General features: G+C 47.3%; 2 long non-coding RNA genes and 1 other non-coding gene across 3 annotated transcripts; 1 reads left to right on the forward strand and 2 right to left on the reverse strand.

The window, feature by feature from the left end:
- Positions 1-17,414: 17,414 nt before the first annotated feature.
- Positions 17,415-17,518, reverse strand: LOC137217746 (U6 spliceosomal RNA). The gene has a single exon (XR_010940247.1). It is a non-coding gene; the product is annotated as a U6 spliceosomal RNA (small nuclear RNA).
- Positions 17,519-31,160: 13,642 nt separating this feature from the next.
- On the reverse strand, positions 31,161-104,146 carry LOC137217408 (uncharacterized). The gene is made up of 5 exons (XR_010940089.1): positions 103,993-104,146; positions 101,653-101,733; positions 87,717-87,799; positions 87,350-87,470; positions 31,161-31,416 (listed from the first exon to the last, which is right to left on the reverse strand). It is a non-coding gene; the product is annotated as an uncharacterized lncRNA (long non-coding RNA).
- Positions 104,147-117,237: 13,091 nt separating this feature from the next.
- Positions 117,238-118,556, forward strand: LOC137216902 (uncharacterized). Its single transcript, XR_010939884.1, has 3 exons — positions 117,238-117,385; positions 117,500-117,576; positions 118,432-118,556. It is a non-coding gene; the product is annotated as an uncharacterized lncRNA (long non-coding RNA).
- The last annotated feature ends 25,623 nt before the right edge of the window (positions 118,557-144,179 follow it).

The raw sequence follows: 144,179 nt of genomic DNA on the forward strand, positions 1-144,179 counted from the left end.
GAGGGGAGCGTGGGAGCCTGGCTTTGCACCGTCACTGCCCTCAGGCATGCACCCCCCATCCCCCCCACCCCACACACACATTTTGAGCGTCCTGAGTTCCAGTGCGCGCTGGATGGTGTGCCCAGGGCTGGGGAGAGAAGGGCAGGTCAGACTCAGCCTCGTGTTCCTAACCCACCCGGTGTTCAGACTCCTGCTCTGGCCTTTGCTTCCGCTTTTGTTCACTGTCAGACTGTCTCTTGGTGCCCGGTTCGGCCTTCTAGTTCCAGATGGTTTGCTCGTTTGAGTACATTTTAAATTTGAGAATAGTTTGAGGTGTACAGAAAAGTTGCAAAGATAGCACAGAGAGTTCCCACATACCCCACACCCAGTTTCCCCTATTGTTAACCTCTTATGTTAGTTTGGTGTATATTTGTCACAACTACTGAACCAATATTAACACATTATGATGAACTAAAGCCCATACTTTAATCAGATTCCCTCAGTTTTAACCTAATCCAACTGGAGTTTTGATTCATTTCCTTCCATCGTCTTCTAAATTTGCCTTGGCCTGAGCATGGATGGTCTCGGTCTGCAGCCCCACCCTGACTTCACTCCTGCACAGCCGCAGTGCTCTGCATCTCAACCAGCAGCTGAATCTCAAGCCTGGAAGCCCCAGTGACCTGCAGTTCTGACCTGCACCTGTATCTGGAGCTATCGCGTTGTCTCCTGCAACCACTGCATCCTTCCCTCTGGACTCCTGTTAAGTCTATTTGTATCAAGTTTTACCAAACTGGAACACTTCCATACATATTTGGCTTGATCAGAAGTGATTTGTTTGCAAGTGACCTTAACAAAAACAAGGAGTCTTTATTGGTAGGATGTAAGGGTATATAACAACAGTGTTGGATAAAGAGTTCCTGTTATCCAACTGACTGTGATCTTGGACGAGTGACTTGACCTTTCAGGGCTCAGTTTCCTCATCTGTAAATGTGGATAATTGTGGTGTCAACCCCATAGGTCATGCGACGATTGAAGTTAATATGCATAGGGCTTCCCTGGTGGTGCAGTGGTTAAGAATCCGCCTGCCAATGCAGGGGACATGGGTTCAATCCCTGGTCCGGGAAGATCCCACATGCCACGGAGCAACTAAGCCCGTGCGCCACAACTACTGAGCCTGCGTGCCACAACTACTGAAGCCCGCGCGCCTACAGCCTGTGCTCTGCAACAAGAGAAGCCACCGCAATGAGAAGCCCGTGCACCGCAACGAAGAGTAGCCCCGGCTCATTGCAACCACAGAAAGCCCTGCGCAGCAACGAAGACCCAATGCAGCCAAAAATAAATAAATAATAAATATATAATTTTTAAAAATTAAAAAAAAAGTTAATATGCATATAGCACTTAGAACTTGGCATGTGAGCATTCAGTCATCCTTAGCCATAATAATAAAGGTGACGATGACGATGGTTATAAAGGTGTCTCAAGGAAGAACCAAGGAAAAGCATCAGAAGTAAGACAGAAAAACAGGAAAGGAGGTTCCTTTTTTAAGGCTACGAGGTCTCTCTCTTTCCTGCTTTTCTCTAAGTGTTTGATTCCTTCTTCTGTCCTCTGAAGATTGGGACACAGGCTACAAACTGAAGCTGAAGTTCCTAGTGCCTTCAAGCTAGGAGGCTCAATGTTGGTGTTCACGTTGCAAATTTCCGGAAGAGAAAAACAGAGAAGGCCCGCCGGGGTAAGGCAGCCTCCAGGGGTCCTGTCACCGGTGGTATGTGTAGGGCCATATGGAGCCAATGGATTCCTAGGGCTTCCCCTCCCAGACTGAGGAAGTGGCAGGTTCTCTCAGGGGGTGTCATAGTTATCTACTGCTGCATCACAAATAGCCCCCAAATTTAGTGGCTTCAAATCATTAGCTTTTATAATCTCTTAGGGTTTCTCTGCGTCGGGAATTTGGGAGCAGCTCAGCTAGGTGGTGTCCTGGCTTGGGGATCTCTCATGCCACTGCCGTCAGATGGTGGCTGGAGGTGTGGTCATTTTGAAGGCTTCTGCACTCATGTGTCTGACACCTGAACTGGGAAGACTCAGACAGCTGGGAGTTGGCACAGATGGGCATACTGGATATCTTCCTCTCTCTATTTCTATTGATACGTGATCTTTCCACATGAAAAGATGTCTATATGATCATTCCACATGAAAAGATGTCTACATGATCATTCCAGCATGGTGGCTTCAGGGTAACCAGATGTCTTACATGATGGCTCAGGACACCAAAGGCTCAAGCGTGTGTCCCAAGCGGGAGAGAAAGCCAGGTGGCAGCCATTTTGCATTTTATGACCGGGCCTTGGAAGGTCAGTGAGCACCAATCACTTCCTTGCTCACTTGCTCATCACATCACTTGCTTGGTCAAGGAAGACAGAAAGATCTGCCCAGATGGCCAAAAAGCACATGAAAAGATGCTCGACATCACTATTTATTAGAGAAATGCAAATCAAAACTACAATGAGATATCACCTCACACTGGTCAGAATGGCCATCATCAAAATGTCTACACGCAATAAATGCTGGAGAGGGTGTGGAGAAAAGGGGACCCTCCTACACTGTTGGTGGGAATGTGAATTGGTACAACCACTATGGAGAATAGTATGGAGGTTCCTTAAAAAACTAAAAATAGAACTACCATATGATCCAGCAATCCCTCTCCTGGGCATATATATATTTAGAAAAGATACATGCACCCCAGTGTTCACTGCAGCACTATTTACAATAGCCAGGACATGGAAGCAACCTAAATGTCCATTAACAGAGGAACGGATAAACAAGATGTGGTACATATATACAATGGAATATTACTCAGCCATGAAAAAGAATGAAATAATGCCACTTGCAGCAACATGGGTGGACCTAGAGATTATCATACTAAGTGAAGTAAGTCAGACAGAGAAAAACAAATATCATATGATATGACTTATATGTGGAATCTAAAAAAATGGTACAAATGAACTTATTTACAAAACAGAAACAGACTCACAGACTCTGAAAACAAATTTATGGTTACCAAAGGGGAAAGGTGGGGGGGAGGGATAAATTAGGAATTTGGGATTAACATATACACACTACTATATGTAAAATAGTTAATCAACAAGGACCTACTGTATAGCACAGGGAACTCTACTGAATATTCTGTAGTAACCTATATGGGAAAAGAATCTGAAAAAGAACAGACATATGTATATGTGTAACTGAATCACTTTGCTGTACACCTAAAACTAACACAACATTGTAAATCAACTATAATATAAAATAAAAATTAAAAAAAAAAGAGAGACTTCCCTGGTGGCACAGTGGTTACAAGTTCACCTGCCAATGCAGGGGTCGTGGGTTCAAGCCCTGGTCCGGGAGGATCCCACACGGGTGCCCAAATAAGCCTGTGCGTCACAACTACCGAGCCAGCACTCTAGAGCCCACGAGCCACAACTACTGAAGCCCACGCGCCTAGAGCCCATGCTCTGCAACGAGAAGCCACCGCAATGAGAAGCCCGCGCACCGCAACGAAGAGTAGCCCCCGCTCGCCACAACTAGAGAAAGCCCGCGCGCAGCAATGAAGACCCAACGCAGCCATAAATAAATAAACAAACAAATAAATAAATAAAACAGTAAGAAAAACTAAAAAATTGTTAACGCTTTAATAAAAAAAAAGCAAGAAAGGTGTGCCCAGGTTCAAGGGGAGGGAACGCAGCACCCCCACCCCCACCCCCACCTGTCAACGGAGGCCTGTCAAAGTCACACCGGAAGAAGGGCTTGTGCGTTGGCATGTTTATTGGTGTGACCATCTTTGGAAAACACAATCCCCAACAGGGGGGTTGCACACAGATGAGGAGACAGTGGCTGCCATATCTAATATAACACTATCTAATGTATTTTAGCCAAGAATATATTACAAACATTTCTCCACATAATTATTCTTCCCCAACATCCTTTTCTAACAAGCTTTAAGTTTTAAAATTCATGTTATCAAAGTAATACATACTCATAAAAAATTCAAAACGCAGAAATGCATAAAGAAACAATGGAAGGTCCCCCCTTCTCTTCCTGCTAATTATTCTCTAGGGGTAACAATAAATTTTATATCTGTTTAGACTTTCCTTTATACCTATTTAATCATATATATGATTTTATTTTTTTATAAAAATAAAAATCAGGGCTTCCCTGGTGGCGCAGTGGTTGAGAGTCCGCCTGCCGATGCAGGGGACGCGGGTTCGTGCCCCGGTCCGGGAAGATCCCACATGCCGCGGAGCGGCTGGGCCCGTGAGCCATGGCCGCTGAGCCTGCGCGTCCGGAGCCTGTGCTCCGCAAAGGGAGAGGCCACAACAGTGAGAGGCCAGCGTACCGCAAAAATAAATAAATAAATAAATTTAAAAAATAAAAATCATGTTATATATTCTTGCTTATTTTACTTTAAAATGGTTTAGCTATCTTGCTGTAGCAGGAAGCAATGTGTCATACTCTTTTTAATTGGTGCATAGTATTCTGTTGTCTGTGTTATGATGTCTCTAATTTACTTTAAGGACGGGCAGTGTGTTATAAAGTGTGTGTTATTTAGTTTAAGCTATGCTTTCAGGGCCAGTGAGCTGCTCTTTACAGGAATTCCCACTCCAGGAGCCGCGGCCAACTTTAATCAGAAAAGTCACCCTCCACGAGCTTCATCTATTTTTACCTCCCATCAACACTAGATTTTGCTAATTAGCAGAGTGATTGTTCAAGTGAATCTGCACAACGGATATTCCCAATGGGCTCTTATTGTTGAACTGAGAAGTAGTCAAGGTATATGGCTTGCCTGAACTATTTTAGAGACACTCTCCGAACTTGCACAGATAGGGCAGTTGAATCTAGGCAGGCATGTAGCTTGTGCTCAGGGGCACGTCTGGCTAGATCTCTAAGGGGGCCTTTGTCCAACCATGAATCTGGATATTCTGGTCGCCTGATGCTGCCTTCAAGGCTAATAGAATCCTGCTTCTAGAGTGCTGTAGCCTCCGCCTTAAATGAATTTTGCATGCAAGGACCGAGCTGGGACTCCTTTGGGTACACAGAAGAGGTTGTACCACTGTTGCTTAGGCCTGCTTGTTAATTTCTACCTGGCTGATCTGGGCCTGAGACCTGCTCTTGTTACAACCTGGTGGCTAGGTGGGGAATAGGTAGGCCTCACCTACCTTGGACTAATGGCGGTTACAAGAGAGCCTCGTAAGACTACCTGACCAAATTGACCTTGGTCAGTTCACAACATTATGGATCATAATTTATTTTTCCAAACCCATTTCAACAGACATTTACAATGCTTCTAATGTTTTGCCTTTACATTAAACATTGCAGTGCCATCCATTTCACAAAATGTTTGCATACACTTTTTAACATCATAATTGCATACTGTTTCATTGAGGGGATGCACCCATATTTATTGATCTAACCCCCTATTTTTGTATCTTCGGTTTTGGCAGAATCCAAATCAGAACCTGGGTCTGGTTGATGGAAGCCCAGGTCTTTTCTAATGCTTTGAAACAGAATTTTCTGGAAGATGGAACCTGGGAGTAAAGTGCCAAGGAGCTAATAATGGACGTTGTTCTTTTCCCAGTTCCTGTTTGGGGATTCCATCCAGGACCTCAATTGACTTTTCACCTCTCTGGGTCTGCTTAAAGTGACTCCCCACCCTTGTTACAGGTATGATTTTCTGAACAAACATAAGAAATCCTGTTGTTACAGAATCTAATTTTCAAACCCAGGAAGGTGCAAAGCTCAGATCGGCAGTATATGGAGTTAAATATAACCTCATGCACTGAGCTATATATTTAACGTCCTAATTAATAATTCAGAGCATCAAGTGCAGTGTGGAAAGATATTATGTCTGCACTGCCTGTTTGTGGGAAAATCTGCTACCTTAACTGCATTCCACTCACCTTTCACCCACCAACCAAAAAGCAAACCAGAGACATTTGCCAAGAAGTGGCAAGCATATATTAATGACAAAGGGCAGGAAGATAATTATTCTCATTTACTGGTGATAACACGAATGAATAGGGAAGGGCTTCTTTAAATTCTGTTTTCTGAGACAATGGAGATTCGCTATGGATTTTGGCCTTTGTTATAGTGTTTTATAGTCTGTGTTCCTAAGAACTGGGTCAGATTTTGCATTATGTCTGTAATTTATTTTGGAGTACCTGATATTTACATTCCTATAATGCCATGCTAATACAGGAGTTTTTAAGTTAGAGGAGTTTTTTTTTAATTGAAATAACAACTCTCCCCCCTCTATACCATACATTCTATGCACAGTTCAATGTGACTTAGTTCTTTCAAAATGAATTCATCTGTAATCTCCCCTCCTGCAGAGTTCGTCCTCCCACTCCACATACCTTTTCTCCCCTGGCCCAAGGCAGCCAAAAGTACGTTCTATCTTTTCTGATCCTCCAGGGTAGTTTATCATTCTTTACCTTATACAGCAAGGCGTTTCCTTAGTTGGCATTTTAATTTGTTTCCAGGTAAGAGAAGTTGCTTGTTAAAAGCTGTCTGGGTCCTGTTTATAAGTTTATCCAGTAAGGCTTTATTTGTAATTTTAAAAGATTGCAAATAGCCTGAAAGTCTACCAATTAGAAGACTTTCGGTTAAATAACTTACAGTACATTCATGCTTTGGAATACTCTGCAGCTGTAATAAGACCAGAAAGCCCTATGGATTGATTGTAAAGATATCCTGTTAGGTGAAAAGAAAAAAAAAAAAAGGAAAAGATATCCTGTTAAGTGAAAAAAAAATCAAGGAGCAGAACACTGTGTATTGTATGCTACCATTTATGTAAAAAGGAGGGGAATATATATATATATATATATATATATATATATACACACACACACACACACACACACACAGAGAGATTGGCTTGTATGGACATACAAATATTTCTGAAGGAAACACAAGAAACTGATAAAATTGGTTGCTTTTGGGCAGAGGATCTGGGTGGCTGAGAACAGGGGTGGAATGAAGACTTTCTCTTATATATCCTTTGATAGCTTTTGAATTTTGAACCATGCAAATGTATGAGCTGTTTGAAAAATAAATGAACAAGACGAAAAGTAAAAAGCAAACAAAAGGAAGGTGAAACAACACGGGCTGCGTAGGGGGAGGCAGCAGGTCACTTTGGTGTTGACTTTCGTTCCAAGGGGTCCTCAAGCCACCTCTCCTAGCTATGTAGATGCGTGGTGACAGGTAGCTCAGGGGAGGGGTATAACAAGACCTTTCTTTGTGGCTGGATATGGCCTCTCCCAGGAGGCCTTGGTATGCAGAGACCATCCCAGAGCAAATCTGTGTGGCACTCAAGAGATTCCTGAGATTATAGGGAACTGGCTCGAGTCCTTCACTTTTGAGCAATCTCCCTTCTCTGATGGGTTCAGAGGGTCCGGGCGGGGGGCTGCTGGCTGGGGAGGGGACATGGGAACTCTTGGGGAAGTGCACCAAGAAGGAAGAAGCTTGACTAGGTTCAACACCTTGGCATTGACCATTGCTGGGGAAGGTAGATTCTGGTCAGGGGTGGGGCTGGGCCTGCAGGCCCCCAGGTCTGTTGTGGAAACAAGGGCCGAGTGTGTCAGGGGCAAGTGAAGAGCCATACGATGGGATCCAGTTCTTGGCATCTTATCCCAGGGTCCCCCCAAGGGAGGGGGTTGGCCTTCCTTGGAGAGCCACTGGGGCCTGGACAAGAGCTGGATCCGCAGTGAATTAGGGTGGTTGGACTGAACCAGACCACTGGTTTTCATCAGCAAAACTCAGGGGCAGCCATGGCAGTAAAGATGGTGCCTGCTGGGGGACTTCAGATTTCTCTAGTTCTTTCTCCTCCAGGTGTTGAAGCATGGCTAGAATGGCACCAGACTGGCATCTTGGATAATTTATCAGGAGAGGGGCCCCAAGAGAGAAACTGGGCTTTTTATTAATCTGGGTATGTGAACACTCAAGCAGTGAATTTGAATATATCAGTGACTTGAAGGGGAGCAGAATTTGTCACCCCAAAATATGTCTCTTCGGCATAAAAATTATTTTAGACTGATTATTTTTAAGAAAGAGCAGTCACAGGAAAAACTCTGAAAACAGAGTAGAAGTTACCTTTTTGTAAGAGATATTTATAAGGGAAATGCCCATGTATAAGGGTGTCTCCCTCTCTGTACCAGCAAGAGAAGGATGGCCTAAATCTTTACAAACTCTTATCAAAGGAGAAGGTAAGGACCTAAATCCGGGTAACAACCTTCCCCTTGTTTTCTTTTCTTTTCTTTTTTTTTTTGGCTGTGCTAGGTCTTCGTTGCGGCGCACGGGTCTCTTCTTTGCAGGTTTCTCTCTAGTTTTAGAAAGAAATTTTCTCACGTGGGTTTAGTTGCCCCACTGCATGTGGGATCTTAGTTCCCCAACCAGGGATGGAACCTGCTTCCCTGCATTGAAAGGCGGATTCTTAACCACTGGACCACCAGGGAAGTTCCCTTCCCCTTGCTGACTGTGCTTTTCCTGATAATCTCCCATAACTGACTCCCCCCAGCATCTGCCTTTGTCTTTAGCTGGAGATGGGATTTAAGGTGGTGTCTTGGGCCATTTTGGGGAGTTACTCAGTTTTCCTGGGGCTCTCCTATGTACACAGGAGGTATGCATATTACTAAACTTCTCTGTGTTTTTCTCCTGTTAATCTGCCTTTTATTACAGGGGGGTTCCTCAGCCGAGAACCCAGAAGGGTAGAGGGAAAATGATTTTCCTCCCCTACAGACTGAATGATCATAAGGTATCATTGTTAGTTATTTTGGGAGTGATATTGGTATTGCGGTTATGTTCACAAGGATTCTTTCTCTTTAAAAGATAGATATTTGTGGATTTGAAGTATTTGTGGATAAAAGAATATGATGGCTGGGATTTGCTTCAAAAAATTCAGTAGGATCCTATAAGGGAAAAGAATCTGAAAAAGTATATATATATATATATATATATATATATATCTGAATCACTTTGCTGTACACCTGACATTGTAAATCAACTATACTTCAATTTTTTAAAAAGTAAAATGGGTTAGGGAACTCCCTGGCAGTCCAGTGGTTAGGATTCCGCACTTTCACTGCCGAGGACCCCGGTTCAATCCCTGGTCGGGGAACCAAGATTCCACAAGCCACACAGCATGACCAAAAATAATAATAATAAACTTAAAAAAATAAATACAATAGCTTATATATAAAGCCAAAAAAAATTCAGTAGGGAGGAGGTGGGGGAAGGAAAAAGTGGGTGGGGTATAGATGAAGCAAGATTGGCCGTAAATGGATACTAATCACGCTGGGTGATGGGTACTTGGGGGTTCATTGTGCTTGCTAATCTCTCTCCTTTTGTGTAAGTTTGAAAATGTTAAATGTTAAAAAAAAATGTTAAAAAAACAAAGGCCATGTGAACTTATTTAACCCCAAACTGGTAAAACCTGTCCTACCAAGTTTGCATCTATACTGTTTGTTCCTGGGCTAGGTTGAACTTTTTGATCTCCTCAGCTCCCTGAAGTGAAGAGCTTGTTTAAACAGCTCTCCAGCTCAGCGCCTGAGTTTCTCGCTGGGCACATGGAGGCAGCAGAGGATAGAGGTTTAAAGGAAGAGTCCTGGGCACACGGCCAGAGCTCCCATCTGGGCCCAACCATTTAGTAACTGGGCAAGTTACCTAGCTTCTCTCTGCCTCAGTTTCCTCATCTGTGCAACAGGAATAAAAATAATCTACCCCACGGGCTGTTAAAAGGATTAGAACAAGATGCTATACAGAGTTTTAGTATAATGCCTGATATATAAAAAGGCTCAAAAATGTTGATTATTGGGTTTCCCTGGTGGCGCAGTGGTTGAGAGTCCGCCTGCCGATGCAGGGGACACGGGTTCGTGCCCCGGTCCAGGAAGATCCCACATGCCGCGGAGCGGCTGGGCCGGTGAGCCATGGCCGCTGAGCCTGCGCGTCCAGAGCCTGTGTTCCGCAACGGGAGAGGCCACAACAGTGAGCGGCCCGCGTACCGCCAAAAAAAAAAATGTTGATTATTATTAATATTAGGCACTCAAAGAGTATGTATTAAATATGAATGCCTGGGTGAATAAAGGCAAGTGAGAGACAGGATTATTACCAAATCTATCATCTTGTAATTTGTCTTATTTTTAAAGATGTATTCGAATAGCACAGGGAATTATCTACAATACTTGTAATAACTTATAATGGATAAAAATCTGAAAAAGAATACATATGTATATATATGTACAATTGAATCGCTTTGCAGTACACCTGAAACACAACATTGTAAATCAACTATACTTCAATTAAAAAAATTTAAAAAACATATTCGATATTTTCTAATGTCTTCAGTCTTCAAAGAAAGCTTTGAAATTAGTTAAAATTTGCCATCCTTTTTTGTGGTTTAACTTACATTTATTTTGGGCTCTTATTGGCAAGAATAGTGGGCATCCGGAAGAATTCATTGTGAAAATGTATTATTTAGCATATACTTTTTGGTCTTCTATAGTCTCAAACTTCAAGAATTTCTTAATGAGAAATGTGAAGTTTATACATTTGGCTACTTTACTGTTGAGATTAGATACTTGTTAAACATAAAATGGGGATATATTTTTCCTATGCTTTATTAATTTAAAAAATTAATTCAATTAAGACTCAGTTCTGGGAGGAGGGGGAGGTAGAGAGTTGTCCATCAATGGATATAAAGTTTCAGTCACACAAGATGAACAAGTTTTAGGGAATTCACTGGCAGTCCAGTGGTTAGGACTCGGCGTTTTTACTGCCGAGGGCCCGGGTTCGATCCCTGGTTGGGGAACTAAGATCCCGTAAGCCACGCAGCACAGCTTAAAAAAAAAAAAGAAAAAAAGATGAAGTTCTAGAACTCTGCTGTACAGCATTGTGCCTGTAGCTAACAATACTGTATTGTGCACTTAAAAATTTAAGAGGGTATATCTCATGTTAAGTGTTCCTACCACAATTTAAAAAAAGAGACTCAACTTCAAAGCTTCCAGGCAGAAGTCTGTTCATTCTTAAGTTTTACAGTAAGCATCAAGAAAGGTGTTGGGCTCATGAAAATACTTTCACAAACATAAGCTTTCTTAGTCTTGGCCAAAATGTTGCAGCTGAAGGAATGAATGTACAGCCTCACAGGGGGTGGAGTCACTTGGGACCTCATCCCTTCCAAATGACCAGGATAGCGTCCCTCCTCTAACCTTTGTGCTAGGAAACCAGCCTTCAAAATAAGACAGTGGTTTTCTGTGACCTACTGCTGCCTATCAAATCATCTCAAAACTTAGTGACTTAAAATAACAATTGGGACTTCCCTGTGGCGCACTGGTTAAGGCTCCGTGCTCCCAATGCAGGGGGCCTGGGTTCGATCCCTGGTCAGAGAACTAGGTCCCACGTGCATGCCGCAACTAAGGAGCTGGCGAGCCGCAACTAAGGAGCCCGCCTGCTGCAACTAAGACTTGGCGTAACCAAATAAGTAAATTTTTAAAAAAAGAAAAGAATGCTCAGCTCTCTGAGCCTCAGTTAAAAAAAAAAAAAACAATCATTTTAATATTATTCCTCATGGTTCTGGGGGTTAACAGGGCTCAGCAAAAGGGGGGTAAGTAGGAAGGTTACACAGTACAAGCATGACAATAGAGAGGCAACAGTTTGGAATGAGGGCAGAGTTGGCTACAGAAGTGACATGGGGACTTCCCTGGTGGCGCAGTGGTTAAGAATCCACCTGCCAATGCAGGGGACACAGGTTCGAGCCCTGGTCTGGGAAGATCCCACATGCCGCAGAGCAACTAAGCCCGTGCGCCACAACTACTGAGTCTGCGCTCTAGAGCCCGCAAGCCACAACTACTGAGCCCTCGTGCCACAACTACTGAGCCCTCGTGCCACAACTACTGAAGCTCGCGCTCCTAGAGCCCATGCTCTGCAACAAGAGAAGACACTGCAGTGAGAAGCCCGCACACTGCAACGAAGAGTAGCCCCTGCTCACCGCAACGAGAGAAAGCCCACGCGCAGCAACGAAGACCCAAAGCAGCCAAATATAAATAAATAAACTAAAAAAAAAAAGAAGTGACACGGAAGCCTGGGAGATGCTGGCAAGTCGAGATTACAAACAAAAGCCGAGGGGCTGGAGATGGGGCCAGAAACACACGTCCACGTCTTTTCTGCTCTTTAGACATGTTAGGCTGGTGTGGTGTGGTTTTAAAATAGGTTTACAAATCCTTGGACACATTAAGAGATGGAATCTAATTCCCCTCTCTTTTAACATGGGCTGGCCTTAGAGATTCGATTCTAATGAATAGAATTTGGCAGAAGTGATGCTGCGTGACTTTTGAGGCTAGATCACGAAAGCCTGTAAGACTTCTGCCTAATTCTATCCCTTTTGGAACACATGTCTTTAGAGTCCTGAGCCCCCATATAAGAAGTCGGTTACCCTGAAACCACCAGGCAGAGAGACCATATAGGGATAGAGGGATGCCCGAGGATCATAGCCGTACCAGCTGCCAGGTGTGCTAAGTCTTCCCAGTTCAGGTATTGGACATATAAGCAAAGAAGCCTTGAAGATGTCCCCAGCCTCAACAATTAATAGACATAGATAAAGCATTGTGCCCAACAGAGAATACATATTCTATTGAAACAACTGTGGAAAATTTATAAAAATTAACCGAGACTTAGCTTTCAAAGAAAATCTGAATATATTTCCCAAAAGATATCATATAAGCCATATTATCTGACCATAAAATACAATAAAATTAGAAAGTAATAAGAACAAATAGGTCCTAACACAACATTGTAAATCAACTATACTTCAATTTAAAAAAAAAAAGAACAGCCCAAATACTCTTTTGGAGATTTGAAAATATCCTTTCCCTCACCTAAATCAGCAAGAATAAGCAAATGTTTATGTAGGAAGGGGAAGATGCAAGATTAATGGTAACTGAAGGGGAATCCTTAAAACAGGAAGAGGAGTTACTAAAACATGGACCGAATGAAAACTTTAAAAAACAAGTAAGGAGAAGTATTTTTTAAATACTCTATGATGGTTGGTTAATTTGGAGGCTCAGCGACCAAGCCTCTTTCCACATTTCCACTCTGTCATCCTCAGTTGTCAGTGCCTCCCCTCATGCTCACAAAATGGTTGTATCAGCTCCAGGCATCACATCCTCACACAACATTCCAAGGCCAGAAGGGAGGAGTCTTATCTCTTTCTTTGTGCTCCTCTTTGAAAGGAAAGCCTCCCAGCAGACTTCTCCATCTTAATCTTTGGTCAAAATTGCATCACACTTCCTTTCCTGAACCAATGCCAGGCAAGGGGAATGGAATTACTGCAATTAGCCAGGATTCACCCCCAGCTCCACTCCTGGGATGGGGAGGGGCCCAGCTTTTCCTGAGTCGAAAAGCCTTCCATAAATGAAAAAATCTGGATTTTGTAAGAGAATGGCTCTGGGGTAAGAGACCAATAATGATAGTCATAACCTGCTCCTTGAGACTTGCATCAAAACTTAATATATTCTTTTTCCTTTTAAAGTACTTCACCTGTATGAATGAACAGAACATTCTCAAATATTAATAGATTTTTTAAACATTTTTACTGGCATAATTGCTTTACAATATTGTGTTAGTTTCTGCTGTATAGCAAAGTGAATCAGCTGTATGTATACATATACCCTCGCTCTTGCGTCTCCCTCCCACCCTCCCTATCCCACCCCTCTAGGTGGTCACACAGCACCGAGCTGATCTCCCTGTGCTGTGCGGCTGCTTCCCACTAGCTATCTACTTTACGTTTGGTAGTGTATATATGTCAATGCTACTCTCACTTCGTCCCAGCTTACCCTTCCCCCCCACCAGGTCCTCAAGTCCATTCTCTACATCTGCATTTTTATTCCTGTCCTGCCCCTAGGTTCTTCAGAACCACATACTTTTTTTAGATTCCATATATATGTGTTAGCATACGGTATTTGTTTTTCTCTTTCTGACTTACTTCACTCTGTATGACAGAGTCTAGGTCCATCCACCTCACTACAAATAACTCAATTTCATTTCTTTTTATGGCTGAGTAATATTCCATTGTATACATGTGCCACATCTTCTTTATCCATTCATCTATCAATAGACACTTAGGTTGCTTCCATGTCCTGGCTATTGTAAATAGTGCTGCAATGAACACTGTGGTACATGACTCTTTTAGATGTATTAAATAACATAAATCAAACAAATTAAACTTTCAAAGCCAATGAACTTAAAAATTTCCTGGATATTCTGGTACCATACAAAGACTGTACAATTTCAACTTAAAATTCTAAGTCTACCTCAGTTACATGTTTTAAGTTAGAATCACATGGCTTTTACTTGAATAGGTTAAATCTTCTTAAACATTACAAGTACATAAAATGCCTGATTTGCCAAGATTCTTTATAAGAAAATATGGGCTACTTTTAAACATTTCTAAAGTTAATTAGAAATCTTTGCTGGGTCAAAAGATGTTATCCGCTAAGGAACAAGGTTATCATCCCAGTGAAATTAAGTTACTTTTGGCCAGAAATTTTGGCCACACATGAGCTCTGGAAAGGCAGAGAGCAGGGCAATCCCTCTCACATCCACTAAGGAAACCATTATATCATCTTCTCAGCATGTTTGAGGTTGCAGAAAGAATCTGCATTGACATTTAGAGCTGCTATGTCAATGATTCTATAACTCCAAGGGGTGGTCATGGGTCCCTGACATTACCTAATTCTTCAGTTTTCTCACCTAATTCAGCAAGCACCCCCCTAGGCTGTACCCCACTAGAGTCTTTGTTTCTTGAACTCTTAAAAGGTAGGTTCATATTTTCCTGCCTAGGTGTAAAGACCTTTGAACTTCACAGGAATTCTGCATTCTTTCATGGTATCAGGACCACTCAATACTTCCGGATATTAAAATGATATTCAACTGAATTCTGGAAATCTCACATGGTTGTCTGATTTGTGATTACAGCACAGAAGGTCCGTTCTACTGGTATTAAATACCATTGGATTGTGTAGGAAATATTTTAGAAAGGTGACTCAGTCTGTGATCAGAGTAGATCTAGTGTTGTATTATAAACGAGGAAGAAAACAGTAAGGTGGGAGGAAGGGACGGGAGGAGAGGGAGTGACAGACACAGGGTTTGTGCCTGATTAGGGCTTTACCACCTAGAAGTGGAAACGGGGCTTGATTCCAAGCATCCCAGGGCAGCTTGGAGAAGGGAGAGATGCCATCTCCTTACAACTCACAGGGCTCACAGGGTGTGCTCTCACAGATGGACAGACCACCCACCACTCATCTCTGATCGTGGGTTCTGATTGATCTGTTTCTCTCGCCTCCCTGGAGATAAGCAATTTGCTAGCTGGGCTTTGGCAGGCTTCCTCTGCAAGCCACCCTCCTTGTGATCCCTTAGTGTGCTAGCCAGGGGTCATTCGAGTTTTCTGTTATTACCCAGGAATACGTGCAGCACAAAAAGAGAGCCTGAATCTTGCCACAGAGAACCTGGCTCTGGGGGTGACTGTCTGGTGGGTTTCAGGATGCCGTGGCTGCGGATGTGGGTTGCTCTTCTAGCATGACAGATGCTGCTGCTAAAATATTCCTTCTTGAGTCTCAGACCTTCCTTCCTTCCTGCAGAAGTACATCCCTTAAGTGAAGGTCAGTTGCTGGTAAAACGTCTCCGTTTTTGTTTTCTAAAAATATCATTTTTTCACCTTTCTTCTGGAATTATAATTTATCTTGGCATAAAATTCCAAGTTGATGGTTATTTTCTCTCAGCACTTTAAAGACAGCATTCGGTACAAAGAAAATTCAATGGGGAAAGAAGCATCTTTTCAACAAATGGTGCTGGAACAACTGTATATCCACACGCAAAAGAATGAAGTTGGACCGCTACCTCACACCATATACAAAAATTCTCTCAAAATGAATCAAAAGACTAACTGGAAGAACTAAAGCTATAAAGCTCTTAGAAAAAAAATATAGTGGTAATTCTGCATGACCTTGGACTTGGTGATGGATTCTTTGATATGACAGCAAAAGCATGAGTAGCAAAAGAAAAAATAGGTAAATTGGACTTCACTAAAGTTAGAAACTTTTGTGCTTCAAAGAACACCATCAGTGAAGTGAAAAATCCTGTAGAATGGGATAAAATATTTGAAAAACATATACCTCACATGGGTCTAGTATCAAGAATATATAAAGAACTCTTACAACTCAATAAAAAGACAACCTGATTAAAAACAGGCAAAGTGCATAGCACAGGGATATCAGCTAGGTGCTTTGTGACCGCCTGGAGGGGTGGGATAGGGAGGGTGGGAGAGAGGGAGACGCAAGAGGGAAGAGATATGGGAACATATGTATATGTATAACTGATTCACTTTGTTATAAAGCAGAAACTAACACACCATTGTAAAGCAATTATACCCCAATAAAGATGTTAAAAAAAAAACCTAACACATATATATGGAATAAAAAAAATGGTCATGAAGAACCTAGGGGCAAGACAGGAATAAAGACACAGACCTACTAGAGAATGGACTTGAGGACACGGAGAGGGGTAAGGGTAAGCTGGGACAAAGTGAGAGAGTGGTAGTGTATATATGTCCATATATACACTACCAAAGGTAAAACAGATAGCTATTGGGAAGCAGTCACATAGCACAGGGAGATCAGCTCGGTGCTTTGTGACCAGATAGAAGGGTAGGATAGGGAGGGTGGGAGGGAGGGACACGCAAGAGGGAGGAGATATGGGGATATATGTGTATGTATAACTGATTTCACTTTGTTATAAAGCAGAAACTAACACACATTGTAAAGCAATTATACTCCAATAAAAACGTTAAAAAAAAAAACAGGCAAAGTATTTAGAGAGACACAACTCCAAAGAATATATATAAATGATCAATAAACACATGAAAAGGTGCTCAACATCATTAGCCATGAGGGAAATGCAAGTCAAAGCCACAATGAAATATTACTTCACACCCACAAGCATGGCTAAAATTAAAAAAGATAATAATAAGTGTTGGATTTCCCTGTGGGTCCAGTGGGCAAGACTCCATGCTCCCAATGCAGGGGGCCCGGATTCAATCCCTGGTTGGGGAACTAGCTCCTGCATGCCACAGCTAAGAGTCCGCATGCCGCAACTGAAGATTCTGCATGCTGCAACAAAGATCCCGCGTGCCGCAAATGACCCAGTGCAGCCAAAATAAATAAGTGAATAAATAAATATTAAAAAAAACAAGTGTTGACAAGGATATGGAGAAATTGGAACTCTTTTTTAAAAATATAGAATAGGGAATTCCCTGGTGGTCCAGTGGTTAGGACTCTGCACTTTCTTGCCAAGGGCCTGGGCTCAGTCCCTGGTTGGGGAACTAAGATTCCACAAGCCGTGTGGTCAAAAAAAAAAAGGAATATTTCATGAATTTTCATGTCGTCCTTGCACAGGGGTCATGCTAATCTCTGAATCATTCCAATTTCAGTATGTGTGCTGCTGAAGTGAACACAAATTAGAACTCTTATACATTGCTAGTGGGAATGTAAAATGGTGTAGCTGCTTTGGAAAACAGTTTGGCAGCTCCCCAAAATGTTAAACAAGAGTTACTCTATGACCCAGCAATTCCACTCCTGGGTAGATTCCCAAGAGAAATGAAAACATATGTCCACACAAAAACTTGCACATGAATGTTTATAGCAGCATTATTCCTAACAGCCAAAAGGTAGAAACAATTCAAATGTCCACCAACGGACAAGTGGATAAATAAAACGTAGAATATCCGTGCAATGGAATATTATTTGGCCATAAAAAGGAATGAGGCACTGATACATGTTACAATGTGGATGAACCTTTAAAATATTATGCTAAGTTAAAGAAGCCAGTCACCAAGGACCACATACTGTATGATTCCATACATATGAAACGTTCAGAATAGGCAAATATATAGAGATAGAAAGTACGTTAGTGCTTGTCAGGAGCTGTGGGGAGAGGGGAATAGGGAGTGACTACCAATGGGCAGTGAGCTTTTTTTGTTTTTTTAAAAAATTTTTTGGCTGGACAGTGCAGCATATGGGATCTTAGTTCCCCAACCAGCGATTGAACCCCCACCCCTTGCATTGGAAGCATGGAGTCTTAACCACTGGACCACCAGGGAATTCCCAATGGGTTTCTTTTTCTTTTTTTTTGCGGTACACGGGCCTCTCACTGTTGTGGCCTCTCCCGTTTTGGAGCACAGGCTCCGGACGCGCAGGCTCAGCGGCCATGGCTCACGGGCCCAGCCGCTCCGCGGCATGTGGGATCTTCCCGGACCAGGGCACGAACCCGTGTCCCCTGCATTAACAGGCGGACTCTCAACCACTGCGCCACCAGGGAAGCCCCCAGTGCGTTTCTTTTTAAGGTGATGAAAATGTTCTGGAATTAGTGGTGATGGTTGCACAATTTTATGAATATACAAAAACCATTTAATTGCACACTTTGAAAGAATGAATTACATGGTATGTGATATATATATATAAAATTTTAATTTTTAAAATATTTTTAAAAATTTATTTATTTTATTTATTCATTTTTTTTGGCTGCTTTGGGTCTTTGTTGCTGCATGTGGGCTTTCTCTAGTTGAGGCGAGCAGGGGCTACTCTTCATTGTAGTGCACGGGCTTCTCACTGCGGTGGCTTCTCTTGTTGCAGAGCACGGGTTCTAGGCATGCGGGCTTCAGTAGTTGCGGCACATGGGCTCTGTAGTTGTGGCTCGCAGGCTCTAGAGTGCAGGCTCAGTAGTTGTGGTGCACGGGCTTAGTTGTTCCACGGCATGTGGGATCTTCCCGGACCAGGGCTCGAACCCGTGTCCCCTGCATTGGCAGGTGGATTCTTAACCACTGTGCCATCAGGGAAGCCCCTATATACATTTTTTTTTAAAGGAGCATTTTACAGTCTTCTGGTTTCTACTATTGCTGTTGGAAACTATGCTGATATTCCAATTGTCGTTTTTTTTATAGGTAATTGTCCTCCCCTCCACCCAGGCCACTTTTAGAATCTTTTTGGTTTTTTTTTTTTTTTTTTTTTTGGTTCTACAGTTTCACTGTAATGTGTCTCAATGTGGATTTCTTTTTATCCTATTTGAATTTGTTGGGCCCTCTGGATCTGAAGATTCATATCTTTCATTAATTTTGGAAAACCGTCAACTGTCATCCCCTCAAATATTGCCTTTCTTCTATGTTTCTTCCTTCTGAGACTCCAATCAAACATTTATGAGACTGCCTCATTCTGTCCTCCATATCTAGTAACCCCTCTTTCATATTTTTCTTCTTTCTTTGCTGCATTCTGGGTAATGTCTTGCAAGTTTGTATGAATAACTTCAACTGCTTTCTCACTTGCATGCCTAATAGCACCTCAACTATAGCACATCCAAAACTAAATTCCTACCTTCCCCAATCTGCTCCTCCCTCAGGCTTCCCCATCTCGATAAATGGCAATTCCATTTTTCTAGTTGCTCAAACCCAAAGCCTGGTGTTACCTTCCCCTTTGCTCTTTCCCTCACACCCCATATGCAATCCTATATGTAGAGGAGAAAATGCACCCATCTGTTTCAGAAGGAAGAGCATCAGCCAGAAAGTGAAATTGAGACCTAATTTCTTAGCAGCAGAACTGGAGGTAAGAGAAAGCTCTGTTTTTGACTAGATATTCCTCTCTGGGTCCTGAACACAAACCTTTGATCTGCATAGGACATTCTTCTGGGGTTGCAGGAGGGGTCTATCTCCTCAGTAGACCAAACTACAGACCAGAGAACTGTTTGGGAAGCAGAGAATTAGAATAAACAAATTCCCATCAAGCTACGGAGGCCCGATAGACTGGTATTCTTCACACCAGACCTCTGTCTAAAGAACTCAGACCAATCATCCAGAATTAGTCATCTCAATATCTAATATCTAATATCTAATATTTCCCATCTCAATATCTAATTTCTTATATCCCAGAATTCTGCTTGAATCTGGTCTCTTCCCTCAATCCTCACACCCATACCTTGGTTTGAGCCTCATCATCCCTTTCCAGGACTCATGCAGTGGCCTTCTCCTTGGCCTGCCTCCAATCTTTCCCCTGCTGCTTCATCTTCCACCCTCCCACCAGAGTCATTCTCCTAGAAAGACTTTGTCTCATGCTGCTTCTCTGTTGGAAAACCTCCTTTGGTTCCCCAGGCTTTGGCATCAAATCAAAACGCCTCAGACTGGCACTCACATTGCACACACCCTATGCTCCAGCCACTCTGAACCTCTCTCCACAACCTCTACAACCTTTGGTGTCCTTGGAGATGTGGCTTCCTCTGCCTGAAAAACTCTTCAGCACCCTGTCTGCCTGGTAATCACTTACTTGCCTTTTAAGAGCTAGCTCATATGTCACTTCTTCCAGGAAGCCCTCTCTGGCCTCCTCCAGACAGTGCTCCCCTCTCTTAAAGGAATGAACACACTATATTGCAATTATTTGCTTGCACCTACCTCCCCTTTGACATCTGGAGCAAGCACCTTGAGGATAATGACCCTGCTTATTTGTCTTTTCATCCCCAGGGCCTAGCACAGTGCTGGGCTCAAGAAAGGTGCTCAAAAAGGATTTGATGAACGAATGAATGAATGCATGAGTGCATGAATGACTGTTTGACCATTGTGGTAGACTGCCATTTGGTGATGCCTAATGAACCTCACCCCACTGTATTCATGCCCTTGTGTAGTCTCTCACACATGGACTCTGGGCTGGGAAGTGACACCTGTCAATTTCAGCTCACAACTCAGTGGGCCCTGCCCAACTGCAAGACCGAGGGGAGAGGGGTGGCAGGCAAGTGTGATGCCAGCGCTCTAAGTCAGGACTGATTAAACACTAACAAATTCTTATTCTTTGGCTCTCCTAGTCCTAGATTTCTACCTTTCTAACAATGACAAACATTTGTATAGAAATTTGCTTCATGCAAAATATTCTCACATATGTGATCTTTGCCAGAATATTCTGAGATAGATAGCATTGTTGTCACCATGTTTTATACATGAGGAAACTGAGACATGGAAAACTCCTCAGTCCCCCAGCTAGCTAATGAGGAGGTTGGGGTTCAAGCTTCAAAGCCAGACTGTTTCCTTAGCCACAGCAGCCTTAGATTTGTCACAGTTCAGGCATGTTATCAGGAGGACTTCTCTGAAAGAGCAAATACAATGAACAGGCTGAGCCTGGGTTAATTTTTAGGAACATCCCCAATTTCTCTTTCTTTCTCTTTCTCTTTCTCTCTCCCTCTCTCTCTCTCCTAACTCACTTAAATAATTACAAAACAGGGAATTCCCTGGAGGTCCAGTAGTTAGGACTCCATGCTTCCACTGCAGGGGGCATGGGTTCGATCCCTGGTCAGGGAAATAAGATCCCACATGCCACATGGTGTGGCAAAAACAAAAAAAATTACAAAACATAGAAAGACAGAGAAGGAGAGAGAGATTCTGCTGATTGGCCAGCTTGGGTCATATGTCCATCCCTGTAATGAGAGGACAAAGTCACATCATTGGCAGCCTCATGGAAAGGAAGGGTTCACTCATAAGGAAGAGGAATGCTGTTACCAGAAGAAGATGGCCAGGCATGCTGTGCAGACAAAACCCAGAGATGCCCAGTCTAAGTTTGGAATTATTTTTTTAAGATTTATTTACCATTTATTTATTTATTTTACTTATTTTTGGCTGTGTTGGGTGTTAGTTGCAGCACGTGGGATCTTTTATTGCGGTGCGCGGGCTCTTCATTGTGGTGTGCGGGCTTCTCGCTAGTTGTGGCATGCGGGTTTTTTCTTCTTTAGTTGTGGTGCACCGGCTCCAGGGTGCGTGGGCTCTGTAGTTGTGGCGCATGTGTTCCAGAGCGTGAGGGCTCTGTAGTTTGCGGCACGCGGGCTCTAGTTGTGGCACGCGGGCTCTAGCTGAGGCACGCGAGCTCAGTAGCTGTGGCACGTGGGCTTTAGTTGCCCTGCAGCATGTGGGATCTTAGTTCCCTGACCAGGGATCAAACCTGCGTCCCCTGCATTGTAAAGCGGACTCCTTACCACTGGACCACCAAGGAAGTCCCTAAGTTTGGAATTAGGAAGTATTGTGGGGACTTCCCTGGTGGTCCAGTGGTTAAGAGTCCATGCTCCCAATACAGGGGGCCCAGGTTCGAACCCTAGTCAAGGAACTAGTTCCTGAATGCCTCAAGTAAAGATTCCACATGCCATAACGAAGATCCCCCGTGCCGCAACTAAGACCTGGCACAGCCAAATATATATATATAAACAAACAAACAAATAAATAAATGAAAGTGTTATGGTTTGAATTGTGTCCCCCTCACCCCAAAAGATATATTGGTGTCCTAACCTCCAGAACCTCAGAATGTGACCTTATTTGGAGATAGAATCTTTATAGAAGTAATCAGGTTAAAATGAGGTCACTAGGGTGGGCCTTAATCAAATATGACTGGTGGGGACTTCCCTAGTGGCGCAGTGGTTAAGAATCTGCCTGTCAATGCAGGGGACACAGGTTTGATCCCTGGTCCGGGAAGATCCCACGTGCCGTGGAGCAACTAAGCCCGTGTGCCACAACTACTGAGCCTGCGCTCTAGAGCCCTTGTGCCACAACTACTGAAGCCTGTGTGCTCTAGGGCCCAGCGTGCCACAACAACTGAGCCCATGTGCTGCAACTACTGAAGCCCACACACCTGGAGCCCGTGTTCCACAAGAGAAGCCACCGCAATGAGAAGCCCACGTATCGCAACGAAGAGTAGCCCCCGCTCGCCGCAACTAGAGAAGGCCCAGGCGTAACAGCGAAGACCTAAAACAACCAAAGTAAATTTAAAAAGAAAAGAAACTTATTAAAAAAAAAGAATATGACTGGTGTCCTTAAAGAAAGGGGAAATTTGGACATGGAAACATGCATATAGGCAGCTGGCCATGTGAAAATGAAGGCAGAGATGGAGGTGATGTTTCTACAAACCAAGGAACGTCAAAGACCGTCAGCAAAGCACCAGAAGCTAGGGGAGAGGCCTGGAACAGATTCTCCCTCTCACCCTCAGAAGGAACCAGCCCTGCCAACACCTTGATCTTGGACTTCTGGCCTCCAGAATGGTGAGACAATACATTTCTGCTGTTCAAGTCACTCAGCATGTAGTCCTTTGTTACAGCAGCCCTAGCAAACGAAAACACCAGGCTGGACAGAGTGGGATTCTGACAATGGCTGTTAGCATCACTCTCCACCTGGGATCCATTTCTGCCTCTTCTCCTGTGCCCTTTGCCCATCAGCTCCTACATCAGTGTTCTTCCCCAGCCACTCCTCTCTGTCCAGCCTCTAGCCAGCAAGACCACTGTTCCCAAAACACTGCTGTGTGTGTGTCTGGATCCCAGAATCCTGCTCTCTCCAAAGCAAAGAGCAGCCCTTCCCCAAGGAGGGGCGGGAGAGAGTGTGGTTGTCTGGGCCTTACCTATGTGGGCTGTCCTCTGTGTCACTCACCTCCAGATGGGCTACAGGACTGAGTAGCTTAGTAGCCTCTGCCCTAGTGTGGCTGGGGGTTTAGGGGGAAGGGGGGGAAGGGGGGTGAGTAGAAATCTGAGATGGGAAAAGGGAAGACGGTGAAGCAGGACTTTGATTTGGCTTCCTGATGCCTGGTAAGCTATCACAAGATGAGGAAACCACACTTTCTAGGGTCACTATGCACTTCAAACGCTCTTCGTTTCCCTTGAGAATCTCCTTAGGTTTTGATAGAATTCCTTTGGATAATTACAGCCCATCTGAAAACTGCTAAAGAATGTAGCGGGGCTGCAGGTGGTGATGGGGACGGCAGAGGGCAGAATGGCCCCAAATGGATAGGACCTTGTACTGTCTGACTTAGCTGGGGAAAAAATGCAAAGATCCCATGGCCTTAGTAACGGAGTGGTTGGAAGGGGTGGAGGCGGGGGAGGCAGGAGCTGCTAGAACAGCCTTGTTACCTAAATTCCAGAAGGGGCTCACTCTTTTCTAGAAGGTCTAAGAGAAGACCCAGTCCAGGCAGAGGACCAGGGCTGTGTGAGCCCAGAGGAGGCCATTTAGCTCAGTAGCCGGGCAGAAACGGCAGATATCGGATCGCTTGCTTTCAGTGGCAGCTCTGTCCCCCATTAGCTGGGTGGCCTTGGTGTGGTGGGCACGGTGATGTGAAGGGGTCCAGGTCCCCCTTCAAGGAAGGATGTGTCACCCCAGCTGTATCTGCAGCGCTATTGGCAGACAGCCCTCAGCCTTTCACGGCCTGCTGGGGCGGTCCCCATCCACTGACTGACGGCTGCTGGAGTAGAAAAGTCCGGCCATCTTGGGGCAACTCTGAAGGGCCATTCTCGCTCCAGAGCTTCCCATGGGGGTGGCTGAGGCTGCCACGGGGCCTGCATCACAGCTGACTTCGGCCTCTGGCCTCCCTCCCCGGCTTCCTTCTCCTCCTTTTCCAGGAGACTTAACAAACATCCCATGTGCTCACCTCTGTCTCAGCGTCTCCTTCCTGGGAACCCAATACCCAACACTTAGGTGAGTTAATTCACCCCCCCTCGCCTGGCTTCCTTCATCTTCCATGTAGCTGTGGCACTGCCTGCTTGGAGGTTGATTACGCAGATTAGATGAGACACTGCCTCACCGTCCTGGTCCTGTTCGGGGCGGGGCGGGGCAGGGCGAGGAGCCGCCAGGACCTGGGAGTGACTCTCATTACCATGTTTCGAGGCTGGAGCCCGCTGGCGGGAAATGACAGCCAGCTCCTGCAAGGGGATCGTCTCATGCTTTAAACCTGTACCTAAGTGAGGGTTGCCAGGCTACGCGTGTTCTTCCGGTAACATGCCCTGTGGTTGCCTGAGTCCCTCCTGCTGTGCTAAGGCTGCTGGTTCAGCTGCGCGAGCTCACTTGGGGGTGTGACATTCCACAGTGGCTGACAAGCTACAAGGTGGCCGCCAAAGCGCCACCACAGCCTGAAGGGAGGGGACAGGGAAGCTGGGTCCCCAGGGTGGGGAGCCATCTCTGCAAGAGACATTTCTAATTTCTTGTGAGCCCCAGGCAGTAGTGGTCTGGAGTTAGGGTAGGGGAGCTGTGTTCCTCAGGGGGCCCAGCAGGACCGGGGGCATCTGTAAGCACCAACGCCGGCTCTAAGCCGCCCCAATCCCTTTGAATGTGGCAGCCACAAGAATGTCACCTTGCGCTTCAAGCAGAGCACATCACGGCCTCCTCTTAGGAGGTCCTAGAGGGCAGGGGACTCCAGAGGGGCCTGCGACTCTTCTGGCCTGGGTGATCACCCCGTGGTGGGCTAGCACTGGCTTACAAAATTATTATTTTTCTATTACGAACTCATACGAAATTCACCTTCAGTCTGGCCATCGGAGAAAAAGGTAAAAATACAGATAAGTGTATTACGCACATGCGTGCACACGCACGCATGAAAAAAAAAAGACAAAAGAAAAAAAGTAATTTGCTATCCTGACACCTAGAGATAAAAACATGACATTTGGGGGCATCCCCTTACATACTTCATTCTTTATATTTTCACGTCAATATGCAACAGAGTCACCTATACCCCTTTAAAGTATGTCAGCTGAACGCTATACCTTCCCAGAGCAAGAGAAAACAGTTCCAATAACAGAGGCGAAGATTAACAGAAAATTACCAGCACCCCAGAAGTCTCCTCCCCTAATGCTTCTGGGAGTAACCAATCTCCTGATTTCTAATGCCATTGATATAGTTTTGCCTATTTTCAAAGTTTATATAAATAGAATCATATAGTATAAAAAAAAATAGAGACGATTTGGTCCACGAGTTCACTCAAAGAATGAACTTCACATGGAAGCCACAAATCTATTTCCTCAGTTGCTTTCAATTCAAATGTGCCTCTCCAATCTTGTTAAGTGATACTAGTGTCGAGGGTACCTCTTTTTCACACTGTATGGCCCCCACACGCTAGCGAACTACTATAGCAGGAACTCACCACGAGAAACAGGGACCTCGCTGTGGAGGATTTAGCGTTGAGATTCCAGTATGTTGCCGTCCAAGTTATTTTCAAGGGCGATTTTGTCTACTGGTGATTTTCTCTCATTGCCTGTCTTTAGAAGTCACCTCCTCCAGAGGGTGCAATTTCACTGCACATCTGTTTACAACATTCAGGATGTTTTCAATGTTCCAGTGAGAACTCAGACGCTGAGATGTACATCCTGGTCCGTAATAGAGGGGCCCTCTTGGCCAGTCATTTCTTTAGGATAAATTTCTAGAAGTAGATGTGACGGTTCATCTCATGTGTCAACTTGACTGGGCCCTGGAAGGGCCTGGATATTTGGTTAAACAATGTTTCTGGGTGTTTCTGTGACGGTGTTTCCAAATAAGACTGGCATTTGAATTGGTAGACTGAGTAAAGCAGGACCCACCTCTCCCTGCAACGTGGGTGGGCCTCATCCAATCCATTGAGGGCCTGAGTAGAACAAAAAAAAAAAAGAGAGAGGAAGGGAGAGCCTGGCTCTCTGCCTGATGTGAGCTGAAACATCGGTTTTCTACCGTGGGATTGGGGCTTACACGATGGGACTTCTCGGCCTCAGAATCATGTGAGCCAGTTCCTTATAGTAAATCTCTTTTACTGGCCCCTGTGTGTTCATTCTCCCTATCTTTGTCCACTACCTTTGAAGTCAGAGAGAATCAGTTCCAACTCAAGTCCCACCTCTTACTAGCCCCCAGTTTCTGAACCTCTCAGAGCCTTAGCTAGTTTCCATGTTGTAAAACGGAATCCCCAACACTTTCTACCCTGAGGTTTCTGTGAAGATTAAAAGCAATTAGCACAGTGCTGATATAATAAAAACACATTTAAATGTAATTTCAATGACTATCGAATGAATATATATATATATATATATATATATATATATATATATATATATATATATATTCTCCTCCTATTGGTTTTGTTTCTCTGGAAACCCTAACACTGACCCTAACCGTTCCCCCCAAGAACAGTGGTATGGGCTTACAGTCCCACCAACTGTGTAGGAATGTGTCTTTTTTTCCTTTTGCTTGCCGACACTGAGTTATCAATCAAAAAAATATCAGGGCATGCTGTCTTTTTAAAAAAATATGTGGTCCACATACTTGGCACGTCATTCAAGCAGTGCAAAAGGGTTTACGGGTGAAAGTAAGGTGGCCGTCTCTATCCCCCGGTCCCTTAATTCTCTTCCTGAGAATTAACTGTTAACCTGCACTGCCCAATATGGTGGCCACCAGCCACATGTGGCTACTGAGCATGTGAAATATAGCTATTTCGAATTGAGATGTGCTATCAGTGTAACATACACCCTAGATTTCGAAGACTTAAAACACAACATAGAATGTAAAATGTCTCATAAACAACTGTTCCTACAGATTAGATGTTGAAATGATACTTTGATATATTGGGCTAAATAAATCTTATTAAAATTCATTTTACCTGTTTCTTATTTCTTTTCAATGTGTCTACTAGAACAGGGCTCCCCAACCCCTGGGCCGCAGACCGGTAATGGCCTGTTAGGAATCAGGCCACACAGCAGGAGGTGAGCGGCAGGTGAGCGAGCGAAGCTTCATCTGTATCTACAGCCGCTCCCCATCGCTCGCATTATCGCCTGAAACACCCCACCACCCTGTCCCTTCCGTGGAAAAATTGTCTTCCACTAAACTGGTACCAAAAAGGTTGGGGATCGCTGTACTGGAAGATTTTGAGTTATCTCTGTGGCTTGCACTCTACTTCTATTGACTACAGCTGTTCCATGCATATTGAAGCGTTTGCTTATAAGGCCTTCCGCCCCCTTTTATTTAACCCAAATGGTGGCATCTCAGGCATGTGGCAGGAGAAGCACCCGACCACGGCTGTGATTTGTACATTGCTGGGTGTGGCTGGGCAGCTCCACTGGCTAAGGCTAAACGTCTGCGGGCTGGGTTGCAGGCGAGATCAGAAGGCCAAAGCACTGGGGGAAGTTCCCTGCTGCCCTTGGGCCAGGTCACCAGGGGCAAGTGTCCCCTCCCAGGGCCTCCCTAGAGCCTCAGGGCCAAGGTGCAATCTTGCCTTTGGAAGATCTGTAATATTTAGCTGCCCTAACTCACGCCTTTCCTTTAAAAACAAAATAAAATTTAAATCTCTTGTTGTCCTTGGGCCACTAAATTGTCAGCCTGAGGGTGTGGCGGGTATGCGCCTGCATATTTTCTGCCTCATGTCAAAAGGTTTTGTCAGGCCAAGCCTCTGACATCCAGGGACGCCAAAGTCAGTTCGGCCTAGGAATACGAGGTGAGCTGTCTATGTCAAGATCAGTGAAATGGAAAAACAAATGAGTTTTTTATAATTGTCGGTGCTTTGCTGCGAGGTTACATTTTGTCCCAGAAAATACAGGTTATTGATTTTCCCCTCTGTATATACAAATCCATTTATAATCCTACTATTGCAGAAAAGTAAAAACTAAAGAAAAAAAAAAGAGATTGAAAAAAAGAAAAACAATTTGGCTCCCAGGGAAACGATACAGGAAACTAGAGCATGTGAGGATCCCATTAAGTTCCAGGATAAAGCAGGGCACGTTTGGAGTGTTCATGCAGGAAAGACTGGCAAGGAAAGATCAATTGAAACCATCTGTTTCTAGAAGAGGGCCAGGTGCCACCCTGACAGATGGGCATGAACGCTAGCCTGGCACGGGGCCAGCTGACGCCCCGCCTAATGGCAGAGAGCAGGGTCTCTCCTCAGCATGTGTGGCGACCACCCAAACCTGGTCAACGCGGGGCCGCAGGGGCCTGTAACTCCTGTTCTCTTGCGTTCTGACGTGGAATTCTGCACAGTGCTTGGGGCCGGAAGTGCAAGTAACCATAAGGAAACAGGCACGGGGTGCTGAGGGCTACTCACCTATGTGTCCTCTAGGAAGAAGTACACTTGAAAAGCAAGTTACCCGTTAGAGCTTAGTCAAAAATTTCCCATGGCCTCTGGCCTAGGACTGTTCCAAGAGGTGGGGATGGGGGGTAGGTTGGCATAGCTTGGTATTGCCAGTTGAAAACCTTTCCTCTCAAAATGGAGGTATACATTGACGGCATTTACTGTTTTGGCCTTCTCTTTCCAAGAAAACGATTCGAATCCATTCTCACCTGTGGTAGCTCACGCGGCCACAATCCTCACCCCTCCTTTCCTCCAGGCCCTTGGCCATGTGACTTTGCCGTGCCTTCCCACAGTGGGTGGCTGGATCTACCCCATCTCTGGGTGCTGGGCTCAGCCATGTGACTGGCTTAGGCCAATGGGCTGTTAGCAGGCATGTCACAGAGGCTCAAAATGGCCCATCCATTGGAGCTTGCTCTCTCGGGTATGTGTCATCTCCATGACAATATGCCCGAGCTAGCCTGCTGGACCATGAGAAACATGTGGAGTGGAGAGGAACTGAGGCCAGCCAGCCGCGATCAGCCTCCAGCTAGCCATGAGTGAGTCCGGCTGAGATCAGCAGAGCTACCTAGCCAGCCATCTGGTCGCATTAAGTACTGAGCTTTGAGTTGTTAGGTGGCGTTGCTGTAGAAGAAGCTCACTGATATAGTCAAAAGTCTAGAGGGCCTGAATTTGCCTTCGGTACACACAGGACGGGGAGATCCATTTTTCACATACTTTCCAGCCCAGGCTGCCCCACTGATAATGTTTATAGAGGAATTGGTGCAAATTTGTCTCCAATTGCAGCAGCCTCAACAGTGGAATCCTGGGAGATTTTGGTGACTTAGAGCAGTCATAAATTAGGCCATATTGGAACTATGTACGATTTTATAATATAATCACCCATAAAACCTTAAGAGCTCCTTTAGAAAAATGTTCAAAAATCACGCGTGGGCAAAAAACTCCCTATGTGTAACTAGAGCCAGCTAATGTTTGTTCTAGAAACATCTCTATTTCCTGACTTGCAAAAGTTCACCCTTGCAGACTCAGCAGGGTAATAACACTGGTATCTGCATTAATGTCCTGTACCTCTAACGAGAATCTCTTGCACCCACGTAGAAGTAATTTCAGGAGTTCTCATAGCAGGGTCGTAATTCTTAAATACTTAAGATATTATGTATGTTGTCTCTCCTGATGAATAGAACGTTTTTTTCATCTCACTGTTAACAAACTTAGATTCTCTCAAGTGGTTGAAAAGCTCTCTGCAAGCCTATAGTTCTATAAAACCTCTAAGTAATAGCAACAATAAAACCTTATTAGCCATTTCGGGCTCTGAATCAAGAGTTTCAATCCTTGGCAGCTAATTAAACGTTTTACATTTTACCTCTCTCCAAATGCTTCTTTTCCTGATTGGGATTAGAAAACTGGTCAAAACTTTGTATGAGGTGCACAAATGAAACTCAAAATAAAGATGTCTTACGTATTATTGCTTTCAAACACGAGTGTCCGTCCTGGCTGGTATTGCTAATTGCAGGTGGAGGTTGAGGGGGCCATAAGAAGCCCATTGTTTCTGAATAATGTACAGGCATGCCAGGTGCTTTAGGGATGCTAGCTTGTTAAATAAAGTCTCACCCCTACATTAGGAGGCAGATATAGCATGATCCCTAATTTATGGAGCAATAAGAAGTGAAGGCCGGTAAGAACCTTCGAGTTCAGAAACTCATCAGCCTTAGAAGCAGAAGCGCTCAGTTTCGAAATCCCAGATCCTCATCCGCCTTCTTCTGCAACCCCCGTCACTTATAATCTGTGACCAATACTGTCACCACCGTGGCTACCGGATGCTTACAATGTGACCGGTCCAAACTGAGAGCTGCTATGTCACACAGGCACCAAAGTTCAAAGACTTCAGTATGAACAAGAAGGACCGAAAATACCTCAATAATTATTTTTGGATTGATTATATGTTGAAATGATCTTTTGGATATATTGGCTTAAGTAAAGTATATGACTGCAATCAGTTTTGTCTGTTTCTTTTTCCTTTTGTGTGTGTGGCTCCTAGAAAATGGAAGATTCCCGATGTAACTTGAATTTGATTTCTATTGGGCAGGGCGCCCTAGAGGAAGAAAGAGAGCAAAGGTCAACATGGACAACCTCCAATGAGAGTGGAGAACCTCCCAGGCCTGTCTCCAGGTTGGAGGGACTGAATGGGGAAATTATCCCTTAGTTATATCATATAGCAGCGCTTTTTTTTTTTTTTTTTTTTTTTGCGGTACGCGGGCCTCTCACCGCCGTGGCCTCTCCCGCTGCGGAGCACAGGCTCCGGACGCGCAGGCTCAGCGGCCATGGCTCACGGGCCCAGCCGCTCCGCGGCATGTGGGATCTTCCCGGACCGGGGCACGAACCCGTGTCCCCCGCATCGGCAGGCGGGCTCTCAACCACTGCGCCACCAGGGGAGCCCTGTAGTACTTTTTATCTGACAGTTTGGGGCTGCATACTTGTTGATCGATTTGGGGTTTGATCAATAATTCTGAAAAAATACATAAAGTTAATCTGAAATTTAGGACACACAAGAACAATTCAAATGCCTTCTTAAATTGCCACTACATTGTATTGGGCTCCATAATTATGTAATCGAATTACTCTTCTGGGATAAAAATTGACTCATTGATAAATACGTTTCTTTAGGGTATTTTGCTGTGTCAGCGGCAATTTTGCCTGACGTTTCATCTGGAATTGCCAGGCTTCATCAGAACAAGAGGCATGAGATACTCTAAGATGTGGGCCAAATCACTGGGGTGGATAAAACATGCGACTTCACACAAAGACCTACTCGCTGCTTGTTGTACTGCTATAGGGTTGTCCCCTGCAAGAATTCTGATAAATTCTCTTCCGCATATATTCCATGAGACAGGAAAAAGGAATATATGGTACATTCGTCATTGTATCCATTGCCTTGCTGAATATTTTCCCGACAGGAGAGAATTTCTTTTATCTAGGGATAAGTAAGAACTTGCCCCTGCTTAGAATTTTTCGTCTGATGATTGGAAGAGTTTTCCACAGAGTAGCTTCTGATTCCATGCCTTTTGAACCTTGTTTCTCCGCCACTACCTGTATGCTTCTGGTTCTGCGTACCATAGGACACGTTTACATTGAGGTACAACCTCTGGGCCTGAGTCTTCATGTTACATCACCTGGGGAGTCAATCCAGCGAGTGGTGAGACTGTCTCTGGAAGCTATTCTTACACTGGGATGGCTAGTGATATCTTAAAAATACAGCCGGCCCAAGGCATTCTCTGAGGATTGGTTCCAGGGCCAGCAGAGGATATTAAAATCCATGTATGCTCTAGTCCCAGAGTCGGCCCTCCCTATCTGTGGATTCCACATGTGCAGATTCAACCAACCTCAGATAGCAAATGTAGGAGCATGAAAAGAATCTGTGCATAAGTGGATCCTTGCAGTTCAAACTCATGTTGTTCAAAGATCGACTGTACACACAAAATATCCCACTGAACCCAAATTAAATACATCCCCCCACTCAACTTCCTCTTAGCTGGATATAAGAATAAATTCCCCTAGCTGCTCCAACGCTACCAGATATGAGGGGAAGTGTGGCTGACAGGAAGTAGGAGGAGAGGGAAATTGGTCATAGACAGATAGATAGATGAATAAGATATAGCGCTGCCCCCAAGAATCTCGCAAACCGATAGGGTATTTCAAGATGGCATGTAAGTGGCTACAGTACAAGATGAAAACTGATGAGGCCTTTAGAAGGATAAACAAAAACAATAATAAAAAGCTAACACTCATCGAGTATTTACTATGTGCCACATACTTTTCTAAGCATTTTGTACGTGCAATACCTTTTAAACCTCGCAGCAACTCTAAAAGAATAGGTACTAGTATCAATAGCCCATTTTACAGATGTAGAAACTGAGGCTAAGAGAGATTTGATAAGTTATTCGAGGTCACATGCTAATGGAGGGCAGAGCCTGGGAATGGGGAGACTGACTGAAGGTGGGAGGTTGGTTGGCACCAGGACAAGTGCTAATGGGGCAGTGGGAAGATGGGTAGGAGGTTGGGTGACTCCCAGATAGCTGGCTTTGGGGACAAAAAAACAGTGATGTTTTTTGATGAAAAGGGGAATGTAAGGAGGGGAAGCTGGCTTTTAAAAAGGTGATGAATTTACTTCTGCCATGTTGATTTGAAGCACTTGTGGGACAGCCACGTGGAGATGGCCTGGAGGCAGTTGGATATCTGAGTCCAGAGTTCAAGAGAGAGATCTGGGCAGGAGACAGACAGGGTGGGTCATCCCTGTGTAGTGATGGTCGACTTCAGGGGACTGTCTGAATTCTCTTGGGATGTGTTGGGTGTTAGGAGGAAGCCAAGCTGTAATTCTGGGGTGGCCAGAGGAAGAAGGGTGCGCAAAGCAGTGGGCGGCAAGGGGGCAAGAAACCCAGCAAGCTGAGGGAGAAAAGCACTTCAAGAAGAGCTCATGGTCACGGTGATACATGCTGCAGATAAAGGCTGGGATTCTTGTGTTTAGCGAAAACTTCACAATAATCCTGGTGTCTGAGTGTGGGTTGCCCCTGAGACAAGGACTCGAGAGCAAGTAGATTTTAGGAGATTTAGAGACTATGGGCAGTGGGGAAGTGGGATGGGGAAGGGAAGGTGGCCAATAAAGGGAACGCCACCAAGCTGGTTCCCACTGTGGGCAACTGGTGCTCAATCCCACAAGGGCCCCTGGGAGATGGTGTGGGACGCATAGCTCAGGGGTATCTATCACAGGTTAGGTTCTCTGGAGGCAGAAACCGAAATGGAGTTTGGCATGTGAGATAGTTCCTAGGACCGCCATCGGTGAAAGGAGGGGGAGAAAGCGGGACTGGGACGGGGGAGGGCTTGAACTGCAAAGCTGGTCTGGCAAACCTGGACAGACCCTATGGGAGATGCGGAAGCGTGTGTAGAGCCTGTCAGAGTTGTCCCACGGTGGATGAAATAACCAATCATTGGATGCCGGCTACCCCAGGAAGTGCCTTTGGGGAGAGGTGGTTTTCTGCTGACAACGGGGCCACAAGTCCCTCCCTGAAGGGGACCTGGGGGCACATCTCTATGGCCCCCACATTTGCCCTCTCGAGGAAGCTGGGCTGGTTCTACACCCGAGGGTCATGGTTGAGCCAGCCAGAGGTACCATAATCTCTCAGCATTGCTGACCTGTTTCATATACGGGCAGAGCAGAGCTCATGGCTTCAGGCGTGAAGCGGGATGTCAGCAGTGGGATGAAGACGTAAGGCCTGTACCACGTGGGTGGGGCACCAAGAGGTGCATGAGAGGAGTTTCAAGCAAATGCTGCTGGTAAGGGAGAAGCCAGCTGAGAAGCTAGCTCACAATCCCCCTCCTCTGAGGTTTTGTCTCAGCTATGGGACTCTGCCTCCTGGGGCCACGGCTGATTGATCCATGGGAAGATACCTGACTCAGGTTGGACCAATCAGAATCCTTCCCTGAGATTTTCAAACTGGAGTTAAAGGGAGCCGTGGGGTAGAAGGGTCTGGAGCAGTTGGGCATAACGTGGAGGAAAGAATGACATCATTCCAAAAGAAGCTGGGAGGAGAGAGAGTGTGAGGGCCACAGAAAAATGTCCCAGGGGATCTGGTGGCCCAGCTGCATCCCTTTCCTTCTTTTCTTCCCACAGTCGTGCAAGATTCCTAGCATCCTGCCAATAAAACCCCCATTGTGCTAAGCAAGGCTGGGCTGAGTTTCCTGTCTTGGAGATGAGAGTTAAGGATTGAGTGGGATGTGAAGAAACACCGTGCGTGCAGAGGATTCCCAAAGAGCTCACGACGAAGAGAACGGGGCGGGGGGAGAGAGAGAGAGAGAGAGGACGCTGAAACTCGATGAGAATGCGGGGTCAAGGAAGGGTTTTTTATTTTATTTTTTTAAGCTGTGGAAAACTTAAACATGTTTATGTGCTGAGGGTAAAGAGCCAGTAAAAGTAGCATAAATCATAACAACAGAGGCAAAAATACAAAGCTGTAAAAGCCTTAAAGATAAAGAAAATATGCTCTCAATAAACATCAGGAGAAAAGGCAGAAGGAAAAAAAGCGCCTTGCAGTAGAAAGCAGGCATTGGCCTGAGCACCCCACAGACCATCCCCAGAGCTGGGCAGCCGCTCACTCTGGGGTCAGAGAACAGTTCCAAGCCCACCTCCGGGGCCTCACCCAGGGGACCAGGAAGGGGCCCTTGAGAAGCAGTTACCTGGTGGTTAGGATGAGACGTGTCCACCCAGTCCGGTACACACAGCCTTGGGTACTTACTCAAGTCCACAGTTGGAAAGGGGCCACGGGAGAGCAGGAGATGGAAGATGCAGGAGAGAAAGATGACTGCCCAGGTGCCTGCAGAGGAGCTGGTGTCCGGAACACAAGGGAGAGATTAGCCTCAGATCAGATAAGAGGCCCTTGGCTATGAGACAAGAGCAGGGGAAGAAATCTTGTATGTCAGGGGGTGGGGGTGGGCCGGAAGGGGACTTCATTTTCTCTGTAAACTCAAAGGCAAGGGCATCTGCTGAGAGTTATCAGGAATGGGCTGGAGGTATCAGTTAGGAAGGATTTTGGCTTCAAGTACCCCCAAATCCAACTAATAGTGGCTTATATCCCAAAGGCCTTTACTGCTTAGCAAGCAGAAGTCTGGAGGTGGGCAGTTTCAAGGTGTGTCCATGGTTCATTGATTGCATGGAGGTACCGGTTCTATCAGCCACTCTGCCCTGCCATCCTCAGTTATTGACTTTTTCTCCCCATGCTTGCTACCTTGTAGTGTCAACATGTCTGCCGTAGCTCCAGGCATCAAGTGTTTATTTTAGGAGAGAGAGTCACAGACAGTCAGGCAATGAGAAAACTCTTTCACTCTCGTCTCTTGTCAGGAAGAAACATTCTCTTCAGAAGCTTCCCAGGAGACTTCCCCTTATTAGCCAAGACCGTGTCACAAACCCATCATAAAACATATTACCTAAAATTAAGAGATCTTTGCCTAATGCCCAAACAAAATTGGATTCTGTTAGCAGGGAACAGGTGGGGGGAAATGCCTTGGGTGGAGAGCCTTAGAGTCTGCTGCAATCAGGTAGGCGGATGGACAAGAGAAAAAAGTTTTCCAGTAGCTACAAAAGGGAAAGGACAGAAATAAAGCATTGCCCAGCAGCAGCAGAGGTCCAGCTGGGTTTGAGGCCCAGCGTAAGGGAGCAGGGCGAAAGCGGGGCAGATGGGAATAACCGCCAAAGCCCCATTTACATAGAAGGCCTCCATCAGGTACCACCAAACCTTCACATGATGGCATGATCAAATTCCAAAACATCCACTGGCCTGATCGTCACGTATCACGAACACTTACGGTTCAGTTGCAGGAAAAGAAATCACTCCAGCCATTTTAAGCAGAAAGGGATTTAATTCAGGGTATTGGGTATTCGCAAAATTGTTGTAAGAATGGGAGGATCGGGACTTCCCTGGTGGTCCAGTGGTTAAGATTCTGCACTCCCAATGCAGGCGGCCCGGGTTCGATCCCTGGTCAGGGAACTAGATGCCCCATGCTGCAACTAAGAGCCCGTGTGCCGCAACTAAGACTTGGCCCAGCAAAAAAAAAAAAAAAAAAAAGAATGGGAGGTTCAGGCTTTGGGCTGGCCCTCCAGGACTGACTCTCAGAATGATACCACAGAACGACTGGCCTGCCAGGGGAGCTACTCTACCTTGACCTCAGCCAGAAAGGTTGAAGGCTGTATAGGGACTGGTGGTTTCAAGAGCATGATGCTTTAGCTGTGATCCAGGGGTCAGGAAGACTCGTATGCTGTTGCCACAACTGCCAACTGACACGCATGGGGTTAGTGTTGGGCACTGGAAAACTACTGCAGGAACTTACTTGCCCTACGACCATGCTTGTCAATGGAACGTCGTCTCAGCCTCACTCCCACCCTCCAAGTAACCCACAAGAGTATCAAACGGCTAGAATCCAATTCACACTCGGCACACTAGCTTCCCACACCCTGCAGAACAGGAAGGCACAGAAAAGGAGGGTAGGATGAATGTCGAGAACACAAATCCTCCATAAGCACTATGACATTCTAGTAACTTTTCCTGATCCCAAGGCTGCTTTTAAGAGCTCTTTCAGGGCTTCCCTGGTGGCGCAGTGGTTGAGAGTCCGCCTGCCGATGCAGGGGACACGGGTTCGTGCCCCGGTCTGGGAAGATCCCACATGCCGCGAAGCAGCTAGGCCCGTGAGCCATGGCCGCTGAGCCTGCGTGTCCGGAGCCTGTGCTCCACAACGGGAGAGGCCACAACAGTGAGAGGCCCGCGTACCGCAAAAAAAAAAAAAAAAATCTCTTTCATACTTCAGATCACAAAAAGCTTTGGTGAATGATTTTTTTTAAATTTATTTTTATTTGTAACCATGGTTAAAAAAAACCCTCCACATAACGTAAAGTTTACTATCATAACCATTTATAAGTGTACAGTTCAGTAGTGTCAAATATATTCACATTGTTATGTAACAGAGCTCCAGAATGTTTTCATCTTGTAAAATTGGAACTACAGGGGCTTCCCTGGTGGCGCAGTGGTTGAGAGTCCGCCTGCTGATGCAGGGGACATGGGTTCGTGCCCCGGTCCGGGAAGATCCCACATGCTGTGGAGCAGATAAGCCCGTGAGCCATGGCCACTGAGCCTGCGCGTCCGGAGCCTGTGCTCCGCAACGGGAGAGGCCGCAACAGTGAGAGGCCCGCGTACCGCAAAAAAAAACAAAAAACAAAAAAAAAAAAAACTGGAACTACATACTCACCAAACAATAACTCCTCATTCCCCCTCCCCCCAGGCCCTGGCAACCACCATTCTACTTTCTGCTTCTATGAATTTGACTACTCTAGATACCTCAAAAAAGTAAAGTCATACAGAATTTGTCATTTTGTGACTGGTTTATTTCTGGTGAATGATTCTTTTAAGAAACTCAGGCTATCAAAATCTGCAATGAACAAACAGGACCCCCAGTTATATTACAAATCTTTGCTATAATGAGCAAACACATTCTACAATCGCAATAGGAGAGCAATAATGTCTCAGCCCAAAAGCATCCCTTTAGGCAGATTTTATAGTGGTATATGTCTTTTTCTCCAAAACCCTGGATGGGCATAGAACTCTCAAAATGAGTGGTCAAGAAAAACCTCACTACAGTGGGGAGAATGCTATTCCAGTATACTTCCTGCAATAGGCAGAATTCTGGGATGGCCCCCAGGGTTCCTCAGTCAGTAGAATCCCCTCTCCTTGAGTGTGGGAGGGACTTATGAATATGGTGACATATCATTGTAATGATTAGGCTGTACCACATTGCATGGTTGACTCTAAGAAAGGGAGATTAGGAGGGGGCTCAAGATGGAGTAGGAGGACGTGGAGCTCACCTCCTCCCACAAAAACATCAAAAATACATCTACATGTGGAATAGCTCTCACAGAAAACTAACTGGAAACTGGCAGAAGAACTCCTATACAACCAAACTGTAAGAAAAATCTCCACGTAACTGGGTAGGATGGAAAAAAGGTACTGGTTTGGGACCTGCACTCCTAGGAGGGATCAGAAAGGAAGAGAAGGTCTACATGGGTGGACCGTCACCCTGGAGAGCAAGCAGGTCGAGCCACAATCTGGGCATCCCACGCCTGGGGTCCTGCATGGAGGAGACACACCCCCTTGGCTGCTGGGAGGACCAATGGGACAGACAGAAGGGCTGGAGAAGCCCAGACTCCACTTGAGAGGAGTGCGCACATGATGGCTTTCCAACAATCAGGGCAGAAAAAGCCTTGCGCTGGTGCCTGCCGCCTGGCCACACTCCCCGATCTGATGGGGCAAACACCCCAGCCCTGCTCACTCTACACCACAGCTTGAAGATCTGGGCCAACCAGGCCCTGGGAAATGAGTGGATCTAGCTACGCATAGACAGCCTGGGGGGTCTAGGGTGCGGTCCGGGTGGCTAGGCGACAGCTATCGTCAGCAAGCTCAGGAGCAAGCAGAGTTAGTGTCCCAGCCAGAGCACCCTGCCTCCACCCACTCCACACTGCAGTTTCGCACTGGATCTGGAACAGACAGGTCCTGGGAGAAGACTGCCACAGAGGCAGCCCAGATCTCAGGCTGAAGCACAGCCACCTCAGTTCCTGCAGCCACAATGCCCCGACCCTGCGGCCCCAGCCTACTCAACACCACAGCCTTGCACTAGATCTGGGACGAACAAAACAGGGGACAGGATGTGACCTTGGGCTGCTTCTGAGCAGAGCTGCAGATGCCTACACAGGTGGCGCACAGGTCTACTGTGAGCACATGGGCCTCACTTGCCTCAGCAATTACCTTATTTGGGCCAGGGCATGCACTCAAGGACAACAGAGCCTGATTGAACCTGACCCTCAGGTTCTCTACTCCAACAACTGGGGAGTAGACCCTGCCCCTGACAGGGCAGCAACAGCTACAGAGCAGAGAAGTCCTGCCGGACACCCTGCATAGGCTTTAATTCCCCCCACACCAACCACACCCCCTATCAAGGGGATAACAGCCAGCACACCCTGAAGAAAGACGTGGTTGGCGTCCATATCAAAACCAGCCCTCCCACCAAAGACATGAGACACACACAGTCTATGCAGGAATGCTCCCACATAAAAACACCCATTCAAGACCACAGTAGGTAACTGTTCCTCCTAAATTCTTCGAGACAGAGAACACTAAGTAAAATGAAAAGGCAAAGGAACTACTCCCAATTAAAAGAGCAAGAGAAATCCCCTGAAAGAACAAATAATGAAACAGAGCTCACCAGTCTATCAGACCCAAGTTAAAAAAGGTGGTAATAAAAATGCTAACAGAATTTAAAAAGATTATCGATAGAAACACAGATCATTGTAATAAGGAACTAGAAACCACAAAGATGAACCAATAAAAAATAGGTAATTCAATTGCCAAGGTAAAAAGCAATCTAGAAGCAATGAATAGCAGACTAAATGACATAGAACAACAAGTAAGTGATCTGGAAGATAGAAAAATGGAAATCACCCAGTCAGAACAGCAGACAGAAAGACAAATGAAAAAACAATGAAAGCAACATACAAGATCTATGGGATAATATAAAACATGCCAACATACACATAATAAGGGTTCCAGAATGAGAAGAGAGAGAAAAGGGGATTGAAAATGTATTTGAAGAAATTATGGCTGAAAACTTCCCAAACCTAAAGAAGGAAACAGATATCCAGGAACAGGAAGCACAGAGGATCCCCCCAAAAAATGAACCCAAATAGACCCACACTAAAACATAGCATAATTAAAACGGCAAAAGTTAAAGAGAGAATTCTAAAAGCAGCAAGAGAGGGAATTCCCTGGTGGTCCAGTGGTTAGGACTTGGCACCTTCACTGCTGTGGCCTGGGTTCAATTCCCAGTCTGGGAACTAAGATCCCACAAGCCGTGCAGCATGGCAAATAAATAAATAAATAAAAGCAGCAAGAGGAAAACAAAGAGACAGTTACAAGGGAACCCCTATAAGGCTATCAGTTGATTTCTCTCCAGAAACTCTGTAGGCCAGAAGGGAGTGATATGACATATTCAAAGTCTGGAAAGGGAAAAACCTGCAACTCAGGATACTCTACCCAGCACGATTATCATTTAGAATAGAAGGAAAGAAAATGAATTTCTCAGCCAAGCAAAAACTAGAAGAACTCAACAATACTAAAGCTACTCTAAAAGAAACATTGAAGGGTCTTCTCTAAATAGAAAAGAAGCAAGAATCTATAGGAAAGGGAAAACCACAATAAGAAAGGCAAATATATAGGAAGAATTGAAGATCACTTAAATAAGACAGCACATAGATTTAAAAACAATTAAAAATTTGTAAAAGTGTTTATAACTACAATAAACAGTAAAAGGATAAGCATGAAGTTGTAAAATAGGATGTCAAAATCACAAAATGTGGGGAGAAGAGTATAAAAATGTAGATCTTTTAGAATGTGTTTGAATTTGAATGACTATCAGTTTAAAGCAAGTAGATACAGTTATGGGTCAATATACTTGAACTCCATGGTAACCACAGATCAGAAACATACAAGAGAATCACAAAAACCAAAAAGAAAGGAACTCAAGCATACTACAAAAGAATATCATCAAACCACAAAAGGAAAAACAAAAAGAAGAAGAAATGAACAAAGAAGAACTACAAAAACAACTGGAACACAAAGAGTTAAATGGCAATAAGTATATACCTATCAATAAGTATTTTAAATGTCAATGGACTAAATGCTCAGATCAAAAGACACAGAGTGGCAGACTGGATGAAAAAACAAGAATCTGCAATATGCTGCCTACAAGAGACTCAATTCAGGGTGAAAGGCACACACAGACTGAAAGTGAGGGGATGGAAAAACACATTTCATGGAAATAGAAATGACAAAAAAGCGAGGGTAACGATACTCATATCAGACAAAGTAGACTTAAAACAAAGGCCATAAAGAAAGACAAAGAACGGCATTATGTAATGATAAAGGAATCAATACAAGAAGATGATATTACACACATCAACATATATGTACCCCATACAGGAGCACCTAAATATACACAGCAAACACTAAGAGACATAAAGGGAGAAACTGACAATAACACAATAATCGTAGGAGATTTTAACACTGCACTGACATCAATGGACAGATCATCCAGACAGAAAATCAGTAAGGCAACTGTGGTCCTAAATGACTGGTTGGACTTAACTGATATCTACAGAACACTACAACCAAAAAGAAAAACCCCCCAGAATACACATTCTTTTCAAGCATGCATGGAACATTCTCTAGGATAGATCACATGCTAGGTCACAAAACAAATCTCAACAAATTTAAGAGAATAGAAAATTTCAAGCATCTTTTCTGACCACAATGGTATGAAACTAGAAATCAAACACAGGAAGTAAAACGGGAAAAGAACAAACACATGGAGACTAAACAACATGCTACTAAAAAACCAATGGGACAATGATGAAATCAAAGAAGAAATCAGAAAATACTTCAAGACAAACAAAAATGAAAACATAACTTTACAAAAGCTATGGGCTGTAGCAAAAGCATTTCTAAGTGGGAAGTTCATAGTGCCACAGACCTTCTTTAAGAAACAAGAAAAATCTCAAATAAACAACCTAACCTACCACCTAAAAGAATTAGAAAAAGAAAAACAAACAAAACCCAAAGTCAGCAGAAGGAAGGAAATAATAAAGACCAGAGAGGAAATAAATAAAATAGAGATTAAAAAATCAATAAAACCAAGAGCTGTTTTTTTTTTTGAAAAGATAAGCAAAATTGACAAACCTCTAGCCAGGCTCACCAAGAAGAAACGAGAAAGGACCCAAATAAACAAAATAAGAAATGAAAGAGGAGAAATAACAACTGATACCACAGAAATTTTAAAAATTATAAGGGAATACTATGAACAGTTAGGTATATGCCAACAAATTGGACAATCTAGAAGAAATGGACAAGTTTATAGAAACATACGGCTTGCCAAAATTGACTGAAGAAGAAATAGATAATTTGAACAGACTGATCAATAGAAGTGAAACAGAATCTGTAAAAAAACCCAATCAAACAAACAAACAACAACAAAAACTCCCTGTAAACGAAAGTCCAGGACCAGATGACTTCACTGGGGAATTCTACCAAACATACCAAGAATAATTTATACTATCCTTCTCAAACTATTCCAAAAATTGAAGAGGAAGAAAGACTCCCAAATTCATTCTATGAGGCCACAATCACCCTGACACCAAAACCAGACAAAAACACTACAAAAAAAGAGAAAATTACAGGCCAATATCTTTGATGAATATAGATGCAAAAATCCTAAAAAGAATATTAGCAAATTGAACCCAACAATACATAAAAAGAACATACACTATGATCAAGTTGGATTCATTCCAGGGTCACAAGAATGGTTCAACATATGCAAATCAATCAGTGTGATATGCCACATTAGCAAGAGGAAAGACAAAAACCACATGATCATCTCAACAGACAAAGAAAAAGCATTTGACAAAATTCAACATCCATTCATGATAAAAACTCTCACCAAAGTGGGTACAGAGGGAACATATCTCAACATAATAAAGGCCATTTATGACAAACCCACAGCCAACATAATACTCAATGATGAAAAGCCGAAAGCTTTCCTGCTAAATTCTGGAACAAGACAAAGATGCCCACTCTCATCACTCCTATTCAACATAGTATTGGAATCCTTAGCTGCAGCAATCAGACAAGAAAAAGAAATAAAAGGTATCCAAATTAGAAGGGAATAGGTAAAACCGTCATTATCTGCAAATGACATGATACTCTATATGGAGAACCCTAAAGTCTCCACACAAAAATTATTAAAATAAATTAATTCAGTAAGGTAGCAGGATACAAGATCAATATACACAAATCTGTTGCATTTCTTTACACTAATAATGAATATCAGAGTGTAAAAAAAAAAATCCAGTTGCAAATCACGTAAATAAAGTACCTAGGAATAAACTTAACCAAGGAGGTGAAAGACCTATATGCCAAAAACTATAAAACATTGATAAAGGAAATTGAAAATGATTGAAAGAAATGGAAAGAGAACCTGTGCTCTTAGAGTGGAAGAATTAATATTGTCAAAATGGCCATACCCAAAGCAACCTACAGATTTAATGCAATCCCTATCAAAATACCCAGGACATTTTTCACAAAACTAGAACAAACAATCCTAAAATTTATATGGAATTACAAAAGACCCAGAATTGCTGAAACAATCCTGAGAAAAAAGAACAAAGATGGAGGCATAACCCTTCCAGACTTCAGACAATACTACACAAAGCTACAGTAATCAAAACAGTATGGTGTTGGCACAAAAACAGACATATAGATCAATGGTACAGAATAGAGAGCCCAGAAATAAACCCATACACCTACAGTCACTTAATCTATGACAAAGGAGGCAAGAATATACAATGGAGAAAAGACAGTCTCTTCAGCAAGTGGTGTTGGGAAAGCTGGACAGCTACATGTAAATCAATGAAATGAGAACACTCCCTCAAACCATATACAAAAATAAACTCGAAATGGTTTAAAGACCTAAGTATAAGACATGACCCCATAAAACTCCCAGACTAGAACATAGGCAAAACATTCTCTGACATAAATCATAGCAATATTTTCTTAGATCAGTCTCCCATGGCAAAAAAAATAAAAGCAAAAATAAACAAATGGGACCTAATTAAATTTAAAAGCTTTTGCACAGAAAAGGGAACCATCAACAAAATGAAAAGACAATCTATGGAATGGGAGAAAATATTTGCAAATGATGCAACTGACAAATATATACAAACAGCTCATACAACTCAATATCAAAAAAACAAACAACCCAATTAATAAATGGGCAGAAAACCTAAATACACGTTTCTCCAAAGATGACACACAGATGGCCAACAAGCACATGAAAAGATGCTCAACATCACTAATTATTAGAGAAATGCAAATCAAAACCACAATGAGGTATCACCTCACACCTGTCAGGATGGCCATCATCAAAAACTCTACAAATAACATTGATAACTGCTGGAGAGGGTGTGGAGAAAAGGGAACCCTCCTACACTGTTGATGGGAATATAAATTGGCACAGTCACTGTGGAGAACAGTATGGAGGTTCCTTGAAAAACTAAAAATAAAGCTACCATGTGATCCAGCAATCCCATTCTTGGGTATATATCCAGAAAAGATGAAAACTCTAATTCGAAAAGATACATTCAATCCAATGTTCATAGCAGCACTATTTACAACAGCCAAGACGTGGAAACAACCCAAGTGCCCATCAACAGACGACTGGCTTAAGAAGATGTGGTATAAATGTAAAATGGAATATTACTCAGTCATAAAAAAGAATGAAATATTGCCATTTGTAGCAATGTGGATGGACCTAGAGAATATTATGCACATTGAAATAAGTCAGACAGAGAAAGGCAAATACCATATGGTATCACTTATATGTGGAATCTAAAAAATAATACAGGGCTTCCCTGGTGGCACAGTGGTTAAGATTCCTCCTGCCAATGCAGGGGACACGGGTTTGAGCCCTGATCCGGGAAGATCCCACATGCTGCGGAGCAACTAAGCCCGTGCGCCACAACTACTGAGCCCACGTGCCACAACTACTGAAGCCCATGCGCCTAGAGCCTGTGCTCTGCAACAAGAGAAGCCACTGCAATGAGAAGCCCGCGCACTGCAGCAAAGTTTCCCCCACTCGCCACAACTACAGAAAGCCCACACGCAGCAACGAAGACCCAACGCAGCCAAAAATAAATAATTTATTTTAAAAACAAAGTAACGAAGAAGGTAAGGATTTGAGAGAATATGGCAGAATTTCGGATTGGCAAAAAGATACAAAATAAAGGTAATGGGAGTCCTGAAGAAGAAAACCAAAGCAAGGAAACAAAATAAATACTAAACACTATAAGTTAAGAAAATTTGCTTAAATTGCAAAAAAAAAAAAGTGTGTGTTTGGGGGGAGATTATCCCAGGTGGGCCTGACCTAAACAGGTGAGTCCTTAAAAAGGAACTGGGCTCCTGGTACTGAGAAGGATACAACACCTGAGAGACACTTGGTATCAGGGAGATTTTCCATTCCATTGCCAGGAGCTGAAAGCAGTCTCTAGGAGCTGAGAGTAACCCCTGGCCAACAGCCAGCAAAAACACAGGTACCTCAGTCCTACAACTGCAAGGAACTGAGTCCTGCCAGCAACCTGAATGAACCTGAAAGGCAACCCTGAGCTTCAGGCAAGATTCCAGCTCTGGCCGACACCTTGATTTTAGCCTTGTGAGAACCTGAGCTGGAATCCAGCCGTGCCAGGCCCCGACTTCTAACCTATAGAACTATGAGCTAATAAATGGCTGTTGTTTCAGGCTGCTAAATTTGCGGTCATCTGTCATAGAGCCATAGAAAACTAATACACCTCGGTTCTAACATTGGCCCTGCTTCCAGTTTACTGGGTGACCAAGGGTATGTCACTTACCCTCTCTGAGCTTCAGCTTCCACAGTTACTGACAACAATAACTCATCTCCTGTCTGCAGGATTCAAATGAAAATCAAATTACTTAACGTCCGTGAAAGCATTTGCAAAGTTATAAAGTGGCTTATAAATGGAAAGTTTATTATTGTCATGTTCAAAATAAACCCCCAACTTTGACCGCAGGAAATGATCTAGAATCAACCAACCTAGGGTTGTGGAGTTAAAGAATCATGGGGCTAAAATCCAGGTTCTTCCACTTATTAGCCCATCTTTTAATGGGGTTATTTAACCTCTTTAAGACCTTATTATGTGCCTGGCACATAATAAGCGCTCAGTAAAACACTAAAAATAACACTAAAAATCATTTATGTACCGGGCCTGGAGGGCAGCCCATCTAGAGCGGGGCAGATCAGAAGGCTCCAGGAGAGAGATTTGCCAATGAAATCGATCGAATCCTAGATGTGTTTGAATATCTTCAGAGCCGATTCAGACATCCGGCAAAGTTTACAGTTGCATTACTGATAAATAAGTAGAAAACTAAGAAACCCAAAAGCCAGATGACTATTAACTCCAGGGGAAGGATTGTGCAAGAAAAAAAGTAATAACCATAATTCACTACATGGATCAGCTGTATAAAATATTTACCAAACATTGAGACATTTAATAAGATAAACACTGAATCGTGATCCAATCAGAAGTACACTGTAACTCTATTGGGAGCACGCGGGGAGGGTGAGGCACACGTGTGGAAAAGGCAGGAGGAGAAATGAAAAAAATTTAAAGAAAAAAGAACGGATTCATGGATGAAGTATTATGCTCTAATTCGATCATTGTAAGTGAAAGATATTTTAGTCCATTAAAGATTTTAACTTGTAAACAAAGATACAGTGATGATAATAATATTTTAAGAAGGCCACAGCCGCAGGATTTGGGGCTAACTCAGAGTCATATGACAGGGCAATATTTTCCTGTCAGAGGGAGAGCTGCAGGGTTTCAGAAGTTCTAGAAGTTTCTAGCAAGTGAAAATTAAATCCCTATGTATTTTACTTTGGGAAGGTAAAGAAACTAGTAAATAAACATGAAGGCATCTGCCTAAATCAAATCCGAGCAGAGACAAAATGACATCCGGGTGGCAGCGTTCGGGAGTGAATTTGACATCATTTATTCTCCAAGCTCACCAGATCCAACACTGAACAGGCCCATGTCCAGCTGACATGACGGCCGAGGGCCTGTCACAAAATAGGGGCTTATCAGCCCTGGGTTGGTTGATTCTAAACCATTTCCTGTGGTCAAAGTTGGGGGTTTATTTTGAACGTGACAATAATAAACTTTCCATTTATAAGCCGCTTAATAACTTTGCAAATGTTTTCACGTACATTAAGTAATTTGGTTTTCACATGAATCCTGCAGGCAGGCGATGAGTTATTGTTGTCAGTAACTGTGGAAGCTGAAGCTCAGAGAGGGTAAGTGACATACCCTTGGTCACCCAGTAAACTGGAAGCAGGGCCAATGTTAGAACCGAGGTGTATTAGTTTTCTATGGCTCTATGACAGATGACCGCAAATTTAGCAGCCTAAAACAGCCATTTATTAGCTCATAGTTATGTAGGTTAGAAATTGGGGCTTTTTCCCCAGTAGTATCCTGATGTATAATTTACATGCAGGAAAGAGCACAGATCTTAAGTGCTCAATTTCTTTTTTATATGTGTATATACCTATGTGACCAGCACTCAGACCAAGGTCTGGAACACTTTTATCACCCCCCAGAGAGCTCTCCTATGTCCCTTTCCAGTTAATTCCACCCCCCTTTGCCTCCCAGAGGTAACTGCTATTGCGACTTTTACTACCGTAGATTAAGCTTTGCCTCTCTTTAAGCGTCATGTAAATAGAAACGTGTAGTATTTACTCATATGTCTGGCTTTTTTCACTCTGCAGGATGTCTGTGATTCATCCACGTAGCTGTGTATATTCATGCTTTGTTCTTTTCTTAAAAATGTATTTTGATTTTTTAAATTGAGGTATAATTGCTATATAACATTATGTTAGTTTCAGGGGTACAGCATAATGATTTGATATTTGGATATGTTGCAAAGTGATCACCTCAATAAAATCTAGACAACATCTGTCACTACACAGTTACAAAAATTTGTTTTCTCGTGATGAGAACTTTTAAGAACTACTCTCACGCTTTATTCTTGTATATCCCACTGTACGAATATCCATTCCACTGCGAATGGACATTTGGGTTGTTTGAAGCCCTGTGCTCTTAACCGCTAAGCTATGTATGAGGTCAATGTCATCCCCCAGCTGATTGGCTTTTCTTGGACTTCACTTACCAAGGCTGGTGGGATTGCTGGAGTGGATTCATCGTCAGGGAGCAGGTGACGGCCTTGGGGCTTCCAAGGAATCGGGCCTTGGACCATGCTGGCGAGGGTAAGAGGCGAAATACCTTTGCCCACCGGAGACAGGAGAGCCCAGCTGCATCCGAAGGCTGCCTCATCCTTCACGGGCAGCCCCAGTTTCTCCCTGAGGGTAATTGTTTTGAAATCTCCATGGAGACTCGAGAGCCCCGACAGTTCCCTGGGACGTCCCTGGGCTTCCATCTCTCATGTCATCAGGGTGAGGAGGGGTTGTCTGGCCTCAAAAGCCATTTGTAAAGCTAACAAACAAATCACAAGGTAAATTGAGTCCCGTGTGTCTCCGGGTGAAGCCAGCAGCAGTTTCATTGTGGGCTTAAGGGTGGGATTGCTAAGGCGCAGGCACGTGGGGTCACCTGCACAAAGCCTGGGGAAGTTTTATGGGCCCTCAGTGGACTTGCACGCCAGCTACAATGAACATGCCCAACAAAGGGGCCCTTTAAAGAAAAGTTTTATGGCCTTCAACAGCAAGCTGGGGCTTGTTCTCTGGCTTTGGGGAGGAGGTGAGGGAGAAGGTGATTTACAGCAGCTGGGGTACCTCCCCTCCTGTGAACTTCTCCAGGTTAAAACACGCATCTGGTGGTCTCCAGAAGCCTGCAGGCTGGTCTATGGTGAGCAGCTGGGGGTGACAGCTTACAGCTGCAAAGATGATTAAAAGCCTGGCAAACGGGACCGATGGGCACTCTTTCAAAGAACTTGGATTATTAAGCCTGGAGAAGCAAAGACGAATACCCACACTCAAGTATATAAGGGGCTTTCACACCAAAGTCGGTGGTCAGCTATTCTCCATCTCTCAGAAAAAGAGAAAAAAAAATCAGAAGATGATGAAGTGGTTTTAAATTCTAGCGGGAGGGATTGAGGGTTGAGAAGAAAAAGCAAGGGCTGACAATGAGAACTGAAAATTAAACTGGGTTACTATAGAAGCTGATGGAACCTTTTCTGCAGAACTGGGCAAACAGACCGGAAGTACCTAAAGGTCAAGAGGAGATGGGTGACCTCTCAGGTTGCTTTATTTCTGCACTGTTGTCTTAGTGTGGGTCCCGGACGAGCAGATCCCGAGACAAGGATGCAGGTGCAAGCTGTTCCCTTGGGAGGAGGTCCCAAGAAGCAGAGTGACGGCCTGGAGAAGTGAGACAGGGCAGGAAGGCAGGCCAACCAAGGGTGAGCTCCACAGCGGGTGACCTCTGTGAGCAACTGGGTGCGAGGGCACTGGGGACTCTTTGTGAGATGAGGTGGAGCAGAACTGTTGTCCCCCGTGAGCAAAGAAGCTGGGGGACTTCTCCAGCAATTTCCACCTCTCACTGGTTGAGGCGCATTCCTTTTCTGAAGAGTCCTGTGGCCGTTTACTTGGGTAACAGAGCCTTAGAAAAATGAGACTACACAGACTTTTTAAGGATTCGGGGTATAAACGTTGATACCAGGGACATAAGACACCACCACGGGCCCCCTGTTAGCATGGGAAGAACATGGGGGCCAGGGAATAAATGGAGCTCCGGCCCAGGTCTGCCCGATGGTGGTTCCACTGGGTCCATGAACCTACCCAGTGGTCATTTCTCTGGTCGCTGAGTGTCTAATTGGAATGGATATACTCAGTGGTTAGCAGGACCCCCATCCATATTGGTTTCTTGGCCTGTGGAGTAAGGGCTACCGCAGTAAGAAGATGGAAGACTCTGAAATGCCCCCTCACACACCAAGCCAAATAGTAAATCACAAGCAATAGCGCATCCTAGGGGGATGGCAGAGATTAGGGCCACCGTCAATGATTTAAAGAATGCAGGGTGGGGAGTCCGCAACTCGCCCCATTTAATTCACCAGTCTGGCCCCTAAAAGAACTGGATGCATCGTGGCGAATGAGAGTAGATCGCGCGATCAAGCCGCAGCCCCAATTGCAGCTGCTTTGCTCAGTCTCTATTTCTGGCACATGTGTGTGGCCGTGGATCTCGCAAATATATTCTTTTCCATCTCTAATAGCTTGCATTTGTGTGCGATGGACAACAGTAGACATGGATGGTCTTGCTTCAGGGCTATGTTAACTTTCCCAACATCTCTCATAACGTGAAGGGCCCTGGACCATCTGGACATTCTGCAAAACATCACACGGGTGCACCATGTTGCTGGCGTCATGTTAATCTCACCAGATGGGCAAGAAGTGGTATGCTGGAGGTCTTGATAAGACACATGAGCTCCAGAAAGTGAAAGATAAACTCTATGAAAATTAGGGCCCTACCACACCAGTGAACGTTTGAGGGACCCAGTGAGCTGGGGCATGCTGGGACATCCCCTGCAAAGTCAAAGACAAACTTATGGCATTTCACATGTCCCCCCACTAAGAAAGGAGTGCCAGGTTTGTTAAGCCTCCTCAGGAGATATCCATCAACTGAGTGATAGAGAAGGCTGCCAGCTTTGTGTGGGACCCAGAGCAGGAAGGAACTCTGCAGTAAGTTCAGGCTGAGGTACCAGCAGCCCTCTTTCTTAGACTATAAGGCCTGATACTTGAGATAAGTATAGTGGGAAAAGATGCTGGATAGAGTTTATGGCCAGCCCCGACAGAAGATCACCAATGCAGATGCCTAGAGCCAGCTTCTGGAGCAAGGCCATGCCACGCCACTCAGAGAGCAGCTCCCTGCATGCTACTGGGCCCTGATGAGCTGGAGCATCTAAATATGGGATATCAAGTGAACATGTGACCATAACCACCCATTATGAGCCGAGGCTGGGTTGGATACAAGTAGGAGCAGAGAGCACAAGTAAGGTGCACGAACAGGTGATCTAGAGGCCAGGTCATGCACCACTGTTGCACCAGCATCTTCCCTTCAGCTGACCTCACGGGGCGACACGTAGGGGTCCCTTATGACCAGCTGATGGATAATGGACAGGGCTGAGGTTGGGTCACACATGGATCAACTTGGTAGGTTGTTGTAAGCCCCAAATGGGGGGCTGCCACGTTATAGCCTCAGTCAGGGGTGGCCCTGAAGACAGAAGTGAGGAGAAATCCTCTCAATGGGCAGAGATCTAGCTGAGGCACCTGCTAATTCACCTTGGGCAGAAAGAGACGTAGCCTGAAGTAAGAAAATATATAGACTCATGGGCAGTGGCAAATGGCTGGGCTGGTTGGTCAGGGTCCAGAAAGGAGAAAGATTAGAGGATCAGGGACAAACGAATCTGGGGAAGAGCCATGTGGAGGGAGGGACCTATGGGGGTATGCACAAAATATGAAGATATCTGTGTCACACATAAATATGCACCAGAGAGCACCAACCACAGAAGAGGCGCTAAACAACCAGGTAGAAAGAATGATTCTGCCAGTTGACATCAGCCGTCCTCTGTCACTGGCCACCCCAATGCCGGCACGATGGCATAACAGGTGTGTGAATGAAGTAGTTACGGCAACAGGGACGGAGGTTATTTATGGACCCAATCGCTCTCTCTCATTAAGGCTGACTTAGCTACTGGTACTGTTGAACGTCCAACCTGTCATTTAACAGAGAGCAATGCTGAACTCCCAATATGCCGCCATTCCTCAAAGAGGCCCGCTGACCACTCGGTAGCAAGTTGACTTCCACCCTGGAAAGGGCAATGATTCAACTTGACTGGGATCAGCAGGTATTTGTGGGATGAGCTTACCTTTCCTGACTATAGGGGCTCAGCAAGCACCTCACCTGTGGGCTTCCGGAGCCCTGGATTCACTAACATGCCACCTCACACACCATCACCTCAGACAGGGGGACCCTCTTTACGGCACATGAGGCATGACAGTGGGCACATAACCCACGTTAACCACAGGATGCTCTGGTTCTATCATACACTGCACCACTCAGAAGCTGTCGGTACCATAAGGCAGAGGAATGGCCTGTGAATGGTGGAGCTGATGCCCCAGTTTGGAGAAAATATTCTGTATGGGTGGGATGCCATCCTTCGGGACATTGTCCATACTCTAAATCCACAATGATTATCGCTTTGCTGCTGTAGCCCCAATAGTTAGGATACATAGATCCAGGAACCAAGAGACAGAAGGAGCAGTGTCCCGATTCCTATCAATCCCATTGACCCACGTGGGGAACTTGTGCAGTCCCCATAATAGATCTACAGGTCTGGTTCTCAGAAGAGAAATGCTTCCCTCGGGGCACAGTATGGTTTTCATTATACTTCAAGATTCAATGGTCTCCCAATCTCTGGGCTCCTTACGCCAAGTGACTAGTAGGCAAAGAAAGGCATCGCCATCCTGGCAGTGGTAATGGACCCCTGATCATTAGGAGGAGATAGAGCTGCTGCTACACAACGAGGACAGTGAGGAATCTGGCTCCCAAGTCATCCCCTGAGGAATCTCTTGGTGCCCTTAATGTCCAGGGTTAATGGTACATGGACAAGTACAGCAGTCACAGCCTAAGAAGGCCATGGTAACCCAGGGTTCAGACCTTCTAGTGATGAGGGTCTTGATCACCCGACCAGGAAAGGCAACTAGACGACAGGGGTGTTAGCTGAGGGGAATCTCTAAAAGCTGGTGGTGGAGGAGAAGTATCATTAACTATGGCTTCAAAATCAACTGCAGCAGCAGCAGGGCCTATAGTTCTCCTACTAACCCTTTTCTTTTAAGTTTCCCAGAAAGTAAGACCCCAGAATGCTGGACAAGCTCTTCTCAAGGGGAGTCAACTCATTATAAGAAGCAAGTGAATGAAACGCAAGGGGCGGACTGAGGGGAATACTGTCCTGTTCTACCCAGATCCCCCTTTAGGACCAACCTACCCAGCCCCCATGACTGATGGCTCACAGCCACGTCCTTTAGTGGGCATTATCCTCAGGTACAGTGAACTTCCTTGCCCAAGGTTATGCTCCTTTCCAAGGGAAGCCTGCAGCCAAAGACTGAATGACAAAGACCTAGTTTGTGAAACAGAGGTTCAGGAAGGTCTCAGGTCCAAGAACTCCTTTCTCTGCAGTCCTTACCGTTTACCTCTTGTTATGACTAATGCCAACCTCATGACGCAGCTGGATTAAGAAGAGAGAAAGTCAGGATGTGGAGAAAAGGGAGCCCTCGTACACTGTTGGTGGGAATGTAAATTGGTGCAGCCACTGTAGAAAACAGTATGGAGGATCCTCAAAAAACTAAAAATAGAGTTACCATGTGATCCAGCAATCCCACTCCTGGGCATATATCTGGAGAAAACCATAATTCAAAAAGATACATGCACCCCAATGTTCACTGTAGCACTATTTACAATAGCCAAGACATGGAAGCAACCTAAATGTCCATCGACAGACGAATGGTACGTATATACAATGAATACTACTCATCTGTAAAAAAGAATGAAATACTACCATTTGCGGCAACATGGGTGGACTTGGAGGGCATTATACAAAGTGAAATAAGTCAGACGGAGAAAGACAAATACTGTACGATATCACTCATATGTGGAATCTAAAAAATACAACAAACTAGTGAATATAACAAAAAAGAGACTCACAGATATAGAGAACAAACTACTGGTTACCAATGGGGAGAGAGAAGTGGGGAGGGGCAAGATAGGGGGTAGGGGATTAAGAGGAACAAACTATTATGTATAAAATAAGCTATAAGGATATACTGTACAACACAGGGAATAGCGCCAATATTTTATAATAGCTATAAATGGAATAGAACCTTTAAAAATTGCAAATCACTGTATTGTACACCTGTAGCTTATATAATATTGTACATAAACTATACTTCAATTTAAAAGAAATTTTTTTAAAATTTCAGAACAGGAGAAAAAAAAGAGAGAAGGTCAGTGTCAGGGATTTCCCTGGTGGCACAGTGGTTAAGACTCTGCGCTCCCAATGCAGGGGGCCCAGGTTCGATCCCTGGTCAGGGAACTAGATCCCACATGCACGCCACAACTAAGAGTTCGCATGCCACAACTAAGGAGCCTGTGTACTGCAACTAAGGAGCCCGCGAGCCGCAACTAAGGAGCCCGCCTGCCGCAACTAAGACCCGGCGCAACCAAAAAAACAAAAAAGTCAGTGTCAGGCCTGGAGGCCTAAACAAACTAGGCAGGCAGGGCTGCCTACGTAACCCGTGAGGCTCCACGCAAAACGAAAACGCAGGGCCCTTGTTCCAAAGGCAGGGAAAAAGTACTGTTAAAGTTACAAAAATATACAGCTTTTTCCTTTAGAAATGTTTTATGATTTATAAAACACAATAGGAGTAACAGTGATACACGAATAACAATATAAACGTATAAACTGCAAACAGTAACATTTTCGGTGTCATAACATTATGTGGTACAATAAATAATACTTTACTAATGTGATATCTTGACTGATCATATTTTTCTGACTCACTTTTCTGAAAATTCATTTATTAGGTCATCAAAATTTATACTTTTAGCAACTTCATTTTCAGTCAATACAAATTGAAAGCAACACCAGTCACTCTTGGCAAACGCGAAATTGCAGGTAACTTTGGTAATTTTGAATTTTGAAAAGGATCTTTCTGCTGATGCAACTGTTACAAGAACTGTTAAGAGTATTTTATAGGCTGTGACAATATTGGGATACATATCTAATCAATTGTTTCAAAATATATTTTGAAATTTAAAAATGTCAGTATATTTGGAGCCGATGATTCTGATGGAACTTTTTTTTACTAAAAGAGTTTCTAAAAAAATTTCTATACAAATCAGTTTCACGTAAGTCTGAATTTAATTTTAAATGGAAATTTATACAAGGCACTTTAATATTTTGTCTGACATTTCCTGTAACTTGTACAGGTTACAGAAGAAACTGACAGTGGCTTCATGATTTATATATAATTCAAAATGCCTCTTTATGTATTCTATTACTGTATCTTCAATTACAAGGAAAACAATTTAAAAATTGTCCTTTTTGTTAATAATTGGTTCATCCAAAGTTTCCTATGAAAATCGTGTTCTTTTGTGTTGAATTTGATGATCTTTAAATTTAGTTTCTGTTTCTGAGCCTGTGGGTATTTGTCATGCAATGTTGCAGTGGTTTTCAAACCTTGGGATTCTAAACTCTTTGAAAAACTCTAACAGCTCACTGATATGCTTTATTGCAACATCCATGTGTATACTTTTATTTTTTAATAATTTACTGACAGGACTTCCCTGGTGGTGCAGTGGTTAAGAATCCGTCTGCCAATGCAGGGGTCACGGGTTTGATCCCTGGTCCGGGAAGATCCCACATGCCGCGGAGCAACTGAGCCCGTGCGCCACAACTACTGAGCCTGCGCTCTAGAGCCTGTGAGCCACAACTACTGAGCTCGCGTGCCGCAACTACTGAAGCCCGTATGCCTAGAGCCCGTGCTCCGCAACAAAAGAAGCCACTGCAATGAGAAGCCCTCGCACTGCAAAGAAGAGCAGCCCCCACTCGCAGCAACTAGAGAAACCCACGTGCAGCAACAAAGACCCAACGTAGTCCAAAATAAATAAATTTATTTTTAAAAATTTATTTTAAAAAAAATTACTCACAAAGTGTACTGTCTGAGCTTGGGCAGCTCCTGTCCAGGGGCTCAGACTGGAGAGTTAATGTTTGTACAGATGCCGCAGGGATGGGGTCCAGGCATTGACAGGCAAGCTGCCCTCCCACCGCAGGTCCCAGGGCTAACCCCACACAGAGCCCCTCCTCTCTGCTCTGCCACAGCTGCTGCTTCTGCTGCAGCCACCACCAGCAGCACCATCAATCTGGACCCTGGGGCTCTGCAGTGACCTGGACTGCCCGGAGGTGTGCATGAGCACCCCGGGTCACGAGGGAATCGCTTGGGTTGGGCTGTCTGCAGACCCAGAGCTGCCAGCCAGTGTTATCTGTGCTGCTCGCATGCATGCTCCAGTGTCCCATCAGATGTCACTTATGAAACACAGGTTTTTTTTTTTAATAAATTTATTTATTTTTGGCTGCGTTGGGTCTTCGTTGCTGCGTGCAGGCTTTCTCTAGTTGCGGAGAGCGGGGGCTACTCTTTGTTGTGGTGCGGTGGCTTCTCTTGTTGCGGAGCACGGGCTCTAGGTGCGCGGGCTTCAGTAGTTGTGGCTCGTGGGCTCTAGAGCGCAGGCTCAGTAGTTGTGGCACGGGCTTAGTTGCTCCGCGGCATGTGGGATCTTCCCAGACCAGGGCTCGAACCCCTGTCCCCTGTATTGGCAGGCGGACTCTCAACCATTGCGCCTCCAGGGAAGCCCGAAACACAGGTTTAAAGATAAAATGATCAAGAATTTCAAGACGGCATCAGCTGAGCATGGGGTCTTTCTGAGAGCGGGCCCCGCGCCATTGCTGACGCTGTGTGCGAGCGTCAGGTTGGACTTCTGACCAGTTCACTGGTCAGCTGGTGCCGAACCTTCTGTCTTGATTTGAGTTGTCCTCAAAGCAGATGGGGCCCTGAGACAAGGTGCGAGTTGGGAGTTGGGAGGTGATCACGGGAAGCACAGTGACTGGGTGAGAAAGTGAGAAAGGAAGTGGGGAAAGCCAATTGAGGTCTGTTAATGGGTGGACTGTCCTGTGCGCAACTGGGATGCAATGCTGCCGGGGTGCCCCTTGCGGGGGAGGAGGGGGGAACTACACGGAAGACACCCAGAATCAGCCTTCCACTGAGAGGCCAGGAAGCTGGGGGTATTTGTTCTTCAATTCCCATTTCTCATTGGTTGAGGGTCACTCCTGTACCCCGGGGCCATTCACCCAGGCTGCTCCCACTTCCCAGCCCAAGCCATGCATGCCCGCTGAGCTAGAGAATGTCTTTTGGTAGAGTCGCAGGAAGTGGAGGTGATGTCGGAACTGACTGCAGATGACCTTGGGGTGCAGCTCGGGGCCAAGGTTGGGTAGCCGCAACCTCTGCCACCCCTGCCCCCTCCACGTACATCCTTTTCATTTATCCTTAATGCTGTAATTAGCACTTAATTTCCTCCTTACATTAGTATTGCAAGCGCCTCCAGCCACTTTATTTTCTTGCTTTTTTTATACCAGTAAGAAGGCACTTAGAAGCAAATTATGCTTGCCTCCATCTCTCTCTACCTGTTTATCTCTGTGTTTATGGGGTGCCTATCACCACGCTAGCTGGACATTCAGACAGTCCCATTCGATCAAATTCATTACCCGAGAGGAAGGAAAACTCTTCCTCCAGCCCCGTGCAGAAGGCGCTCGCTCGGCAACTCACCGAGGGCTCACAGGCTCAGGGAGACCTGCCAGCCCGGAGCCTCTTGTCTTCCAACTCAAGGAGAGGAACATTTTTGGCAAGGAAGTGAATCCCCTCCTGGAACTGGGCATGGAGAGCTTGCAAACTCATTTGGAAGATCTATCAGAGGGTGGGTCTCAATATGTTGGGCATTTAAAATTTGAAATGATTTCAATTTCATTGCTCTCCAAATATGAAATTGAGCCCATTTTTCACAAATGTGGCTTCGTGCGCTCTGAGAGCGGCTTCCATCGGAAGATTCCAGATGTTAACTCCTTCTTTCTCACCGTGGCGCGAAGGACGGTGCCAAGCTCAAAGAGTACCGAGCAGCTCTTTGTTCGGGGCCTGTGTGGCTGCTTTAAGGCCCCAGCGCCCCAGCGTGACCTGGGCACGATGGAGTTCTCTGGCCCTCACGACTGGCCACAGCCCTGAGCCCCCTGCCCTGCCCTTCCTTCCAGACTCTGCCTTCTGCCCTTGGGCCTCTCTCTGAGTTTATGGCCTGGTCCTGCCTCTCAGACAACAGTGACCACCATGACCCTCCTTCACGAGAGCTGGGATTCTGTCTCACAGCTCTGTGGGCCGTCCTGACCACACACCCCATCAATCCAGGACTCTCAGTGTCCCCCGTTGTGGACGCTTCTCCCTGGGGAGCTCACGCGGCCTAGATAGGAGGTGCAAGATACCGCTACAAGTGAGGAAGTACAGGTAAAGAAACCCTTGCCCTTTAAAATCACAGAAGTTGTAAAAGATACATGCACCCCAACATTCATTGCAGCATTATTCACAATAGCCAAGATGTGGAAGTAACCTAAATGCCCATCAACATACGAATGGATAAAGAAGATGTGGTACACATACACAATGGAATACTACTCAGCCATAAAAAAGAATGAAATGCCACTTTCAGCAACGTGGATGGACCTAGAGATTATCATACTGAGTGAAGGAAGTCATACAGAGAAAGACAAATATCATATGATATTGTTGATATGTGGAATCTAAAAAATAATACAAACGAACTTATTTACAAAACAGAAGCAGACTCACAGACATAGAAAACAAATTTATGGTTACCAAAGGGGAAAGGGAGGGGGAGGGATAAATTAGGAGGTTGGGATTAAAATATACACACTAGTATATATAAAATAGATAACTAACAAAGACCTACTATACAGCACAGGGAACTATAGTCCATATCTTGTAATAACATATAATGGAAAAGAATCTAAAAACGAATATATATAGATATATAGATATAATGGAATCACTTAGCTGTACACCTGAATCAAACACAACATCGTAGGACTTCCCTGGTAGCGCAGTGGTTAAGAATCCACCTGCCAATGCAGGGGACATGGGCTCGAGCCCCGGTCTGGGAAGATTACACATGCCACGGAGCAACTAAGCCCGTGTGCCACAACTACTGAGCCTGCACTCTAGAGCCCGTGAGCCACAACTACAGAAGCCCACGAACCACAACTACTGAGCCCACGTGCTGCAAGTACTGAAGCCTGCATGCCTAGAGCCCGTGCTCCGCAACAAGAGAAGCCACCACAATGAGAAGCCCGTGCACCGCAACGAAGAGTAGCCCCTGCTCACCGCTGCAACTAGAGAAAGCCCGCGCACAGCAATGAAGACCCAATGCAGCCAAAAAAAAACCCAAAAAAATCCACAACACTGTAAATCAACTATATTTCAATAAAAAGTATTTAAAACTTTAAAAAATAAATAAAATGATGTAAGTGGCATTGTGCTAACTATATTTTAAAAAAACCCCACAAACCAACAACATAGATGAGCAACATAATGAAAACTAAAATCATCCAAAGTCCTACCCACCCAGAGATTGCCATCGTTAACACAGGGTAGTGTACATCTCATCAAATTTCACCTCTGCAAATGTCTACATATAAACAGATATCTTTAAACAAAATCAGGATGTGCTATATGAATTAATTCAAAAACTGCTTTATTCACTTAACAACAGATCGTATTTTCCAAAATAAAAATAGATCAACATTGAGTTTTTAAATGGCCACCCAGTGTTCTGTTGTATGAAAACACTATCATTTATTAAATATACCTCCTAAGGTTCATTTAGGTCATTTGCAATTTTTCGTTATTATAAACTACACTGTAATGAGCTCACCTGTGTCAGGCATTCCATGGTGACAACTTGCAACAATTGCTGGGTCAACTGGAAAGCTTTTGACTCATGGCTGACTTTCCATCCCACCAGGGAAGGGGAGGGGAAAGGAAGCAAGTACGGACAGCAAGCACACTTCCGGTCCTATAGTCACTGTATTGAGTATCTCCTTCCTGCAGACTTCCATGGCATCCCCCATCCCCCCCACCCCAAAAGAAAGACCAGCCCCAGGCAAAATGGGGATGGCTGCCTGGGGTGCTCCCCTCCTCCTGGCCCCCAGCCCCACCACTCGCCTGTCTGGGCAGCTGGCTTTCAAACGGTTCCTGCTGCCATGGTGGAGCGTGGCCAGGGCTTTGAGTGTGCAAGGCTAGGATTGGAGATGGGCTCAGAGGGCTCCCTCTGTGACCAGACACAGAGGAGGTCACCTGGGACAGCTCCTTCCTGGGGCTCTGCAAATCCCTTCCCCACTCCACCTCTGTTCCTGCTATTAGCTCCCAGAACTCCCTGCCCCTGTCCCTGTGTGTCTTCAGTGCGAATGCTACTTCCTCTACGTTGCTGTGACTGATTCCAGACAGAAGGGATCCCTCTGGCTCGTGCCTTGGGGACCCTTTTTCACAGACACTGGTGCCATTGTTTTGTTGTTACTGAACTAAACTTGGGTCCGCTCGCCTACCTTGCAGCAAAACCAATCTACTCGTACTGGGTTGTGGTGAAGGAAAGTGCAGCATTTATTGCAGGGCACCAAGCAAGGAGAATGGGCAGCTCATGCTCAAAAGACCAGAACTCCCCAATGGCTTCCAGGGAAGGGTTTTTAAAGGTAACGTTTGGGGTGAGGGTTGCAGCTTGTGGAGTTTCTTCTGATTGGTTGGTGGTGAGGTAACAGGGTGGTGTTTCAGGAATCTTAATCATCAACCTTCTGGTTCCAACCAGTCTGGGATCTACGTGCTTGTGGTCAGCATGCAGTCACCCTCCTCCATCTGGGTGGGGTCTTAGTTTCTGCAGAACAACTCAGAGATATGTGTCAGACTGTTATGTATATCCCTAGAGGAGGAACTAGGACTCTGTTTTACTGCTGAACTGTTGTCATTACTTTTCTTGCTTAACTGCTTTTCCTTTGTTTCTGAGTTCTCCCACTTCCCTAATTAGTAACTGCTTGAGTCTGCCCTTTGGAACTCAGGGAAGGCCTAGGAGACTAAACTCTTTTCTCTACAAACAAGAAACAGGGGACACAGAAGGGCTTCTGTACCCAGGAAGGCCCCACAGGATTCTGCTCGGTTTCATTATCCCTGCTTCAAGATTGCGCTGTCTCTTAAGGTGACAACTTCATTTCATTTACCAAGGGCAAGCGTCACTGTGTACCAGGTAGTTTCCAAGCCCCAGCTCTCCAAGGGGCCACATCGAAGACTCACTGGGCAGGGAAGAGGTGGGTGTCTGACCAGAGAAAACAAGAGGAGAGAGAAGCAGGAGTTCTAAATTCCATATGGAACTTTCTATGTTCCCCCCCCACCACACACAAGGCATGCCTCAGCTGAGGCAGAGTTTCTAGGGCACTAGGGAGCCCAGACTTTGCAGTGAGCATGGCTGCTATGATACTGTGATTTATAATAAGAAATAGATATTCGTTCTCCGAAGGGTTCCTGGCACAGAGTTCCTAAAACCCTTGGAATTTCCTGTGATAAGGGCAATAAAGCTGTCTTTTGTGATGTTCCTGAGGTGACTTTCAGAAAACCCTTAGGTAACCCAAGGATGGGGACTGGTTGTCAAAGGAACTAACTGTGCGATTAGAGGGTAGGAACTTTCAGTCTCATCCCCCTCAACCCCAGGGGAAGGGAGGGGACTGGAGTTTGGATCAATCACCAATGGCCCATGATTTAATCCATCGTGCCTATGTAATGAAGCCTCCATAAACACCCAAAAGGACGGGGTTCGGAGAGCTTCCAGGTTGGTGAACATGTGGGGTTGTGGGGACAGTGGTGAGCCCAGAGAGGGCATGGAAGCTCCACGTCCTTTCCCCACACCTTGCCTTATGCATCTCTACCATCTGGCTCTTTCTGAGTTGTAGCCTTTTAGAGTAAACTGGTGATCTAGTAAATAAAATGTTTCTCTGAGTTCTGTGAGCCACATTAGCAAATTAATCCAACCCAAGGAAGGAGAGGGTCATGGCAACTTCCATTCTGTAGCCAGTTGGTCAGAAATACAGGTGACAACCTGGACTCGGGACTGGCACCTGAATTCCAAGGAGGGGGGACATTGGAACCTCCAATTTGTAGCCAGTTATTCAGAAGCACAGGTGATAACCTGAGCTTGTGACAGGTGTCTGAAGTTGGGGGAGGGCAGTCTTATAGGACTGAGCCCTTAACCTGTGGGATCTGACGCTATTTCTGGGTAGATGGTGTCAGAATTTAGTTGAATTATAGGACACCCAGCTGGTGTCGCAGAGAATTGCTTGTTGGTGGTGTGGGGGAACCCCTCCCCCCCACACACACACATTGGAATTGGGTTCAGGAACCCCAAACAGCTGCCATTCTGAGCGACTCTGGGACGATGAGGAGGGTTTCTGAAATGGGAGGTCAAGCATCCACCAGCACATTGGAGCCTAAGGGCTGGCACTGGTGCTGTCAGAGCTGTGGCGATAGTGTTAGGGAACCGACCGAAACCGCCCACCTTGGCCAGGCACGATAATAACCGCTTGCATGTGCTGTCTCACAACAGGAGGTCCCGATAAGGAACATGGCGTTGCCACCAAAAACTAAACAGGAGAATTCGGGAGAGGCCAAAAGGAGGGAGGAGATGCCAGCCCATAATATGTCCTGCCAACCTCCCAGAAACCCTCACTCTAGAATCCATCTTGGCTGAGAGATGCGCATGCCACCTGGAAGGACCCTGAGTCAGACCAAATGTGGGCATGAGCAAGATGATTGGCCAGAGACAACCCGGAAAGCTAACGTCACCACCATAAAACCTAAGACTGTGAGCCACGTGGCAGAGCAGTTCTCCTGGGTTCCCTTACCCTCCTGCTCTCCCCTAAAGCGCCCCTTTCCAATAAAGCCTTTTGGCTTGTCAGTACATTTGTCTCCTCGGATAATTCATTTCCGAGTGTTAGACAAGAGCCCACTCTTGGGCCCTAGAAGGGGTCCCCCTTCCGGTAACAATAGTAATTATTACTACCATTACCACTGCTCTTACGACTATGACTTCTAGTACCACTGAGCCTTTGAAGCCAGGCGGGGATGTCGAGGCGCTGCAGCTCCGAGGCCCTATCTGCTGTGACCCAAGATGCCAAGGAACACCTTTGTTCCATTCTGGGCTATGGCTTAGAAATCCCCTTTTCCCAGACGTTCGTTGTCTCATCCATGCTTCTAGGCTGTGATCCCTTTAACGACCAGAATTGCATTTTGTTTACCAAAGGCAAGGACCGTGTCCTATTTGACCTTGTATTCCGACAGGTGGAGCACAGTGAGTGACTAACAGTAAACGTTCAGTGAACTATCAGCACTGCCGTGACTCGACCACTCACCCTCTGTGGTCCACACAACAGCAGCATCAGGAACGACTATCCTCATTTGACCTCTAAGGAAACTGGGGCTCGGAGAGGGTGAGTAACTTGCCCAAGGTCCACAGCCATGAGTGGCAAGACTTCAACCTGGTTACGCCCGATCCCGATACTTGTATTCTTAACCACTGTACGAGTGTTCTACTGCTGATGTAACAAATGACCACACAATTAGTGGCTTAAAACAACACACATTTATCACCTTACAGTTCTGGAGGTCAAAAGTCTGAAATGAGTGTCATGGGGCTATAATCAAGGTGGTGACAGAGCTGGTCCCTTCCGGAGGCTCAGAGGGAGAATCTATTCTTTGCTCCTTCTGGCTTCTAGTGGCTGCGTCACTCCAACTTCTGCTTTCACGGTCACATGACTTTCTCCTCCTACTATTCTGGCCTCCTGCCTCCCTCTTAGGAGGACTCTTATGATTATATGGGGCCTATTTGGGTAAGTCTGGATGATCTTTGCATCTCAAGATCCTTAACTTCATCACATCTGCAAAGTCCCTTTTGCCATATAAGGTACCACTTGCAAGTTCTGGGAATTAGGATGTGGATTTCTTTGGGGACCCGTTATTTGGTCTATCACAGCCACTCTCTGCACTGTCTCCTTTATAAATGGTGATGGGATGAATTAAGGAAGGAATAAGTGGTATGGGACTGTGTGCCCTGAGTTTGGGTTCTCCCCAAAGCAGACAGGGACTTGGGTGCAGGCAACGATCCCAGGAAACCCCAACAGGGCAATGGGGAAGTGAGACAGGGACGGATTAAAAAGCTGATAAGGGAGTATCGATGAGTGCTATCCCACTGGGGACCCTCTTAGGAACTGTTTTGAACACATCTCAGAACCACCCCACTGAGGGCATCTGTATTAGTGTCCTAGGGCTGCTGTAACAAAGCACCACAAACTGGGTGGCTTACAACAACAGAAACGTATCGCCTCACACTTATGAAGCCTGGAAGTCTGAAATAAAGGTGTCGGCAGGGTCACTTCCTCCTGGAGACTTTGAGGGAGAATCCATCCCAGGCCTCTTTTCAAGCTTCTGGTGACTATTGACACTCCCTGGTTTTCCTTGGCTTGTGGGCGCATCACTTCAATCTCTGCCTCTGTTTTCACGTCACCTCCTCCTCTGTGTGTCTTCTCCCTGTCACTTCTCTTCTAAGGACATTTGTCATTGAATTTAGGGTCCACGTGGATAATCTCATCTCGGGATCCTTAACTTGATTACGTCTACAAGACCCTTTTCCCAAAGAAGCTCACGTTCAGAGGTTCCGGGTGGACATACCTTTTGGGAGCCACCATTCAGCCCACTACAGCTGTGAAGCTGGAGTACTTATCCACAGACTCTCCTTCCCCACTGGCTGGGGTTGCCTCTGGTGGTGTCAAACCCCAGCACTGAGGCTTGCCCTCTACCAAGCTCCCGAGCCTCCACAGGAAGCCCCAGTCAGGGAGGCAGAGAGGGAGAGGTAGGTACTTGAGGTGGGAAGCAGTCGGCAGGCTCAGGCACTGTCCACCATGGCGGCGGGCGAACCCAGAGGTGGCCCAGGGGACACGGCAGGAGGCATCATACAGGGATGTGTAGAATCTGCCTCGGAGAGATGGATGACAGAGAGCCTTTCTGCTCTGCTCTCAGTATCCCCCCCCTCCATCCCTCCCCTCACTCCTTAGGCGTCCTGGCCTTGCTTCTGGAATAGATGAATCAGCAGGGAAAACTCTTGTCTGCCCAGAAAGCCGGAGAAAGATTGAGGCTAGGGTTTTTCACTGTCCCTCCCACACAAGCAGGCCCGGGAGTTTGGCTTCGAAGCAGCCCAGCCGATGAGGTTGTACATCTTTCTGAGCAGGCCAAGCGGAAACAGGGGCGGGGTGGGGGTGGGGCGGGGGGAGAGGTAATTAGTTTGATGAATCTTCTTTTTAAGTCGTTCCCTACATGGAGCTCTCACGGCATTATAGGCTCAGTGATGCATTCTCTAAGTTTTATGAATCCTTAAACATGGGCCATTTTTCACAAGAGAGAGGTGGAAGTAATCATCTGTCGGCACGAGCCCTAGCTGTCCCTGGTCTGGAACAAGGACACCCAATGAGGACCCCAGGCCACAGAGGGCTTTGGAGAGGTGGGATGCGGCTGAAGTGTTCTTGCTGGCCCCCTGGCCGCCAGAAGCAACGTGCATTCAATATCCGACCACGCACTCGACAAGCCTCTTCTACACTCTGGCCCGGTGCTCTGATCTGGGGCTGGGGATATAAGTCCGACACAGCTCCGGCCGCCATAAATGCACAGCAAGCTAAGGGGCCGTGGCCCGGGGAAGACTGTGCCAGTAGACCCTCCTCGCTAGGCTGGGTGGCGCCCCCTGCCTGTGATGGGCAGATTGCAAGATTGGCCCCAAATTCTTCCCTGCCCTTTGGTAGTGCCCTCCCACACCGACCTTGAACTTGGATATTGACTTGGTGTGGCAAGTCACAGACAGTACGGTAAGCCAAGGCTTAAAAAGCACTTGCACGGCGGTGCCTGTCCACTTGCTGCTCTTGGAATTTTGGCCGCCACGTGATCGAGCCCAAGCCAGCCTGCTGGAGGACCAGAGCCATGGTGCAGGTAGCCCTTTGCTCCAGCCAACAGCCAGTCCCCGGAAGCAGAGCTTCCTGGCTGACCACGGGCCATGGGCCGGGGAAGGGGCACAGCCAATAAAGGAAACGCCATTGGGCAGGTCCCCGCTGGGGCAGCTGGGGTGCAATTCTACCAGGGACCACTGGGGGACCGTGTGGACCTCACGTCTCAGGTGGCCACTCGTGGTTTACTGTCGGGCTGATTCCCAGCCTAGAACAATGCCTCGCCAGCAAAACTAAGTTTTCTTTCCATTCCGTTGGCGGGCTTTTTGATGATGGGAGTTACGAGCAGAACTGAGAAAGCTTTGAGCTTGTTTCTAACTAGAGGTTAGTCCCCAGATTGTAAGTTCGTTTTAATGGATGGGGAGGCTTCTCTGGGGGTTGAGATTAATGCAAGCAAATAGAGCAGACCCCTTGCCCTGGGAGGTAGCTGGTTATTGGGCCAGCGCCCAGGCTGGGTGGCTTCCCCTCCTGCCGGGCTGATGAACATTACCCCCGACGTGGACCAATCTGGCATGTTCTAGACTCCATCTCTGCTTCACCCGCTGCCAGCCTGAAAAACACAGGGAGCTCCCACTGCAGCCACTCAAGGAGAGGAAACCTAAAATAGTCGGATCTAGAAAAAGGTGGCCCCCTCCCTGCTCACTTAGGATGAGACACCAGTGTCCGTGGTTCGAAAAGCAACAGCTCCTTTGCCCCGCGCCCTTTCTCTCAATGACCACAATCTCTCTCCCTTTGACCTTCGGCCGTCCACAGAACCGCCAGCCCCCAGAAATGCCCTTTTCTTGGCTAAAGCCAAACTGGCCATGAGGGCCAGAGGGCCTTTCTGTGCCAGGCTGACCTACCCATTGGATAAGGTGGGAGTGTGCCTAGCACGGTTTGCCTGTGCTGAAGCCACGGCCCCTGTCCAGTAGCAGGGACAGGCAGTGGCCCTGGTCTGGTGGACAGACACGTTGGCCTCCGAGTGTGCTCTGCAGACATGCAGGGCTGGTGGGTGAGCACTGGCCTGGAGCCCAGAACACCAGTCCCGCCCAGCAAAGGCCTGGCCCTGAGCCTTGCTCTCACTTTTCCCTCAAATGGGGGAGCCCCTGACCTGGGAGAGGGGGCCCCAACACAGCGGCTGGGCCACCAGGTCATGCTCCAGAGAAGAGGCCCTCACTTTGGACACCTCCGGATCTGCGAGTTTGTGGGAGAAATGGCTGAAGCCAGCACCGGGCCCTCCTCCTGACTAGTTCTTGGGGGCTGGGAGGGAGAAGGGAGGGTACAGACGGTCACAACGACCGAGGCCGATTCCTGTTGAAGAGGTCACGTCCCCAGGGCTGCCCTTTAAGACCTTTCCTGCCCGATGGGATCACAGAAACCAGCAGAAAAAGTATGTGCGGGTGAATGAATATGCGTGCGTGCGTGCGTGTGTGTGTGTGTGTGTGTGTGTGTGTGTGTGTGTTGCCTACATTGTATATATGAGAACACGTGTATTTGTGAATGTGGATAATTTGTGCGTGTGTTGAGTGTGCACGCATGTGTATGCGCGTATATGTTTGTACGTGTCTGTATTCATGTATACCTGTGTGTGCACGTGTGTGCCCATCTTCGCTGTGGCGTCTCTGGCACTAAGGGAAGAGCAGTTTGGGGTCACAGAAGTCCAGACCTAGGAACTAGAGGGAAGATCATGGAGCACGGAGTCCTTGAGAATCATTTAGTAATCGTATTTCCCCCTCGAGTCACAGGCAGGGGCTGCGGCTCCCTGCCAGTGGCCCCACCTTTGTCCTTTCCACCCTCATCTTTGCCCTGTCACTGTTGGTCAGGGGCAGGGGAGTCCAGGTGCTCCCATCTCCATGGCCATTAATATCCCCTGTCCCCGCCCCACCTCCCCAAGCAGCAGGATGGTGAGGCAGCCAGACTGCCACATCCTAGGGTCACCCGTTCCTGCCTGCAGCATGAGGGAGGAACAGAATGATCATTTCCTGAGAACGTAGCACACGCCAGGCTCTGTGACTCTTGGCCCGTGGCCACATGCCCTCCCCATTTTCCCTGGCGGCCCCTTCCAAATACCCCCCATGCACTCACATCCTCATCTCAGGGGCTACCTTCGGGGGACCCCAACAAAGCGAGTGACTTACTTGATGAGTTGGAGCAAAGAATCCAGGCCCCGGGGGTCTCAGCACCTTGTGGGTCCCGTCTGGACCACAGCCCACCCAGAGAAGTACATCATCTCTGCTCCCTGTGGGCCTTAGCCCTTCCCGTGGCTGAGCGGGTCAGATCAATGCTGGGGCCAGTGTCAGCAAGACAACTGGGACAGATCTCAAGCCCCAAGTGCCAATACAGCCTTCTCTGTAATAAAGAACATTCTGAACTCCGCCTTTTGGACTTCTATGTCTATTTCTCAACTGGCCGGGACGAGAAGAAAGGAGTGTTATTAATTGACCCTCCTGAAACCCCAACATTTATCAATGTATTCCCAGAACCCCAAAGTGCCAGGAACATAACAGGGGCTCATTAATATTTGTTGAATGGAAAACAGTGACAGAGCAAAGATTCACACCCAGGTCTGCCTTCCTCCAAGGCCATGCCGCTTTTTCTAGACCCTGTCCAAGAGGGGAGGGGTGGAGAAAGACTGAGGGGCCGGGCCCCAGTGAAATGGTCTTGACGCCTGGCTCTCCTGCCCTTCTGTGAAGATGACATTCTCTGTGGGCCACAGCCCAGGGGCGAGGTCGCCAGCTGCCAGGTGGGGGAAGCCGGGGCTGGGCCGGGGAGGTGCAAATCTCTGCGCATTACCCTGCCAGCCACGTCTAATCACAACCCTGTGTGTTTTGACTGAGAAGCTCTACCTGCCTCTCGGGATTGATGTGAAGATTAATGCCTGTTTAGCAAATTACAGCTTCCCCAGCACCTCCTGCTCCTGGGAGAGAAGGAGCCTTGGAAACGGAAAATAAAAACAAACCTCAGCGCTCCGCTCCGTGTCAAGGCTTGGCCACAGAAGCGACAGCTGGGCCCGACTCGACAGAGCGTGGAGGCTTAGCAAAGCGAGGTGAGGCCCGGGGCGCGCCAGCACGAAGGCAGAGGCCGTGCCAGGCCCACCCTCGGGCGCTGGGGCGCCCAGGGGCTGAGGGAGAGCATGGGTACGGCCAGGGCCTCCTGCGTCCTCTAAGGGCCAGAACAGAACGGGGAGTGGGGCGGGAAGGGGAGTCCTGCCCCCAACACCGGAGGGTGGATCAGTCTGCCCCTCCCTGAAGCTGTTTCTGTAGTCTCCAAGGCAGGGAGGTTGATTCCTTTCCTCTCAGGAACTCAGAGGGAGAATCTCGGGATTATGGCGACTTTTGCTCCATCTGAGGTTCTTGAGAGATGGATGTTGCAACTGCGCCAAGTAAATCCTCAGCTGATCACGTGCGAGTAAAGAGCCCCCAGGGAAGGCCGAGGACAGGTCTGAAGGGACAGAGCCTGCAGCAGGCGCAGCGGCGGCCCCCAACGGCGCTGGCACTCCCAGTTTCTGTGCGCACCAGCAGGGTCCTCTGTGCGCACGGGGACCTCCGCCGGAGCGCCAAGCTCTCAGCAGGCGCCCGCAGGAGTTAGAAGATAATTACTCAGCTCCTGGCCCTGAGATGCGGGACTCCGAGGCAAGCGTGTTGAACCCCGTGGCCCGTGGTGGTTAGCGGGCTGGGGACACAGAGCCTTCTCTATGGCTCAGGCCCCTTGCTCCCTCCATCCCTTCACCCTCTTCTAGATGAAGTCAGGGATCTGGAATCCCTGGACGCCTTATTCAAGAGGCCCGCCCCGGATGCATGGTCCTTGGGCATCTGGAGGACAGATCCTAAGGGGCCGCCACCAGGATTGGCTGTGGTTGGTTTGCAGGACTTTCGATGGCTTTACTTTAGTTCCTGTCCTAGCCCTAGCCCACAGCTCTGTTCCAGAGGTCGCCCAGGTCAGAAATGGAAAACCCTGGGGCTGGAAACCCAACCTGCTGATTTTGCAAATAAGAGGCCTGACTCCTGTGTGTGCCAAGAGGTGAAGAAGCCAGGTCTCGAACCCAGGCCTTTCTGGCTTCTGAGCCCACGCCTATGCTCTTCCCACCAAACCTCACACTGTTCCTCTAGGGGTCTAAGGAGCCAGACACCAGGTCCCGTCACGGACCCCAGGGGAGCTGCAGGTTGCCTCTAATCTTGGAAGGTCCATGTCCTTGTCTGTAAAGGAGGGCGAGAAGGACTCCCCGAAGTCTTCTGCTCCCAAGCCTGGATCTGCAGAGGGTTCTGTGCTCCAGCAGATAATGGCCTGTTGTGGGCCAGAAGGTTCAGGCCTCAAGTGTGGGCTCGGCATTATTTTCAGGGACTTGAGGTAGTTGATTTCTGATGGAGCAGGCTGTTCTATGGGTGAGTCCAGCTCCACCCCTACCGGCGCCAATTCCCAGAAGCATCTATATCAGCCGTCTGTGACACTGACTCTTGTCAGGCCAGTTCCTGGAACATGGCTGCCCTGTTAGCTCCTTCTGCAGAAGAAACTACTGCAGTCCCGAGTGGCTAAAAACAACCGATTCCTTATACTGTACAATTTCATAGGTCAGGAATTTGGGTGGGGTCTGATTGCACAACTCTTCTGCTTCTGGAGGCCCTGAGGGAGGTCTCTCGGTGGCGTTCAGCTGGCAAGATGGATGGTTCTAGAAGTTTCCCTCACATATCTAGAACCTTGGCAGGGCTGGTTGGCAGGTCGGTCTCAGAGTGAGCTTTCCAGCATCAAGTCTCAGAGTAGTCGGACTTCTCACCTGAGGATCCCGGGTTCCAAAAGCGAATGTTCCAGAGAACCAGGAGAAAGTTATGTGGCCTTTTATGACCAAAAGCCTCAGAGGTGACATCGGGTGCTTCAGCAGTCACAAATCCACCCAGGTTCAAGGGGAGAGGCCATAAACCCCACCTCTCACTGGAAGGAGTGTCAAAGACTTTAAGGTCGCGTTTTTAAAGTGTTACAATGGCCCAGTGGTCCAAGTTGGCCCTCAGTGCTCCATGACCCACCCCTTCTTCCATACTCCTTCTGCCCTGCCCCCAGCCACTCCCCCACCAGCAAGATGGCCAATGTTCACCTCCTCTCTCAGGAAGGATCTGAAACACTCTTTCATCTAAGTGTCGGGATCTTCACGTGTTACTCCCCCGAGGGGCATTTTTACGTGAAAATTGTGGCCCGAGAATGGTGTGGCATACCCAAAGGAATGCATTGCTAATGGTGGAATTTCAGGCATCTACCGCAGGACAGTAGGGGATATATTTTTCGGCCAAGGGACTTTCTTGCTGCAGACAGCTGGCTGCTCAATCTGCCCTGAGCCCATAAACACCAAACTGTGGCCACTGGGGCTCTCAGAGCAGCCTGGACAGCAGCTTCTGCACAGCGGTTCCCCAGCCATCCCTGGGAATCAATACCCAGCCTGCAGAAGGGGAAGAGGTGATGTTTCTGGGCCACGCTGGTGGCCAGCTCAGAGCTACCCAGATGTAGTGCCGCACAGTCTAAGGGGTGAGAATGAAGGCAGTGTGTGCACAGAATTCAAGTTCCTTTGAAAGTTAAAACATTTATGTAGCATTGGCTCCCCCAGGGCGTTATGCCTCCTTTTCCTCATTATTTGGTTTCTCAGCACTAACCTGTGCATTAGAAACAAAGACCATGTCAAACAAAACAAAACAAACAATTATGGAACAATGACCTGATGTAGAATAATGCTAATTTCAAGGGGGGCAGGGCAGGGGAGAACCCTGCACTCCACCTGCTTCTGCTCTCCCTTTCCCTCCCTCTCTCCGTGTCTCTCCCTCTCTCCGTGTCTCTCTCTCTCTCTGTGTCTGTGTCTGTCTCTCTCCCTCTCTCTCTCTCTCTCTCTCTCTCTCTCTCTCCATATCACAGCAGGACTTGTTCATCTTATTAATTTTCTTGGTTTGGCCTAGCCCGATGTCAAGATGAAATGAGTATGGCCAGTACATTTCAATTTTTCAGATAAATCTCAGAAATTTCCACACAGGTTCCTTTTAACGTACCCCCCAACCCCTTTAAACCAAAGCTCGGAGTGCTTAGTTTCGGGGGAGAGACATCTGGGAGGTTCTGAGGGGAGGCACCAAAGACATTATGGGTCGCTTTAAATGAGCACTTACTATGTGCAGGCACCATTCTAAGCGTTTAAATTCTAAGTGTTTTCCATGCCAGAACGTCAATGACAAAGGAGGATTCTGAGGCACAGCGAGTCTAAGCAAACAGCCCAAAGGCACAGAGCTGGGAGGTGGCAGAGGGGAGATCTGAACTCAGGTTGCCTGTTGCCAGTGTCTGCTAATCCACTAGACCACATACTGATTCTGGTCCTCTGCCTTTGGCCTGTACTTCTGAGATCAATTCCAAGCAAATTTAGGCCAAGGCTGATCTCAAATAGATGAGGGGGCCTTGTGCTGGCTGGTGAGGAGGAAGTAACTAAGAAGGCCGGCCTGGTGGGTACAGCCAACGGTGGCTCTGTTTTGGAAGCATGAAGGGCTCTGGGCTGCTTGGAAAACAAAGCTAAAGCCCTCTGTTGTAAAATTGAGGCGAAGTGTTTGTCTGGACGGTGGAAACAGTGAGCTCTGCTCGACCCTGCAGCCATAAGGAGAGCTCCCTGGGCCTCCTCTTCTAGACCGAATTCCTCTAGGAACATTCCTCCCAAGCCACACAAAGGCTGCCTGTGTCATTAACCCTGGAAGGGCCAGACCCCTGGTACATGCTCTGTGGTTCAGCAAAGCAGACAGCTTCTGCCTGGACTTCACTGTGCAAAGAGCACCAGCGTCTGGCTGAGTTATTTCTGGGTCTTGGTACAAAGGACATTGCTAGGAGCCAGGGAATCCGGGGTCTGGTCCCGGCTTTGCTATAACTTGCTGCGGGATCTCGGGCATCTCACTTCTCCCTCAGCCTGAGTTTCTGTTTCTTCATCTACAGACTTGCATGATTTGACCTCCAAGTTCCCACCAGACCTGAAATCTTACGGTTCTTACACGAATCACAAAGGTGAGTCAACAAAACCTCTCAAACCCCAGGATCAATTTAAGCTGGGAGAGAGTAAGAGAGCATGGAGGGAAGAAGTCGACATAAGCTAGACAGTTTGGAAACAGGACAGGGGGACGAAGTTGTAGGATTCTCAGTCTGCAGAAGCATCATGCCCCGCCCCCTCACCCATGCCTCTCTCTCTGCCTTATGAGATTATGAATCAAAAATCCCTTTAATGGGGACAAATCTCTCATTGCAGAATGATTTCCATCCAGAAAGATTCAAATGCAAATCCTCCTGAGAGAGAATTACTTCACTGTTAACTTCATACTAAGGTATAAATGACTGACACAAAATGTATTCGTAAGAGCAGCTTTTGAAAGTTGGGAGCCTGGGTCTAGGAGCTTGAAGACAGAGAGGAGAAAGAGCAACCCAGAGAGCAGAGGCTATAAAAAGAGTCCAATAGGGCTTCCCTGGTGGCGCAGTGGTTGACAGCCCGCCTGCCGATGCAGGGGGCACGGGTTCTTCGTGCCCCGGTCCGGGAGGATCCCACATGCCGCGGAGCGGCTGGGCCCGTGAGCCATGGCCGCTGAGCCTGCGCGTCCGGAGCCTGTGCTCCGCAACGGGAGAGGCCACAACGGTGAGAGGCCCGCGTACCGCAAAAAAATAAAAAAAAAAAGGGTCCAATAGCACGATTAGTCTACAGCCCAACACTGCTTTATACACCACTGTCCCCCTACTTCCCAGCTCTGATGCAGGAGCCATGTTGGGGAGATTTCTGGTTTCAAGAACCAGAGAGGAGAAGCCAATCAAGCCGAGATACTGGGGAGGCACCTGGAGGGGCTGGGTAACCAACCAGAAAGATGACCTTGTTTCCTCAAGGGCTGAGGAGGGAGACATGGTGCCCAGCTGGCTTGGAGCCCAAGGTAGAGGGGCGTGGGGAGGGAAGCCAGGAAATGCTGAGCTGGCAGGCGGGCACTGCCCGTGCGTGGCCCTGCTTACGTTTTGTGTCTTCAGGGTCCTCACCTTGTAGGAAAGTAGTAGCTTGTGTTCTAACCAGCTGTCCCCATGTGTGATGTTTCGCGTGATTTACTAAAGGGGGAAAACATTTGTTTCTCAACGCAGACTTCCAAGAGAGCCCTGTGTGATGAATGACAGAGGAATCAGCACAGAGGCTGCTCGAGCCCTGGCCCTGATGGTAACCATCATGCTCTGAGTCTCAAGGAGGGAGGGGAACAGGGGCCGGAGCCCAGGCGCCCCCGAGCGGAGACAGAGCCGGATGGGGAGGAGGGACGGAACCAGTTGTGTCTGTCCCCAAGCTCCAGACTCATCCAGACTCGGCCAGAGGACCTTGGCCAGCAACAGGTCTGAGAAATCCATAGCAGAGCATCCGTCGTGGTGGCCTTAACGGGCAGGAATAATTCATGTTGTGAGGTTTGGTGCGAATATGCACATCCAGCACTTAGTACACAGTGAGCGCTCAAAAACTAATAGCACTGCCGCTGATTATCCTCTCCTGCAAGAGTTAGGTTCTTGAGGGTGTCCCCCTCCCACCTTCCTCAGCCCCCGGCCCTCCCCTCGGCTTCTGTTCCTTGCCTTTCGCTCCTCTGAACCCACTTGGAAAGGCTGGCTTTGCTGCATCGGCTGGCTGAGCCCCAGGGTCACGGCGCTCACTTAGCCCTGGGCGATGCTTGGCACGGTGGCGATGGTTTCCGGGTAACACTGCCCTCTCGGGAGCACCCCGGCTAGTGGGCGGGGATTTGAAGAGATCTGAAGGCTGAAGTTTGATATGGGCCTTTTGCCAAAGCAGCTGTCAGAACCAGGGCTGGGGACTATACAGATGGGATGGCGAGCGTGGCCAGGCCCCAAGCTCTAGGCGCTTCAGTCTCGGCGGCAGCAGCAGCAGTGACAAATACTGGGATAGCCAGCTGGGCAGGGGCCCGGCGTGGCCTGGCCGACGGACTGTGCCACTGGGGATGCAGAAGGGTGGGGGGCAGCCGGGCCCCAGACCCCATGAGGGGCGTTCAGAGTCAGGATTCTGAAGTCATGCGGAAATCACAGGGCCCCTCCGATAGCAGACAGAGGACGAAGCAGGCAGCATGGAAGCCGAATTCCGTGCGGGAGCCCACGTCCAAGGTGGGGGCTTGGTCGGGAAGCCCCATTTCCAAAGACCTGGGCTCAAGGCAGGAGGGACAGAGCTGCTTGAGTCACCGGCATCTTCCCTGTCCCCTGCCTCACCCAGTGTCGATGGTACCACATCACGTCAAGAGCTTCCTAGAGGCCCGGATGGGGATGGACTTCTCTCAGTCCAGCCAGTGGCTAGAACAGCTCCAGGTGCAAAATGTGAACTTAATAACCAGCAACACAGGCGCCACAGAGAATGTACCGAGAAGCATCGTGGTGATGTCACTTTTACCGGCAGAGAATTCCATGGTTTTTATTTTGATCCCCAACACAATGGCCACGAGGGGCTGCAGCGCTCTGGCTTAGGAGCTCCATGGATGAAGCAGATGCCATGAGTTCCCATGGAGCAGAATTCGCCCATCCTGGTTTTCGCGGTTACGCTTGCAGAACGAAAGGATTTTTCCACAGCAATGTCATTTTAACAGCACCGTGGCAAGGAGCAGCAAGAGACCACCTCCGGCCTCCCAAGTGTACGGTGTTAACAGTTACCACGGGCACTACTTCTCCCGGCTCCCCCCTCCACACACATAAATACACACACACATACAATACACACGCATACCTATATATATGCACACACAAATACATGCACACATCCAAACACCAAACACAAAAAGCTCACAGAAATGCATACACGTGTACACACAGAAACACAGACACAGATTCAGAGTCACCCACATCTTCTTGCTGAAACGTAGAGCTGCGGTATGGAGAAAGAGAGCAGACCAAGACCGCCTGTTCTTTAGGAAGTGACTGTGGATGGAGCCTCTTATCGACATTCGGGTAGAGACTCTCCGTCCTGCTGTGGTGGCTTCCAGCTCTTTTTGGACTCCGTGGGATAAAGGAAAGAGAGGCGGGCATCCCTGGGTCCCGCCTGGTTCCGTATTCCCAGACTGCGAAGGTTCTGGGCTCCTGGCAGAGGTGAACTCTGCCCCAAAACTATACCTGCCTGTGAGGTTGCCGGCAGAACCACGGATGGTACCATGTTATAAGCCTCAAACCTAAGTATGTCCCTGGGTCCTATTCACCATATGCATTCTGGCTTGCTTGGTCTTCCATTGACAGGATGGGAAAGGAGTTGTACCACTCAGGGTTCAGTGCAAGGAACAGAAACTGCTCGAGGTATTTTATGCACAAAGGGATTTAATACAGGGAAGCCGGTGCTTACAAAATCATTGGAAGGTGTATTCGTTCCCTGAAGCCATCATAACAAACGACCACAACCTGGGTGGCTTAAAACAACAGAAGTGGGTCCTCTCACTATTCTGGAAGCCAGACGTCTGAAATCAAGGTCAGGTCACGCTCCCTCTGGAGGCTCTAGGGAAGAATCCTTTGCCTCTTTCAGTTTCTGGTGGCTGTCAGCATTCTTTGTAGCTGTATCACTCCCGCCTCTGTCTTCGCACGGCCCTCTTCTCCTCTGTGTTTTCTCCTCCTCTCTCTGTTATAAGGACGTGTATCATTGGGTTTAGGGCCCACCTAGGTAATCCAGGATGATATCATCTCAAGATCTTTAACTTAATTACATCTATAAAGCCTCTTTTGCCAAATCAGGTCCCATGTACAGGTTCTAGGCATTAGGACGTGGACAGAGCTTCTGCGAGGCCACCATCCAACCCATTACAGAAGGGCTGTTGTGAAAACTCTAGGCTGGGTCTCCAGAAATGACTCCCAGAATCCTGCAATCCTGACCTGCCAGGGGAGCCACCAATGGAGCAGCTGTATTTAAAAATCCATTGCTGCTGGGCTTCCCTGGTGGCGCAGTGGTTGAGAGTCCGCCTGCCGATGCGGGGGACACGGGTTCGTGCCCCGGTCCGGGAAGATCCCACATGCCGGGGAGCGGCTGGGCCCGTGAGCCATGGCCGCTGAGCCTGCGCGTCCGGAGCCTGTGCTCCGCAATGGGAGAGGCCACAACAGTGAGAGGCCCGCGTACCGCAAAAAAAAAAAAAAAAAATCCACCGCTGGAGCTGTGAGCTTGCAATCAGGAAGCTTCCCCAGCTGCTGCAGCAACTGCCTCTGGACACTGACAAAACTGGTGAGCAGACACTGGAACGCTGCTACGGAAAATTCCGTGTTTTCTTCAGTCCATCAAGGGCCAGGCAGAGCTGACTACACAGAGTAGATGGTTGTGGTGGACTCCTGTTCGTTGTCCATCTAGTATTCGCTCACTTAATTTCCAGGAAAACCTTCTGATTTTCAACTGGGGGGCCACTCTGTATCAGCTGTCAATGGCTGTGTAACAAACTCTTCCCAAACTTCATGACTTCAAACAATAACCATTATTTCTCATGGTTCTGTGAGTGGACTAGGCTCAGCTGGGTGGTTCTTCTGCTCCTTGTGGTGTCTGGAGGCCCAGCTGGTCTGGACCGTCCAAGATGGCTCCACCCACACAGCTGGCAGGTAGTGCTGGGTGCTGGCAGGGAGATCAGCTGGGGATACTGGCCAGGGCTCCAAGATTCTCCCCCACGTGGGCCTCTCCACATGGCTGCCTGGGCTTCCTCACAGCATTCTGTGAGGGTGTGTTCCAAGCAAGCAAAAGCAGAATCCACAGATCTCGTAAGGCCCAGCCTTGAAATTTACACAGTGTCACGTCTACCATATGTTTGGGGTCAAAACAAGGCATAAGGCTGGTCTAGATTCAAGGGGAGGGGAAATGGACTCTACCTCTCAATGAGAGGAGTGGCAAAGAAGTTGTGGGCAGCTTTTCATCCACCACTCACCCCTAACTACTCTCAAGCCATGGGGTTCTGGGGGAGCTGACACCCCTGCCTGGAGTGGCATGTGACTCATGCCCAGCCTATCAGAACATCTTTTCCCCAGCATCAGTGATTGGATCAGGCAGGGATGGTTACCTGATGCAAGTCAGGTCAAAATGGTAATCAGACTCACTTTGGGGACTTTCATTAGAGCTCTCAGGAAAATATCCTCGTTACTTTCCATGCCAAACTTGAACCAGAGTACATATGAGGAGATGCTGCCACCATCTTGCCATCAGTAGGGAATCTAAGCATGAAGCCAGGGCCAGGAGGAGAGAGAGGGAGAAACTGAGTCCCAATGGCACGGTTTAATTCCTGAATACAGCAAAGTCTCATCCAACTTGGACAGCTGGTGGGCGTCCCCGAGCTGATCCTGCTGCCAGGAAAGGTGCCAGGGAAATCGGTTGGGGCCCTACCTGTCCTTCCTCACCACCCACTGCCAGGTGGCATGTTAGAATGAAAGCAAACCTCAGGTGGAATTTGACCAGCTAGATGATGATTATTAGGAAGCAGGTACAAGGACAGTGCTACAACCTGTTCTTGCAGGCTTGGTAACACCCACTCCATCTGCAGGTGCTCCAATATGCACTCTGCACACAGCGTCCTTCTGACGGAGATGCAGTGATACTCTCTTGGTGGCGTCAGCCGAACTTCTGGGGGAACCAGGCACCACAGTCCTCTGGACGTGGGAAGACGGTAGGAGGCCAAATGGAACTCCAGATTAGAGCACCGTGCTGAGGGTGTCAGGAGCCCGTAATCTTTTTAATTCATTCATTCATTCATTCATTCATTCATTTTTGGCCACGTTGGGTCTTCATTGCTGCACGTGGGTTTTCTCTAGTTGCGGCGAGCGGGGGCTACTCTTCATTGCGGTGCACGGGCTTCTCATCGTGGTGGCTTCTCTGGCTGCGGAGCACAGGCTCTAGGCACGTGGGCTTCAGTAGTTGTGGCACGCGGGCTCAGTAATTGTGGCTCGCGGGCTCTAGAGCACAGGCTCAGTAGTTGTGGTGCACAGGCTTAGTTTCTCCGGACCAGGGCTTGAACCCGTGTCACCTGCATTGGCAGGCAGATTCTTAAGCATTGCGCCTCCCGGGAAGTCCCCCCATAATCTTTTTTTATTATTGAAGTATAGTTGATTTACAATGTTGTGTTAGTTTCAGATGTCCAGCTAGGTGACTCAGTTATACGTATACATAGATCCATTCTTTTTCAGATTCTTTTCCATTATAGTTGATTATAAGATACTGAATATAGTTTCCTGTGTTATACAGTAGGACCTTGTTCTTAAACCATGTTTCTTGATATTTCTAAGATACCTGTGCTAATTAAAGGTCTTTCTGGTGTCAATTTATTTCTTTTTCTTTTCTTTTTTTTTTGGCGGTACGCGGGCCTCTCACTGTTGTGGCCTCTCCCGTTGCGGAGCACAGGCTCCGGACGTGCAGGCTCAGCGGCCATGGCTCACGGGCCCAGCGGCTCCACGGCATGTGGGATCTTCCCGGACCGGGGCACGAACCCGTGTCCCCCGCATCGGCAGGCGGACTCTCAACCACTGCGCCACCAGGGAAGCCCTTTTTCTTTTTTTTTTTTGGTGTAGATTTAGATCTGGAGATGTGAAGTACTTCAGTAGCCACTTCTGGAGTCTGGGTTCCTGATTAGTTTCTTCCAAATGCTAATTAACTGCCCCTAGAGTAGCTATACTTACATACACACACACACACACACACACACACACACACACACACACACACACACACACACACACACACACACCTCTGTACACATAGAGATGTCTTACGGTGACTTATCACACAGATAATATAACACCGTTCTGGTAGAATGAGATGCCACATGCAACCTTTTTATAAGAAGCTCTCCCTTTCTCTGATTTCACCGAGAGGGAAGGCAGATGACTAACAATGAAATCTTTGAACCCATCAGGGGAGGTGCTGTGATGTGAGCGAGACACAGGGAATCTCATTCTGGGGTCCTTCAAAGACCATGGAGAGGACCCAGGGTAGCAAGGAATCCTCTGAATCATGAGGAAAATGATTGGTGTCAATGCATGTGTGCATTCAGGGTGTGGAGGTGGGGAGAGGGTGGCAACTTCTATCAGATTCTAAGAGGGTCTTGACACCCGCAACGTGTTAAGATTCTCCGAACTCGGCACAGTTGGGCAGAGCAGGTGTAAAGAAACATCTTGCCTGGAGATGGCCTGGGCAAGCTTTAGCAATTTCCCAGTAGAGTCAGATCTATCGGTCCAGGACTTGTGCTCTTAAAGGAGATTTCAAAAGAATCACGCAGGGTCAGAGGGTGGGTTAAACGTCGAGCATTTGAGAAGCAACCATGTTTAAAATTTTCTTTTTAGTTTTTCAGAGTTTTCAATTGTAGTAAAAACCACATCGTATAAAATTGACCAAGCATTTTTTAAGGGGACAGTGCAGATTCACATCGTTGTGCAACAGATCTCCAGAACTTTTGCATCTTGCAAAACTGAAACTGTTCTCACTGAACAATAACTCCTCTTCTCCTCCTCCCCCGTGCCTGGCAACCACCCTTCTATTTTCTGTCTCTACGGATTTGACCATTCAAGCTACGTCATACAAGTGGAATCATACAGTCTGTTTTTATGGGATTGGCTTCTTTTATTTAGCATACCGTTCTCAGGGTTTATCTACGTAGCGGCACATGGCAGAATTTCCTTCCTTTCTAAGGCTGAATAATATTCCATTGTGTGGACAGACCACATTTTGTTTATCCACTCATCCTTTGTTGGACACTTGGGTTGCATCCACCTCTTGGCTACCGTGAATAATGCTGCTATGAACATGGGTGTGAAAAATCTCTCTTCTCTGCTTTCAACTCTTCTGCATAAATACCCAGAAGTGGAATTGCTGGATCAGCCGGTAGTTGTATTTTTAATTTTTGAGAAACCGCCATACTGTTTTGCATAGTGGTAGGAGCAATAGTGTTTTTAGCGGAACCTAGGGTCACTCAGAGAGTAAGGCACAGAAATTCTGGTCTCCTTTAAAATCGTTTTTTTGGGGGATGGGAAGGCAATACGGGGTCCTTATATGGTTAGGAGCAGGCAGACAGAGCTGGGTTTGAACCTTAGCTCCATGACCAAGTGGTTCTGTGACAATCTCTTTAGGTCATTATCTACTCAGCTATAAAATGGGTAACCGCAGAACTCAGCATCATTAAGATTAACTAAGATCACGTATAGGTCACTAAGGATGGAGACCCAGGGTGGATGGGGCTTCCGCTCAGGAAAACACATCAACGTTTTCACGAAGAAGGACCACAGCAGGCCAGCACCCAGAATGGAGAAGTTGGAACACAGGGAGATAACTTGCTCTGGGACCAGAGACATGAGAAATTTGAGTTTTCCACAGGCAGGCGGAGACTCCTCCAGGCTTGGGCAAGAGAGTTGGAGGGAGAAAGGTCTCAAAAGGGAGAGGAAGTAAACTGCAAAACTGCAGCCCTCGGAGGCTTAGGTGACAGAGGCCAGAGATGGATGCCTAATGAGGGCAGTCAGCCAGGATATTGTGGGACATTCGCTTTGAAGTTCCTTCTGCACATGGGCCCTTTGAGAGCTCTTTCTCGGTTTGCTATGGACCTTTGGGTCTCGTGGATGCGCGCCCCATAGACATTCAAAGCCAGGTGTTGCGCGGACTCATAGCTCCGGTGCAGGTCTTAAAAGTTGGGGTTCCCGATGTGGGGTTTAAACCCTTCACTCCTCAGGGAGAAGCTCCGGGCTTGTGGGTTCCCTCCTGATGGTGGGTCGCCATGCCAGCGTGGGGTTTATGGTGACAGTGTGTCTCAGCCTTTCCTTCCCTCCTTTTTTCTGGCTGTGCAGCACGGCTTGCAGGATCCTAGTTCCCGAACCAGGGATTAAACCCAGGCCTCCGGCACTGCAAGCACAGTCCTAAGCACTGGACCGCCGGGGAAGTCCCGTCCTTCCCTCCTCGATGTGGCTCTTTTCTGGTTTGCTGACGTGAAGGAGCTGCTCAGCTAGTTTTCTGAGGAAACGGTTCCACGTGTAGCTATAGATTTGGTGTGTCCGTCCTTAGGTGGCTTCTCGTCCTTCACTGTCCTGTGACCGCCCACCATCACCTCCAAACCTTCAGTACAAGGCTGCTACATCTCACAGGCCAGGGGGCCACACCACCACTTTAATTTAACAAACACTTCTTATACTCAGTGCCGGGCATGCGTCAGGCACTGTTAGAATCAGTTCTCAAACACTGACCCTCACAGCAACCAGAGGGGGAAACAGGCACGGGCAGTTACGTAACTCGTCCAAGGTCTCAGAGCTGGTCAGTGGCAGTGCTGGGATTCTAGCCTAGACCGTGCGGCTCCGGAGTCCCCGTTCCCAGCTACTCTACTGCTTCTCAACGGGGGAGTCAGGAGCGCGCAAGACGGGCAGCAGGAGCTGGGGAAGGGGCGGGATTTGCAGCCACCTGGAGACTGTGCACGTCTGAGATTCCTCAGCCACGCTTCAGCCACAGTGGCTTCCCTTGGATATGAAGGAAGAGAACTGTGGGCTGTCTGATGACACGGGACTGGCAGGGGGTCAGCGCTCAATAAATAAGGTCGCCGCTCAGCATCACCACCTCTCCCAATCACTTCTGACCACATCCCTCCTTTGAATTGCACACCTTCCGCAACAGGGTCAGAAATCAACTTCCCACTTCTGCCGGGGTGCCAGGAAGGACCAGCTCCCTTTGCCACCTCTCTCTCCAGACCCCATGACTCACAGCTCCAGGAGTGGGATGGTCCCCATGCAGCTGAGAGAACATCCCCTAAGGCCACATGAGTCCTGGCTGCGTGGTGTGTGTCGTCTCTGCCCCTGCTCCCCGCCTCCAATGACAAAGGGAAACAAAGAGGATGAAAAGGAAACACCAGAGAAAGAAGAAAAAGGAAAAGACAGGGAAAGAGTACTCCTTTCCCTCCTCTCTGCCCTTAACCTTGACCTGCTGAGCAGTGGTTGCCATTGCCGCTTCCAGCCTTGGTCGTCTCATCTCTCTGATAGTTCAAGTCCCCAGAGCAAGGTCTGGGGCACCTTTCTCTGCATCTTAAGGTGAGATCAAGTAGGCAGCCAGCAGCCAGAAAATAACTCGAGAGGAGAACAAAGAAGTATTCTGATGCTTTTAAAATTTGTTTTCTGCACAGGCTTATGAGCAGGCAAACGCTGTAAGTGTACACGAGTGGAAAGCGTCGCCAAATTATAGAAAACACTCCCTGCGTGTGCTATGGACTCGTTCCTGGCCTCCTCCCCGATTCCTCCTACCTTCAAAATTAATTTCATCAGCCGGAAGGAAGATCTCAGAAGTGCGTTCTCTCAAAACAAGTCGTTCTTCATCTGAATAGTGGAGACTTTGGCTCGAAAAACAACTATACGGCATGAACGTGGCAGCGGGGTGTGGGCAGGTGAAACGGACGGTGGGATTCTTCTTGGAAACACTGACTCCAGGGGAAGCAGAAGGGAAGCCCCTTCTGCCGCAGTGGGCCCACCACCCAGCATAAAGAGCACACAGAAGCCCCCTGCAAATGCACAGAGACCCTTGGGTACAATCTCCTGGGGGGCAGGCCCTCTTCAGGCATGCTGGTTCCCTACTGCAAGCAGTGTCCCCAGGCTTGAGCCGCTCTACTGCTGTCACCTCCAATCTTGAACTCCAGCTCCACCCTCGGGTCCTGAGCTAAACTGTTCCCTTAGCTTTTGACCTAGCAATTGGACTTCTAGAAAGTAATCCTTCAGATCGATTTGCCCATTTGCAGAAAGATACGTGCACGGAGCTGCTCATTGCTGCATTGTTCATAACAGGCCAAACCTGGAAGCAACCTAAATGGCCATCGGAAGGGGACTGGCTAAATTAAATATGGCGCACCCAGACTTTCGAATGATAAACAGACCTTCAGTATGTGCTGATGGGAAAAGGTCTGGGAGCCATACTGCTGGCTGAAGAATGTTCCGTGCAGACAGTGTGCGACAGTATTGTCCCAGTCTTCGTTGGATTTCCCCCAAAGCACACCTTGAGACAAGAATCTGGGTGCATGTCATTATTTGGGAGGTGATCCAGGAAGCACAGTGAGGAAGAGGGAAGCGAGACAGGGCAGGGGGGATGCCAATAAAGGCTGTATCAGTGAGTGGGTTCCTGCTGTAGGCATCTGGGGCTCAGTCCTGTGGGGACCCTCTAAGGGTCTGTGTGGAACGCGCCTCAGGACCATGCCACCAAGGGGCTAGGAAGCTGGGGTATTTATCCACCAACTCCACTCCTTCATTGGTCGAGGGGCATTCATTCCTGGACACTTACTTCCAGCCAACCCCAAGTTCCAGCAGATATCTCCTTGGCCAGCGATCACCCTGACGCAGAGAGATACAGGAAGAGGTAAACTTTGATAGAAATGTCTGCAGGTGCCTCTGGGAGTGGGTGGAGGTGATCCAGGGGAGGTGAGTGGGTACGACAGATAGCATCTGCTGTGGTCCCATCTGTGTATCAAAAAAAATTCTAGGGATGTGGGCCTGAAGGCCTAGGGCATATACTGCGGAGAGGCCCTTTTCACCTTGAACCCTTCTACGGGGTTTGCATTTTAAAAAACAGACCCCTATATGCCTTAAATCACTGAAAAAATGGTTAATCATTTTAAAACTGCTCTCTCCACAGCTACTACAACCCCGACTGAACGTTTCTGCCCTCCTTGAGTCTCTTCCAGGACCAAACAATAATTCCTCGCTTGTCTTATGTGCTGTCCGGCATGAAGCCCAGCAAAATACACCTCACATGTACGATCGAAGCTGAGCCCTAGGACTACCCTGGGAAGTGGGAAGTCGAGTCCCAACTTTAGAGATGGGGACACAGAGGCTTAAAGAACCTAACTTTAACTTGTTCAAGGTCATACAGTAAGAGTGGGGGTCCATACGTGGAACCAGAATTTGAACCAAAACCTGCCTGGCTTCTGAGCCTGTGCCTGCAGCCATGATGATGTTTCCATAGCTTTTCCTCCTTCTCTCTGGGGGACACTTTAATTCTCCTTCAGGCCAACCATTTTCCCCTCCCCACATGCTTAACAAGTTACTGACAAAAGACCCCGAATAGCCAAAGCAATTCTGAGAAAGAAAAATGAAGCTGGAGGAATCAGGCTCCCTGACTTCAACTATACTACAAAGCTACAGTCATCAAAACAGTATGGTACTGGCACAAAAACAGACATATAGATCAATGGAACAGGATAGAAAGCCCAGAAATAAATCCAGACACCTATGGTCAATTAATCGACAACAAAGAAGGCAAGACAATACAATGGAGAAAAGACAGTCTCTTCAATAAGTGGTGCTGGGAAAACTGGACAGCTACATGTAAAAGAATGAAACTAGAACATTCTCTAATTCCATACACAAAAATAAACTCAAAATGGATTAAAGACCTAAATGTAAGACCGGATACTATAAAACTCTTAGAGGAAAACATAGGCAGAACACTCTATAACATAAATCACAGCAAGATCCTTTTTGACCCATCTCCTAGAGAAATGGAAATAAAAATAAACAAATGGGACCTAATGAAACTTAAAACGTTTTGCACAGCAAAGGAAACTGTAAACAAAACAAAAAGACGACCCACAGAATGGGAGAAAATATTTGCACATGAAGCAACCAACGAGGGATTAATCTCCAAAATGTACAAACAGCTCATGCAGCTCAATATCAAAAGAACAAACAACCCAATAAAAAATGGGCAGAACACCTAAATAGACATTTCTCCAAAGAAGACATACAGATGGCCAAAAAGCACATGAAAAGCTGCACAACATCACTAATTATTAGAGAAACGCAAATCAAAACTACAATGAGGTATCATTTCACACTGGTCAGAGTGGCCATCATTAAAAAGTCTACAAACAATAAATGCGGAGACGGCGTGGAGAAAAGGGAACCTTCCTACACTGTTCGTGGGAATGTAAATTGGTACAATTATTATGGAGAACAGTACGGAAGTTCCTTAAAAAAACTAAAAATAGAACTACCATATGATCCAGCAATCCCACTCCTGGGCATATATCCAGGGAAAACCATAATTCGAAAAGATACATGCACCCAACGTTCATTGCAGCACTATTTACAAGAGCCAAGACATGGAAGCAACCTAAATGTCCATTGACAGAATGGATAAAGAAGATGTGGTACATAAATACAGCGGAATTTTTTTTTTTTTTTTTTTTTTTTTTTGCAGTATACGGGCCTCTCACTGTTGTGGCCTCTCCTGTTGCGGAGCACAGGATCTGGACGCGCAGGCTCAGCGGCCATGGCTCACGGGCCTAGCCGCTCCGCGGCATGTGGGATCCTCCCAAACCAGGGCACGATCCCATGTCCCCCGCATCAGCAGGCGGACTCTCAACCACTGCGCCACCAGGGAAGCCCAATACAATGGAATATTACTCAGCCATGAAAAGGAATGAAATAATGCCATTTGCAGCAACATGGATGGACCTAGGGATTACCATACTAAGTGAAGTAAGTCAGATAGAGAAAGACAAATATCACATGATATCACTTATATGTGGAATCTGAAAAAATGATACAAACGAACTTATTTACAAAACAGAAATAGACTCACAGACTTCAAAAACAAACTTATGTTACCAAAGGGGAAAGGTGGGGGGAGGGAAAAATTAGGAATTGAGATTAACATATACACACTACTATATATAAAATAGTTAACCAACAAGGACCTACTGTATAGCACAGGGAACTCTACTCAATAATCTATAATAACCTATATGGGAAAAGAATCTGAAAAAGAATGGATACATGTATATGAATAACTGAATCACTTTGCTGTACACCTGAAACTAACACAACATTGTAAATCAACTGTACTCCAATATAGAATGAAAATTAAATTTAAAAAGAAAAAGAAGCTACCGGTCCCTCATCAGCCAGACACAGTGTAGGGACAGGGAAGGACAGTGTTGAATGGAGTCATCCCCTCTGGCTAAATTGTATCCCCCACCAAAATATACAGGCAGACTTCGGAGATACTTTGGGTTTGGCTCTAGACCACCGCAATAAAGTGAATATTACAATAAAGCAAGTCACACCCATTTTTGGTTTGCCATTGCATATGAAAGTTACGTTTACACTATACTATAGTCAATTAACAATCTATTGACCGGAGACGTATTAATACATCTTTTGCTACCCGAACCTTATTGACCGGAGACATATCAATACGTTTTTAGAGAGTGATACAATTAACATCACCATGCGAAGCTGTTAGAGCTTAAAATTGATCAAGGGTCCATTATACAACTTATGATTCTCACTATCATTCACATTTTGCTCCTTTAGGTTTTTGTTCCAACCTTGTGTATATTATAAACGCAAGTTTATTACCGTAAAATTTTCAAAAATGACGCGTCGCAAAGTTTGGAGTGAAGAAAAATTTCCTGGTGAATTTTATGCAGATACCAATACTTTCTCTGATTGTCCGAGCAACATATATACTAGCGTCTCAGAAGATGACAGTTCTTCAGAATATAGTTCTGATTCAGACAGTGTGAATATTAGACCAAACAAAGACAAAAAACCTTAGTGATTGATTCTGATACGGAAAATGAAAATGAAACTCACGGTGCTGGAGAATGCTCCTTTGCTTCTACAGAAGAGTGGATTGAAAATTCGAAGACTTCACATTTCACGAAAATTAGAAGACTTTACAGGTGTGTCAGGTGTAACTATTGAATGTAATAACCTGCAAAGTGTTAGTAAAACAACAGAATTAATTTTTGGAACGGCCTTTTCAAGTTGGTCGCTTCTCAAACAAACTTGTATCACCAACCCAATGAAAAATCATATAAAAAGTATGATAAGGCTTTAAAATGGACTGATGTAACCAATAGTGACACGGAGAAGTTTCTTGGATTAGTAATTTTGATGGGATAAGAAAGTCACCCTGTAAAGAATATTGGCCGACTGATCCCTTACTTGAAACACCTACCTTTCCAAAGATTATGATGAGAAGAAGGTTCAAACAAATAATGACATTTCTTCACTTTAACGATAACTCAGAAGCTCCGCTTCCTGCAGACAGAATTTCAAAAGTTAAATCTCTTTTGTATTATTTTCTACCAAAATTTCAACCGATCTATATACCCAAACAAGGCTATCACTTGAGGAGGCAAAGATAAAGTGGAGAGGACGACTCAGATTCAAAACCTATAATCCCGGAAAACTTACAAGATATGGAATTTTGGTCAGGGTGCTTAGCAAAAGTGAAACCGGATATATACGCAACCTTGAGATTTACATGGGTGAAGGAAAGAAACTGCAAGAAACAATATTATCGGTCCTACAACCTTATCTTGGTTCATGGCACCATATTTACCAAGACAATCATTACAACAGTGTGTCCACATCTGAAATATTGTTGAAAAATAAAACAGTTTGTGGGACTATAAGAGAGAGTCGTGATCTACCAAACCAATTAAAGGAGAAAGCTAAAAATCTACAGAGGGGAGAAATGACATTCTTACAGAAGGGAGAAGTGATTCTTCTTATATGGAAAGACAAGAGGTTAGTCTGCATGGCGACATTATTCATGACTCCTCCACAGCATCTACAGGAAAGTTAGACAGGAGGACTGGCCATCAGATAACTAAGCCCACTTGTATATTAGAGTACGACAAATATATGAAAGGAGCTGATCGATCTGATCAATATCTGGCAAACTTCAATATCCTCTGGAAAACTCGAAAATGGTATAAGAAAGTGGGTTTCTATTTGATTAATTGTGGTGTATTCAATACGCTTAAAATTTATTGTAGCCTGGGCTTCCCTGGTGGCGCAGTGGTTGAGAGTCCGCCTGCCGATGCAGGGGACACGGGTTCGTGCCCCGGTCCGGGAGGATCCCACATGCCGCGGAGCGGCTGGGCCCGTGAGCCATGGCTGCTGAGCCTGCGCGTCCAGAGCCTGTGTTCCGCAACGGGAGAGGCCACAACAGTGAGAGGCCCGTATACCACAAAAAAAAAAAAAAAAAAAAAAAATTTACTGTAGCCTTAGTGCACAGAATAAAAAGACTTACAAGCAATTTTTGTTAGAGAATGGGTAACTGACAATCCTGGTGAACGTAGTGGTAGTCCCGCACCTGGTCCTTCTTGTGGCGTTTCTGAAAGAGCCCCCTGCAAAGACCCACCCTGTCGACCACCAGGTAAAATAAACGAATATCTTCTAGAGGAAATGATACCCACAGGACTAAAATAAAAAATGCCGCCAGAAAGTTTAGAGTCTGCTCTTCCAGGGGAAAGCACAGTGAAACACGGCATATTTGTAATAGATGTTCTGTTCCCCTGCACAGAGGTGCCTGCTATACCGCCTATCACACTCTAACGAAATATTAGAATGCGTTAGTAAGACATGTTCAAAGTTTCAAATAAATACATTAAGTGCAAAAATGTTGTTGATATTTACTCAAACGTGGGTGTTTCAATATTCACTTACAGAACAAATCGCCGGCCACAGGCGTTAGTTTCTGCAAAAATCCCCCGGGCAATAATGTGTTAAGTGGTGCAATAGCACTATGTCTTTAAAAATGTACATATCTTAATGTAAAAATACGTCATTGCTCAAAAAACGCAAACCGTCATCTGAGTCTCCTGTGAGTCGTAACCTTTTTGCTGGTGGAGGGTCTTGCCTCTATGCTGACGGCTGCTGACTGAGCAGGGTGGTAGGAGCTGAAGGTTGGGGTGTCCGTGGCGATTTCTTAAAATGAGACAATGAAGTCTGCCACGTCAATCGACTCTTCCTTTCACAAACGATTTCTTTGTAGCATATAATGCTGTTTGATAGCATTTTACCCACAGTAGAACTTCTTTCAAAAACTGGAGTCAATCCTCTCAAACGCTGCCGCTGCTTTATCAACTAAGTTTATGTAATATTCTAAATCCTTTGTTGTCATTTCAATAATCTTCACAGCATCTCTGCCAGGAGTAGTTTCCATGTCTAGAAACCACTTTCTTTGTTCATCCATAAGAAGCAACTCCTCATCCGTTACAGTTTTATCATGAGATTGCAGCAACTCAGACACATCTTCAGGCTCCACTTCTAATTCTAGTTCTCTTGCTATTTCCACCACATCTGCAGTTCCTTCCTCCACTGAAGTCTTGAACGCCCCAGTGTCATCCAAGAGGGTTGGAATCAACTTCTCCCAAATCCCTGTTAATGTGATATTTTGACCTCTTCCCACAAATCACGAAAGTTCTTAATGGCATCAAGAATGGTGAATCCTTTCCAGAAGGTCTTCAATTGGCTTTGCCCAGATCCATCAGAGGAATCACTATCTGTGGCAGCTATAGCCTTATGAAATGTATTTCCCAAATAATAAGACTTGAAAGTCGAAATGACTCCTCGATCCGTGGGCCGCAGAATGGATGTTACGTTAGCAGGCATGAAAACAACATGAATCTCACCGCATATCTCCATCAGAGCATTTGGGTACACTGTAATATTTTGAAACAAATCTTTTTTTCTGAGCAGTAGGTCTCGACAGTGGGCTCCATATATTCAGTAAACCATGTTGTAAACAGATGTGCTATTATCCAGGCTTTGTTGTTCTATTTATAGAGCAGAGGCTGAGTAGATTTAGCATAATTCTTTAGGCTCCTAGGATTTTCGGAACGGTAAATGAGCATTGGCTTCAACTTAAAGTTGCCAGCTGCATCATCAGCTCCTAACAAGAGAGTCACCCTGTCCTCTGAAGCCAGGCACTGACTTCTCCTCTCTAGCTATGAGAGTCCTACATGGCAGCTTCTTCCAATAGAAGGCTGTTTCGCCTACACTGAAGATCTGTTGTTTGGTGTAACCACTTTCATTAATGGTCTTAGCTGGATCTTCTGGGTAACTTGCTGCAGCTCCTATATCAGCCCTTGCTGCTGCACCTTGCACTTTGATGTTCTGGAGACAGCTTCTCTCCTTCAGTCTCATGAACCAACCTCTGCTAGCTTCACACTTTTCTTCTGCAGCTTTCTCACCCCTCTCAGCCTTCATAGAATTGAAGAGAGTTAGGGCCTTGCTCTGGATTAGGCTTTGTCTTAAGGCAATGTTGTGGTTGGTTTGATCTTCTATCCAGACCACTAGAACTTTCTCCATATCAGCAATAAGGTTGTTTGCTTTGTTATCATTTGTGTGTTCCCTGGAGTAGCACTTTTGATTTCCTTCAGGAACTTTTCCTTTGTATTCACAACTTGGCTAACTGTTTCATGCAAGAGGCCTAGCTTCCGGCCTATCTTGGCTTTGACGTGCCTTCCTAAGTTCATCATTTCTAGCTTTTGATTTAAAGTCAGAGACGTGCGACCCTTCCTTTCACTTGACCATTTAGAAGCCACTGTAGCGTTATTCATTGGCCTAATTTTGATATCGTTGTGTCTTGGGAATAGGGAGGCCCAAGGAGAAGGGGAGAGATGGGGGAATGGCCAGGCAGTGGAGCAATCAGAACGCATACACAACATTTATCGATTAAGTTCGCCATCTTACATGGGTGCGGTTCGTGGCACCCCGAAACAATGACAATAGTAATACCCAAGATCACTGATCACAGATCACCATAACGAATACAATAACAGTAAAAAAGTTTGAAATATTGCAAGAATTACCAAAATGCGACTCAGAGAAACAAAGTGAGCAAACGCTATTGGAAAAATGGCACTGTTCAACCGAGGGTTGCTACAAACCTTCAATTTGTAAAAAACACAGTATCTGTGAGGTACGATAAAGCGAAGTGCAATAAACGAGATATGCTTGTATGTTGAAGTCCTAACCCCCCAGTACTTCAGAATGTGACCTTATTAGGATATAAGGTTTGCAGAGGTAATCACGTTAAAATGAGGTCATTAGAGTGGGCCCTAGTCCAATATGACTGGTGTCCTCATAAAAAGGGGAAATTTGGAGACAGACACACACCAAGGAACGCCAAAGATTGCCAGTAAACCACTAGAATCTAGGCGAGAGGCCTGCGACAGATTCTCCCTCACACCATCAGAAGGAACCAACCCGGCCCACACCTCGATCTTGGACTTCTAGCCCCCAGAACGACGGGACAAGACATTTCTGTTGTTGACGCCACCCAGTTTGCAGTACTTTGTTATGGGGGCCCTGGGAAACTAGTACACCCTCTTTCAAAGCTGTCACTACCTTGTCATCTTCCACTCTGGCAGGAATTAGCCTCCCAATTCAGAAATCTAGGGAACATGGGATAGAAGGCAGTTTTTAAAGTCCCCATCCCACCTCTGACTTGTTCCCCAGATGGGTTGAGATGTCCTGTTGCTGATGAGAGGACATCTAGAAATGAATAGTTCTAGCCAAAGGCTTCCAGAATCACATAACTCATCGTGTCTTTGATGGCTGAATGAATGAATCAATGAATGAAGTCATAAATCGCTAATGCCCTTAGCCTTGCTCTGAATAGAAGCTTCTCTGCTTATGAAATTTTGGCCCACAAACTTTGATGGAAGGCTAAGTGCCAGGAAATAAAAAGGTATACTGCCTCTGCTGCCACGAACAGGTGGAGTGAGTGGTGGTCCCTTTGGATAAAGGAACAAACGGATTCAAGGACAGTTAGTGGAATCCAACCTGCTCGCCAACAGAGACACGTCTGTGTTTCCCTAACTCTTCCTCCTCCCTGCCTTATTATAAAACTTTTTTGAAGTATCATGTCATCAGTGTACAGCTCAATGAATTTTTACAAAGTAAGCTCATGTGTTCTTCAGCACCAAGGTCAAGATACAGACCATTACCAGCACCCCAGATGGCCCCTTCACGCCTCCCAGTCAGTGGGTAACCACTCTTCTCATTTCTGCCCCCACAGATTACTTTAGCCTGGTTTTAAACTTTATGTAGATAAAATTATGCAGAATTCGGTCTTTATTGTCTGTCTTCTTTCACTCCACATTCTGTACATGAGAGTGTCTATATATTATACAAAGAAGTACGTTGTCCTTTTTCATTGCTGCATAATATCCCACAACATAAACGCACCACACTTTATTTATCCTTTGTACTTCTGATGAACATTTGGGGAGTCCCTAGTTTGGGGCTAATGGAATAGTGTGATGAACGTTATTTTGCAGGTCTTTTAGTGAACGTATGTACTCATCTGTGGGTATTTCCCCAGGAGGGAAACTGCTGGGTCATAGGGTGAGAATCTGTTCAGTTTAGTGGTTACCGTTCAGTTTTCCATAATGGCTGTGCCAAGTTCTAGCCAATCAGCAGCCTACGAAGTTCCAGTCGCTACCCATCCTTACCGGTACTTAGTATTAGTTTTGACGTATTAGTCATTCTGGTGGGTATACTATGATCTCAGAGTGGTTTGAATTTACATTTCCCGATGACCAAGGTTGTTGAGCACCTTTTCCTGTATGTACTGACTCCTTCCTTTTGATCATTCCTCCCTCCCTTACCTCTCTCTCTTAAAGTCCCCCCTTTTCTTATTTAAGCGTCAGTCACCCAAGCACAGGGAGAGGGGCCTCCTTGGAGCTTAGCAAAGGCAACCGCATCCCCCTCTGCCTATGTCTTTGCTCCCTTATGGTCTCTAAGTGCCACAAATGTCAAATGTCGCTGCCCCAACACAGATGGGCCCCAGCAAGGCTGCTGCATGTGTGTATAAGGAATGTGGTTTACGTATTGTGGCCTTGCCTGGTCTGCCTACCTTGCAGAATTCTTTTTCGTTACGTAAGACTCTGCAAAAGGCCTTGAGTTGCCGAGAGAAAAGGCACTGAATAAAATGCAAACTAACAAAAGCACTGATATCAAAAGAATGGGGGGAAATTCATCACGCCCTTGTCACTGGAAGGCTGCTGGTAGACTCATCCCCACCTTACCTAAAAAGCAAGCTCTGCAGGCTCTAAACAGCCTCCTGGCCCCCCCCCCCCGCCTGGCCAAACATTCATTAATTCACCTATCAATTAAGCCCAAGGAGAAGGGGAGACGGGGTGTGAGCAAGGGAGAGGTAGAAAGGCAGACAGTTGAGCAGAAATTGCTGGTTGGTCACAAGCCCTCTTCGATTAACCTTATCCTAGGCTCTCCCAAATTGACTCATTTAGAAGTGTTCAGTCTGTCCATCCATGAAATGGGCCTAACTGAACTGAATAATATTTATACTTTGCAGACATCATAAAGATAACTTTCATAAAAGCTTAAAGCACTTTTCAGTTGCAGAAAGCAGCCAAGGGGCAAAACCAAGATGCTCAGTTGAATCTAACCATAAGAAAACATCAAACAAACCCAAACTGAGTGACATTTTGCAAAAAGGGGCTGTACTTTTCAAAACTGTCAGTATCAGGAACAACAAAGGTCAGGCTGAGGAGCTGGTCCAGGCTGAACGGGAGTGAAGTGACCAGGTGGCCAGAAATAATACGTGATCCTGGATAAAACCCTGGAGCAGAGCAATCACTAAAGGGCACAATTTCAGGACAACTGGTGAAATGTGAAGATCTGCTCTGTGTTAGATAATAGTATTGCATTAATGTTCAATTTCCTGAATGTGATCATTGTACTGTGATTATGTAAGCAAATGTCTTTGTTCTTTGGAGAACCACACTCAAGATTTAGGAGTAAAGATAGGGAGTTTGGGATTGACATGTACACACTGCTATATATATATATATATATATATATATATATATTTTTTTTTTAGATTGATTGATTGATTGATTGATGGCTGCATTAGGTCTTCGTTGCTGCAGCAGGCTTTCTCTAGTTGTGGCAAGCGGGGGCTACTCTTCGTTGCCGTGCGCGGGCTTTCCATTGTGGCGCCTTCTCTTGTTGTGGAGCACGGGCTCTAGGCACATGGGATCAGTAGTTGTAGCACGCAGGCTCTAGGGCGCAGGCTCAGTAGTTGTGGCGCACGAGCTTAGTTGCTCCGCGGCACGTGGGATCTCCCCGGACCAGGGCTTGAACTCGTGTACCCTGCATTGGCAGGTGGATTCTTAACCACTGTGCCACCAGGGAAGCCCCACACTGCTATATTTTAAATGGATAACCAACAAGGACCTACTGTATAGCCTAGGGAACTCTGCTCAACATTATGTAACAACCTAAATGGGAAAAGAATTTGAAAAAGTATAGATACATGGGGGACTGCCCTGGTGGTGCAGTGGTTAAGAATCCATCTTCCAACGCAGGGGACGCAGGTTCGATCCCTGGTCAGGGAACTAAGATCCCACATGCCGCAGGGAAACTAAGCCTGCGTGCCACAACTACTGAGCCCACGTGCTCTTGAGCCTGTGCACCACAACTAAAGAGAAGCCTGCATGCCGCAACAAAGACCAAGCACAGCCAAACAACAAAAAAAAGGATACATGTATATGTGTAACTGAATCACTTTGCTGTACACCTGAAACTGTCACAACATTGTTAATCAACTATACTCCAATACAAAATAAAAAGTTTTTTTAAAAAAGAAAAAAGATGTCTGCCACTGACTAAATTATTCCACCAAAGTAACAACAACTGAGTGCGTGTGTGTGTGTGTGTGTGTGTGTGTGTGTGTGTGTGTGGAGAGAGAGACAGAGTAAATATGGTAAAATGTCAATAATGGGTGAATCTGGGTGAAGTGTATATGGGAGTTTGTGGCCCTATTCTTGCAATTTCAAATCTGTAGGTTTGCAGTGTTTTCAAAATGAAAAGTTTGTTAAAACACACACACAAGATATTCAAGTCGATTTAACAGTGGATCTGAGGCCGGCATAAGGAGTCTGATTTCAGAGGGGTGATGGTGGGGAGGTGTGAGCCTGGGAAGCAGGTGAGATTGATGGGTTCCCCCAGCCTCCAACCTGCTAAAGGAACTTGAATCTAATTCACATGTCCACCTTCAAGAAAGGAGATTCCGGGCTTCCCTGGTGGCGCAGTGGTTGAGAGTCCACCTGCCGATGCAGGGGACACGGGTTTGTGCCCCGGTCCGGGAAGATCCCACATGCCGCGGAGCAGCTGGGCCCGTGAGCCATGGCCACTGAGCCTGCGCGTCTGGAGCCTGTGCTCCGCAATGGGAGAGGCCACAACAGTGAGAGGCCCGCGTACCGCAAAAAAAAAAAAAAAAAAAAGAAAAGAAAAGAAAGGGGATTCCATCCCCAATTCATGGCAAAATCTTTACCATTCTAAACCCCAGAAACTGGTGGGGTCATGTGATCCACTGCCGGCCAATGAGCTATGAGCTAATTCTGGTGGGGGCCCTCCTTCTTCTTACAGAAGCAACCTTGGAAACACTGACATTCAGCAGGCCCATGCCAGTATAGCTAGAGTTTCTTCTCACTGGTCCATACCCTGCTGTACTGGTTGCTGAATATTTTGAATATCATTTCTGGCTGGAAGGGCCTGTTCTTTACTATTAGAGATTGTGGACCTGCATGTGATGCCCGGAACTTCAGCAGCCTTTTTGGGACCAGTTGGAGGCTGAAACTGAACACACATACCCAGAAAGGCAGAGCTGAGAGGATTAGAGAGGAGAGGAGCCTTGAAGTATCATCTTGGAGCTCTTCCTGTCTTGGGGGTTTCTGTCACCTGCAGCCAAGAGCATCCTAAGGAGGCAGTCTAGAGATAATTTTAGAATTAGGACCTTGGAAAAGGCCCCCTAACCGAGGGCAGTTGGAACAAAAAGGCCTGCCTGTCTCAACACACCCATCAGAGTCCACGCAGAATGCAGTAATGGGCATGAACTGGTGAATGGGTCCCTTGTGGTGTGGCCCGAGGCATCCTAGGGCATATGGATGAACTAGGGGTCTGGGGTGCCCTCTTCCCCTGTCAAGAAGAGACCACTAGAAAGGCAGAGTCTTTCAACATAGGTTTCATGGAGTAACCAAGGACACAGAGATCCTGCTAGGAGTCTGGGAGGCAGGGTGATGGAGCGTGGGGTCAGGGCTCCTACAGGAGGAGCATGAACCGAGGTGGAGGCTGTTTCCACAGAGCGCTCTGTGTTGCCATAACAGTTACAGTCGCATAAAAGCTTTCAGTTTGTACAGTACTTTTAACTTCCCAGTGTTCACTGAGACGCATCGTCTCACTCCTTCCCCGTAGAATCACAGATCACAGCCTGCCAGGGTACTAAGAGGCCTCAGAGATGACTCTAGATGGGGAGACAGAAACTCAGAGGGGTCAAGTCGCTTTCTCCACAAAGGGTGAACGAACCTGCTAACTTGGTCTGCCCTCAGTGGATTAAGTACTCCATGTGTTTCTTAAGCACTGGAAAACACGAAAAGGGGTCCCAGAGGTTGGCCTGGTGTTTATGAAGGTGCTTCTTTCCCCTTCTTCCTGGACTCTGTGCTGCACGGAGACCAGTCCAGGGTAACCGCATGCACCACTTGTCCCCATCAGCGTCTTTGTTTTGGCCCAGAGCCGACCTTGACTTAGGACTTGGCATTCGTTACGTACCTCAGAGAGAACCTGCTGGCTCCCAAAGCATTCGTGGGCCTTGTGGGTTGTAATGATGAATTCGTGGGAAGGTGGAGGAGGGGGGGTTACGGGGCACATCCAGGGGGGCACACTTCGCATGAAAGACAATGTGACGGGCGCCCCCTGGAGGCGTGTGAGGCAGAGGCCCTGTCCATGTCCCACGCAAAGGGACTAGAAATTCTCATCATAAACCATTTCGGCAGACCTTCACAGCCACCCTGGAGGTCACCAACAGGCAGCTCCCGGACACAGTGACTATCCTGGCATGGTCACCAGTGCAGAGTGGGGCAAAAGTACTGGAAGCTTAAGACGCTAGGATCAACCCTTGATCAACGACAGAAGGAATTTGGTGTATAAATACCACAGCTTTGCTGCTCTTCAGTTGACAGCTCTGGAGCGGCTCCTGCAGAGTCTCCCGGGGGCTCCAGCACGATTGAGCCCCAGAAGCCCACCTGCCCCTCAGCTCACCCTTCACTCGTTTCCTTCCCCTCCCCTTCACCATGCTTTCTGGGGGTCACTTCCCAAAGGAACTCCCTGCACCCAAGTCTTCATTTTCAGGCTCTGCTTTTAGAAGGAACTCAGATTCAGACGTCAAGGTCCTCCCTTCCCGAGGATCGCCACAGCGCCTTCCTCTTTGCCACCCTACCCCCGCACGCCCTTCCTCGCCACGGTCATCTCAGCTGCAGTGTCTTCTCTCCTGGATCTCACCCCCCAGCCCACGTGACCTCCTAAGAGTAGCCCTGCGCTGCCCAGATTCTGTCTCTCATCTCCCTGCTGCGCTCACCCCCACTACAATGTCAAGCAGAATTTCTCTAGTAACTTGGGGAAATGGTAACGTCTACCCCCAGATCTGGACTTAACCCAGAGGAAGGAAAAAGGGAACGAAATAGCAGTACTCGTATTATTCGCTCTTTTACTTAACAGCATCTCTCACGATTCCCAGCAGATAGGAGAGGTGACAGCTTCAAGCTGGCCACCCATGCTTTCACACTCCTCCCATAGATAGGACAGAGACTAGGCTCTCGTCCCACCCCCTTTCAATCTGGGTGGCCTTTGTGACTTCTTTTTTTTTCTTTTTTTTTTTTGTGGTATGCGGGCCCAGCCGCTCCGCGGTATATGGGATCTTCCCGGACCGGGGCACGAACCCACGTCCCCTGCATCGGCAGGCGGACTCTCAACCACTGCACCACCAGGGAAGCCCCTTTGTGACTTCTTTGACGAATAGAGTACGGTAGAAGGGATGCTGTGCCCATTTTGGTGCCCAGGCCGCAAGAGATTGGCAGCTTCCAATTCCTGTCTCTTGCAGCGCTCACGCTTACAGTCACCACATACAAAGTCACACTCACCTACTGGAGGGGTCCGGAGTGGCATAAAGAAGGAGTGCAGCCCAGTGACCCAAACGTTCTAGCCTTTCCTGCCCAGGCACTCGTCATGGTCCACCTTGACCTTCCTGACCAGCCCAGCAGCCAGCGAATACCACTGAGTGATCACAGCGATGCCAGGAGGAGCAAAAGAATTGCCCAGGGGCTTCCCTGGTGGCGCAGTGGTTAAGAATCCACCTGCCAATGCAGGGGACACGGGTCCGAGCCCTGGTCCGGGAAGATCCCACATACCGTGGAGCAACTAAGCCCGTGCGCCACAACTACTGAGCCTGCGCTCTAGAGCCCGTGAGCCACAACGACTGAGCCCGTGTGCCACAACTACTGCAGCCCACGTGCCTAGAGCCCGTGCTCCGCAGCAAGGGAAGCCACCGCAACGAGAACCCCGCGCACCGCAAGGAAGAGTAGCCCCCGCTCGCCGCAACTAGAGAAAGCCCGCGCGCAGCAACGAAGACCCAATGCAGCCAATAAATAAATTTATTTATTAAAAAAAAAAAAGAATTGCCCAGCCGAGCCCTGCCTGAATTCTGAGTTGTGAGATATAATAAAATGGTTTTCTTTGGAAGCCCCTAAGTTTGGGGACTGTCTATCACACAGCAATAGATAACGGGAACAGTAGGCAATGAAGAATGTTTCCTGAATGAAGGAACGAAGGAAGGGAAGGGAAGGAGGGGGCACATAGAGGAGTTGAGAGAGGGGAGGAAGGCAGTTCCCAGTTGTTCTCGGGAGGATACACTGGTGCTGAGAAAATGTCAGGCACTTGCAATGCTCATAACCCCATTTTAAGGAGAGCCAGGTTCCTTTTGCATAAGCTGCTACCTGTGTTTTGTGTCATTTAACTCTGTTACCCTGTTACCACTGATTGGATCAGGAATCGGCACCCCAGAAAAATATGAAGCATCCTGCCTGAGAACTCTGTCCAGCCCGAGCGGGGCTGGTGGGCCCGTGTGGTGTGGCGCAGAGCCCACCCGATCAGATCGAAGTGCCCAGATCCAATTCTGGGCACCTTGAGAGCAAGTGGTAGAAGTCAAGACAAGCTGGGTCTCGAGAATGGAGGTGGCCCTGGAGTCTGGAACAGCCAAGGACAAGACCAGATGACAAGTGTGGCCTCGCCTGCTGCAGTTTCCAGAACCAAGGCAGGAGCTCTCTGCTCACGCTTGGCCTTCCAGGGGCTTCCGTAAACCCCAGCACCTGTGCTAGCCTCACTGCGTCTCATTCTGCCTTACGACTCCAGAGCGCCTAAGAGGATGAAAAATCAAGTGAATAGTGCGTCTGCATGCACGTGCTTCAGAAGTGCATTTGTGTGTGTGTCTGTGGCTTGTATGTGTAAGCATGTGAGTGAGCGGTTTGCTAGGATCTCTGGGCTTAAACCTGGGAACTAAGATATCCCCCCTTCCCCACATTTCCTCTTAGAAAAGACACGTTCTTTACAATTTCCACTCTGGTGGTGTAAAGGCTGGCTGCTGTTGTAAACAGTAAGGGGTGGGACAGTGGTTTTGAAATAAGTTTAGGCCTCATAGTCTTTTGTTTCAAACAGAATGTTAGTGAGAGGCCAATAAGATAAATCAGGTAAAAGCCATGCTGCTCTGATTTGGGTGTAGGAAGAGAGACAGGGGCACAGAGCCTAATCATCGGCACCCTTGGCCTTGAGGAGGACCCCGGGGTTCCCTAAGACTCTGTAGAGTTCAGAGGTAGAGGAGAGTACCCTGGATGAAATTGGAACCCTTGGATTCTAGGCCCCTCTCTGCCACTAATTAACTCTATGACCTAATCTCGCCTAACAGCAGTGTAGCCAATAAAAAGCATTTTAAACAATAAGGGTATATTAATCTTGCATATGACAGGAAGCTCAGAGGCAGGTGGTCTTGGGTTTGACGGCCAAAGAGGTCATCAAGGAGCCAGGCTCTTTCTACCTTTCTGTTCCATCATCCCCTCACAGTCACAAAATGGCTGCTGCTGCTCCAATATCTCATATCCTTACAACAGCATTTGAAAGCTGCAGAACGTGGATGGGTGATGGTGGCAGCAATCTCCATAAGCATTTCTCTTTCTTCGAGGAGAAAAATACTTCCGAGAAACGCCCCCACCAGGATCCCTGTTAAGCTCTATTGGCCCAGACAGGGACATCCCTAAACTAAATCATCACGAAGTAATGTTTGCAAAAAAACTAGAGTTACCATATATGACCCAGCAGTCCCACTCCTGAGCATATATCCGGGAAAGACGAAAATGCTAATTCGGAAAGATACACGCACCTCAGTATGCAGAGCAGCACTATTTACAATAGCTGAGACACGGAAGCAACCTAAGTGTCCATCGACACATGAATGCATAAAGCAGATGTGGCGTATAGACACAATGGAATATTACTCAGCCATAAAAAAGAACAAAATGCCATTTGCAGCCACACAGGTGGACCTAGAGATTATCATACTAAGTAAACCAGAGAACGACAAATATCATTATATCACTTGTATGTGGAATCTAAAAAAATGACACAAATGAACTTATTTACAAAACAGAAGTAGACCCATAGACATAGAAAACAAATTTATGGTTGCCAAAGGGGAAGGGGGGAAGGGATAAATTAGGAGCTTAGGATTGATATATACACACTACTATATATACAATAGATAAACAACAAGGGCCTACTGTATAGCACAGGGGACTATATTCAATAGCCTGTAATAACATATAATGGAAAAGAATCTGAAAAAGAATAGATATATATGTATAACTGAAGCACTGTGCCGGACACCGGAAACTAATACAACATTGTAAATCAACTAGAATTTTCTTAAAAAAGAAAAAAAAAGAAGTAATGTTTGTACCATGATTGGCTTAGGGTAATTAATTATGAATCATCTGGGGTTAAGATTGCCTTCCATGAACACATTGCCATCCAATATCAGGAAAAATCTGGACTTCCATCAGCAAGCAACAAGGGAGGTAGCTACTGATGAGCTCAAGGAGATGCAGCTGTCTGCCCTGCAACCCTCACATTTTCAGCAGCTGTAAAGGTCCAACCAGATATTGACAGTGAAAACGCTTTGTCCGCTAAAGGGACGGAAAGACACTCAGAACCAGTTGTGCCCTAAGGTCTTGAGCATTGGGGCTTACCTGATACAGGCGAGCACAATAGCGCTGGCTCAGAACCCTCTGTTTCCTGGTGACTTTGACTCTCCACCCCTCAGGACCAGGCTGTAGGGAGAGAAGATTTAACCCAAGTTGAGAACGTAAATCACAGCCCTGGTTCCCTTCCTCAGCAGGCAACCAGCATTCCGAGCCGTCAGATCTAATGATCTAATCTAATCTCCTCACCTGAGTTGTGCACTGATTATCTGTGTGCAGGATCCATGTGTGGATGGACACCGCTCCTAGTCAAGCTTCATCTGAGCTAGAAACGTGGAGACACGCGGCAGTGCAGTTCGTGGTCCCGGTGCACACCGGCCCTTAATAAACGCTTCTGCTGATAAGGAACACCAGGGGCCTCCCTGCTGCGGACACTTCTGAGCACTGATTTTTTTTTTTAACCTCCCCCCAACCCCAAGACATAAGTCTCCAATTTGTGAATCCAACCTCTTTTGGCAGGGTTTAAGAACACAATATATATAGTCCTTACAACTTATGACAGAGGTCGCAAGGATTAGACCCCTGTTATACATACCGTGAGAAAATATGGAGGTACAGTGGTTATTGATGTGAGAAGGTGGGAATTCACAGCTGATTAAGGTTTTATAGAGTATCTGGGGTGGAGTTTTAGGCTGGCACTAATTGACCTAAGCCAGTTTGGTCTTGCAAAAAACCCCATTAGGTTCTTTTTGGTAAGTCTCTGTACCTTTTTCGAGGCGGGCGAGGGAGCAGGGCCTCTCTCCATACCGTGCCACCAGGATATTGTGAAAGGAAGTCTTCAGGCCAAGTTCTGAACAAGCTACGCAAAGCAGCCACATAACTGGTTCTGTAAATTCCGTGACGTTCCAGCCCTCCATCCTTTAAAAGCTCCAGCAGCCGCCTCTCAGGAAAGTCTGCCTGAGGCAAATGCAAGGGAAGTCTTGCAGCGGGATTCTCTAACCTTCTAGTCCGACTCCAGGCGCGCACAGTCCACCAAATCAGCCGCTAGATGCACGCAGGACCACTTAAGGATCAAGCCCACGGTGCCGTTCCTACGAGAACCAACCACGGAGCACACCAGATTTTCCCGGTCTGCACCTGCAAGAGCTGAAGTACCGCTCCTATTCCTGACCAATCCACGCGCCTCGAACTGCTTCCGCCAGTGGGAACTCGTTTCTAAGGCCCTTTATACTAATGAACAAGAGCTCTGGTGCTGATTGAAGCTCGGGTCTTGGGGGGCTGTGGAGCGAGGACTCGTGATAAGATGGCCGACTATTCCTAAATGCGAGTCCCCAATTAGGCCGACTACCTTCTCCTAAAGTAGATGAAACCGAACAGATACATACATCCGGACACGGAATTTACATTACAGACACATAACAACTGTACGTTTCCTGCTCCCGTTGACACAGATAAAAGAGCCCGTGACAATTTAGCACCCCCTGTGGTGAAGTTTGGAACCGCCCAATTAGAAAGGAAAAAAATGCTCTGGGTTCAGCCAGCCAGCTTTTTACAGATTACAAAGTGTTTTATAGCAAGACAACGGTGGCCAGAGGGAGGGGCTCCCTGACCTTCGGCCTCAATTAGGGCAGTTCCGCTGGCCCACCGGATTGGACAGCCTTTAAAATTTTGAAAACCTCTGGAATAGCCCCTGCAGGGAAGAGGGAAGAAAAGAGGCATGGGAGGAGAGGTGGGAGGAGATGCAGCAGGAAAGGAGGCCAGGCTGGCCTCTGTGCGGAGGCAGGAATCCTGAGGAATGCCCCCGTTGCGATTTGGCGAAGCCTCAGTTCAGCCGTCCTCCGGGGGAGGCAGGGTGATGGTAGCGGCTGTGTTCCCCCTTCCGGAAGGAAGGACTTACACCCTCGGCTGCTGGAGGGCTGCCTGCAGCCTGACTTCAGCTGTCAGCCCTTCCCCAAGGCTGAAGAAACCGCCCTGCCCGGGGCCATGCCGGCTTCTGGAGCAGCCCACGCCAGCCTCCGGAGGCTCACCCCTCCAGCCCAGTTCCGAACCACTCCGAAGGGTCACCCCAGCTCCGGAGCTCCCTGTGGGGTCAGCCGAGGCTTCCGTCGGGCTACCGTTGTAGTTCAGTTTCCTCCTTTGCTGGCTTCGGCTTCCAGCCCCTCCCTTCTCCAGGTGCTGATCCTAGAATGCTAACAAAATGTCCCGCATGCTAATCTCCGTCTCAGCATCTGCTTCCCCAGGAAACCCGACCTGCAACACCACGGGTGGGTGGCTCTGCCCGCCTGAGATCGCGGAGCCGGGACAGAGCGTGCTGGCACCGGAGCCCAGGACCCCTCGGGGGGAGAAAATAGGCAATAACCAGCTTTAACGACCAGCTAGTTTGCTGACCTTTCCTGGTCTGCAACCAGGAGCTGCCAGCTCCAGCTGCCTCTCCCGGCCTCCGCGGGCCCTCTCTCAGGACGTTAACCCCAGGTTTCTGGCTGCGTGCACGCTCAAATCTTCCTTTTCCCTAGGAGCGCAGTCTCCCACATCCTGTGGGTTTGCCGGCTTAAAACCAGAGGGGGCAAGAGAACGGAAGAGAAGAATGAGGACACCGAGAGGGGGAAGGGAAGATGAGGACGAGCGCGCCCCTCGTATGTAAAGGATGGCCCCTCTTACATGCAAAAATGTGACAATTGACCCCCTCCCCCCGAACAGCTCACGCCTGCCCTGAAAGTGTTAATTCACCTCGTAGCGGGGAGGCCGGCCTCCCCACAGGCTATTTCCCCGGGCCTGCCCGGCTGGGGATCAGGCCCATTGTTAATAAGTAATGACAGCCCAGCTCCTCCGCGGATTCCCCTGGGCTTTTGTGTCAGAAACGTCTTCCCTCGCTGCCGCTCGAGCTGACAGGCTCCGGCTCCCGGCAGGCAGCTGCGAACATGGGCCAGCCTCCGCCAGGACGCCCCGCGTCACCGGGCCCAGAGCCCCAGGGCAACGGAGAGGGCGGTAATCCCACCCCTCCTCCCTTCTCAGGTGAGGATGACCTCAGCTGTCTGCAGGGACCTGCGGGGGAGGGGCGAACCTCGTGGCCTCCTTTAGCGAGGGGTGGAGCCGTGCCCTGGTGAGTGGTAAATTCCTGCGGCCTTCAGCAGGAAGTTCTTTTCTGTGTCTGCCCTAAGTAACCCAGCACATTTAGCACTTCCATTCGCCCAGAAAGAGTTCACAAGTGAAAGCATTCTGGAACCTTCGGGAGAAAAAGAAAATGTTTGTTCCACCTTGCCAATGAGAGGTCCTCCTGTTTCGGAGGCCCCATAGGTTTTATTGTTATTCAGGTCTGGTGATGCCAACAGAGCAGGAGATGACGGCCATACAGAAGATAATTGGTTATACTTACAAATCCCAAGAGGAGGGGGCAGGCTAGGCCACGGGGGGAGGGGCACACGGGGAAGCACTGGGGTTGGTCAGGAAGCAGAAGGAGAACGGGAACTTGCGGGAAAGAGCCTTTATCGTGGTTTCTGTGAAAAGGAACAGGCAAGGCAGGGTAAGCGGGTTTAGGATCGGCTAGTTGGAATAATCTCAGTGGGCTCCAGGGCACTGGGGCTGTCCCTAGCTGTCTGATCAGGGCAGGGGGATAGTGGCCTGGAGTGTGAGAGTCAGACACTGGTGAGGGATGCAGGTGCTGGATTGGTTGGTTTGCATTTGAAAGGTACACCCAGACAAGTTGTTTGTTTACTATCTCTAGGAACTGGCAAATCCTGGGAGGGGGAGTCCCTCCAGGGTCAGCAAAAGCCCCAGATGTCAAAGCATCAGAACACAAAAAAGGCTTGGTTAATACAGGTTTATAAACTGTCTGGAATAGTGTTCAGTTTATTGCTATTATTATTTGAAATCCACTCATAGCACGCTCCTAGCAGCATTATTAATAAGAGAAGGTAGAAAACCCAAACATCTATCAGTATAAGAATGGTTAAGTAACAATGGGCTCGCCGTACTGTGGAATAGTATACAGCAAATAAAAAGACATACCTACGTGCACTGATGTCTACTGTTTATGAAGATGTGCTACATTGTTTTAAATTGTAGAATAGTTCACATACACGGTACGATCCCATTTATGTAAAAACAAAATGAATTATAACAAATCTTTAGGTGGTATATGTACACACAAATACGTAAATGAATAGAAAAAAAATGGCTGGAAGAATACACCCCTAAGAGTTAGCAGTTTTTACCTCTGGGGAGGGTTCTTTGGGAACCAGGTGTAAGATGGACTCAGGAATGTCAAGGGTTTATTGGGGAAACAGCCCTGAAAGGAGCAGGGTGGAAGCAGGATTGGGCAGGGGAGCTGGCAGGCGCCAGTGCAGATCTGAACAGCTCCCAGCGAAGGGAGCCCATTAGAGTGGCCCCATTTGGCGTTAATGGCCAGCTGCAAGTACCACCACTTGCTCAGCCGTCGGCTGGAACCACCACCAACGCCGTAGCGCTAGCTGGACGGTGAGGCTGTCACCTGACCAGACTCCGAGTGGCTGGAGGAGGATCAGAGCAGCTCAGCTCCCCGTCTGCTAAGAGGACATAGAGTATGGGAAGGAGGAGGTGACCGGGAAACTTTTACTTTCCTAGCCCTCGACTTTGTACTTGGAGACTGTATCCGTCTGTGTAAGTTACCAACAGAGGGACAGACAAATATTCTGACTGGCTCGTAACTGACTCCTCCTCCTTCATATCGCAAGTCCTTGCCGGCTCTCAGCAGCTGCAGTGGCCCAGGAATCCACCCAGCTGCAGCATTTACCCAGGTTTTTTTCTTCTCCTACTGGCTCTAGCTAAGAAGAGCATATGCTCGTATGCACTCTCTCCTCTTCCGACTACGCACTAACATTCCTTTCTAGGAACGGGTTTGCAGCACTCTGCGGACTCAGTGTGCCAGGTGCAACGCTAATGCTGGGGGCGGAAGAAAGAGCTTAGGTCCTCTCAAGGGAGGTGGAGAGTCACATTTGCAGCTTCACGCTTTTCAGGGCAGTGTGTGCTCCTTGCAGAAGGAGAATTTCAAGTGAGGGGCATTAGCATCCTAGAGGAGGGGGGCATGGTTCTGGCCATCCTGAGCATGGTTCAGCTCGAGGAAAGCTTCTTAGACGTGTGGCATTAGGACTTGGACTTGAAGGATGGAGAAGGAAGGAAAGAGCATTCCAGTCAAAGGGAGCAGCATGAATAAAGGCAGGGAGGTGGGATATGCAGTATATTTATAGGTTGCAATATAATTCAAAAGTCCAGACGTCAGGGCTTCCCTGGTGGCGCAGTGGTTGAGAGTCTGCCTGCCGATGCAGGGGACGTGGGTTCGTGCCCCGGTCCGGGAGGATCCCACATGCCGCGGAGCGGCTGGGCCCGTGAGCCATGGCCGCTGAGCCTGCGCGTCCAGAGCCTGTGCTCCGCAACGGGAGAGGCCACAACTTCTTCCAGGATTGGGTCTCTCTTCATCTTGCCATATGGCCTCCCATGGTGTTGGATTTATGGCCAAATTCCAAACAATGACTCCCCCTGCAGCTCCAGAGTGCTTACAAAACGGCTGCCACCGTTCCCAACCTCACATCCTCACACCACACTGACCGGGGAAAGGAGAACCACTCTTTCCAACAACTACGAAGGAAGACACTGTTAGCCTCACTTTCCCATAAATTCCAGCAAACGTCTCCTGACATCTCAAAGGCTATAGTGGGGTTATGTGCCTATCCCTGGACCAATCACTGAGGCCACAGCGGATTTCTGGGCCCTAGAGGAACATCATGGTTAGAGGTAGCGTCAGCTTAAAGATGATGCCAATTCCTGTGGGGCAAACAAGTCTCAGAACTTACCATTTACTCCTAAATCTAGAATAGGAGTTGAGATACGAACGTAGCAAAAGCCTTCAAAAGCATCGTTAGAGGAAAAGACAGGACAACGCAGAGATCTATAATTTTTTTCCCTGCTACACTTTAATTGCCCTTCGCTGGCATGCACTGCATAAATTAAGAGCTAGTTAATGCCGTAATGCGTAAAACAATTTCATGCGTCTTAAATATTGCACTTGTACTTTAATTCCACATTAAGTGGTCCCCTGAAATTTTTAAATTTACAAAGTCACTGCTGTGCTACATGAAAAAGGTGCTAATTAAGTGTTAATCAGTAGCAAATAACCTGCCCTGAACCCTGCCCAAGGTCTCCAAAATGACCCATTGCCAGAGAACGTGATGTGATGGCCACAGAACAGAGAATGCAGACACAGACGCGAAATGTTTTCTTAGCCACATCCCAGCCTATTAAGGCAGATTTGCCTATTATGCAGTTCTAATTCAATGACATCCACTATAGTGGACGCAAAGCTAATAATAATAATAGTATTTAATACTGGCAGAACTTTCCAAATACAAAACACAGGGAAAACTAATAGGTAGGCATCCCTTTCTGGGAAAGGAGAGGACATCTTTTGGGTGGTCTGCTAAAAATCCAAAGAATGGATAAAATACAAACAAATGGTTCTTCCCTTTAAGGGACTCGCCATCTTATAAACCCGTGCTACTCAAAGTGTGGTCCGTGGACCAGTGCTGGTCCACAATAAGAAAAGCACAGAAATTGAGAGTAACCATTCTGGAAGCCTGAAGGCAACTTGACCTTGCTGTGACATCCAAGCGGGTGATCAGTGGACTCTTGTTGAACAGGAAATAGATGGGTTCAAACTTCCACGGTGAGTGGCATGTGGCATAAGCGCCATAATCATCGTACATAGTAGGGCCGCAAATATCAGTTTGTGAGGGACTGGAAATTAAACACACACACGCACACACACACACACACACACACACACACACACATACACATGTTTTTCACCAGAGATGGTTTGAGAAGCACTTTCATAGACCGATCGGTGTAGAATTAGGGGATGCAGTTTTATATCTATATAACTGAATCACTGTGCTGTACACCTGAAACTAACACAACGTTGTAAATCAACTATACTTCAATTTAAAAAGATTGTTTTTAATAGTAAAAAGTAAAACAAAAGGGGGGGAGGGGGACGCAAGTTTAGTTACATCCCAACGAAGAAAGGAGAGGAGGCTTAATAGCATGCTATTTCACACCTCTATATTTTCCCTCGTGCTATTTCTGTTTGGAATGTTCTGTGTGTCCCCAGCCCCTCCACTTCCTGCCCAACCTTGAATCCGTCTCAGTCTCTGGCAAACCTGGCAGAGACTTCTTCCTTGGAGAAGGCTTCACTCAGCCCCCCAGCAATGGAGCCGCTCCCCACTCTGGGCTCACCTCCCCGCCCCCCGGTCCCGCCCACACTGTATTACTGCACTTTCCACACTGCAGTGAGTTCATTTACGTCACTTTGCCCGGCAGGGCCAACCTTGAAGGTAAGGCTGATGCTTTCTGGCTTTGAATTCCTAATGCAGAGCACATAGTAGAGGCTCATTTAATGTTTAATAAACATTAAATGTTTATCAAATTCAATTTTTTAAAATTGTGTAAAGTATGCATAACAAAAAATCTACCCTTTTAACCAATTTTGAATGTTCAGTGGCATTTAGTCCACTTGTTGCTGTTCAACCGTCACCACCATCCGTCTTCAGAACTTTTTCATCTTGCAAAACTGCAACTCCATCCCCATTAAACACTAACTCCCCATTCTCCCCTCCCCATCGAGCCCCTGGCGACTACCATTCTGCTCTCTGTCTATGAATTTGACTACTCAAACGATGGAATCCTAGAATATTTGTCCTTCTGTGACTGGCTTATTTTACTTAGCGTGTCTTCAAGCTTCATCCATGTTGTAGCATGTGTCAGAATTTCCCTTCTTTTTTAAGTGAATTCTGTTTAAAAATCTTCAAAATTGGGCTTCCCTGGTGGCGCAGTGGTTGAGAGTCCGCCTGCCGATGCAGGGGACACGGGTTCGTGCCCCGGTTCGGGAAGATCTCACATGCCGCGGAGCGGCTGGGCCCGTGAGCCATGGCCGCTGAGCCTGCGCGTCCGGAGCCTGTGCTCCGCAACGGGAGAGGCCACAACAGTGAGAGGCCCGCGTACCGCAAAAAAAAAAAAAAAAAAAAAAAAAAATCTTCAAAATTATCATGCAGTTTTGCAATGAGTAGGGAGGGCGTTCCCCTACCCCCCACCCCCATTCTTCTTGGATTTGAAGCAGAGAAGAACAGATAGAAGGGTATTGATAACCCAGGAGGTGGCAGCAGAAAACAAGGGGGCCCTATGTTCCACAGAGTTCCTCGGTGCCATTTCTGACTCCTGTTTGCTCTGGTTCCCGCTCAGCTGTTTAGCCTCTTGAAAGTCAAAGTTCCCAATTCTGGACAGCGTGCCCAGCTAGGAACAGGCCTGAGAGGCCTTCTGACCGTGGATGGCAGGGTACAAATGACAGTAGAAATGGACTTGAAGTCCTAGCTGTGATTCCACCAATACCCTCTGGGTGACCTTGGGCAAGTCACCTAACCTCTCTGAGCCTGGTCTGTAAAACTGGAAAGATAATACAGTGTACCTTACAGGATTGTTGAGGGGATCTCATGAGACAATGCACATAAACCACTTGGTCAACTTTAAAGTACTGCATGTAGGACTTCCCTGGTGGCGCAGTGGTTAAGAATCCGCCTGCCAATGCAGGGGACACGGGTTCCAGCCCTGGTCCAGGAAGATCCCACATGCCGCGGAGCAACTAAGCCTGTGCGCCACAACTACTGAGCCTGCGCTCTTGGGCCTGTGAGCCACAACGACTGAGCCCATGTGCCACAACTACTGAAGCCTGCGCGCCTAGAGCCTGTGCTCCACAACAAGAGAAGCCACCGCAGTGAGAAGCCCACACACCGCAACAAAGAGTAGCCTGCCCTCGCCGCAACTAGAGAAAGCCCACACGCAGCAACGAAGACCCAACACAGCCAAAAAAAAAAAAAAAAAAGTACTGCATCTGCCAGTCATGGCTGGGTTTGGGGGCTAATGAAAGATGTTGCTTCCGCATGGCTCACGCGCTACACTGTGGGCTCCTCCAGGGCAAGCCACTCTGCTCCTTCGTTTTTGTCACCAGCACCCAACCCACTACCCAGCTCATGATTCCAACCTGAGTTCGCTGATGCGAACTGATGCCCGCCCCCAGTGGCTTTCCGTTGGCCAGTTCCAGCCAACAGCGAGGCCCCGTCAAGAACTCATAGGGCAGGAGGAGAATGAGGTGAAGGTTTATTCCCCAACTTCCTCCCTGTGAAATCTGCTGGGGCTGACTGACCCTTCCACTGAAGTTCCCTGCTCATTTTAAGGTGGCCTTCTCTACTCACCTCTGGACCCAGGGTGGTAAAAAAAAAAAAAAAAAAAAAAACTCCTATCCCAACTGCTTCCCGTTGAGACTCTGCCTGACCCAGTACTGTGGAGTCAGGGCCATTCCAAGCAGGGCAAGTACTGCGCCCCCCTCTCCTGCAGCCCCCTCCGAGTTAGCTCTTCTCATCTCAGGCTGTAGTGGAAGGAAACCAAGAAGATGAGAGCTGAGCCTGGGGAAATCTGGATGTCGCGAGAGGCCCTGATGAGCTCTTTGGGTTGTATCCCTGGGCTTGGGTGTGTGTGCGGTGGAGGAGAAAAAGGAAGCACAGGAAAGTCGCATTTGCTACTTGTCTGTGGGTGCACACGCCCCATCCCTCATGGCCTCCATGTTTATTGACCATCATTAAAGTGGAGCCTGACTTCAGGAGTCTCTCTCTGTTCCAGGTGGCTCAGGGGCCCGCAGCCTGTCTGGAACATCAGAGTATGACAGCCACCGTATTCTCCTCTTCAAGAATCTGCCTGAGCCGCCTTCCCAAAGATGCTGCTCCCCAGCCCCCACTGAGGGGCCCAAAGGCACAAGACCCTCCCTTGGCCACAGCTGATTGGATAAGGGATGGACACCTGACCCAACTGGACCAATCAGGTGCTCTCCCAGGGCCTTGGGACACCTTGGCGGTTCTAGGCAGTTTTTGTTGGCTGCTTGAAAGCCTTGTGCCAGGCACAGTGTGAGCCCAGAGGAGAAGGAAGTGAACAGACCAGGAGGGCCACCTGAGGCAGCCATTTTCCACTGTGTGCACAGAGCAACAGAAAAAGCTGAGAGAGAAGAAAGAAGCCGTCCAGGAGGAAAGCAGAGGTCAGAGACCTCAGAGCAGCGGAGATAGAGAAAGGAGAGGATGGAGCTGCCCAGGTTCCTGCTGGCTCCCCAGTGGCCGGTTCCTGCCCCCAGAGACCGGCTGCACTTCCTGTCCCTGGATCTTGGAGATAGCCTCATATTCTTCCCATAAATTCTCCCTTTTCACTGAAGCTTGTGCAAGTGGGTTTGTATTTTGTACCGCTAGACCATCCCTGCCCCAGGCACACCACGTGATACAATTAGCTCCCAGTCCTGATGGGGCAATTTATCCTTTTTGCAGACTCTCTGCCATAAATTTTAAATCTCCACCTGGCTTCCCCTTGCCAACCAGTGAGTGTCCTTCTGGGTTAGCTTTCGCTCTCGCGGGCCGCCAATGAGCTCGTGTCACCAGATGCAGTGGCCTTTCCAGGCCCCTTGCCCTCCTGTCCTCTCGCTGCCCCACCTGGCTGTCCACTCCTTCCTCCCTCACACTCTCCCACCGTGGCTCCTCTGACACCCCTTTCTCCCACGTCTCTTCTCCTCCTGCGCTGCATTTAGCTCTCTCGACAGTCCCCTTCCTCACCGTGGTTTCCATCGTCACCTGTCCCCAGACACAAGTTTGCTCCTTGATCCGGCCCGCTCAGGTCCCCGTTCCCATGCAGCTGCTAGAAGCATCCATGCGAGCACCCCACTGACCCCTCAAACTTTGTGTGCTCCAAAGTGGTCTCAACAGTTCCCCTCCCAAGCCTGGTCTTCCTCTTGTATTCCCTAGTTTGGTTAACGAGGCAAAAAGTCTCTGCCCTTCATCCGTGACTCTCAGAGCTGGGAAGTTTGGGCAGGGAATTTTGGCCAGGCTCCTCCATCCTATGCCAGGAAATACCCACCGTAGACCTCACTTAAGTCGTGACTCCAATTTCTTTGACTTTCTCCTTGCTGCTCACATTAGGATGAGTCACATGAGCTCTTGGGCGCTCTCCCCGTCCCTCACACTGAGACCCACCGGTCCAGCCTGTGGACCCCGGAGGAGGGAAGCCTCACATGGTCCGTGTATTATCCACGTGGAGGGTGAGGGCTGTCAGCTCCTCAGAGAGGTTGTTCTGTAGGCCTCTGCACTCCCAGAAGGGTTCCATTCCCTTATGGGCATCAGTTAGAGACCCTCCATTCAGAGACCTAGGAGAGCGACGGGAGCATGAGTCTATCAGCCCACGGCTACACAGAGGGTAGGCTGGGAGGATCAGGAAGGCCCCGCCCAGACTCAGTCAGTTCTGAGCTCAGCACAGGCGCCGAGCATCACTGTCGTCCGAGATCTCAGATGGCAACTGACAAGACCACATCACCCTCACTGCACTGCCAAAGGGACCCCAATCCTCACCGTCCATGACATAAGAACCCGTCCAGGAGGAAGTCTGTCTTCTGGGGGTGTAATAGTCAGGGAAATGCTGGCTGCTGCAACAGATACACCCCCCAAGGTGCAATGGCTTACCGCAACGGAAGATTATCACTGAAATAAAGTCCAAAATGGGTATTCCCGAAGGAAAGGAGGCTCTCCTCTCCAGGAGTGATTCAGGGACCCAGGCTCCTTCCATCTTGTAGCTCTGCTGGACTCATCTGTAGCAAGGTGTGGAAGGGGAAAGAGCACACGGGCGATTTCTATGGGCCAGGTCTGGATGTGGCGTCCATCTTTTCCGTTCACCTGCCATTGGCCAGAGCAAAGTCACGTGGCCACATCTGGGCCACGTAGTCCAGCTAAAGCCGTTTCGGAAATCACCTAGCTCATTTCTGTCCCAGGGGCTAACACATTGACCACCTCTGAGGAAGTCCCCCAGATCAAAGAGGTGGCCCTAAAACTTGAGGTTACGACGTCCTGCTTCAGCCCAATCACCTGACTTGTCTCTCAACCCCCGCTACACACAGGCCCTTGCACGGAGAGCCTCGGAGGGTCTACCTGGGCCTGCTGTCCTGAGGATGCAACCGTTTGACTTTCAGCGGGGGCCCGTCACCCCAGTCCTGTGCTGCTGTGTCCTATAGCTGGGGGGTGACTTGAGGAGGCAGCCACTGGAATACGGCTCTTACACTCACAAGAAGAGACTCATCTGTAAAAAGAGGTAATGGATCGGAAGACGGAACGACTGTACTGTCCAACTCGGTAGCCATTAGTCACATGGGGCTATTCAAATTTAAACTGATTAAAATTAAATAGATTAAAAAATTTAGCTCCTCAGTCACACCGGCCACATTTCAAGTACTTAATAGCAACATGTGTCTGGTGGCTGCTGTCTTGGACAGCACAGATATGGAACACTTCCATCATCGTAGAAAGTTCTATTGGATAGCACTAATCTAAAAGGTGCCTCACAGGGCTGACAGTCCATGACTTTATTAAAAACAACGCACAGTAAAAATGTAATGTCTGGTTAGCCAGAGCACTAGAGGGGGAGGGAGGGCAATAAAAAGGTAAGAAGAGTGAAATAGAGGAAGATATGTTGAGGAAAACATCTGGGAGGGAGAAATGCCCAGATGTAAGAAACAGGCCATCACAGACAATGGGGGCTGTTTACAAGATTGGAGGAGATTCAAGCATCTCAAAAAAAGGGGGGTGCTTGTGAGGCAACACGAGGTCAAAAACTGGACAGCCTGAGGGCACTGAGGGAGCCCTAGGCATCTTCTCTATGGCTCTCCTGGGGTTGTGACTCGGTCCTGCTTCTCTCTGTTCTCCCTCCATCAGTCATTCTCTGCTTCTCACAACTTAACCAACCCTGGAAAGACTGATGCTGCCTTCTGTCCATGGCTGAGTGGCTTGGATTCTCTGTGCAGCTAAGTGAAACATTTCCCAGGAGGAAGAACTGGACTGACCAAGTTGTCTCCTCACCAGAGCACGCCACACTCTGGCTCCCAGAGCAGCCTCTGATTGGCTGGTCTGGGGTCAGGGGCCCTTTCTAGCCCAATCAGCTGCAGTCATGGAGTGGGATGGACTAGATGAAAAAGAATATGGCGACCCAGATGGGAGGGCATGAGGGCAGACACCTTCCCTAAGAGGAGAGCATGGAGTGCTGACGTAATGAGACTTGGCTGGCCTGGGAGAGAGGACAACCACACATTCATCAAAGATAAGTAGACAAAGAGGCCCCTTCACCCCCTTCTTCCTACCTCTAACAGATATCGTGTACCTACGGTGGTGTGACTCCATACTCAGCAATATAGGGAACGCCAAAAGGAATCCGAAATAGAAGTAGTGTTGCCTTTCTAATCCAGGCTCTTCAAGTTAACTGTGTGACCTTAGATAAATTACTTAACTTCTCTGTGCCTCAGTTCTGCCATCTGAAATGGTGAGTAATAACAATACCTCTTCACAGGGCTGCTGTGAGCTGCTTAGAATATTGGGGGGGGGGGCACACAGTAAGCATTCTATAAACGTTGGCTATGATTGTTATCAGCCTGCAGGAATTTATGGTCCTGTGTGGACCACAGATGAGTAATCATATTGCAATGACACGTGCTAAGTGTGATAATTGAGGTGGGTGAGAAATGTGCATGTTTTCAATAGTCAGGCAGTCCTTTCAGGCTCATAAAGAAAAAGCAGCAGGGCTTCCCTGGTGGCGCAGTGGTTGAGAGTCCACCTGCCGATGCAGGGGACACGGGTTCGTGCCCCGGTCCGGGAAGATCCCACATGCCGCGGAGCGGCTGGGCCCGTGAGCCATGGCCGCTGAGCCTGCGCGTCCGGAGCCTGTGCTCCGCAACGGGAGAGGCCACAACAGTGAGAGGCCCGCGTACCAGAAAAAAAAAAAAAGAAAAAAAAGAAAAAGCAGCAGCCCTCATTGGCTCGAGCTCAATTTCTGCCACCCACAAGGAACCACTTTCCACTCTCTAATCTGTCTTCATATTTACCTTCCTATTTCTAAATATCATGCTTATACCGTTATTTCTTGATATGTTAACCTTAGACATTACGATCTCTTATGGGTTGAATTGTGTCCCCTCCAAAGATGCTGAAGTCCTAACCCCCAGTACCTGTGATTGTGACCTTATTTGGAAATAGGGTCTTTGCAGATGATCAAGTTAAGATGAGGTCATTAGGGTGGACCCTAATCCAATATGGCTGGCGTCCTTCTAAAGAGGGGAAGTTTGGACACAGACATGCACATAAGGAGAACACTGTGTGGAGATTGGAGTTATGCTGCCACAAGCCAAGGAACTATCGGAAGCTGAGCGAGACCTTAAACAGATCCTTCCCTAGAGCCTTCACAGGGAGCATGGCCCTGCCGACACCTCGATCTCGGACTACATTTCTGTTGTTTAAGCCACTCAATTTGCGGTACGTTATTGGCAGCCCTAGAAAACAAATCCACCATTGGTGTTTTACTTGAAAATCAAATTTAACTCCCCTCTCCTCATCCCTAGACCGTCTCTTGCCCCTATTATCCTAATAACATTGTATCACTTTTTTTTGTTAAATCAATATTCAGTGTCTATAAGTATGGAAACGTACTCCCTGCCATGTCATGTAGTATGCTTGGAATACATGTCCTTCACTGTACAAACTTTTGTTGTCTTTAGAGTTAATATTTATCTCTTACCTCCTTTTTGTTTGTTTAGTTTCTGGATACATTCAAATAAACTCCTCAGCTTCTTGGTGTTTTTTCTTTGAGACCCTGTCCCAGGATCCTGCATGCTCCTACTGTGGTTGTCTTGGCTTCCGCTCTCCCTCTGCTGCTCAGCGACACCCCTGGGATCTCCCCTCAGCATCCAAGTGAGAATTCATTTCGCCCCTCTCCCATATTTAGGATCTCCAGTTTTCTAAAACCTAGATTCATTGTTTACTTTGTGGATTCATCGTTTATTTTCTTTATTAGTTATCTACTACTGCGTAACGAATCGCCCCAAAACCTAGTGGCTTAAGATGACGATAATCACTTATTAACTCTGTTTCCAGTACAGCACCTCCTGCTTTCAGTATAGCACCCTTGCAGTCAACGGAGCATGGGGTCCTGAGTCTAGAGTCCTTCCTGTTCAGTCTCTCCAAAGAGGGAACCCCAGGCTCTCGTGGAGTGGGGGATGGGCACGAGGTGACCTAGCAGTGAGACATCGCTGCTCCTTCAACAGACGTGCAAACAACCCTGTTTTCAGCCTATCTGTACCTTCTGCAGTACCTGGCACCCCCATTTCCTCAGACTTTCTCGGGTTCTGCTGCCTGAATCAGCTTGCTTCCTGAAGCTTCCACCCACCACAGGCCATTGGCTTCCAGCATTCTCTGGTCCGCTGAGTCAATTACCTTTCGTCCATTTGCCTGGCTTCCCAAATGTGATGACATCTTTCAAGGGCTGTAATTTTCTTCTCTCATTTTTTTGTCCTTATGGATTTAGATCCTTCTTTAAAAATCCCATCACTGTCATTTTAGCGGGGGCTTTGGGAGAGACAGTGGAGGTACGTGAGTGCACTCAATCATTCCATGGCTCATTGGAAGTCATCTATCCATTTTTCTCGTTCAATAAATGTTGAGGTGCTCCAGCACTAGGAACTGTGTCTTGTATTTCTTAGGTATCTCCTCATGATCAATACTTCTAGATTTGCACGGAATCCCACACTGGTGAGTTTACAGGGGTGAGATGGTCAATTTTGAGGAGACATTTGAGAAGGACCACCTATCTCCATCAAGGATGCTGGAGCGCTGGTATCCGTGGCCCTTGCAAATGTCAGGTGGGTTGGACAAAGTTCCCTGCTTCCTAGTCCTGCCCTAGCTTGCAGGGCAAGCTTGCAGGGCCAGTGGGAAGGGTCATTTGCCGAGTGAGTCATTCACCCATATGCCTTCAGTTTTCAGTACTTCGCTTCCTGTTGGCTTCAAGATGCAAAGCAGCACTGAGGACCTCCCCCAGACTACTCAGGAACAGGTCAGCCTGGAGTCCCTTCTGGAGAGGCATTTGTTTGTGGACTTGTGTCTGCGGTGGGCAGATTATATGGAAGGGAAGGTAATTCAAGATGGGACGGCCAGGCCGGAGAAACTCCAGATATTCAATCAAAACAGCAAAGTATAGGTACTGGTATTCAGGAAGCCAAACTAGCAAAGTGAGGAGCTCCTAGGGGAAGGCTGTGGTCATGTAGCCACAGCCAGCTTTCTGCTGCGGGGAGGAAGTGATGGAGAAAACACCGGCAAAGGTGACGCCATGAAGACAGCCTAGGCCCCTGGCCCCTGCCTATGTGATTGAGGTACTGAGAGGAGGCTTAGTAATTGGGCCAAGGGCTTTCTGGCTGCTGTGCTCAGGGCAGCCTCCCCACGCCACCCGCTGCAGCCCAAGTGCTGTGGACAGGAACAGAACTGAATTGAGGGACCAGGTGCCAGCCAAAGGCTCCTTTGGAGAATAAGGCTTGAAATCCTCAGTACAGCTGGAACCTGGCCCCCTGAATAGTCCCTACAAGAGCCCCTGGGCTAATTAGCACTCAGCACTTTCCTCTCAGCAGCAGGGTGCGTGTTGGGGGGTGGGGGGCAGGTAGCAGAGCTCCCATTGGACAGGTCATTTCTAACTTGCATTTTTTTTTCTTGAAGTGTAACATGTATATGGTAGAGTGCACAGATCCTAGATGATCGGCTCAATGAATTTATATGTGTGTAGAGACATACATGACCATTGCCTAGATCAAGATTTAGAACAATTCCAGCACCTGCCCCAGAAGGTTCCCTCATGCCCCGCCCCATCAATGCCCCCATAAGGAACCACTATTCTGACTTCTAGCTATTCTGATTATAGATCGGTTTTGCCTGCCTGTGAACTTATTATAAATGGAATCCCACAGCATCTCACTCTGGCTTCTTTCACGCAGAATGATGTCTGTAAGATTCACTCGTGTTATTGAAGTCTTTATATATAAAAAGATATGATGAAAAAAAAAAAGATATGATGATTATATAATCATATATTTATAATTTTATATGTAATATATAAATATTAAAATTTCTATATTTAATATAAAATATAGAAATATATTTACATTGTATATAATATATTTATACTGTATAGAATATAAATCTAGAAATAAATCTAGAAATATTTATATTTTAATTTATAAAGAATAAAGCATATTATTTATATATTTTATAATATATAACATATATATGATATAATACATATTAGTTTTATATATTTTATATACATTCTTTTATATTGCTTTAGGTCTTCTTTTATATTGCTGAGTAGTATTCCATTGTGCGACTAGACCACGGGTTATCTATCCTTCTGCCGTTGACGGGGATGTGCAGTTTTAGTGCGTTCACTCACCATTCCTGGAGAGTCCAGGTGTGAAGCCGCCTCAGTCCCCCAGCAGTGTCTTCCCATGGCAAGCTCCTTTCCCCAAAACCCCACCACACTTGCTGAACAAGAATCGTCCACAACATGAGGCAGTTGCGGGTTCCCTGCCTAAGATATTGGGGATGCAAGATACAAATTTATGAGTCCCATGGAGCCCATGGAGCTGGGAGTCTGAAAGCCCAGAGACGGTGCAGTCGGGGGCTTCAGATCCCTCCCCTGTGTCCCACCCCCAGTGCAGCTCACCAGTCCATTGCAGCCTTGGCCAAGGCCAGCCTTGCTGCCCCCTACCCGAGTTCTGTAGTTAACTGCAGAGAGGCCCCCATCAAATATCACACCTATGACCAGAAACGACAAAAGCAGGAAAAGCCCTGGGGACAAGATTCTGAGCAGCTGACACCAGGCTTTAACCTCCTCACCCTGCCATTGTGAGGACAGCCCGGACTGCCCCATCCTTAGCTCTGGCCTGCTGCTCGAGGCCCTTTATGAGATCTCCCCGGGGAGCAGGGGCCCCAGACAAAGGCCAGGGTTCTGCTGAGTTTACTGAAAGGAGAAAGAGTCCATTGATATTCGCGAGCATCCCTCTGCCACTCCCACCCCAGAGTGGAGGTCAGCCGGCACAGGGCAGGCTTTGGGCAGGGCTGGACCAACTCTGACACCGCTTGCGCTGACCCCTCCCAGGATCCCCTTTCCTGGAGTACTGGATCTGCCCTGTACGCCCCTCTCCTCACCCCCCCGCACACCTCACAACCCGCCCACCCACAGGTTGGCTGTGAGGGGACACATGAAAGAGTCCTGGCGCTTTATTCTCAACCAATGAAGTCCTCTATCCCTGCCTCAGGCAGTGGGACCTACCACCACCGGACCCCTTGCCCTCTGCCACCTCCCAGCTGCTGACATCCTTCAAAGAGCCCCATTCAAGTTTGGCCTTGTTTTTGAGCCTCGAATTTGCTGTCCCTTTACTTGGGAATGCCTTTCCCCTCCTCTTTGCTCATCTGCCTCTCCCCATCATTCACATGTCAACCCACATAGCACCGCCTCCGAGAAGCCCTCTCTCACCACTCTAGCTTGAGCAGTACCTCCAGAACACATGGCTCTGTTTCATTTTCTCAGTGGCGTTGATAGGTTATTTACCTGTTTGTTTATGTGATTATGGACTGTCTCCCTCATTTGGCATGTAAACTTGCTGGGGACTGAATGTTTGTGTCCACCCAAAATTCACATGTTGAAGCCCTAACATCCAATGTGATTGTATTTGGAGGTGGGGCCTTTGGGAGGTGATTAGGTCATGAAAGTGGGACCTCATGATGGGATTAGTACCCTTATAATAAGGGACAGCAGAGGGATCTCTCTCTTTCTCTTTGCCATGTGAAGACACAGCAAGAAGACAGCCATCTGCAAGCCAGGAAGAGAGTCCTCACCAGGAACTGAATTGGCCGTAACCTTGATCTTGGACTTCTCAGGCTCCAGAACTGTGAGAACTAAATATCTGTTGTTTAAGCTTCCAGTCGATGGTATTTTGCTGTAGCAGCCCGAGCTGCCTAACACAAAGCCCCATTGGAGCAGATCCATCTTACTCACCAGTGTATCCTTTGGGCCTCCAACAGGGCCTGGTCCAGTTATCTATGGCTGTGTAACAGATCACCTTTAAACTTAGCGACTTCAAACAACAGCAATCTTTTTTTTTTTTTTGACCCTTCAAGGTTTCTTTGGGTCATGAATTCAGACAGTGCATAGCAGGGGCAGCTCGTCTCCACTCTAGAATGGCTGGGATCTCTCTTGGGAAGACTCAAAGGCTGGTGCTGAAACTGTCTGAAGGCTTGTACGCTCACCTATATGGTGGTGGATGCTGGATGCTGGCTGGAACCCCCAGCTGGACTGTCAGCCAGAACACCTTGCCTACACATGGCCTCCGCAGCAGCTCTCTCCTCGTGGGGTAGCTTGGGCTGCCTCACAGCATGGCTGCCAAATTCCAAGTGTGAACATCTCAAGAGGGGTAGGCAAAAGTGGTGTCACCTTTTAAGACAAAGGCTCAGAAATCAAATAGGGTCACTTCTGTGTAGTTCCACACCCACCCAGATTCAGTGGAAGAGAACATAGAGCCCACCTCTTCGTGGGAGAAGTTTCCACATCACATTATAAGAAGAGCATAAGGGTTGGGATCTGCTGTGGTGGCCATCTTTGGAAAACATGATCTGTCACATTACTCAGTAAATATTTGTTGATTGAATGACTGTTTTATGCTCTCAACTTCTTTCTCCCCCTCCTTGCTTTGCCCCTTACCAACGATATGACTTGGGAAAACTTATTGTACCAGTAGGTTGCCCAGAGAAATAGAAACAATAGGAGATATAGATAGATAGATAAATGGATAGATAGATATAGATATTTAAATTTAAATTTATGTTTAAATCTATAAAGAGATTTATTTTAAGGATTTGAAGCACATGATTGTGGGGACTGACAAGTCTGAAATTTGTCGGGCAGGCCAGCAGGTTAGAAACTCAGGCAAGAATTGATGTTGCAGTCTTGAGTCTAAAATTCACAGGGAGGCCAACAGATTGGAAACTCAGACAGGAGTTGACATTGTAGTCTTTCGTTTTGTTTTGTTGAAGTATAGTTGATTTACAATGTTTCAGGCGTACAGCAAAGAATACATAATATATTCTTTTTCAGATGCTTTTCCATTATAGGTTATTACAAGTTATTGAATATAGTTTCCTGTGCTATACAGTAGGTCCTTGTAGGTTACCTATTTTATATACAGTACTAGTGTGTATCTGTTCATCCCAAATTCCCAATGTATCCCCCCCTTTTCCTTTTGGTAACCATAAATTTGTTTTCTATGTTTGTGAGTCTGTTTCTGTTTTGTAAATAAGTTCATTTGTATCACTTTTTTTTAGATTCATATAAGTGATATCATATATTTGTCTTTCTCCGGCTGACTTACTTCACTCAGTATGATCATCTCTAGGTCCATCCATGTTGCTGCAAATAGCATTATTTCATTCTCTTTTATGGCTGAGTAGTATTCCATTGTATATATATATACCACATTGACACTGTAGTCTTGGCTCTGAAATGTACAGGGCAGGCCAGCAGGCTAGAGACTCGGGCAGGATTTCTATGCTACAGTCTTAAGGCAGAATTCCTTCTTCTCTGGGAAAACTGGTTTTGCTGTTAATGTCTTCAACTGATTAGATGAGGCTCACCCACATTATCAACTTCCTTTACTTACAGTCAACCGATTGGAAATGTTAATAATGTCTACAAAATACCTTCACAGCAACATCTACGCTGGGGTTTGACCAAACAACAGCACCATAGCCTAGCCAAGTTGACACATAAAATCTAACCATCACACTTACCCTCTCTGAACCAGCTTTTTCCCCTTTGAAATGAAGACAAAAGTCCCTTATAAGGCTGCTGGGAGAATGAGAACTGATGTATGGTGGGCAGCCTCTTCAATGGCTCCCACGACCTCCATCTCCTGGTATTCACGCCCCTGTGTAATCCCTTCCCCTTGAGTGTCAGTTAGACCTGTTGACTCAGTTTTAACGAATAGAAATAGAATATGGCAGAAATGATGAGATGTCACTTCTGGGATTAGGCTATAGAAAGACTTGGCTTCCATCTTGCCCACCCTCTCTTTTGCTCAGTCACTCTGAGGGAAGCCGGCTGCCATGTTGTGAGCTGCCTTTGGTGGTGTGGAACTGATATCTCCAGCCAATAGCCAGTGAAGACCCGAGACTGGCACCAGCCACGTGGGTGAGCTGGGAAGTAGACACCGCCCCCCACCCAAACCACCACCCAGGAGAGCCTCTGGCTCTGGTTGATACCTTAACTGCAACCTCACAAGAGACCCTGGGCCAGAGGCACCCGGTTAGGCCACACCTGGGTTCCTGACCCACAGAATCTGTGAGATAATGAACGTGTGCTGTTTTAGGCCTCTAAGTTTGGAGGTAATTTGTTACACAGCAAGAGATAACTAACATGCATTATGGGTGGTAAGTGCCTGGCATATAGTCTCTGGCATACGGTAGGTCAGTAGGTCCTACAGCTTTATGTGAAATTTCCCTCAGAGAGATTTGTATTTTCACAGAAGACTCCATCCCGAAGGCATGATTTTGTCATGGAACTTTTCAGCAGCGTAATGGGAGGGAGGGTACTTCTGAGAACACTTGAGGTCACACTACACAGATGGCCATCAATTCTGGTTCCAGGTAAGGCAAAGAGGTAGTCCTCTCCCTCATGAGAGAGGGACTACTAGCTGAGGATGAGCTGAGGCAGGGGCTCTGGCAACTTCCCCAGGAAAATAATCTGTATTGACAACAACAAATACCTATAGAGAGGGCCCTAGAGATACAGTGGGGAGCAAAGGCCTAATGTCACTGATCTCAGAGCACTTGCAGGTCACGGAAGAGGCTAGTAAATAATTACACCAATGCAAATATAATGGTAAACTGACACCGGTCCTCTGCAGGGAAGGAATTTGTACACTAGGAAAGTGACCTAGACTAGAGGCGTCAGGGGAATTTCTTGGAGGAAGGGGCATGCAAGCTGAGATATCAGGACAAGTGGGCATGAACTAGATGAAGAAGGAAGGGAAAAGCATTGCAGACAGAAAGCACAGCATGTGCAAATGTCCTGTGATGGGAGGTAACGTGGCGTATTTGAGAACTGATAGGGGATCGGTGTGTGGCCAGAAGACAGTGAGGGGGACAGTGTGAGAGAGAGGCTGGGATGGTCAGCAGAGGCCAGACTGTGCTGACCTTGTAGTAAGTTGTAGGTCATGGATCTTTACTTGGAAAACAAAGGGAAGCCATTGGAGAGTTTAAGTGAGGATGTGATGTAATCAGATGTGTGTTGTTTTCTGGAAACTGTGTATAGATTGGATTAGTGGGAGGGGGAGGGGAGGCCGAGTTGGGTATGGCAGTAGCCCGGTGAAGGGGTGCTAGCAGCTTGGACCCTAGTAGAAGCTGTGGAGGCGATAAGATGGGAAGCATCAAGCTGATGCTGTGGAGACGAAAGCCCCAAAACGTGATGTCAGAGAACATTCAATGGATCGGAGTTCAAGTTCTGACTGTGCTTCTTATGAGCTGTGTGGCCTCTGGAAAGTTTCTAAACCTCTCTGTGTTTCAAAGTCCCCATATGGAAAGTAAGCGTAAGAAGGCCAACCTTGCTGGCTGGTTGTGTAGATACGCCTCGAAAGTGCACGGGCAGTGGGCTGAAGCACCCCGTAGACGTCATAGAAGAAAATTCTGACCAAGACAGACAATTTAGCTCTAGCTACAACTGACGTAATGTGTTTTTGCTGTACTGTTTGAGAATATCCAAGTCTGCCACGGAAGACAAGTAAACAAGTGGGCTGGATAAAATGTCACTGATAAGTAAGTTCGTAACCAGGGATAGATGTTAGGCAGATGACGTAGAGCAGATAGGTGAACAGAGATAAAAAGAGGTGGAAGGAGCAAGAGATTCCTAATATTCATGAAGCACTAAATATACAAGAGACACGAAATATTCATGAGGCGCTAAATATATTTAAGGCACCCGAGGCACTAAATATTCATAATAAACTAAATATACATGAGGCATATGAGGCACTCAATATTCAGCCACCCATTGGTAACACTCATTCTGGCCCCATGTGTCCAAGAAATGCAAATAACCCTGGCTGCTCCCCGGGCTAATTGGAGACGGGCAGCCATGGCCGGGCATGCTGTCTCTGCATCTCTCCAATTGAGCATGAGTGCGACACTGGCCCCAGGCACATTCCAGACTTCTGTGCACCTCAAACCTCAACTGTGGTTTCATACCCACACCATCAGCGGGGAAGGCGGAGGCAGCAGAGAAAGACAAAGCATCGCCCACCCCAGGATGCAGGATGCAGGATGCTGGTACCCTGTCCTAAGTGTTTGAATCTGCCGCACCTCTCTTTGTGTCTCACTGTATTTTCGGTGGCTTCACGATCCTGTGTGATTTGAGCTCTCTATCTTGGTTCGGGAGCCTTTCTTTCCTGTGATCTCTGGGATCGCTTGCTTGGAAGTGTACTGGGTAGCCGCTGTTGCCTGGGGGAAGAGGTGTGTTCCCACGTTACAGGTGAGTAACGCTGGAGAATGAAACTCTCCTGGCGCCATGTCAGACAGAACACGGTTCTAAGCAGGTCAGGCATTGCGGTTGGAAGCATGGGAAGGAGGTGTGGCGTGTGGCAAGCCAGCTCTGAGGAAATGGTGATTATCTGCAATGGGTGAGCACTGACTAATGCCAAGGGTGCAGAGCTCAAGAGTCATAGCTGTGGGTGCCTGTAAAGACATTGCAAAACTGAAGTAGGGAGTTACTCGTGTCCACGGTAGACCTGTTTAGTGTCCTGTGAGATTCCTAATCCCTTCGAGTATGTTAATAAGAATTCCCAAACTGGAAAATGGACCCAAAACACCAAGAGGTTAAGGACCACTATGGTAAGTGCTAGGCTCTGGTGCAGTAGTAAATGGTCCCCTAAATTCTCAGTGACTTAACACAACAAAGATTCATTTTTCATACACACACACACACACACACACACACACACACACACACACACAATATGCCCATTTGGGGTTCGCTGAGGGTCTTGCTTTATCTTGCCCTCACTCCAGGACACTGGTTGATGGACTGCTCCTTAGAATATCCCCATCCATAGTGGCAAAGGAAAGCAGGGTCACTTCCTGCTCGTAACTCATTGGCCATGACTGGTCACATGGCTCCACTCAACCACAGCAGGCCAGGAAGTACCATTCTTCCGTGTGCCTGGACAGCCGGAAACATCTCGTGGATGTCTCTGATTTGACTTCATTCGGACGTATAGTAACTCACGGACACAGTAGGGTTTGGGGATGAGGGTGTCCAGATTGGACTGCAAGACCCAGACCCCCCAAGACTACCTTCAGAAGACCCCGTGAGGTTTTCCAACTCCACCACCATCCTCAGTAGACTGACCTCAAGGTCCTCTGCTTCCACAAAAGCATTTATTCCAGGAGAAGGCAGCTGATGACAGCCATCCAGAGAGGCAGGGTTTCCATCTTCAGAGACACATCAGAGCGATACATGCAGTGGCCAGAGGAGGAAGGGTCTGGAAAGAAAGGTGATAGATGGAAGGACATCAGGGCAGCCGCGTAAACTTGGCATGACTTTTCCAATTTAACTCGGTAATAAACACTTGGCTTTTTAAATAGCATTTGCTTTAAGTAGCCCTGTTAATTAGTATTAATTAGCAGCCTGCCTCCTAATTGGTGGTTTGCAAGCCAGGAAGTTGAGGTGGGGAGTGGGGTGAAGGTAAAGGTGAGAGGAGAGAGGGGCTTCTAGCTTTCTAGAATGAGCAATTAGCAATCATTCACATGAAAACTGGGATGCTTCCAAGATTGATAAATTCCCCAGAGCAGTTACCCCTGGCTGGATTCGCTCGCTATTATGCTTGACGCAAACATACACCCAGCTTCCTTGCACAGGTGGCTGCGGTGGCTTTGGGCCAATAATCCTTTCTCTCCAACCCTCTCTGAGCCCTGGACCAACGAAACTTTACAAACCCCTTTCAGAGGCATTGCCCTCTTGCCCGAGCCTGTTCCAGCATGTTCTCTTTCATCTGTGGCCTTGCTAAAGAACCCCGTCCAGGCAGAAGTTGCTAGATCTTTGGGAGTGTCCTAGGTTTCTGTCCCCTGGGGAGAGGAAGTGTGCCAGCTTGGAGAACTGGCTCCAGTCAGATGGAAGGGAAGAGAGTTGGTTTCCGGGAGGTCACTGAAATGTTAACCCCTGAGCTTTGGAATCACCGAGATTGGGTCCAAGTTCCAGCTCCTCTGCTTGCTATCTGTGTGACCTTGGGCTCATTACTTGTAACCCCTCTGAGACTGTTTTCTCATGCTGCTGATAAGAGAAACTTTTTTGTATAGACTTGCTGTGAGAGTAAATGAAATCATGTGTGCTAAGTGCTCACCGCTTTGCCTAGCATATAGGGAGCGCTCATTAAATGGTATCTATTATTATAAACAAATATTAGACTCATTAGATGAAACTTCAGCCCTAATGAGGTCCTTAGCACAGACCTAAATTTGAAGCTAGACCTTTAGCACCTGCCACCAGGAGACCTCAGTCTCTCCTGGGCACCTAGAATCCAGTTGGCTTTGATAGATGATATCCAGCTCCTCAGGGGAGCCTGGAAATAGCAGCTAGCCTGTCAGCAATGTCTTAAACAACCCCATGGGTTGTGGAAAGAGCTTGAAGCCCAGCCGGCTTTTCCTGGTGTGTTTCGAGGCCTAGGAGGGTTACCTGACTTCAGCTTGTTCTAGACCCATGTTCTAGGGGACCCTGGCAGTCCTCATTCAGCCCTTGGCCCTAGGTACCAAATCATTTAGAGGTTTCCTCTCATGGCATTTGTTATGTGCACCAATGAAGGTGACTTTCAATTGTAAGTAACAGTAACCAGTCACAGTGGCCTAAACAAGATAGTTTCCTTCTTTCATGCACAAAAATCCAGAAGACTGGTAAGGTGGCCCTATTCCACCTAGTCCTTAGAGATCGGGGTTCCTACTATCTTGTCACTCAAGTGTGCATGGTCTCCATTCCCAAGGTCACCTCTTGGTCGAAGATGGCTGCTCCAGTTCCAGCTTCCATGTCCACGTTCCAGCCAGCAGAATGGAGGACAGGTAGAAAAAGGGGCAAAGGATACATGTCAGCTGTCTTTTTTTTTTTTTTTTAACGTCTTTATTGGAGTATAATTGCTTTACAATGGTGTGTTAGTTTCTGCTTTATAACAAAGTGAATCAGTTATACATATACATATGTTCCCATATCTCTTCCCTCTTGCGTCTCCCTCCCTCCCTCCCACCCTCCTTATCCCACCCCTCTAGGTGGTCACAAAGCACCGAGCTGATCTCTCTGTGCTATGCGGCTGCTTCCCACTAGCTATCTATTTTACATTTGGTAGTGTATATATGTCCATGCCACTCTCTCACTTCATGCCAGCTTACCCTTCCCCCTCCCCATGTCCTCAAATCCATTCTCTACATCTATCAGCTGTCTTTGAAGGAAAGCTCCCAGAAATTTGCCACATGACCTTTCTCATTACGTCTCAGTTTGGTCATGTGACCACACACGGCTGCAAGGAGGCATGGAGGAGAGATGGTTAATCTGCAAGAGAGGGAAACATAAAGGGGACACACAGAGAAGTAGGAAGTGAGAGGTTTATCTCCTTCCATTAGGAAAGTCTCATTTGGAGCTGAAGTTAGCTAGAGTTGGTTTGTAACTTGTAGTCCAAACAACAACCAAGACAATCGTTTTCAAGGTCGTTTCCCTAACCCGGCACTAATGGTGTTGTCTACACCAATATACCTAAGAATAATCATGTGGAGGTGTTTGTTTTAAACATCCATTTTCTGATCCCATTCACCAGAAATTCCAATTCCCTGGGTCTGGGGGGCCAAGACCTGCATTCTTAGCAATCTCCCTGCCACCCAGCCACAATTCTGTTGTAAGCAGTCCAAGGACTACAGTTTGAGAAATACTGGTTTACAGCCAGTTCCGAGATATATCAGTTACTACTGCTGTGTAACAAACAGCCCTGAACTTACTGGCTTAAAACAACATCATATTATTTTGCTCACAAATTCTGTGGGTCAGGAAATTGGAAAGGGTATAACAGGGGCAGCTTGTCTCTGCTTCATAATGGCTGAGGCCTCAATTGGGAAGACCTGAAGGCTGAGCCTGTCTCAAAGGTTGGGGCCTGGAATGACCTGGAGGCTCCCCCAGTCATACATCCAGGGGCTTTTGGCCTGGACCTCAGCAGGCGCTATCAGCTGGAACACCTACACGTGGGCCTGTCCGTGTGTCTTGGGTGTCCTCACAGCATGGTCCCTGGGTTCTAAGAGCCAGAATCCCAAGAGAGAACCAGGAGGAAACTCGATGGCCTTTAATGACCTAGCCTCGGAAGTCAGACAGTGTCACTTCAGCTGTAGTCACAGGCCACCAGATTCAAGGAGGAGGGGACATAGATCCCCCTCTACCTTACATTGTAAAAGAGAATTTGGGATGAATGAGAGCTCTTGTTAGAAAATATCATCTTCCACGAGGAGGAAACCTGGGCATCTGCAGAGGCAGAGGGACCTTAGGAAATGCCAGGTGGGCGGGCTTCTGGTCCCCACCCTGCTGGGAGCAAATCTCCCCTCCTCCTATCCGTTTTGTGTGATGACCTTTTTCATCAGCCAAGATTCTGCCTTTCTCCCAGGTCCTGACCTGGAACTCAGAGCCTGAGGCTAGGAGAATGGGGCCAGCCTTTTCGCATATGACTCCATCGACTCCTCAGGCCTCCAGAAGGTGCCAGTGGTGTATTGGTCTTGCGGTCCCCGTTGGCTTTGCAAGATCCTGTGTGGGAGCCTCAAGGGGGAGCTGATCCAGACATGGAGGAAACCTCTGGCCGGATTCCACCTGGGGTGTGTCAAGGAACTCCATTCGGTATTTTTAAAAATCATCTGTCACATGGCTCTTTTGCCAGCTTAGAATAATTGCCAAGTTTTTGCTCCCTAAACTGCATGGAAGGTACAGAGGAATTCTCTTTTCTTCTTTTTAATGTCAATTTCAACAGTGCCCTGTAATGGGATTCTTCACAAAGGAAACACAGCCTGAAACCATGGTGCTGGATTCCTGGGGCCTCTGTCTACTCTGGCTGGGGCCTCAAACATGCAGCATTTCGAGGGCACGGACCCAGCTTCTGCTTGGCTGATTTCTTACCCGGGACCATGCTGGCAGGCTTGGCGAAGCCCCCTGAACTGAAGGATGGCCCCCGTACTAGCCACACTACCCTTGACCTACTGGATGCCGTTCCTTTTTGTTAAAATCAAGAGTAACCTTAGACTAACCTCACAGAACTTCATCTGGTCTTCTCACCTTCCAGATGAGGGAACAGAGACCAGAAAGCCAAAGTGGCCCATCTAACGCCATGTGGCTGCCCAAGCCTGAAAGCCTGAACGCTTTCTGACCCCTCCTACGGCTCTTTTATGAACGGGTCTTCGAAAGGGGCGCACCTCTCCCATCTTGCTAATTAGTAAAATGCCTCTCTTGTCCTCCTCTTTTTCTTTCTTTTTTTTTAAAATTAATTTTTATTGGAGTATAGCTGCTTTACTTCTTCCCTTTTTCTAAGCGCTTCCTCCCTTCCCTGTGTACACGACCCTCTGCATTTGCTGTTCCCGTCAACAGATGGAACAGACATTTATTTGAGCTGATGTGTGCATTAAGCTCCCTCTGGAATGAACTTGCTGCTGATGGCTGTCATGGTTCAAGCTGTCATTCAAATAATGTGTGACTCTTCGATCCGGGCTTTGCCCCCTAATAAACCCCTCAATGGCACTGTCAGGAAATCTTGGGTGTCTTTTTTAAATGTTGCCATCACAAAAAGCCTCCAGTGTCTGACAGAGGACAGAACTAGCCCATAGGCATCATTCAGGGAGGTTTTAAACAAGCCTGCCAATTCTTTGACCCCTCTCCCATCCAGAGGTGGCATCGACATCCTTTCCCCTTGAATCTGACATGGTCCAGTGACTCACTCGGAACCAACAGAACGCAGCGGAAGTGAATGACCTCCCAGGCGAGGTCAGCTGAGGCCGTGAAGCTTCCACCTGGGTCTCCCCATCAAGACCCTCTCTCTCTACGTGTCACCTCCAGGGACACTTCCTCTCAGACCCCAGCCGTAATGCTGTGAGACCCCAAGCCACACGAGAGGCATCCTAGATGTTGCATGCAGTTTGGCAGGCCCCTCTGAGCCCAGCCTTCAAGTCATCTCAGGTGCTAGCCTTGTGACTAAAGGAGTTTCCAGATGATTCCAGCCCCCAGCCGTTTGTGTCACCCCAGCCCTCTAATCTCCCAGCTGAGGTCCCAGTCATCGTAAAGCAGAGACACGCTGTCCCTGTCCAAATTCCTGACCCACGAATCCGTGATCAGCATAAAATGCTTGTTTTAAGTCACCAGGCTTCGGAGTGGTTTGCTACTCGGCAATAGTGACACCATCCAACAGGGTAGGGGAGGTTTTTGCAAAATATCCGAGACCCCCCAGGCTCAGAAACCCACGGGGCACGTGGGCTCATCACAAATGATCTTAGGTAGAAAATGAAAGGGGAGCCAAGTTCCCAGGCTAGCTCCTCGAAGGTGCTTCTGGGAGAAAATGGAAGAACCCTAGAGCGGGTGGTTTCACACCTTCTGTTCCCTCCACCTGGAATACCCTTCCCTGTTCTTTTGCCCAGCCAGCTGCTACTTATCACCCAACACTTGGTTCAGGACGAGTCCCTTTTCTGGAATCCATGACGGCCTATATCTCCCCCCTTTAGGGCACTCAACCACAGTATATTTCAACTGTCTTCCCAGTTAGACTGGGAGTTTCTGGAGTTTGGCAACTCTCTCTTGCCAGTTCAGAACGTGGCCTGCCCGCAAAGCTGGTCTCCTCCCCCTCTGCACCTCCCCCTCCCCCCTCCTCCCACTCCTTCCCTTTCTCTCTGACACTCTGGGCTCTGCTCTTTCTTGTTGCCCAGCAGGGGCTCTGAGCCCCCCTGCCTCTCGTTCTGGGGCTCAGCTGAATTTCCCTCCACTATCGCGGATTCAGCCCCATGCCTGCTTCTCCTGTTTTGGCTGGTGCCGACTTTTGCGATTAACAAAGGATGATAAAGTCCTTTCTAGACTCCTCTCCAGGGACCTGAGACTCAAGAGCAGACCTCAGGAGGACGTGCACTCCAGGCGGGCCCCAGCAGTCTCCCCAGTCGCCATCTGGGCCGCCGCATGAGGGCGCGGCAGCAGGAGATGGGCAGGGTGAAAGGAGGCCGAGTGGGGCCTGATCTGTCTAGAAAGTGTCACTGGCCTTTCCCACACTGAGTCGTGTCACAGAAATTGTTGCTGACAGGGGTCAGGTGGCCTAACACTGAATTTGGAGGGCGGGGATCAGTGTGAATGACACCTCGCACAGAGAAGGGGCCCAGGAGGCCCACAGGGCTAATGAAGGCGGCCAGGCATTGTGAACGGCCTGCAGGACACTCCGGGGGCATAGCGGGGAGGCTGGGAGAGGTCTTAGCCCCGAGGGGAAGAATGCCCATGTCAGGGAAGGCACATTAACTCCTCAAAGGCCGTTGAGCTGGGCCTGTGATTGACAGGTGGGCGCTGTCAATCAGGGGAAGCTGCCGATGAGAGAGTGGGCCACCAGACACAAAAGGGGACATGTTTGATGAGCTCTGGGGGCTGGGCCCGAGTCACAAGGAGCCTGCAACTTGATGGCAGAGACCAGAGTTTTAACTGGGGCCCTCTGCGGCCCAGGCGTGGGTCTATGAGAGGATGTCTGTCTTGGGGAAATTGTCAAAAGGAAGCTGGCTTGTCAATGATGTTGGCGCCAGATCCTCGAGCTTGCCTTAGTTATTCGATAAGGCACTTGGTCACAAATGCAGTGCACAGACGATGACATTGTGTGTGTTGGAGAGGCTCTCCAAGGAGGGGGTTGGGGACTTGGCAGTGACGGTTTAATTGTGCAAAGGATTCAGGACTTGATAAGTACCAAATAAATATCTGATCGCTTACTCATATAGCACTAGTGCTCCAAATTGTATTTTTAATATAAAGTCCCAACATCCTATTTTCTAAGTTTAAAGATTAAGTTAAATTAGATGTAGGCAGTCGTTCTAGAAAATATTTGGAATCTATAAAGTACAGAATGGTGGGGGGAGGGGCATCTTCCCTCCGAAAGTCAGTCATTGCCAGCATCAGGGTATGTTTAGCTCCAGTCTTTTTACTTATACGTCTTTTAAAACATAATTGTGATCAACTGTACACACAATTTGGTAATTTGCTCTTTTCTTTCTCAACGTAGTGATACAAGCATTTTTCATGTTATTCCAAACTCGTGGTAAACATCATTTTTAATGGCTACGTAATATGGATTGGATTTTCAATTTTCATTAAATCTCTGTTTTATCTTCAGCCTGATTGCTTTGAGGAGCCTAATTTCTGCCAGTCCTCATCTGCTTATCTGTTTATCAGGAGTCGCATTTCCACCATGGCTCTCCCCTTTTCTGAGGCGGGGGGGAGGGCAAGAAAGAGGGTTCCAAAGGGGACAGACGCAGCTTCCACGCGGGGTAACTGGCCAGCCAGAGACACTGTCAGGGCAGGACCACCGTGGGCCCTAGGTGTCCTGTGGTCAGTCTCAATTTCAAACATTCTGTTCTGATGTGTCCATAAGTACACTGGTTCTTCCAGAGACCACATGGCCCACTTAGGATTAAAAGATAGGGTCCCCTTGGGACTCTTCTGGCGGTCCAGTCGTTAGGACTCTGCGCTTCCACTGCAGGGAGCACCGGTTCAATCCCTGGTCGGAGAACTAAGATCCCACATGCCGCTCAGACAAAAAAAAAATAAAGTAAAAATAAACCACTAAGTTAAAAAAAAAAAAAGAGGAAAGAAATCATGACTCCTTCAAGTAGATAAATGGTACAGGATGTTCAATTCATTAAGGGACACCCCTCAGTGTCTGTGTGTCTGTGTGTGTGTGTGTGTACAGTTCTGTGAATTTTAACACGTGTATAGATTCTCATAACCACTACCACGATTGGGATATAGAACATTTCCATCATGCCAAACAATTTTTTGTGCTACCCCCCTTTGTAGCCAAGCTCTCCCCCACCGTTAATGTCTTGCAACCACTGATCCATTCCCTGTCACTATAGGGTCATCTTTTCCAGAACCTCATACAAATGAAATCATGCAGCATCTAAGCGGTTGAAGACTGGCTTCTTTCACTCAACAGAATGCCTTTAAGATTCATCTAAGTTGAGTATATCAATAAACCACTTCTTTTTGTGGCTGAATAGCTTTCCATCATGTGGGTATATCACCATTTGTTGAACCATTCACTTGCTGATGAATATTTGGGTTGTTACCAGTTTGGGGTGATTAGGAATAGAACTGCTGTGGACATTCATGGACAGATTTTTGTGTGAACATAGATTTTTACTTCCCTTGGGTAAATAACTGAGGCATGAGATTGCTGGGTCATATGGAAATTGTATGTTTAACTTTATAATAAAATGCCAAACCGTTTTCCAGAGTGGCTGTCCTATTTAACATTCCTACCAGCAACCTACGAGAGTTCCAGTTGCTCCACAGCCTCATCAGCACTTGCTATGGTCAATGTTTTTTTGATTTTAGCCATTCTGATAGGTAGGTAGTGTGTATCTCATCATTTCCCTCATGGCTAGTGATGTTGAACATCATTTTCTGTTTATTTGCCATCTGTTATCCTCTGGTGAAGTGTTCAGGTCTCTTGACCATTTTTAATTAAGCTGTTAGTCTTCTTACTGTTAAGCCTTGAAAATTCTTTTACACACTTGGTATACAAGTCTTTTGTCGGATATGTGATTTGCAGATACTTTCTCCAGTCTGTAGGTTGCTTTTTCATTCTCTTAACAGTGTCTTTCACAGAACAAAAGTGTTCACTTTTGATCAAGTCCAATTCATCAATTTTTCTTTTATAGATTACTCTCTTGGTCTCGTGTGTGAGGACTCTGCCTAACCCTAGATCATGAAGATTTCCTCCTATATTTTCATCCAAAAGTTTTATAAGTTTTACACTTTACATTTAGACCTGTGGTCCATTTTGAGTAAATTTTTGTATAAAGTGTAAGGTTTAGGTTGAGGTTCACTTTTTTTGCTTATGGATGTCCTACACCAATTGCTCCTACACCATTTGTTGAAAAGACTGTCCTCCTTCCACTGAATAGCTTTGTACCTTTGTCAAAAATCGACTGGCCATATTTTGGTGGGTCTATGTCTGGACTCTCTATTCTCTTCCATTGATCTGTGTCTATCCCTCTGCCAATACTACACTGTCTTACTGTAACTTTATAGTAAGTCTTAAAATCAGGTAGTGTGATTGTTCCAACTTTCTTCTTTTTTTTTTTTTCCAAAATTTTTGGGCTCTTTTATTTCCTTTTCCTTTCCATACCCATTTTAGAATCAGCTTGTCTATACCTGCAAGAAATCCTGCTGGGGTTTTGATTGGAACTGTATTAAATATATAGATTGATTTGAGAGGAAATTGGCATCCTTGCCATGTTGCGTCCTCTGATCCATGAACCCAGTATGTCTTCCCCACCTTGTTTGGTTTCTTTGATTGATTTAAGAATTTTCTTCCCCAGCTGGGAGAAGGCGACATCTCAAAATGTTTGGTTTTGAGTTGAATAGAGCACTGTCTGCAATGGATACTTCACTTTACCCGGGCACGTCTTACTTCCTTCAAGCCCAGTAGAGACGCCTTGATTTTCACTGGCAATCTTATACTTTGGGGGCAGGGTGAGAAGAGAAACTTATCAGACTCACTTGTGCATCTGCTAGAGAACCGTGTTGAGGTGTTGGTGCATACATGGGTGCCCTCACATACACACATGTGTACATAGTGTCCACACGTGCTCACGCATACACACGTGTGGATGTCCACGCGTGCACAAATATACATGTGGGTGCCTAGATATACACACATGTATCCCTGCACACAAGCATACATATGTGGGTTTCTGCATCTACACACACACAGCCTTGTAGAGGCGGCCCCCACCCTCCTCTCTGTTTTAAGCAGCCACGTGGCACCGGGCTGAGAAGAAGGAAGGCTGTTTGCTTCACATGCGGAAAGCTGGTGGAAACGTGACCTTGAAAGAAACAGCATAAATGCACATGTAGAGAGCTTCTTAGCAACTGCTTGTTGAGAAAATGAAAGGAATCAGGGAAAAGGGCCAGGAAACAAGGAAGAGGGGGAGCAAATCAAGAGAGGAAGTAAGCTTGACTCTTTAAGGGAGGAGCCGGCTCCCATCGTGTTCTCAAGGCTTTCTCAGGTTCCCGAAAGGGAAGGGGAGAGAAACGGGTGACGCCTGGAGCCCTCGGGCTGGGAAAATGAGCCATGTTGACATAAATCGAGTCAGGAAAGGAAGGACGTACCACAGACCACAGTGCAGCCACTTATCTTAGTGCGGTGCCGGCCTCACCTGCTGTGAGCACGGCTGCCATCCCCGGGCTCGGTAGCATCAGCTCCACTTTACAGAAACAGCCTGGGAGAGATTAACGAACTTGCCCAAAGTCTCCCAGTGAAGGGCAGAGGGTGGCTGCAGACTCTGAACTGTCAGCCTCCGTGTTCCTTGCTCTGCAGTTTCCTGTCAAGCCCTCGGGCTGAGAAATGGCCGAGGTGGTCACTTCGGGCTGCCTAATGATTCACCTGGAAGGCCGCAGCCCTGCGGGATCTCAGGATTCAGGGGCCACCGAGATCAGGGAGGCTCCAGCTCCCCTCTCCCAGCTGACAAAACAGAGGCACAGGGGGAAGGCCCCATGACAAGGCAATGGCCGGCTGGACACAAGCCCCCTCTCACCTCCTGCTTCACCACATCACCTGGCTTCTCAGGGTGACTGCGGTTGGAGAACCCAGGATGCGGCAAGACAGACCTCAGGAATTCTCACTAATCCTTCCGTGATGAGGCCCCGGGGGGTTCGGATGGGGCAAGGGGCACAAGTTAGTGGCCAGGCCCAGGGACCCATGCTTCTCCACGCTGAGGACTTATTTGAATATGCAGAAGCTGTGGAGCCAGAGGGCAGGAGAAATAGTGGTTTAGGTGGGAGGGCCTTGGAGTCACCTTGCCTGGGTGCAAATCCTAACTTCCTAAGTAAGACCCCGTGCAACGAATTCGCTTCTCCATGCCTCAGTTTCCTTATGCATTAAATGCGGATATGTAGTAGAGCTCTCCAGAGAAGTAGAACCAATAGAATATATATATATCTATATAGCTATCTGGACATATCATATATAGAGAGAGAGATTTATTATGAGGAATTGACTCACATGATTATGGAGGCTTAGAAGTCCCAAGACCTGCAGTCAGCAAGCTGAAGACCCAGGAGGGCTGATGGTATAAGTTCCACTCTGAGGGCAGGAGAAGACCACTGGCCCGGCTCACCAGTCAGGCAGATGAAGTTCCCTCTTACTCAGCCTCCTCCTTCTAGTCAGGCCTTCAACTGATTGGGTGAGGTCCACCCACATGGGGGAGAGCAATCTGCTTTACTCAGTCTCCAGATTCAAATGTTAACCTCAGCCAGAAACACCCTTGCAGACACACCCAGAATAATGTTTGAGCAAACGTCAGGCCCCCTGTGGCCCAGGGACACCTGCAATGAACCATCGCAGGATGCTAACAGTATTGCCAAAGGACTGTCTTGGGGGATAAATGAGGTCTCTAAAGCATTTGGAATAATTGTTGGCATATCCTATGTACTTAATAAGCATGGGGGGAGAGGACGTTGATAGGACAGATGGTGACACTGATGAGGATGGTAGGGGATAGCTGGTCAGGACCCTCACATTTCCAATGGGTGACTTAGGGAGTGGCTGGCAATGGTCACTGTTCTATGTGTGATACGAAGAGTTTATTACAGAAGCTAGAGACTCTGTTTTGGGGGAAGACACATAGATGGAAACAGCCAGTCCTCACAGCAGCCAAAAATCCCATCCTGATCCATCTCTGACTCCTCCAGGAAGATTAAGCTGCGGCTTCCTTGCCCCTCAAGACATAACACCAGGGGCTTCCCTGGTGGCGCAGTGGTTAAGAATCTGCCTGCCAATGCAGGGCACACGGGTTCGAGCCCTGGTCCGGGAGGATCCCGCATGCCGCAGAGCAACTAAGCCCGTGCGCCACAACTACTGAGCCTGCGCTCTAGAACCCACAAGCCACAACTACTGAAGCCCGCACGCCTAGAGCCCGTGCTCCGCAACAAGAGAAGCCACAGCAGTGAGAAGCCCGCGCACCGCAACAAAGAGTAGCCCCCGCTCGCCGCAACTAGAGAAAGCCCGCGCGCAGCAACGAAGACCCAATGCAGCCAAAAATAAATAAATAAACAAATAAATAATTGATGTAAAAATAAAAAGAGACATAACACCACTTCCCTCACCATCTTGGTTCAGTAGATACAAGATGTACCCGCACCCCAGGATGGACAGAGCCGCATATTAGAGCAATTACCCAGAGCAACCCATCAAAACGTCTACAACAAACGCTTGAATGATGCTGCAGATGTGCATCTTGGGCACATCCCGAATGTATCCACACATTCCCATTGTGTCCGCCCACAGCCTCCGCCCCGGAATCAGGCCCACCGGCCGCTGCAGCCGGCACAGAGGCGAGCTTAGACACCAGAGGCCAAGCGGCTCAGTCCTTCCCACCTCCCTCAGAGCAAGCACCTCCTCATCTGTTTCCCTGAAGCTCTTAACTCAGAACAGCTGAGTGGACAACGCCCTAAAATCCTGCCTTCCTTCTCATTCCTTCCTTGAAGAGATACCCGTAGGTAAATATTTTCTCCGGAGAGAAGAATTTCTCCAGTAGAAACCGTCAGCCAGCAGAGTGGCTGTGAGAGGCCTCCACATGTTTTCAGCTCTCACACAACCCCCATCTGGTGCCGTGGACGTGATGTGTAAAGTGTGCATGTGCACGCACACACGCACGCGCGCGCACACGCATGCACACAGAGGATGGGCCCCTATTCCCCGTCACTCACCCTAGTCAGTCCCGCAGAGCTCACTATAAATCACCTTCCCCCTCAGCCGCCCAGAAAGCCAGCCGCTGAGGTGTCCCCTTTTCACGTTAATCAGGATCTTCCCTCCTGGGACAGGGGCCTTCTCGCTGCTGGGGCCCAGCCCCCTGTGAGGAGGGGACTCGGGGGACCCCCCTGTGAAATGAAGCCTTGCCACCACGGGGCACTCTGAGAGTCTCCCATGAAGGCCACTTTTCTTCTAAACCTGCGATTAAGTGGAATTACAGAATCCCTGCACTGTTACATATTTGTCCCAATTCTGCTCCGCAGCAGCCTTTGTCCTACCCCAGAGTCACATCTCTGAGGTTTAGACTGGAGCTGAAGAGAGATTTAGAGGCTTCTACTCTGTACCCAGCGGCTTCTCTGCTGGACCCTCGGCTTTGTTTTCCTTGGCGGGGCGTGTCATGGACAGCCGACGGGCAAACCTCGCCAGGAAAGCAGGCCGAGAATCAGCGGAAGGAGGCCGCCTTTCTGCGCCTTGAACACACACCTCTCACCCCGTGACACAGGCAGCTCAGATGGGAAGAAGCCGCCAAGAGCCCTTCCTACCTTCATCTCACCGGCCCGGACCGAAAAAGTACCATAACCTCCAGGAAAGCATGTTTACCGGAGGGGCCTTTGAGTCACGTGGGAACAAGGCTGGGGTCTGTGGGTGGAGGGGAAGGTCTTCGCAGGGTTTCTGGAAGCAGTGTAAATCCAAGCCACGTGAGAAAAATAAGTACCTAGCACAGTGCCTGCCCTATGGTCGTGCTAACGTGTAGAAAGGTGGGCTAGAGGGAAACAGGACACACCAGCAGCGCCTCGGAGAAGGCTTCTGTTCAGGAAAAGTCTCTGTTGACTAGCAGCCTAACAGTTTTTTGTTTTTTTGCGGTACGCGGGCCTCTCACTGCTGTGGCCTCTCCCGTTGCGGAGCACAGGCTCCGGACGCGCAGGCTCAGCGGCCATGGCTCACGGGCCCAGCCGCTCCGCGGCATGTGGGATCTTCCCGGACCGGGGCACGAACCCGTGTCCCCTGCAACAGCAGGCGGACTCTCAACCACTGCGCCACCAGGGAAGCCCCAGCCTCACGGTTTTTATCACAGCGTCCCTCGCCCAGAGCAGCAGAGCTCTGCTGTAGCAGAATAATGCCCCACAGTGGAAAAACTTGCCTCTTTCCCACCCTCCGTTTTGTAGGAAAACAGAAAACAACCTGGGGAGAAGCGTCTGGCCTAATAACGATGGAGTTAATGCTGAGCTGAGGGTCACAGCTTTCTGCTTTGCCCCAGGCCAGCAGCCCTCCTGTGGTCATTAATCCTCGGCAAGTGCTTAAGTGGAGGCCAGGAATCAGTTCCTCTGGCCTCACTAGACCCACCACGAAACTAGGACGGTGGGCCCCGTGTTTTACCCCTGGAGTCGGTGTTTGCCCGGACGCTGGGCCGAGTGACTGCCAAAGGCCTGTGTCTGCTCGAAGTTTTGTGACCTCTGTGGGCCTGCGTCTGCCACAGGCCTGCATCCACCAGGGGCCTGTGTCTGCCTGAGCCTTTGCTATAGGTTCTGTGACTGCCGTGGGCCTCTGTCCACTGAGGGCTCTGGACCTGCCATAGTGAAGCCCAGAAACCTGTGGGGAGAGAGGCAGAAGGAATTACTAGCAGCGGTATTACTAGGTATTGCTTTCCTGAAGGCAAAAGAATTTTCAAAGGAATTAAAAAAAAAAAAAAAAAAGAACTTTGGGAAGGCTATCACAATTGTCCCATTGTGAAATGCTTCAGCAAGAAGAGAGAAGGACACATTTTATCGCTTGAAAAATCAGTTCTTTGAGGACCTTCTAAAAGAACTGGGTTGACTGGGTCTCATGGGCTGAATTGTGCCCTCCAAAAATTCCTGTGTTGAAGCCCTAACCCCTATGACCTCAGAATGTGACTGTATTTGGAGACAGGGTCTTAAAGAGGTGATTAAGTTCAAATGAAGCCATTAGAATGGGCCCTAATCCACCATGACTGGTGTCCTTATAAGATGAGGAAATTTGGACACACAGGCACAGAGGGAAGACCATGTGAGGACACAGGGAGAAGGCAGCCATCTGTAAGCCAGAGAGAGAGGCCTCAGAAGACACTAACCTTGCCCCGACACCTTGACCTTGGACTTTTAGATTTTAGAACAGTGAGACAATAAATTTCCATTGTTTAAGCCACCCAGTCTGTGGCCCTTGTTATGGCAGCCTCAGCAAACGAATACACTAGGCTACAGTAGATGAATGTTTAGGTCTGGTTTGTTTGTTGCTTTGTTTCCCCGACACCTGTCATATAACTCCCAATGAGAAAAAGTTCACCATAGTCTCATAACGAACGACTCTAAAACCTAGTGGGTTAAAAACCCAGCAATCACTTATTTTACTCACAATTCTGTAATTTGGGCAGGGCTCGGTGGGGACACCTTGTCTCTCCTCCATGCAGCGCCAGCTGGGCTGACCTGATTAGGGTGTAGAGGACTGTATTAGTTATCTCTTGCTGCCTAACAATTTACCCCAACATTTAGTAGCTTAAGAAGACATGTACAGGGGCTTCCCAGGTGGCGCAGTGGTTAAGAATCTGCCTGCCAATGCAGGGGACACGGGTTCGAGCCCTGGTCCGAGAAGATCCCACATGCCGCGGAGCAACTAAGCCCGTGCGCCACAACTACTGAGCCTGCGCTCTAGAGCCTGTGAGCCACAACTACTGAAGCCCGTGCCCCTAGAGCACGTGCTCCTCAACAGGAGAAGCCGTTGCAATGAGAAGCCCGCACACCTCAATGAAGAGTAGCCCCTGCTGGACGCAACTAGAGAAAGCCGCGTGCAGCAATGAAGACCCAACACCGCCAAAAAGAAATAAATTAAAAATAAATAAATTTTTTAAAAAAAGAAGAAGAAGAAGACATGTATGACCTCACAGAGTTTCTGTGGGTCAAAAATCTGGGTGAAGTTTAGCCGGGTGCCCCCTCTAGCTGGGTGCCTCTGGCTTCAGGTGCCTCATGAGATTGCAGTCAAGCTGCTAGCTGCATTTGGGTTCTCTTCCGAAGGCCTGGCTGGTGAGGAATCTGCTTCCAAGCTCACTCACATGGCTGACATCAGGTCTTAGTCTCTCACAACATGGGTCTTTCTACAGGACTGCCTCAAAACATGGCAGCTGGCTTCCCCCAGGGCAAGAAATGCAAGAAAGAGAGCGTGTGAGAGAGTATCCAAGACAGAAGCCACAGTCTTTTTATAATCTAATCTTGGGAGTGTCATCCTATCACTTCTGCTGGATGGAAGCTAGGTACTCGGTCTCGTCTACATTAAGGGGGAGGAGTTGACACAAGGGTAAGAATACCACTGCTGGGTTCCATCTTAGATGCTCCCTACCACAAGGATTGACCTTCAAGATGGCTCTCTCACATGACTGACAAGTTGGTACTGGGTGTTGGCTGGAAGCTGAGCTGGGGCTGTGGGCTGGGAATCATGGTTCTTCTCCATGGGCTGCTCGAACTTCCTCACAGCATGATAGCTGGGTTCCCAGAGCAAGTGTCCCAAGAGAGTAAGGCAAGAGTACATTACATTTTTATGACTTAGCCTCTGAAGTCTCAGAGCATCACTTCTTCCACACTCTGTTTGTTGAAGCAGTAACAAAGGCCCACTCAGGTTCAAGGATAAGGGTCATAAACTCCACCTACTGATGCAAGAGTGGCAAGGATCTAGAAATGCACGTGGGACAGGAGCTACTGTTGTGACTATCTTTGGAAAATACCTCCTGCTACAATGGAGCTTGGTATTAAGTAGAGAAGAGGCCGAGTCTGTAGCTGATGAAACTAAACTCAAGCTGGATATCTAGGAAGAAAAGTAAGTTCTCATAATTCAGGACCTGAGGTTCCTGGGACTCCTATCCTTGACTCTGTTCCTCTGGTGTAGGTTATGCTCTATCACCGAATATACTCTTCAGAGTACATCAGTGTTGCTATGGTTTGGATCATACAAAGGTAGGCTCCCTACTCTATCAGTTAAGATGTTTTGTTGCAAACAAAAGCCCCAGTTTGGGGAGTGGGGGGGATTTGAAGGTAAGTAAGTCTCTTAAACTGGAGGAGTGAGTTCCTAATGGCAGAATGTCAGGCACCAGGCCTGGGGAGCAATTTGTGGACAAGGGCTTCAGAGTCACACCATGAAGCCACAAGCCCCACCCTGCTCATTTTGAATATGTGGATTCCCGGTGTTCTCAGTTTTCCAGGTCTATTCTACCAGGGTCTTGTTGCTTGGAAATCAGAGAAGTTATGGAGCCCCTAGAAAGAGCTCTCTCTTCCCCATAGAAGAGCCTGGGATCTCAGTAGGGGGTCTCCAGATGCTGAAAGTTTGGCCATCAACAGAACAGAGGCTGCCACAGCCCTAGGGAACTGTGTATCAGTGAAAACACTAGTGGAGCTTCTCATTCATTCATTCATTCAGCAAATATTCCTTGAATGCTGCCTGGCACTAAACAAATTTCATAGGTTTGGCAGATACTGTCTTTCCCCTTCCTAACAGCCCTGAGATTTTCCTCTAAGAACCATCTCCCTTTGTTTAGTAACCACCACCACCTCCCTCCCCCCCGCCGCATTGTGTAGCAACCATGCAGTTTGGGTGAGTTTGAAACCATCCCTACCTCCGTGGCCTAAGCCAATCAGAGCAAGTCCATCTCTCTTGTCACAGGGGCAGTGATGATCACATCAAAGAGACACTCAGGACTTCTGAGGGAAGGAAATGTGTTTTCTTCCCTTTCCCTGGATGTGACTGAGGAAGCATGCAGACCCAGTTTCTGTTAGCAACCGTCTTGCAACCGTGAGGGAGGTCAATCTGAGCACAGGTCTAATTCCTAGAGAAGGATAAAACTGAGAGAAGTACAGAGAAATGGAGCCAGAGCCGGGCCTGAAGCCCACTAGACTTCTTAATTATGTGAGCCAATAAATCTCTCTTATGGTTCAAGCCAGGTTGAATTGGGCTTTTCTATAATTTTAAAGTCCTTTCACTGATGTGAATTCAGGAAACTTGCAGGATACAAGATCAACACACAAACATCAGTTGTATTCCTGTATACAAGCAATGAACAATCCACAAATGAAATTAAGAAAACAATTCCATTTACAATAGCATCAAAAAGAATAAAATTCTTAGAAATATGTTTAATCAAGGCAGTACAAGACTTGTATACTGATAGCTATAAATCATTGCTGAAAGAAATTAAAGAAGACCTAAATAAATGAAAAGTCATCCAATGTTCATGGATCGGAAGACTGAACAGTGTTAAAATAGCAACACTCTCCAAAGCAATGTACAGACTTAATACAATCTTTATCAAAATTCCAATGGCCTTTTCTTCAAAAATAAAAAAGCAGATCCTAAAATTCGTATGGAATTGCAAGGGACTCCAAATAGCCCAAATAATCCTGAATAAGAAGAAGAAAGTTGGGGGACTCACACTTCCCAATTTCAAAACTTACTACAAAACTACAGCAATCAAAACAGGATGGTACTGGCATAAGGATAGACATACAGATCAACAGAATTGGGAGTCCAGAAATACACCCACGCATCTATGGTCAGTTGGTTTTTGACAAAG

The sequence above is a fragment of the Pseudorca crassidens genome, chromosome X (assembly GCF_039906515.1).
Source record: "Pseudorca crassidens isolate mPseCra1 chromosome X, mPseCra1.hap1, whole genome shotgun sequence".
Taxonomy (NCBI): Eukaryota; Metazoa; Chordata; class Mammalia; order Artiodactyla; family Delphinidae; genus Pseudorca; species Pseudorca crassidens.